We start from the raw sequence: 121,979 nt of genomic DNA, 5'->3' as shown, positions 1-121,979 counted from the left end.
AGAGAAAAATGTGCAGCTTTAAAGTTAGTGATGCTAGAGGTTTTGTATAATTTCAGCCATTAATTCTGAAAGTAGTGCTCAAGAGCCAAACAGGTCCCTGAAAATTGTACACAATTGTGTTGGCCTACAACGTCATCCATTTCGTCATCCATTTCGTATGATATGTTGCGAATTCCAATTTGTACAATATTTTATGAATTTGTAAGTGCTTAAGATCACAGACTGCATCTTTAATGTCCTGCAATTCTACACACTTGCCACAGTCCGTACAGAAAATGTTGAGTTAAAGCAATTTGTCTGGAATTATACCAATTTTTCCATGGGCCAGAGAGATTTTTGCAGTTTTAAAACTAATTTCCTGCAATTGTACACATTTTGCCATGACTTATGCCATGTTAATATGATATCAGAGTGGGAGTGAATAACAAATTCAACCAGCACTCCCTAGAGATCAGGGCTCCTGGGCACGTGCCTTGTGTGCCCAGGTCAGTAATGCCACCATGATTACTACAAGGTTACATTGCTAGGTAAGTTAGTCTAGCCAGCTATCTATACAATGTTAACTGACATGGGCCAGTCAATAACTGACATAACAAAAGGATAACTGCTGATGGACAACCACATTTCAAAATTGTGTGTTCTACTACCCTCACTAACAGTAAGTTGAGACCCCGACTGACTTACATTTTTTGGGGGGTTGTGGGCCCCCTTACAGCCACAGGGCCCTAAGCGGGTGCTTATGCCGCTTATACCTAGAAACGGCACTGCCTGTGCCAATCACACATGAAACCGTAAAAGACTGCCATGCAACCCCCACAAAAGGCATCAGTCTATACTGTGTCATTCTAAAATCTGATGAGGTCAGCAGCTAAGATGTTCCTAGAAGAGCCTGGCCTCGAGTCATCCCGTTCTGAGCCAATGACCAATCATTTTGACATTCTAACAGTCTAATAAATAGCCAACATTTCATTTGTGCTTTGCAAAAATAATTATTTTGGTTGTGTTTATGAAGGTCATGGGTAACATTAGAATACACTTTTTTTTTTAAAGAACACAATAGCATTTTCATTAGTTTATGTTACTATAGGCTATCTGAAAAAATAACTCCACCATCATTTAAGTGTTACATCCATCACATAGAAATCCATTAGAATTTAGTTTTGGCAGGTTTTATGAAACATTATGGACTAAGAAAATGTATTTCAAAGGAACAGAATAGCATATTTGAAGTTGTATTATCTTACTAGTCTTGTGCGTAGGTGACGGGTATATAGTGCTGTGTGCTCATCACCCGTGGGGCACATGGAACAGCAGTTATTCTTGGAGAAAGTTAAACTTTGAAATAATCTCCTGAATTTTGAGAGTGAGGTCTGTTTGGCAAAAGGGAAGTGTTTTGGAAACCTCAGAATCTACTGGTACTATATAAATATCTAAACGTCTTACCTGCATGTGACCAAAGGAAGACTTGAAAAAGTCCCTTTTTGGTTATCTGTTTCCCCTTCCTCTGTGTCAATTCCAAACTGTGCTGGCCCATCTCTTCATAGAGTTGAAGTCGGAAGTTTACATACACCATAGCCAAATACATTTAAACTCAGTTTTTCACAATTCCTGACATTTAATCCTTGTAGAATTCCCTGTCTTAGGTCAGTTAGGATCACCACTTTATTTTAAGAATGTGAAATGTCAGAATAATAGTTGAGAGAATAATTTATTTCAGCTTTTATTTCTTTCATCACATTCCCAGTGGGTCAGAAGTTTACATACACTCAATTAGTATTTGGTAGCATTGCCTTGCTCGCACATGCTTTTTCAGTTCTGTCCACCACACATTTTCTATAGGATTGAGGTCAGGGCTTTGTGATGGCCACTCCAATACTCTTGTTGTGCTTAAGCCATTTTGCCACAACTTTGGAAGTATGCTTGGGGTCATTGTCCATTTGGAAGCCCCATTTGCAACCAAGCTTCAACTTCCTGACTGATGTCTTGAGATGTTGCTTCAATATATCCACATAATGTTCCTTCCTCATGATGCACCTATTTTATGAAGTGCACCAGTCCCTCCTGCAGCAAAGCACCCCCACAACATGCTGCTGCCACCCCCGTGCTTCACGGTTGGGATGGTGTTCTTTGGCTTGCAAGCCTCCCCCTTTTTCCTCCAAACATAACGATGGTCATTATGGCCAAAAAGTTTTATTTTTGTTTCATCACACCAGAGGAAATTTCTCCAAAAAGTATGATCTTTGTCTCCATGTGCAGTTGCAAACCGTAGTCTGGCTTATTTTATGGCGGTTTTGGAGCAGTGGCTTCTTCCTTGCTGAGCGGCCTTTCAGGTTATGTCGATATAGGACTCGTTTTACTGTGGATATCGATACTTTTGTACCGGTTTCCTCCAGCATCTTCACAAGGTCCTTTGCTGTTGTTTTGGGATTGATTTGCACTTTTCGCACACCCAAGTACGTCCATCTCTAGGAGACAGAACGTGTCTCCTTCCTGAGCGGTATGACGGCTGCGTGGTCCCATGGTGTTTATATTTGCGTATTACTGTATGAACAGATGAACTTGGTGCCTTCAGGCGTTTGGAAATTGCTCCCAAGGATGAACCAGACATGTGGAGGTCTACAATTCTTTCTCTGAGGTCTTGGCGGATTTCTTTAGATTTTCCCATGATATCAAGCAAAGAGGCACTGAGTTTGAAGGTAAGCCTTGAAATACATCCACAGGTACACCTCCAATTGACTCAAATGATGTCAATTGGCCTATCAGAAGCTTCTAAAGCCACGACATCATTTTCTGGAATTTTCCAAGCTGAATAAAGGCACAGTCAACTTAGTGTATGTAAACTTCTGACCCACTGGAATTGTGATACAGTGAATTATAAGTGAAATAATCTGTCTGTAAACAATTGTTGGAAAAATGTATTGTATCATGCACAATGTAGATGTCCTAACCGACTTGCCAAAACTATAGTTTGTTAACAAGAAATTTGTGGAGTAGTTGAAAAACATGTTTTAATGACTCCAACCTAAGTGTATGTAAACTTCAGACTTCAACTGTATATGATTTCACAATTAATATTGTCACCCAGCAGACTATTGTCAATTGAATCTAGTCTGTAGACTATAGAATTATATGTGTGAAATGTGTTTCAATAGAGTTTAGGTGTAGGTCTAGTTGCGATTTGATGGGCCATCATCAGCTGTACAGTGAACGAGGGGCAGAGAGGGGAATGACATGTCCTTTTCCAACTGCTTTTAACTCAAATTCTGTTTATGATATCGAAATTCTAACAACATATCCCACTGGGCACAGATGAAATGACATGGAAACAATGTTGATTCAACCAGTGTGTGCCCAGCAAGATGTGTGTTAAATAGACTTATTTAGGGAAAGTAAAGGATAGAGGGGGGCATGACTTTAATAATTGGCGAAGATAATGCAATTCTAATGCAGTCAAAATGTCTGCATTGACGCTTCTATTATTAACACAAGGTAATATTTAGTCCCACAGGCCTATAATAATCACATTTCTTTGATTATAAAGCATCTGATTATGCCAACATCTAGGCTCCCACCGGAGTGAACGAACAACCTGCTCCCTTTGAATCTCGACCCGATGTAGGCCTACAGTATGCAACCCAATCATTGGTTATGGTCATGTGAATACATCGATACAGCCAATTCTAAACTTCTTTAAAACGTCTCACTCGGGGGTAGGTGCTACGTGCATGTGACGGGTAAACAAAACATTGTCCATGATATGAGAAAAGAAAAGTGATCAATACTCTGTACTCTTCTAGAAGGGATAGCAAACGTGGTGAACATAAGAGAGGCGCATAGTGCAATGACCGCGGCATTTCCAAAAATGCAACAGCGCTTTTACACTCATTCATTTTTTTTATTTGTTATTATTTAACCTTTATTTAACTAGGCAAGTCGGTTAAGAACAAATTCTTGTTGACAATGACGGCCTACCCCGGCCAAACCCGGATGACACTGGGCCAATTGTGCGCCGCCCTATGGGACTCCCAATCACGACCGGATGTGATACATCCTGGATTCGAAACAGGGACTGTAGTGACGCCTCTTGCGCTGAGAGGCAGTAACTTAGGCCGCTGCACCACTCGGGAGCCCTGAATGACATCTGAACTTCTACCAAAGCATGTGCAGGCCATTTTTGAAAGATTTCATAACCTTTAAAAACAAAACTGTCCATACAATGTGAGGGTAGCCTACACATGGTTTAGTTAAAGAGTCTGAGAAGAGGCCTACTAACAAGGCTGTAGAGAGGGAACAGCTCTGTTCCGGATAAGGGCCGACTACCTATTGTATTTTCCCCTTCCTCCTTTCCATACAGCTCTAAATACAGCCCAGATGTTAGGATTGTTCACCAATCTGTGTTCATGAGGTAGCCTGAGCTTTAGTCCTCTCAGGATCTATCTTTTCAGTCCCTTTCCCACCATGTCCTTCGGTTTGTTAAGCCCGAAAAAAGACAAGTGCACTTTCAGCTCCCCTGTCTTCAGACTGTGCTCAGGCCCCCAACCCAGTTCTTGTCATGCATAATGCACGAGGGCTTAAGAAAAAGAGTCTTGCAACACATGCCCACAGCCTTTTGCTTACTAGAGATAAAGTATGAGTTATTAAGGACCCAATTCAACCCAAGTTATTCACTAGGTTTCTGGTAAATCAAAAACACATTTTATATCACTGCAAGAATGCATAGATCCATTTATACTCAAGAAAACAATGTTTTCAGTGTGAGATGATAATAATAATTAAAAAAAACGAACTGCTTAACTCACATATGCTTTCTCAAAGCACTCAAGGAACATTGTGTGATTCACTTTATGAACTTGGCTACCAGTTTGATTGAATAGGATCCTAAGTTCAAAACCAGGTCAGAGTGGACGCATTCATATCGTCAACATTTCACAAAGGCATGAAAAACAAGAGTTAGACAACTTACTGAGCTTATTCCTTTTTTAGCGGATGTTTTCTTTTGTAATCAGGTTCAAGTTTTTAAATGTGGATATTAGGCTGATCAGTAGGCTACCATGCCAAAGACAATTTTCTTGGGAGAGCTGAATGCTTCGACAGCACTGTGATCTCCTTGTCTTTTCTCTAGGAGCTTTAACGGTCGCTGGGTAACAGGCTATTGATAGGTTAATAAAGTGGGGAGCTAGATGAAGGGGGGCTGTGCTCTTTTAAATGTCCCTCAATATATTGTAGCTAGTTGCCAAGGTATCCAAGGCACTTGATTATTTGAAGTCGTTATGGCCATTGACAAGTCTTTAACAGAAAGAATGAAGATGGAAAAGTGACCGTTACTATTTAGATTAGCTTATATCATGCCTGTAAGCTCTTACACCATGTACACGCCGTTAAGTCTCCTCTTTGCATTAGAGTTATGAAGCAGAGAATGAGGGGTCTTCATTTGATTACTCAAAATAGAAATCAACCAATTAATGAACACTGATCTATTGGTAGAGATAAGATATCAACTGAGCAAGCTGAAATATTATACAGACCCCTAATACTACTGTAACTATGATCAAACAAACTCAGTTCCTGCTCTTCCCCACAAACACCTGCAGACTGCAGTAGGACGTTTCTACTGGAGGTTTTTGTGGAGAAGACCGCAAAGAGCAATAGTTCAGTTGATAAAGACCTGTAACGTGGAACTTTGACGTGCATTGAAAATGATCTGAGTGCGTCAGACACCACTACAAGAGTACACAGAGCAGGGTATGTGCAGCCAAGTTAAAGAAAATCAAGAATAATAAGTACTTTTTTCCCAGAGCTGTTTGTTTCAGTCCAGCCAAAGTAAAACAGGATATATCCCAAATCCCTTTCCTCCCTCTGCTGTCTGCGTCATAAGCTTGAAGGATATGACTATTTTTCCAGGTCTGCACCTTAAAAGTACACGGACAACTTGGTTTTTACCAATGTCCAATCAGAAGAAATACATGGTGAGCTACAAAAGTATTGGAACAGTGACCCATTTTATAATTTTGTTTTACAGTAGATTTGGCTTTCTACTCCAGTACTTTGGATTTGAAATGTTAAAATGACTAGGAGGGTAAAGTGTAGAATGTCAGATTTAATTTGAGGTGGACTGTTTACATATTACCACACTTTTTGTACATACACACACACCCCCCCCCATTTTAGGGGACCAAAAGCTTTGGGACAAATTCAGTTCTATGTGTATTAAAGTAGTAAAAAGTTAAGAATTTGGTCCCATATTCAAAGCAAACAATGACTACATCAGGCTTGTGACTTAATACATTTGTTGGATGCATTTTCTGTTTGTTTTGGTTGTGTTTCAGATTATTTTGTGGCCAAAAGAAATTAATGGTAAATAATGTACCATTTTGTAGTGACTTTGATTGTAAATAAGAATAGAATCGTGAATATGGATAATCCTGAATGAATCGTGAATAATGATGAGCGAGAAAGTTAGATGCACAAATATCATACCCCCACCAAAAATGCTAACCTCCCGTTATGTAATGATGAGAGGTTAGCATGTCTTGTGGGTATGATATTTGTGCTGAAGTACAGAGCCACAACCCTCCCCAAAAAATAAAAATAGGTCACTGTCCCAATACTTTTGGAGCTTGTATATAGCCCAGAATGCATACCCAATCAAAAATAACTGCTATTTCGGTTACGGAAGTTGTCAGTGTCACCTGGGCACTATGCATCTCCACACAGACCCTGTCCACAAGAGTCCCCTTTCCACACAGGCTGGTCACGGAAGAGTCCCCTTTCCACACAGGCTGGTCACGGAAGAGGTCAAGGACTAGAACTCCAGGGACACAATTGTATAGAATACATTCGCTTTTTACACGTGGATAACTTTAGAGAAATCTACTACCATCAAAACACAGTGATGATCACCGACAACAAAATGATATAAATAACACCACAGCTGTACTTCCTTGTTTCCTTTTAAACCAGGTTTTATTATTCCTAATATGAAGATACAAGTCAACAAACATTATTTTCAATCTGTAATGAAAATGCTCCACAGCACACTGACATCTTGTGGAAGGGTCTGGTATTAGACACATACCTGAAAAATGGACAGCAGTTCTAGTTAAAGTAATAAGTAACAGGAGTAACAGTAGTAGTAATAACAGTAGCAATAATAATAAATCATAGCTGTGGTATTAACTCGGAATTAGTTAAGTCACAGAAGGAGGAACTTAGATTCTTCAAAGAAATTAGAAATGAGAGCGGGTGAACAGGCTTATCAAACGCTGCAGAACAGATCAGACCACTGGATGAGAAAATACAAGAACCCCGCGAGACAGCACATCTGCTGTCTAACTCTAGAAAAAGGAAGCTCAAATTTGCCATCAGTCCTCTGGTTAATGTATACTGTATTTCTTTTCCTCTTCAAATAAGAGACCAAGATAACTTTTTAGGTGTTCCACTTTAACTTTTAAAACTCCCCAAAATCCTCTCTCATCACCCTCAATAATACAATCCTTTTCTGGTCAAAGCTCACCAGTAACACACGGAGAGTGAACAACCCAAGTCTGGCACCAAATCACAACCAGCGCCACATATTTCTGCTTGGCTGGAAGGCCAGAGTCATTCTACCTTAGTATATCAGACTGTGTGTGTGTGTGTGTGTGTGTGTGTGTGTGTGTGTGTATGTGAGAGAGAGAGAGCGAGACAGAGAGAGCGAGACAGAGAGAAAGGTAGTGTGTATGTATGTGAAATAGTGGCTCCAAGTAACATGTCCGTTTGCATCACATGACCAATTTGGCCAACTCACCTTATTAAGAGCCATTAACATTCATAAGAAGTTATACTAGAACATACAGTGCTAGACTCATCCTCAGAGAATTGAAATGGGTCTGGGGAACCTGCTCGTGTCTTGAACTGGGTCACTGTGGGAGCAGTGGGCCCAGTAGAGGGCTACACAAGCTACTTGTTGAAGTGCTGTGGCCCATCCAGCACTGGCTGCCCTGGTAGTAGTTTGTCACAGTGAATGTTGACAGAGCATGGCTCACTCCATTCTACTCTGAGCGTCGCTGACTTTGATGTTTTTTTTGCCTCATTGAACAGGTCAGCGGGCTTGGAACTGTGATTAAGAAGACAGAGGTTCAGCTCAGTACATTAGGCTGAGACCAATAGCTCAGGCTCACAGCTGGGATACAAACCAAGGCAGACAAAGCAGTCAACTGCATATTCTACAGCCTCAGGTATTATGGGTCAAGCTTATTTACCCCAAATCACACCGACTGCATTGGACTGAAGGGCCAATAGTTCAATAGTCTTGCCTGTTGGAAAGCTGCACATTTCTGACACTTGTTCTTTCCATCTCTGGTTTAGGGTGACCCATCGGTCAAACAGTAACCTAACAGGGCTTTGATACGCCACACCCTCACCCCAGATAAGCCTATCATTGACTAACAGATACCATTGCCCGCAAGAATTGAGGCTCCAGGATTCTGCCATGTTTAGAGAGCCGTCTTATACAGGAAAAACTTCCACCCGTCTCAGACAAGGAAATAAAATCACTCACTGTGCCAGGACTCGCTATCTACGCATCAATGTCATCTTTACTGTCGTTTAATATCGTTTAACCATTTTCTTTTTGCCCTATGGGAATTATTTCCAAACGGCTAATGATACACCTGTGCATTCCTGTGTAATACTCCGCCCTCCACAGCATGGGCTTCATGGTATCATGCCATACATGGCTTACGGGGAAATCTCATGTACCTAGAAAATCTAACCAGGTGAGAATTGGAGACAACAATGAGACGCAGACGGGTACAATCCTACATGAGGTCACGCCAACACACGGAGGAGCTCAAAGCTCTCCGGCAAAACACCTTAAGACTATTCTCTCTATCGTTTACCATCAAGTGAGGAAAGCGATCCATGGTTACGCCTTTTCCAATCCAACTGAGCTTTGCCTGCATTTCACTTCCTCCTATCGCTGTTGCGGCTGGGCCTGTCTCCATGTGGCCTATGGTGCCTGGGTACAGAATCCATAGACGTACACTGCGTCAACGCCAAGGGGCACATTCGGACATTTGTTAGGTGAGCGAAAAATCTCGCCTTTGTGATTAAGCGCTACTCAAGGAGCGACTGGGCTAATAAAGGGTTCTTAAGTCTGTGGGCTGCAGTAAGGCTCAGTACTCCTCCTCTCCCTCGTCCAGCACATCACCTTCTGATCCTCTACTCTCATCATCCCCCCCCTCAGAGCCCCGACCCTAACCCACCTGTAATGACCCCCCACCCACCCACCCACCCACCCACCCACCTACTAGACCACCCTATGCCACATGGATGTGCTTCTGCTTACAATCCTCTCTAGTGTTGGGCACTGGCAGTGTTAAACCGTGTTAACGTGCCCCTCTGCCATCACATACCAAAACAACAGACAGAGGAAGAGGAGGTGAGGAAGAGTGAAACGGGAAGTCTGAAAACCATTTAATTCATTCATTAGCATATTGTCATCTACATTTTAAGAATACTTCTAGAAAGCCATCCTAACAACTTCTTTAAGTGTGTGTTTATCTCTGTGTGTATATATCTGCGCGTGTGTGTGTGAAGTCAGAAAAGCAGCATCCAACTGGACACGTCTAATTTAGAACAGAAACGTGCAAAACCCACAGCACCACAACTCTCACACTCACTAGAAAACTAAACCTCTCCGCTTCAAAAAGAAACAAGGAAACTCACAATCAAAGGAGAAATAATCCTGCAGAAGAACAAGATCAAACGGGTACAATTCCAAGTTAAAAGAAAACCACTTTAAATATATCTATCATTCTGCACTGGTGAAAATCACTTAACTGCACACTGCTAAAATTTACTGAGCTTTCTTTAAAAAAAAAAAAAAACCCCACCTCAAACTGAAAACGATACAAACAGAAACAAGACCAACGTGGTCCCGTGAATTAAACCAACTTGTTGTTTCTCAACATGACTCAATACATCCACTGACATACTCTTTATATAACTTCTTTCCCCCCCCCCCTCAAGCTTGCAACAGCAAAAAGATAAATAATCATTATAATAACAGCAATAATTATTGGTAACGTTAATAACGCCAGCGTCCCAAAAATGATGTGGTCCTTCCCAAGGAGGGGGGGGAGAGAGAGAGACTGGGAGAGGGGACGTGAGGGGACAGCACCCTCTACCGTGGTCCATGGATTCTCTTTTATTGGTAAAACAGCATTAGAGCAGATTACCCATCTAAAAACTGGTCGAGGAAGAATTCATTTTAAACAGAATCCAATGTGGGTGAATGGAAGAGAATTGACTCTTAGGGGCCTCATAGGCTCTTGGCTCTGCCAATGCTAACCAGCCCTGCCTCTCATCTCCCCACAAACACCTTGGTTCCCCCCAGCGATGAGGTCAAAGAGTTCTTATTAGTGACTGATCAACAAACCCAGCTTCTTGTCTGAAAATGCCATTGACGCTATAGACAAGGGCTTACATTGGTAGGATGAATCTAATGTGAGAAATGGAAAGGAAAAGAGCGATATGAGAGGGAAAGAAGACAAATGGAGAGAGAGAAAGAGAGGGAGAAGAGAGGGAGAAAGAGCAAGCTCTGTGTGTGCCACATAGTTGTTGACAAACTCCTTAGGACCAAGGCTGAGAGCGATGCGTTTATGCCACAAGACTGTTTTCCTTTCTGCCCGTTTCAGTTTGGTGGAATTTCGACAAATATCATTTTCCTTGATGTTGTTATTCTCCAGACGTTTTATTTCTTCTTGCCAAAGAAGCTGAACCTCTTTTCGCGGTCCTTCTCCTTGCCCTCCTTGTTGCGCATGGTGACCCCTGCAGCCTCTGCTGAGCTTGGGGAGATGGGGGGCATAGTCATGGCTCGGCTCAGGGCCCTGGGGCCTCCGGGGGAGCGGTCTCCTGACCCCCCTGCTGGGATGGAGCTTTGAATGGAGTGGATCCACGAGGCCATCTCCGGCTGGGACAGACAAACGCAGGGTTAGTCCTCAGTAGGGGGGAAACACCAGAGGAGCATCAGAATCTTGTTTGGGTTCAAATGTGACACTCACCTCATCTTTAGCTTGGAACAGGAACTCCTTACCATCCCCTAGCCTGCACAAGAGAAAAGCCAGGTCAGTATAGATGCACATCACAATTTAATTGAGTTTACAAGACTATTCTCTATTCAAACCGTCACGTTTCCTCTCTCTCACCGTAGCTTGAAGACGTGTTTCCTCTTCTTGTAGTCGTGCGCCACCTCACACACAGCCTCTCCCAGGCTGATGGGGACTTCTCCGTGGTAGGGGATCCCGTTGGAGGCGCTCTTCTGGTCCTTGTAGAAGCCCAGGCTGCCCTTACGCAGAACGCAGTAGACATTCTGCCAGGACCTATGGGAAGAGAGAGAGAAGCTGTTGGCGGAAGGCATGCAGGCATGCGCCTGAAAAGGTTAGGGACATCAAAGAGTTCACGGCCACACACAAAAGGCTATTTTCTTCATCAAAAAAATAGACACTCCAAAAATCCCACATCTAACTTTTTATGTTGGTGTTGTTTTTGCTCGTATTAGTCTATATAACCTAGGGCTCTCCATTTACACTTCATGGCACTCCCACGCTCACGCCAAGACGCCCCTCCATGCCCCGTGCCCAACTCCCGTCGCGGTATCTCACCTGCTAGCTGCCCTCTTGGCGTGGGTCTCCATCTCCTGCTTGCGGTAGAGCAGGCCTTCCATGGCGTCTGTGCCAGCGTCGTCTCCCTTGCTGGGTAGCGTGGCAGACGGGTCCAGGCGTGAAGACGCCAGCCCGCTGTCTCTCCCCGGACCATTCACAGAGTCGGACTCAGAACCCTGTCATCCAAGACACAAGGCAGTCAGGACACAAGGCCACAACGACCCCTAGAAGCCATGCGGCGTAATACCAGTCATTGACTGTCTGTCGGAACTTGACAAAACGAGACAACAGCTAAATGTCCATATCCACAGCCACTAGATGGTAGCTTTGAAAAGGATGGACAAAAAGAAACACATACAGGACGACACAGAAACACGCTAACAGACAACAGACACATGGAGAACAGCTCCAACCCCACAGAAGGAGGGTCAACCCTCATCTGAATGTCACTCACAGTCTTACTGGAACATGACAAACGCAGCAGAAAGCATTCTCATACTGTTGCTAAGATACATGCTTGCTTTTTGTAGAGGGGGTGTGGCATTGTTATCTTTGTTTCCTGCCAAAACTTCAATTTCAATTTGAAAGGAAATCAACATTTCCTCTCGTCAAATTTTTTTTTCTCCCCCTACTAACACCCCATTCAAAACAACCCCCCCAAGCTAGGCACAGCCCACCCAGGGACAACCCTCATCACCTCATACTAACAATAGCTTGGAACTGAAAACTACTACTACCCTTACAAACACTCATGTCCTGGTCATTTTGAAGATGGGTACAAATGGAACAGCACCAAAGGCTTGAGAGCCTCTGATACTTCTGGTGACACCAAATGATATCATGAATCTCTGTGAGGCATGACTGCCTCAACAGCTGCGGGGACTGTACATCTTCAAAATCAAATAAAGCAATGGCACAGTGACAGAGGACGATGGCGCCCTCTAGTAGGTCATGCAGAGGTACTGCGGGATGGGATGAGGAAGCTAGGCTAGGGCTAGGATAGGTACTCACGCGCAGCGGATGCTTTGGCTTAGACACAGGTTTAGAGACAGGTTCACACTTCTCTTTCTTTTCCACTGACACTGATGATACTGATAACGACTGCAGGTAAAGACGCAACGAGTCATTGTTAAGAAGTCCTTGTGCTAGGAGACAGCATGTTACTCTGTGCTAATGCGTTTGAAACAGACCCTGACGCACACACACGACAAAGGGACACAATCACATAAACGGGGAAACGGACTCACGACGAACATATACACGCTTGGTTTCAGTTATGTCAAAGACGTAACATTCTCTCACACATAGAACATTTAAAATCTTTCATTCACATCTCCTCAAACATATGAACAGGACAACAGGAAGAGGAGCAAGACATAAAACATGAAAAAAACACTTCATACTGCGGTGAAAATCTGGAACCATTTCAGTCAGTTGTTTAATTTGAGGAAATTAAACAGGAGGTGAGAACCTTTGATTAGATACAGTATGTCTCAATGTCCTCTCTCACCTGGGAGGTGTCCTGGTAGCTGTGGACTCCATTCACTGATACTGACTGGTTCAGTGTGGTCTGGTCTAGGCTGGTCCTGGGTTACACAGAAGGGGAAATGAGCATGAGAACGAGGGGAGAACATCAAATATCTCTGATTACTAGGAGTCTCTCCAGTCTTACCTGGCATCATGTGTTTCGGCCTCAGACGGGGCCACCTCTTCTGTCGGGGGTGGAGTGGGGGTTCGCCTCGCCCTCTCCTCCTCCTCCCTCCTCTGGATCTCCTGCTCCTCCAGCTGAAATGGAAGCCCAGGTTAGTGGCTGTTCAGAGGAGACGTTTCCCTACCTTCCTAACAATGCCAAGTACATGCCTTCTCCCAACTCCTGCCAACCCACCATCTTCCCATTTGCAACCCCCCCCCCCCCCAGTCCTCCTCACCGTGGTGAGTTTCTCCAGCAGGGTGAAGCGTTCCTCCCAGCCGGCGGCCAGCTTCTCGAAGGCCTCGTGGCGTTTGATCAGGCTCTCCACCTCGTCCACGTTAGAGCCCAGCTCGGCCCCCCGCACCAGGGGCTCCTGGCCTGCCAGCCATGTCTCTGCCACGCACGCATCCCGGCCAAACTGCAGCACCTCCAGAACTGAGACAGAAACCAGAAAATAGATGAGTAACCATGAAAATATCACGAGCAAACACCCTAACTACCACACGTGTTAAAACAGACAAACGCAAAATAAATTCATGAATGAATTAAAAAAAACACCCTGAAGTCCACATACCTATCAGGAGGTGGTCCATCTTGTCCTGCCACTTGTTGCTGATCTCGTCCCTCTTGCCCTGGAGCTGGTCCAGTTTCTCCAGGATCTATGGGATGTCAGTAACACTGCATGAACAAGCTGCAATACACACCCAGGGACACCGCCGACACGACGGTGGTAGGCCTGGTCGGTGTGGGGCCGGAACAACCTCTCTCTCAACGTCAGTAAGACTAACAACTTCAAATGGTCCGCGCGCAGTTGTGAAGAAACCTCAGGAGTTTGAACAGGTTTGGCATGGGCCGGAAAATCCTCAAAAAGTTCTACAGCTGCACCATTGAGAGCATCTTGACTGGCTGCATCACTGCTTGGTATGGCAACATCACCGCCCTCGATTACATGGTGCTACAGAGGGTGGTGCGGTCAGTCCAGTACATCACTGGGACCGAGCTCCCTGCCATCCAGGACCTCTATATCAGGCGGTGTGAAAGGAAGGCCCGGAAAAAGACTCCAACCACCCAAGCCATAGACTGTTCTCTCGGCTTCCGCCCGGCAAGCGGTACCCCCTTTTGCCCTAACCCTTTTGACTCAACACATGCGCTGCTGCTACGGTTTATTATCTATCCTGTTGCCTAGTCGTCACTTTACCCCTCCCTATATGTACATATCTACCCCAATTACCTCGTACCCCTGCACATGGACTCGGTACTGGTACCGTGAGTATATAGCCATGTTAATCACTACTTACTGTGGATTTATTCCTCGTCTTATTATTTTTCAATTGTTTTCTTTCTGCATTTTTGGGAAGCATTTCACCGTTAGCCTACACCTGTCGTTTACGTAGCACGTGACAAAACGTTTTGATTCGCATAAACACACCTTTTACATTAGCTTTTGTCCTAATCCCTTGACTAAATCCAAATGTGGGTGTCCAGTATGTGACGTAAGGGTGACGTGGCCCATACCTCATCAGCTGCATAGTGGTTGTTGTTGATGAGAGAGTGTCCCATCTCAATGCAGGTGGTGAAGCTGTCTGCCCGGGTCTCGATCTCAGACTTGATGTCCTGATGGTTGGCTATGACCAACCCTGCAGAGGACACGTCCCTGACGGAGAGAGGGGGAAGAAATACAGCGTTAAACCGTAATAAAAACATTGAGGACAACGATGACAGAACGGAGGTAAAGGTCAGGTCTCACCTGGGGCTGTCGTGGGCGTCGATCTGCAGGTTGACCCCGTCCATCCACAGCATGAGGTCACGCACCATGTTGACGAAGCGGAACTTCTCCACGGTGTCCAGCAGGACGTGTCGGCGAGCCTGGCCGGCCCCCAGCAGACCCTCCCAGGCTTCAGTGACCGAACGCTCGCTCCGGTGGATCTCCTCGGCCTTTTCCCCGGCGTAGGCCTTCTGCAGCCGCGCCGCGTCGTCCTGCACCTGGTTCACCTGGGGTCGGAGGAGGCATCCGGCTCAGAAGGGATCCTGAAAACCATTAACCTGCCACCTCATGTGCTCTGACACATTTCTGATAGCTCCTTGTACTAGTCTGAAAAGCAGCCCTCACAATGCACTAAATCTAATATTCTACTGTGGGATGGTGTGCTAAAGTGTGTGTAATGACATTATTTCTCCCACTGGTGTTCCTGTAAGTATCCCTGTACACTGGTGATATGACCGAATACAAACAGTGTAGCTATTCCCTCCGCAAGGGAATCAAACAAGCTAAGCCTCAGTACAGAGAGAAAGTGGAGTCGCAATTCAACGGCTCAGACACGAGAGGTATGTGGCAGGGTCGACAGTCAATCACAGACTACAAAAGACAAACCAGCCCCGTCGCGGATCGCGATGCCTTGCTCCCAGACAGATTGAACAACTTCTTTGCTCGCTTTGAGGACAATACAGTGCCACTGACACGGCCCGCTACCAAAACCTGCGGGCTCTCCTTCACTGCAGCCAACGTGAGTAAAACCCTCGCAAGGCTGCAGGCCCAGACGGCATCCCCAGCCGCGTCCTCAGAGCATGCGCAGACCAGCTATTCAATCAATCCTTATCCCAGTCTGCTGTCCCCATGTTTCAAGAGGGCCACCATTGTTCCTGATCACAAGAAAGCTAAGGTAACTGAGCTAAATGACTACCGCCCTGTAGCACTCACTTCTGTCATCATGAAGTGCTTTGAGAGACTAGTCAAGGACCATATCACCTCCACCCTACATGATACCCACTCCAATTTGCTTACCGACCCAATAGGTCCACAGACGACGCAATCGCCATCACACTGCCCTAACCCATCTGGACAAGAGGAATACCTATGTAAGAAGGCTGTTCATCGACTACAGCTCAGCATTTAACACCATAGTACCCTCCAAACTCGTCATTAAGCTCGAGACCCTGGGTCTCAACCTTGCCCTGTGCAACTGGGTCCTGGACTTCCTGACAGGCCGCCACCAGGTGGTGAGGGTAGGAAACAACGTCTCCACCCCACTGATCCCCAACACTGGGGCCCCACAAGGGTGCGTTCTCAGCCCTCTCCTGTACTCCCTGTTCACTCATGACAGCGTGGCCATGCACACCTCCAACTCAATCATCAAGTTTGCAGACGACACTACAGTGGTAGGCTTGATTACCAACAACGACGAGACGGCCTACAGGGAGGAGATGAGGGCCCTCGGAGTGTGGTGTCAGGAAAATAACCTCATGCTCAACGTCAACAAAACACAGGAGATGATCGTGGACTTCAGGAAACAGCAAAGGGAGCACTCCCCTATCCACATTGATGGGACAGTAGTGGAGAAGATGGAGAGTTTTAAGTTCCTCGGCGTACACATCACTGACAAACTGAAATGGTCCACCCACACAGACAGCGTGGTGAAGAAGGCGCAGCAGCGCCTCTTCAACCTCAGGAGGCTGAAGAAATTCAGCTTGTCAACTTTTACAGGTGCACAATCGAGAACATCCTGTCGGGCTGTATCACCGCCTGGTACGGCAACAGCACCTCCCTCAACCGCAAGGCTCTCCAGAGGGTAGTGCAGTCGGCACAACACATCACCGGGGGCAAACTACTTGCCCTCCAGGACACCTACACCCCCCGATGTCACAGGAAGGCCAAGAAGATCATCAAAGACAGCAACCACCCGAGCCACTGCCTGTTCACCCCGCTAACATCCAGAAGGCGAGGTCAGTACAGGTGCATCAAAGCTGGCACAGAGAGACTGAAAAACAGCTTCTATCTCAAGGCCATCAGACTGTTAAACAGCCATCACTGACATTGAGTGGCTGCTGCCAACATACTGACTCAACTCCAGCCACTTTAATAATGGGAAAATTGATGTAAATCAATTTATCGCTTGCCACTTTATATTATTTATATTAGATAATGTTTACATAACCTACATTATTCATGTCATATGTATATACTGTACGCTATACCATCTACTGCATCTTGCCACCTTGATATAATTAAATGTATATCACTAGCCACTTTAAACAATGCCACTTTATATAATGTTCTCATAACCTACATTACTCATCTCATATGTATATATTGTACGCTATACCATCTACTGCATATTGCCATCTTGATGTAACTAAATGTATCACTAGCCACTTTAAACAATGCCACTATGTTTTCATAACCTACATTACTCATCTCATATGTATATACTGTACTCTATACCATCTATTACATCTTGCCTATGCCGTTCGGCCATCACTCATCTATATATTTGTATGTACATATTCGTATTAATTCCTTAACACTTGTGTGTATAAGGTAGTTGTTGTGGAATTGGTAGATTACTTGTTAGATATTACTGCATGGTCGGAACTAGAAGCACAAGCATTTCGCTACACTTGCATTAACACCTGCTAACCATGTGACAAATAAATTTGATTTGATATGGTGCCGAGTTCATCCAATTGAATTCAATATCTTTATTGTCCCGAAGGGAAATTCATTGTGCAGCCAGAAGTTTAAAAGAGCAGCAGCCTACCTGTCCGCTGAGGGCCTGGATGTCGTGCTCGTAGGCGGTGTGCTGTCGGTGGAGGTGCTGGACGGTGTTGAGGTCACGGCCCAGGTCAGAGGGCAGCGCCTCCTTCTTCTCCCGGACCCTCCCCAGCGCCTCGCGGGCGTCTTGGTGGAAGCGGTGCAGCTCGTAGGAGGCGGCCAGCATCTGGGTGCGCGTGTCGATCAGCTCCAGCAGGTCGGCCCACGCCTCGTTCAGACCGTCCTTCCACTCCGCCACGCTGGCGTTCTCAGGGTGACCCGACTCGATGAGGTCATCGGCCAGCCCGTTAACGCCGTCCACGCGCTCCTGGCCGATGGTGCTTGTGTCCCGAGCAAACTCCCGGAACTTGTCCCGCAGCATCTGAGAGGAGAAGAGGTTTAAATATGGACAACAATCCCAGGTTATCATCATAGGTAGCTGACAGAAGAAAAAATAAGTTGCCGGTGAGCAATTAGTGCCTGTGTGTTGTGTTACTAAGTGTGTGTGTGTGTTGTGTTACTAAGTGTGTGTGTGTGTTGTGTTACTAAGTGTGTGTGTGTGTTGTGTTACTAAGTGTGTGTGTGTGTGTGTTGTGTTAGTACGTAATTGAACGTATGAGGAAGTGAAAGGAAGCCACTCACGGTGACATGTTCGTAGTCCTGTCCCAGCTCATGGGATCCAGCCACCACCTCCCTCTCAGCGATCCACTGCTCCAGGTCGTCCACCTCTCTCTTCAGCTGGGTCAGCCTCAGCCTCTCCTGCAGACGCCCACGACGCTCCTCAGCCAGGTCCTTCAGCCCCGCGTACAGCTTGTCCACCTGGGCTTGCCGTAGGTTGATACGCTCGCTAACAGCAGGGAATATATATATGTGTGTGAGTGAGTGAGTCAGGCCAGTTGTAATGACTGAGACATTGTGGCTGTAGTTAAATCCTATTGCGAAGTGGCATTAGTTTGATGTATTTAGCTTTTAACTGCCCTCCCCCACCCTTCACCTCTCTGGGTGTTCGCTGGTCATCATGGTGCGGCTGCTGTTGGCCAGCTGGTGGATGGGCTGGGCGTAGTCCTCCAGGGTCTGTTCTAATATCTGGTGCTTCTTCACCATCACCAGAGCACTCTGCTCATCCTGGGTCACACACACACACACACACGTTACAGAGATGGAGTTAGCGCCATTAAGCCAGGGACACAGCAGTAGAGAGCGCACGATAGACTCCATTAAGACAGACGGAGCTTAACTTCCGCCTGTCTCTCCTCTCACCTTGGCCTTCTCCTCTGACATCATGTGTAGCTCCTGCTCTCCCATCCAGGCCTCGGCCTCGGCAGCGTCGGTGTAGAACTGCTGGGCGCGGTTGGCCTCCACCAGCCGGGCGTGGCGCTCGTCCGTCTCAGCGATGAGCTGGGCCCAGGAGTCTCGGAGCTCCGCCAGACGGCCCTCCAGAGCAGACTGCCTCCCCCCGTCCATCTCCTCCTGCCCTGGGGACATCCCCCTGCGGTGGGTCTGGATGTCATCGATACGGGGCTGGTGGCCCTGGATCTCCTTCTGCAAAGTCTGGAAAACAGAACAATAAAAGGTGTTGCAGTGTTGCATTATTTTCCCTCCTACTGTCCAGACTCTTCCCTAAAATTCCTCTCTCATCTGTGTACCTGGTTCTTCTTGATGAGAAGCTGCACACTGGACAAGTCCTTCCCATGGTCTGTGGATGTGGCCAGGGGCATCCTCTCCTTCACCCATAGCTAATTGACCGACAGACAGGAGGAAGTAAATTAAAAAACCATGATGATTTTGTACATCTCTGTATTTAGAGTCAGGTGGTCCCACTCACAATCTCATCCTCCAGGTCTCTGTTGAACTGGTGGGCCTCCTTGGAAGCCAGCAGCTGTTGCCTCCTCTGGTTGAGGGGGTCCTGGAGCTGGGAGAAGCTGTCAGTGACACGTCTCTGCTGGCTGTCCACCTCCACCACGGCCCCACCAGCATCTTCCTGGGACAGCGCCAGCGCCTGGGACTGCAGCGACTGCACCTCCTTCTCACGCACCTCCATCTGGTGCTCCAGCATCTACACACACACACACACACACACACACACACACACACACACACACACACACACACACACGTTTGTTATTACTCTTTCATTTCGATACGGACACTTCTCCACGCAAATGGTCACAAAGGAGTATGGCAACTGGCTTCGACAGTGTAATGTCACCCACCTGGTGCTTCTTGAGCAGGATGTTGACGGAGGTCAGGTCCTTGCCGAAGTCGTCGCTCTGAAGCTGCCCTGACAGGTTCTTCAGCCACACGTCCAGAGCAGAGCAGCTCTGGGTGAAGAGCTCTGCCCTGTTGGCATCGAAGAGGCACTGAGCCTTGGTGCGTGTAGTGTTCTCTAGCTCTTCCCATTGGCTCTGCAGGCCCTCCAGAGTTTGCTGGACTACAGGCTGAAGCTCCGGCTTCTCTGTCACCAGGGCCTGGCCCTCCTAACAGGGGCATGGGGAAGGGGTTAGAAAAAGCATGAATACTGGCACCCACATCTTTTGGACTGCTTTTTCCACTTATTATTTTCATCGTATAATAGTTTTATGATCATACCTTATCGATCTTATCCAGCCAGTCTTTGTTGGAGGCCAGCTCAGCCATGAAGGCCTGGTGTTTCTGCCACTTGCTGTGGAGGTTCCTGGCCTCGTCGTACGACATGTCCTGAGCTGTCAGCATCTTCTCATTGATCCACAGAGTCAGCTGCAGAGAGAAAAATGATATTACTCAATGCATGTGCCTCAGGATAATTGCTTTGACTGTGGTTTTATTTTAAAAAATGTACTACAAGGCAAACAGTGTCAAAATGTATCACACCGCCATTATTATTGTAACAGTTGGCGATTCGTACCTCCTGTCCGTCCTGCAGGAAGTGCTGAAGTTCGCGGTTGTCCTTCAGTTTAGACAGGAGTTCATTTGCAGCTTCCCTATTCTTCTGATGTCTCTCCTGGATGGAGTCGGCCTTCTCCTGGATCTTGTCAGAGTTGGCGTTAAGGTCGTTGACCAGGCGGCGTCCGGCCTCCACCACGCCCGTGATCTTCTCCTCGCTGGCCTCCATGGTGGTCAGGAAGTCCTCGTGCTTCTTGATGGCCTCCTCTGCCCCCTGCAGGCTGGAGGGCATCTCAGTGTGGGACAGCACATACTCCTACAGAAGGAGAGAGAACTATTAGTAACATCATCGAGATAGACAATAGATGTCTTTGATTCTTCTCCACTGGTGTCCTGGTCCTCACCTGGCTGTTGAGGAAACCCTCAGCCTGCTTGACGTCCCTCAGGAAGCTCTGGAAGTCGAAGGCTTGGGCCAGAAGGCTGTGGCGGTTCTCCCACATCCGGCGCAGCTCGTGCCAGCCGGTGTCCAGCGACTGCAGCCTCTGGGCCAGGAACATGTACTGGGCGTCCGTTTGGCCCTGGGTCACCTCGTCACCCACCGCCCGCATCTTCTCATAGTCCTCCTTGTAGTTGTCCACCTCGTTCTTGATGCTCTCGTGCTGGGAGAGCAGGCCCTCAGCCTCTGGCAGCGAGGTGGGGATGTCCTCGGACGCCACGGCGGTCTGTGTGCGGGACAGCCAGGACTGAAAGTCATCCAGGTCCCGGAGGAAGCCCTGCAGCTTGCTGGCCTCGCCCAGAGACTCCTCACGCCGCTTCATGGTGGCGTTGAGCTCCTGCCACACTTCCTGGATCTCCCCCAGGTGGGCATGGATCTCCTCTGCCTGGTCCGGGTGCTCCTCAGCCAGCTTCTCTGCCTCCTTCTTCAGGTCGTCCAACTTACCCTGAAAAGATATGGAAAATAGACAAATAGTGTCACCAACATCATATGGCATAAAATGATAAAAGTACTGACGTGAACCAGTTAATGACTCAACTGATCACTATAAAACATTATCTGATGCTGTGGTTTAACTTTGTCCACCTCCATAACCTTTGACCCGTCTCCCTGCCGTACCTGAATGGCCTCCAGGTCTCTCTCCATGCCGGTGAGTTTACGCTGCAGGGCCATGACACCAGCCAGGTCATTGCCCAGGCTCTCGGTGGACTCGATCACCTTGGTCTTCTCTCTCATCCAGCTCTGGATCTCGTTACACTCCAGGTGGTAGTTCTGGATGTTGAGGGCCGATTCCAGGGCCTGTTTCCTCTGGTCCGCCAGACGCTGGAACTCCTTCCACCTGGGGACCAGAGCAAGGGGAAGTCTCAATGACCTGTTTCCACTGCTCACTTCATACAATGTATTGGCTATGCATCAGAGGGTATATGTGTTTTTCATGTGAGTGTATCAGACCTGGGTTCAAATACTATTTCAAATATCTTGAAGTATTCAGATATGTTTTATTTGAAAAGAAATACACAGAGTCAAAAACACTCCCATGCATTTAACCCAGGTATTTGAAAATACTCAAATACAATTTGGTCGACTATTTGGTTCTTACAAATAACCATTCAAATAAAAGTACTTGTTCTGGGCTGTGTATTTGCATGCCTGAGAGGCATCATGTTGAGTACTACTAACCTGTTGTTGAGCTGGTCTTGCGTCTGGTGGATCTGCTCTTTGCTGCGGTTGTCTGATCCCAGCAGCTGTTGGGCCACCTGGTTGACATCAGAGATACGAGTCCCCAGGTTGTTCATCTCAGGCTCCAGGGTCTCGAACCTGCAGCCACACACAGGGATGTACATTCAACACTCTATCTCATGTTCCCATTGCTTTGTCTCTACAATGGAGATTAGAAGGGAAATATTATCATAGGAAGAGCTTCTATCCCCCAAACGTTGTTCTGCCATTCCACCAAAAAAAGACCCGAATTCACATCTGTACTGTAAAAAGGAGAGATTCAGTTTGATATCCACTCCACTTAACGAAGCACAATGATCAGAGTACACAGATCAATACCAAATTAGCTTTTTTAGGATGGGGGCAGCATTCGGAATTCTGGATGAAAAGCGTGCCCAAAGTAAACTGCCTGCTACTCAGGCCCAGAAGCTAGGATATGCATATAATTGGTAGATTTGGATAGAAAAAAACTCTAAAGTTTCCAAAACTGTTAAAATAATGTCTGTGAGTATAACAGAACTGATATGGCAGGTGAAAACCTGAGGAAAATCCATCCAGGTAGTGCCATTATTTTGAAATGGGTGTTTTTCCATTGAAAGCCTATCCACCATATAAATGGTTATGACCCAGATTGAGTTCCCTATGGCTTCCACTAGTTGTGAACAGTCTTTAGATATTGTTTCAGGCTTTTATTCTGAAAAATGAGGGAGAATGACCACATTGAGTGAGTGGACCCTGGGATGTCCCCAGAGCTGGTTACTGCGCACGACCGAGAGCGCACCTTTCTTGTTTTTCCTTTTATATTGACGACGCTATTGTCCGGTTGAAATATTATCGATTATTTAGGCTAAAAACAACCTGAGGATTGATTATAAACATCGTTTGACATGTTTCTATGAACTTTACGGATACTATTTAGAATTTGGTCTGCTCGTTGTGACCACATTTGAGCCATTGAGATTACTGAACAAAACGCGCCAACAAAATGTAGGTTTTTGGATATAAAGAGGCACTTAATCGAACATTTATTGTGTAACTGGGAGTCTTGAGTGCAACCATACGAAGATCATCAAAGGTAAGTGATTAATTTTATTGCTATTTCTGACTTTTGTGACTAATCTATTTGGCTGCTAACTGTTTGTACTGTTTTGTGTGCTAAGCGCTGTCCTCAGATAATCGCATGGTTTGCTTTCGCCGTAAAGCCTTTTTGAAATCTGACATGGCGGCTGGATTAACAACAAGTTAAGCTTTATTTGATGTATTGCACTTGTGATTTCATGAAAGTTAAATATTTATAGTAATTTAATTTGAATTTGGCGCACTACAATTTCACCGGAAGTTGTCGAGGTGGGATGCTGATCCATATGAAGTCAAAAGGCTATTTAAATCACTGCCTAATGACCACCTCTTCCTTCCTATCCCATCGTTGGAACACTCCTCCCTTCCCCAGCTCACCTCTGCTGCACCACCTCCAGGTCTTCCAGTTTGGTGGGGATCTGCATGCCGTCCAGCCACTGTTCCTTCTCCCCCACCCACAGCTGGCAGGCGCCCGCCTCGCTGTACATGCGGTAGAGGGCCAGCGCCCCCTCCAGGGCCTGACGCCGCGACGCAGACAGGGCCTCCAGCTCGTGGTAACGCTGCTCTATGGCAGGCAGACGGCCCTCTACCTACACACAGCCAGATGGCAACAACCACTCAGTCAGAGGACGCTCCTCCGAGCAGAGTCAATAACAAGTCAAGGTGGGAGCGATAAATAAAATATGTCTCACTTAAAAGTGGAGACATTGAGAGTCTTTATGTAATATGTATGGACCAGTGTTTGTGTGTGTCAGAGAGAGAGAGCAATAGAGGGAGAAACAGCACGGTGCACTAGCCTAGTGAGCGTTGGTTGATATGCTGTTCCAGGGGTAACTGACCTGAGGGGAGTTAGCATGGACCGGGGGCAGGCTGAGGGCCTGCTCGTGCAGGGAGTCGATGAGGGTGCGGTGGCTCTGGATCTCCTCCTCCACCTCCCTCTGCTTGCGGGCCAAGGTCTGGGTGGAGAACTCGTCGTGGCCCACCTCCTGGCTGGACACCTGGCGCAGCGTCTCCAGGATCCAGGCCTCCATGTCGTTGGCATCCGTCTGGAACTGGTGCAGGGCCACCGCCTCCTTCAGCTGCTGCTCCCTCAGCTGGGACGTCTGGGGATGGAGGGGGAGAGAAGGAATCAGCATATAAACAAGAGGAACCACTTCTGAAATCGATCAATTCATTCTCTCTCTCCAGACCGGTCTACCTCCTTTCCTCTGCCTGCTCACCTTCTCCAGGTGTGCCCACTGAGCGCGGACGTCCCCGATCCTCTCAGTGCACTCTGGGGCTCCAATGTGTCCCTCCTCCACCAGGGTCTGTCCGGCGGCGATGCTGTTGCCCAGAGGGCCGTAGCGGGCTGCCATCTCGTCCCTGAAGGCCTCGTGCTTGCTGAGGAGGTGCAGGGCAGAGGCGAGGTCGCGGCCACAGTCTCCTCCTGACAGGATCTGCTCCTGCTCTCTGATCCAGGCCGCCTCCTCTCCCAGCTCCCACAGGAACTGCCAGAGGCGCCGTGAATCCTCGAGGCGCACCCTCCGCTCCTCAGCCAGCTGGCCCAGCTCCTCATAGGCCCGCCCTAGCAGAGACACCTTCTCTCCCACCAGCGCCGGCTCACACGGTTTGTAGACTGAGAGAGATAAGGGGAATTAGCTAAATGGTTATCGGTGAAGAGGCATCCAAATAAATCCAGAAATTCCTTCCTCCTCATAAGTTACGTGATGCATGAAAGCTGCACAGTGCATAGTCGTCGAACGCTATCTTTACCATAATCACACGTACGCAGTAACTGACTGTCATGTGTATATTAGTGAGGGTGCGCAGGTCTGTAGTCTCACCCTGTTGGTCCGAGGTGAAGCGCTGAGCGGCCCCCTGGACCCCGCGGACCCCCTCTGCCTGGGCTGAGATGTCTGCCTCCACCAGGTTGTGAGTCTGCAGCAGGTCCTCCACATCGTGCAGGTGCTTCCCACTGTCCTGGGACTGCAGACGACCCTGAGAGAGCACAGAGCAGGAAGAGGTTAGAAACACATTCAGTCACCATGTCTGGATTGCAAGTAGTTAATATGTGCCGCTAATGAGATGCTAATGGCAGGGAGCATTAGTAAAAGACATAGCTGCAGCAATCACTAAGAGACATAGATTAAGTCAAGCCGTCAATATCGTAAATGAGGGGCCAGCTTTTGTGCCGACTGATAAGTGAGACTTTATCTTTAGAAAACAGAGCGCTCATTTGGGTTTGATGAGGTGAGGCTCTCTGAATCCCAATACCATCTCTCTGAGGTGCAATGACTGCTAGTAGATAGCGCAATGACGAAGTCTATGGGTAACGCCAGTTAGAGGTAGTTTCGCGAGCCAATGCTAACTTCCTTCATACTGGACACGGAGACAAAAATGATATCCACTAGTTCGTCTGACTCTGGGGAAGTAGATAAAGGGCCTCATTGCCCAAATTCTCAAAGTATCCCTTTAAGGTAGGCAGGGGAAAGAGAATCAGCTGAGACCAAGAGCTAAGAATACACTGTCAGACTCTCCTAGTCAGGACCACCTCAATCAACCTCTGTAACCCATCACACCCAGGAGAAGCCGCCATTTTGAAAGGAGTAATTTGAGTTTGGACTGGCATGCAGCGTTGATAGTGTGAGATGAACAGCATGACCAAGTGTGCATTTTGTACACTGGGAGAATAATGTTCCAGTACCTTCATCTCTCCCATCCAGTCCATGATGGATCTCATCTCCTGCAGCAGTCTCTGCAGGTCTCGGTGTGCGTTGAGTCTCTCCCTGCGAGCGGCTAACAGCTCCTTCAGGTACTCCCACAGCCGCAGCACGTTGTCCCTCCTCGCCAGCACACGGCGCACGTCGTGGTAGTTCTCCGCCTCCAGCTCCCTGGCCACCGCCTCCACGGCCGCCACGCGCTCCCCGTATGCCCCGATGTCCGTCTCGATGGCCTCGTGTTTACGAGTCGCCGCGTCCACCGCTCCCAGGTCCACGCCAAAGTTGTCCTGTGGGACAAGAGGACAGTTTGAGGTTAGAAGAGGTCAGCGTGTGCACTGGTCATGAAATGATCTGTGATCAAAATGGTCAGCGTTTTCAAATGCATACAACGGTAGCCTGTTTAATAACCTCATGACAGTAGCAATTATGACAGTGATAAAGCTACTGAACAAGCGTAGATAATCCCTCCCCCCTGCCTCACTGAGATAATTAGAGTGGCTTGTCTGCAGGACAGCAGGACGCTAAGCCCGTCCACGCCATCAAAATAAAGTCATCACAACCATCACCTACGACTACTGTGATCTCTGGGCTGTGGACAACAGAGACAGACAATATAACCGCCATCCTTCCTCGCCTGCCTTGCCAGTTCAAGGTCAGGGGTGTGTGTGTGTGTGTGTGTGTGTGTCACCTGAGAGACGAGCCGCTGGTTCTCGCTCAGCCAGGTCTCCCTCATGGCGGCCTTGCGGTCGAAACGAGCGGCAAGCATCTCCAGCTTCTCCTGGCGAATCAGCTCGTTCCTCAGCGCCAGCTCCCGCTCGTGCTCCGCCTTCTCCAGGCGCTCCCACGCCTGCAGAGCCAATCAGAACACAGCAAGTCGGAGGTGTCTCTTAAACCAGGGGTGTTATTCATGATCCTAGACGGCTGTAGGGTCAACTGGTGTTTATCAAAGCTCTACTCTCGTCATGCATTTAAACAGGAAGTAACTGCACCTTCATACAAGGCATCAGTGTCACCAGAGGGTGTATTCATTAGGAAGCAAACAGAACCCCAAACGGAAGCAAATGGAACAAACATGGAGGGGCCTAAGAATTTGTTCTGTAGAAACTTCTTGCCATTGGACTAAAGGTAACACCTCAGGTGCCCTGTGGGTGGACAATAGAGTGACAGTGATACCTTGTTTATGTCAGAGATGAGCTTGCCCTCTCTGGGTATGTACACCTTCTGGTTGTTGGCTCTCATCTTGCTCTGGATGGTGAACAGCAGCACCTCCAGGTTGCCTTTCTCTGTGAACCTGAGGAACAGCAACACAGCCAGGTCAGACACCTAACCAACCATTGAATACATGCAGTTATGATTCCAACCTGCTGGAAAATGTATATCTGTTAACTTGAGATTTATGTTCAATTCTAGAACATCATCCCAGTTCTTAAATTCCCCCCAGCGGTGTATCCCCGTCTTACTTAGGGGGTTTCTCCACGGTGCGGTAGGTGTTGAAGGCTTGCAGCTGGTTCTGCACGGCGCTCAGGGAGTTGGCCAGCTGCCGGTCGTTCAGGGTCAGAATGGTCTGCTCGATCCACTGCAGCAGCTCTGACGCCAGGCTCTCATAGTTCCCAACCAGCTGGTCAGCCTCAATGGCATAGTCCAGCACCTGGGAGGGAGAGAAGAGGTAAGATGGGCCCCAAGAACAGTAACAGGCCCACACACACAGCCGTTGTACCCCACCTTGCCAACCCTCTTGCCCTCCACAGCCAGGGCCTTCATCTTGGAGAAGTAGTGGTAGTAGGTGGCCACGTAGGTGATGATGGACTTCTCATCCGGCTGGTCAACGTTGACATCTGGAAAGAGAGACAGCCAATACTTCAGCACTGAAGTTCATTTACACTTGATCCTTTCACTGTGCTCCACATTTCATTTCCACACACTTCTGCATACACATACACAGACAGACACATACACAGAGCCACGCCCCCCCACACACACAGACACCCCCCCCCCACACACACACACACAGACAAGCCCCCCCCACACACACACAGACAAGCCCCCACAGTCGCCCGCCCACAGACAGACAGACCCGCCCCCACACAGACACGACCCCACACACACACACACACACACACACGACCCCACACACACACACCCCCAACCACACACACACACACACACCCCCAACCACACACACACACCCCCGCCCGCCCCCCCCACACACACCCACCCAGCCGCCCCCACACAGACCCGCCCCCACACACATAGACCCCCCACACACAGACCCCGCCCCCCCACACAGACAGACCCCGCCCCCCCACACAGACAGACCCGCCCACACACACACAGACAGACAGACCCGCCCACACACACACAGACAGACAGACCCGCCCACACACACACAGACAGACAGACCCGCCCACACACACACACAGACAGACCCGCCCACACACACACACAGACAGACCCGCCCACACACACACACAGACAGACCCGCCCACACACACACACAGACAGACCCGCCCACACACACACACAGACAGACCCGCCCACACACACACACAGACAGACCCGCCCACACACACACACAGACAGACCCGCCCACACACACACAGACAGACCCGCCCACACACACAGACAGACAGACCCACCCACACACACAGACAGACAGACCCGCCCACACAGACAGACCCGCCCACACAGACAGACCCGCCCACACAGACAGACAGACCCGCCCACACACAGACAGACAGACCCGCCCACACAGACAGACCCGCCCACACACAGACAGACAGACCCGCCCACACACAGACAGACAGACAGACCCGCCCACACACACACAGACAGACAGACCCGCCCACACACAGACAGACAGACCCGCCCACACACACACAGACAGACAGACCCGCCCACACACAGACAGACAGACAGACCCGCCCACACACAGACAGACAGACCCGCCCACACACAGACAGACAGACCCGCCCACACACAGACAGACAGACCCGCCCACACACAGACAGACCCGCCCACACACAGACAGACAGACCCGCCCACACACAGACCCGCCCACACACAGACAGACAGACAGACCCGCCCACACACAGACAGACAGACCCGCCCACACACAGACAGACAGACCCGCCCACACACACACTCCCATCTCAACCCAGTCAATTAAAAACTTAAACACACGTTGCTCTTCTCTAAATCTGCCCTGATTGATGGCCCTGGAGCATTGCCGACCCCTCACCATGTATGGACTTCCTCTGTGATGTCAGAGGGCATCATTAAGCCCTGTCCCGTGCCCAGCCAGACCATACGGTGCCTATTCTCACTTAAGCTTTAATTCATTCCAGTAATCCTCCCTCCCCACGTCCAGCTATCCCGGTACAGGACAGGAGCACGGTCTTGGTGGCCATTAGCCATTGGGGGAAGGCAGAGGACACACACAACCCAACCCATGTCCTGTCTCAGAGCTCTGACCAGACTCACCTTCTGGGTCCAGGAGTTTGGTGAGGCCCAGCTTATTCTCTGCGGTGTTGAAGGCATTCTGGAGGTTGTAGTGGGCGTTGGATCGCTTCAGGCTGTCAAACTCAATCACGTCCGGTCTGGAAGGGAACACAGGTGTCGCTTTTAATGAAAGGAATCGCATATATACTGAACAAAAATATAAAACCCAACAAGTGTTGGTCCCATGTCATTTTAGACAATTTGGCAGTACGTCGACCCGGCCTCACTATCACAGACCACGTGTAACCGCGCCAGCCCAGGACCACCGCATCTGGCTTCTTCACCTGGCAGGATCGCTTGGGGGGGGGTGCGCTGAGGAGTATTTCTGTCTGTAATAAAGCTGGGCCTGGCTCTGCAGTGGGTGGGCCTGGCTGCTAAGTCAGTGGGCCTATGCCCTCCAACGCCCACGCATGGCTGCGCCTCTGCCCAGTCATATGAAATCCATAGATTAAGGCCTAATGAATGTATTTCAATTGACTGATAGATAGCATCTTCATCAACATGTCACCATGATTCTGTGAGTTCTACGGTAACTGTGGACCATGTCAACGTCGACATTAGAACTGCTCTGAAGAAACAATCCTCCCTTCCACTCCCTCAGCTCCACTTTGAATAGGATCAGATAAGAAAAAAAGGGCAGTGACAGAATTAACATGATTGCCTTGTAGCACATTCAGAGCATATTTCAAATCTGCTCGTACTTTGAGCCTCAGGTGAGAAATAAAGAGTCAACGATGAGAATAATACATTGTCTTCCATTTGTTATAGAGTTGTAGTCATGATAAGGCCCGACGCTCTCGAGGCCCGTCTCCCACTGTAACGCAGTAGGAGCCACCAGCAGTGGGCAGCGTTGAGTCACCAGGCATTGCCTTACATGCTAAACCAGTGGGTTTTATTTCTGTTATCTAGGTCAACTTATTCCAATTTATTTGTATCCACTTATCCAAAGTGTAGAGGGTTTGAAAAGAGGGTCAAACCCAAATAGAGAACGGGGATAGTCACCTAACAGGTAGCCTATTTCTGAAACGCACTGCAAGTACAACAGGCTACGGTATTGGACTGATTATGTCACAACACACAGGAAGCGCGTCAGGTAATGGACAATGTCAGCGCCTACTGTTGAAATGAGTGACTGAAGCATTTCATACAGTGTGACAGAGAGGAAGGGCGTTGACCTGTGTTTGTGCACGATTGCGTTGAACGCCAGGCCGTCTCTCCAGCTGGTGGTGAAGTTGTGAACGTTGACGTTGGGGTACCTGCAGGGACAAGGTCACAGCTCATTCATCAACGACACAGTACCTAGGTTATTTTGATGTTGACAAACCCGAGATCTTGGGACGATAAGGTTCCATATGCAAAAATATGATTCTGAGATAATTGGCTTTAAATCTCTGAACCGTAATTGGTTTGAATGGTGACAAATGTTTCTTGTATTCTTTTGAACTGAACATGAATTGTGGTAGTTCGAGTACTATATAAAGTGGACAACACTGAACAAAACAAGGCTATGTCAATATCTACATTTTGAACATTATAGTCCCAAGCTCTCGAAACCCAACGTTCTTCAAATCTCTAATCATTTCACATTTCATTTCTATCATACTGAACATTGCTTGCACATCCTTGAACATTGAACATGTCTCGCTCCCCCCTCTCACTCTCCCCAGTTTCTCTCCCCCTTCTCACCCAGCGGTCTTCATCTGGCACCAGAGAAGCAGGGCCTCTTTGGCAGACTTCTTCTCCTTGTTATCCTCAGTCTCCACACTGATGTCCTGGATCTGTTAGCAGAGCAGAGTACCCTCAGACACACTGCCTACTTAACACTTCAGCCAGCTCTCTCTCTCTGGGTAATTAAGACTTCACTGAAATCAGTCTTACATGCAGCTTTGTATTTGGATTGTGATTTATCATCAAACCTATCAGTCAAACAATAGAGCAGAGATTAGGGCCGATTCATTTGATGTTTTTTTTGTAATTATGTCATTTAAAAAAAAAGGAGAAGAAAAAAATTTTACGCTGAAATATCATTCGAATATTTACATAATCTGAAACCACAGTCGTCCCAGAATACCACAGAATGGTGGTTTAGTTACGTTTCTTAGGGTCCCCATTAACTCCACATAAACTGTACAAATACATGACAAAGTACGGAACAGTAAGACAAAACATACGATTCCGTTAAATTAAACAGAGTAATAAAGGAAAGACACTAAGAGACAACAAAAATACGATTTACACATTATTCATATACAGTTGAAGTCGGAAGTTTACATACACCTCAGCCAAATACATTTAAACTCAGTTTTACACAATTCCTGATATTTAATCCTAGTAAAAATTCTCTGTCTTTGGTCAGTTAGGATCACCACTATATTTTAAGAATGTGAAATGTCAGAAAAATAGTAGAGAGAATAATTTATTTCAGCTTTTATTTCTTTCATCACATTCCCAGTGGGTCAGAAGTTTGCATACACTCAATTAGTATTTGGTAGCATTGCCTTTAAATTGTTTAACTTGGGTCAAACGTTTCGGGTAGCCTTCCACAAGCTTCCCACAATAAATTGGGTGAATTTTGGCCCATTCCTCCTGACAGAGCTGGGGTAACTGAGTCAGGTTTGTAGGCCTCCTTGCTCGCACATGCTTTTTCAGTTCTGCCCACAAACTTTCCATGGGATTGAGGTCAGGGCTTTGTGATGGCCACTCCAATACCTTGACTTTGTTGACCTTAAGCAATTTTCCCACAACTTTGGAAGTATGCTTGGGGTCATTGTCCATTTGGAAGACCCATTTGCAACCAAGCTTTAACTTCCTGACTGATGTCTTGAGATGTTGCTTCAATATTTCCAGATAATTTTCCTGCCTCATGATGCCGTCTATTTTGTGAAGTGCACCACTCCCTCCTGCAGCAAAGCACCCCCACAACATGATGCTGCCCCCCCCCGTGCTTCACGGTTGGGATGGTGTTCTTTGTCTTGCAAGCCTCCCCCTTTTTCCTCCAAACATAACGATGGTCATTATGGCCAAAAAGTTTTATTTTTGTTTCAGCAGACCAGAGGACATTTCTCCAAAAAGTACAGTCTTTGTCCCCATGTGCAGTTGCAAACCGTAGTCTGGCTTTTTTTATGGCAGTTTTGGAGCACTGGATTCTTCCTTGATGAGCGGACTTTCAGGTTATGTTGATATAGGACTCGTTTTACTGTGGAAATAAATACTTGTGTACCTGTTTCCTCCAGCATCTTCACAAGGCCCTTTGCTGTTGTTCTGGGATTGATTTGCACTTTTCGCACACCCAAGTACGTCCATCTCTAGGAGACAGAACGCGTCTCCTTCCTGAGCGGTATGACGGCTGCGTGGTCCCATGGTGTTTATACTTGCGTACTATTGTTTGTACAGATGAACATGGTACTTTCAGGTGTTTGGAAATTGCTCCCAAGGATGAACCAGATTTGTGGAGGTCTACAATATTTTTTCTGAGGTCTTGTCTGATTTCTTTTGATTTTCCCATGATGTCAAGCAAAGAGGCACTGAGTTTGAAGATTGACTCAAATTATGTCAATTAGCCTATTGGAGGTGTACCTGTATTTCAAGGCCTATCAGAAGCTTCTAAAGCCATGACATAATTTTCTGGAATTTTCCAAGCTGTCAACTTAGTGTATGTAAACTTCTGACCCACTGGAATTGTGATAGTGAATTATAAGTGAAATAATCTGTCTGTAAACAATTATTGGAAAAATTACTTTTGTCATGCACAAAGTAGATGTCCTAACCGACTTGCCAAAACTATAGTTTGTTAACAAGACAGTGGTTTAAAAATGAGTTTTAATGACTCCAACTGTATACATATTCATATTTTCAGTACAGTTAAATTAGATCTTTAGATAGAGGAGAGACACTGTGTTCAGCAGTTTTTTTTAAGTTAAACTTGCTTTTTGCCTGAGTGACCCTTGGTGGCAGAGCATTCTATAACAGGTGGGGTTGAGGAATAGGACAGGACTGGGCAGGGTGAACCAGGTGGGGGTGAGGAATAGGACAGGACTGGGCAGGGTGGGGTGAACCAGGTGGGGTTGAGGAATAGGACAGGACTGGGCAGGGTGGGGTGACCCAGGTGGGGGTGAAGAATAGGACAGGACTGGGCAGGGTGAACCAGGTGGGGTTGAAGAATAGGACAGGACTGGGCAGGGTGGGGTGACCCATGTGGGGGTGAAGAATAGGACAGGACTGGGCAGGGTGACCCAGGTGGGGGTGAGGAATAGGACAGGACTGGGCAGGGTGACCCAGGTGGGGGTGAGGAATAGGACAGGACTGGGCAGGGTGACCCAGGTGGGGGTGAGGAATAGGACAGGACTGGGCAGGGTGACCCAGATGGGGGTGAGGAATAGGACAGGACTGGGCAGGGTGACCCAGATGGGGGTGAGGAATAGGACAGGACTGGGCAGGGTGACCCAGGTGGGGGTGAGGAATAGGACAGGACTGGGCAGGGTGACCCAGGTGGGGGTGAGGAATAGGACAGGACTGGGCAGGGTGAACCAGGTGGGGTTGAGGAACATGATAGGACTAGGAAGAGTGGTGTAGGTGAGGAACATGATAGGTCTAGGAAGAGTGGTGTAGGTGAGGAACATGATAGGACTAGGAAGAGTGGTGTAGGTGAGGAACATGATAGGACTAGGAAGAGTGGTGTAGGTGAGGAACATGATAAGAGTAGGAAGAGTGGTGTAGGTGAGGAACATGATAGGACTAGGAAGAGTGGTGTAGGTGAGGAACATGATAGGACTAGGAAGAGTGGTGTAGGTGAGGAACAGGGCAGTACTGGCTGGGGGGTAATATTCACATGCACCCTCTACTCTCTAGAAAGGCATATAGAAAGGCATTGTATAGAACATTACGAGGATTCACATGGTACCTGGAAGCGGAGGATGATGGTCCAGATGAGACCTAGGGTGAGGCGGTGGTTCCCATCCACAATGTCGTGAGAGCCCATGTTCTCCAGGTGGACCTTCTGCTCCTTGAGGAACTGCAGGGCCTTGTCCACATTCTCCAGGCAGTGGATACGCATACGCCCCTTGGTGGGCTTCGGCTGGAGAGAGACGGGAGAGAGTCAGATTGTGTGAGAGAGTGCTGGAAAGAGAAAGATAATTGAGAGGGAGAGGAAGGGCGTACAGGAATGGAGACAGATTTCATGTTAAGCAGGGTGGAGGGCTCAAAGGAGGAAAAGAATGAAGGAATGAGAGAGGGGTTTGTTCAGGACCAACAAGGTGAGTGATGGGTCAGGGTCGGGAGTCAGCAGGACAGAGGGAGTGTGAGTTACTGACCAGCTGTTCTCCTGACAGCACCTCCAGCAGGCGGATGAGCATGCGTCCATCTCTCAGGTCCGTGTACAGGTCCCCGATGCGGCACGTCACACGGCCCAGGTGAGAGTTCACCCACTTAGTGAAGGTTTTCTTCTGCACCGCTTCGCGCTCATCTGGAGAGGAGAGCAGAGGGGAAAGGTGGGTTACAGCGAGGGTAAACCAATCGTAAGCCAGCTCATAGTGACTGGGAAGCAAGTGGGAAGTCATTCATTGCTTTGTAATAACCTACGTCCAATACTGTCAGGAAAACACATAGAGGATGCAATTTATCGCAAGACAAACACTGACGTAGTCGTATAAGGCCATTGAAAAGCCTGAATCATCCCTCGGACTGAGACTGATGACAGGGTCAGTAACTCATGGGGACCTGAGCTCCGGTATGCAGCACTTCATTTCACAGATGAGCTATGCCATTAGGTCATTGGGATCGTTGAGTTGACAAACAGCTTTAGCAGAAGGTTCTTTAGGCTCCTAAAGTGACCGGGCTGCTGACGCGGCCTCCGCCAGTCGTCTGGGAGAACCTGGATGGGAGACCGGCCTTCAATAGCCACGCTAACGGCTTACAGTGATGCTAAAAACAAACACGCGCCCTGGGTGAAGGAGGGTCAAGGAAGACGGGATGAAATGCGTTGGGTTTAAAAAAGGAGAACGCGTCACCATAACGTTCCGGGGAAGATAAAGGTGACACCATGAAGCAGTGGCAGAGATATGGAACAGAGGCGTAAGACTGAACCTGCCTCCAAAACAATGTGACCTCAATTCTAGGTCACATGGTCTGTGTGAGCTAGATCTAGTCTAGGGCAGAAAATATCATTACAGTCTAGTAGCCATGGGACCCCACACATGTAATAAACAAGGCAACGCCCCCCCCCGGGTCAACAGATATTGCGTGTGACTAACAATTTTGAGTTAATTACTATAGCTCCCGCCTTGGGCCGATCATTGCAAATAAATGCAGGGTCTCTATGGAAAGATGCATAATTCACCCAAGTTTCATCAAAATTGGGCCAGCTGTGTCTGAGATATCGCTGGTGACTTATGTAAGAAATGAACAGACGGAGACAGATCCACAATCCCTTTTCCGATTTCATCATGGGACACAATTAACTGTCCCAAAAAATTCACTATAAAATGTAGATAAAATCAGATGAGCTATCCTGCGGCTGCGAGGTACATTTTTTTTTTAAATCAGATGATTTCTGAAGCGGTGTGAAATTGACTGTAGTAATTAAGGTAAAGATTAAAGCCTCTTCAAATCCTAACAGGAAAAAAAGTAATGGCTTCACAAGCTTAAAATTCTCCATGTATAAAAACCAAAGCCACGCTGCTGCGTTTCCTGTTGTTACGGAAAGCGTCCCACCATCAACCAAGACCCAGTGAAATGGATCTCCATGTGAGAGAGAATTTGTGTGAGATACAGAGGGGAAGGCTCCTGGTGAGATGTCCCCCGTGTGATATACGCTACACTCCCCATGTAAATGGACTATGTTCCTTGTGACCTAGGATCAGGTTGTCTGGCAGAAAATCTCTCCTCAAGGCAAAGTTACGTCACATTGTGACTAGGGGCTAAATGACTAGGAAGCCAGTTCTCCATCTGGCCAGGACGCTACCCTGCTGTCTCACGCCTGACCCACCCCTGGAGCAGCAGGTCCATTAGGCTGAGCCGTGCCCCACCTGGGTCTAGGCTAACAGCTCCCTACACTGGGGCGAGGGACAGAGATAGGCAGCACGTCGCCTGGCCAGTGGCCTGCTGGTGCCCTGCCCGATGACAGGCACAGCGACCGGGCCAGGGAGCAGCTGGCTGCATGGCAGAGCGATGGTAATCCTGAGCTGATTTATGGCAGTACTTGAAGGATTAGGTGGCCACTTTACAAGGTTTAAGGAAGCCCCCCCCCATCCCTGCTGAGGATCCTTTCAATCAAACGCTAATGGGTTTTTTCAGGAGAGGAGGGTGGCGGCGGGAGGGAGGGACATTGACAGGCAGGCAGAGAGGGCCAGCAGCAGGTCACTCCGAGATGACAGCCTGCAGACTTGCCAGCTCCCTTTGGGTGACACTAGGATGGAGTGAGGCATGGATGTACCCTTTTAGGGAAGGAGACGAGTTTTCAACTTGAAACGCTCTACATGTATTCATCAAATACCATCTCAGAGAGTCTGGCTGTGGCAGCTGTTTCATTTATGTAGGGTATAAGAGGAGGTTGGCATAATGAGTTAGGCCTGGCTAACTCCATAAACATGACTCTACACTCTTACAAACTTCAAAAAGACCACATGTCAAATATTACAAACGTATCTTTTAAACCATGTCATAGTAGATACATAATTAATATGCCCAAAGGCTCTACTGTAGAGTAAGCTCCTCGCCAGTCTAAGCAGCAGTCTATTGTTGGATGAAATTGTTGGGTTCTACAGTAAGCAGGATTACTTCTGATGAGACGGACTGAGGTTTGCTCTCATCAGACCAGATACAGGAAAGCCCAAGCGATAATGGCAGACCATTAAATCTAACGGAACCCCTATTTAAACGAGCACGTCCCATGACGACATGCTCAACGTCTTATCTGAGGGGGAGAGCTTAGTAAGAAACCAGTTCAGCGAGTTGCCGCCCTGAAGCCACGCATGACAAAACGCAACTAAAACGTTGACTGTCCCAGGTCAACTTGAGCCCAGGACACCAAATAAAAAAATGGACCCATTCTGGAATATATCTCTCTATTTTTCTTTCACTACAAAGTAATAACCAAAAATCCCCAGCGTGACCACACTGCCCTTCTGGTTGTTGATGAGGAAATCTGCTCCAGCTCACCCCAAATAAATTCCCCTAAACCCCTCTGAGCTTGACCTGTGACCCCTGTGAAGCAGCTCTGACCTCCCCTGTACCCCTCTACTACACCTGACAAGGACTGAAATGTTACTTCTCCCTCTAGAAACACGGCTAGGGGGTACAGGGGACGCGCTGCAGTATGTCACTGTTTGACGGGCTGGGATTATAATGAGATGTTTGACGTCCATAAATTGTTAAACATGAGATAAAGAGCGCAATTAACAAATAAATGGAATTCCATGGCTGTGAATCTGGCTGCTCATGCAACAGAACACTTGCTCAAGTATTCTGGGACTTGGGAAGAGATCTTCGGGAGGCTCGTGTGTGTGTGTGCTCGCGCGCATGCTTGCGTGTGAGTGTGTGTGTGACCAGAACCAGTGGTTGTTATCTAGCACAAAAAGGAGAGGATAACCTCCCCCTCCTGGACTGAGTCTGTGCCTGGATCCTGGCAAACTTGACAGCTTCAGGGTCCCGGGCCAAGCCTGGCTGGAGTGGAGCAGACAGACAGTGGCCTTCACTTCACCTCAGTACATGATGATCGGCTGTTCCAAGTGCCATTCCTATAAATCCCCATGATGCGTGTTGATAGAACAAACAATCCACAGCTCAGAAGGTGAAAACTTGAAATGGTGGAAAATTATGTACTCTGTAGAGATCTAAACAAGGTCACTGTGAAATACAACTATCAGGTGGGGGCCGAAAACACTCGGAGTCGGAGCACAGAGCGAGAGAAGGGCCACGTGTGCAATGCAGTGCCAGCGGTGACCTGTTTCATCAGGATAGGGCTGCTTTGCAATGCAAAATGGTGTGTAGCTGTCAACAGCTAGAAACTGGGCACAGTACTATACACACACTCAAAGGGAACAAAAACCTAATCACCTCCAAACAAAGTGAGGAAGAGCCTTTCTTCACATTTCTATTTTGTTGGTATTTCACCCCCCTTTTCTCCCCAATTTCGATCTTGTTTAAATCAGACTGCAGGTGCCCGGCCAGCCACAAGGAGTCGCTAGAGCGCGATGAGTCAAGTTAAGCCCCCCCCCCGGCCAAACCCTCCCCTAACGACACTGGGCCAATTGTGCGCCGCCTTATGGAATTCCCGGTCACAGCCGGATGTGACACAGCCTGGGATCGAACCTGGGTCTGTAGTGACGCCTCAAGCACTGCGATGAAGTGCCTTAGACCACTTTCACAATTTAATTATTCACAGGAGTGTTCCAGTTGAATGGCCATCATAAATGAATATGTTCCATGGTCTGGGTGGATAATATATTACTGTCTAACTGTGATACTGATACATTAAGTCATATCCAAAACAGCTAAAACATACTAAAGGTGCTGCCCAGAGGTGTGCTGCAGTAGAGTGGTAACAGAATGTTAGAAAGTGTTCTAGAAAGAAGGAAATGAAAAACATGAATCATTCCAGCCAACAGCCTCTCTCAGGGGGATGGGTCAGAAACAACAACTGTCTGATTAACAAAACACAGAGGTTGGCCACTCCATCTGGACTCACTACACTGCAGGCCAGTTAATGTAAATAGTCGGGTGGCCATTTGATTAATTGTTCAGCAGTCTTATGACTTGGGGGTAGAAGCTGTTAAGGAGCCTTTTGGTCCTAGACTTGGCGCTCTGGTACCGCGTGCTGTGTGGTAGCAGAGAAAACAGTCTATGACTTGGGTGACTGGAGTCTCCAGTATTTATGCTGCAATAGTTATGTGTTCACCGGACGTGCTACCTGTCCCAGACCTGCTGTTTTCAACTCTCTAGAGACAGCAGGAGCGGTAGAGATACTCTGAATGATCGGCTATGAAAAGCCAACTGACATTTACTCTTGAGGTGCTGACCTGTTGCACCCTCTACAACCACTGTGATTATTATCTGACCCTGCTGATCATCTATGAATGTTTGAACATCTTGGCCATGTTCTGTTATTATCTCTACCCGGCACAGCCAGAAGAGGACTGGCCACCCCTCATAGCCTGGTTCTTCTCTAGGTTTCTTCTTAGGTTCCGGCCTTTCTAGGGAGTTTTTCCTAGCCACCGTGCTTCTACACCTGCATTGCTTGCTGTTTGGGGTTTTAGGCTGGGTTTCTGTACAGCACTTTGTGACATCAGCTGATGTAAGAAGGGCTTTATAAATAAATTGGATTGATTGTGACAATTTTATGGGCTTTCCTCTGACACTGCCTAGTATATAGGTCCTGGATGGCAGGAGGCTTGGCCGCAGTGATGTGCTGGGCCGTATGCACTACCCTCTGTAGCACCTTACGGTCAGATGCTGAGCAGTTGCCATACTAGGCGGTGATGCAACCGGCCAGGATGCTCTCGATGGTGCAGCTGTAGAACTTTTTGAGGATCTGGGGACCCATGCCAAATCTTTTCAGTCACCTGAGGGGGAAAATTGCAGTGACTGAAATTGCATGCCCTCTTTTTGTACTGTGGCGATGGGTCAAATTTGCAAGCTCTTGCATAATATGCGGGGAATTAAAAAATAAAAATGCGATCGCAGAATCCTGGACGGACTGAGTAGGTTCTTGTCAAGGCTCTATACTGAATGACGCGAGGCCGTTGCTGTTGTGAAAGGAAATTGCACCTTTTCCTGCGTTACAGACTTTGCAATAAACAAGCTGAAGGGACAACGACAGAAATAATGTTTCATCATCACCATCTCCCAACAAACATAGTGTTCCTCCAAGGAGCTCATAACTGTGGAAAGAAAATGGCAGTGGCAGCCACACCCTTCAGCTAGATTGCAGAGACAGATAGACAGTAACAAAATTAGTGTCTCGTGAGCACATCCCCCTAAAAACAAAACAAAAAAGTAGTGGTAAAATCATCTCTATAGTTGAATGACTATTCAGCCAGAAAAACAATGACAAGGATGAGTAACAGGAGTGTGATACATTTGGGATTGAATCTGGGTAAAAAGCATTAGAAATGCTAGTCATCACGTCCACTGCCTCCTCATCTCCCGGGGCACCAGAAGCAAAGACACAGGAATGACAGACTGAGACATGTCCACGGCTACACATCAGTCCAAAAACCCTCCGGCTGCTATAACTCACTCTAATTCAGGTGTGAATAATGACAGTTCGAGGTGACATTTTTCAGCCGCAAAAGCATTTTCTTCCCTCTCCTTTTTTTTTACCCTTGAGAAGCCCCTGGCTTAGGTGAATGAGTGTTGGATTTCATAGGCTTGTGTAACAATGGAGGTATAACTTACTCTCCTGCTCGGTCTCTCCCCGTCTTTTGCGTGTCTGAAGGCTTGACAAAGATTGAGAGGAGTAGGACAGTGGGCTCCCGAGTGGCGCAGCGCAGCACTACAGACCCTGGTTCGATTCTAGGCTGTATCACAACCGGCCATGATTGGGAGTCTCATAGGGCGGCGCACAATTGGCCCAGCGTCGTCTGGATTAGGGTTTGGCCGGGGTAGGCCGTCATTGTAAATAAGAATATGTTCTTAACTGACTTGCCGAGTTAAATGAAGGTTAAATAAAAATAAAAAAGATAGGCTTGGCCGTGTGTTTGTCAGTCAGACAGTCAGCAGAAGCCCATGAAAACACACAGATCAAATATCTGCGGCTTAAGGACGATTATGGCACACAAACACATGGACAAGCATTTGTGAGTGCACTTACACACGTATGCATCTATGCACAAACACAGAACTTGAATGGAATAGAAAAACAGTCACAGACCCACCCTTGTACTCAGTGGTGTAAAGTGGTGTACTTAAGTAAAAATACTTTAAAGTACTAAAGTCTTTTTGGGGGGTATTTGTACTTTACTATTCATATTTTCAACTACTTTTACTTCATTACGTTCCTTAAGAAAACATCCCTGGTCATCCCTACCTCCTCACATCTGGTGGACTCACTAAACAGAGAACATCCCTGGTCATCCCTACTGCCTCTGATCTGGAGGACTCACTAAACAGAGAACATCCCTGGTCATCCCTACTGCCTCTGATCTGGAGGACTCACTAAACAGAGAACATCCCTGGTCATCCCTACTGCCTCTGATCTGGAGGACTCACTAAACACGCTTCATTTCTAAATGATGTCTGAATGTTGGAGCGCTGGTGGCTTTCCGTACATTAAAAAAAACAAGAAAATGGTTCCATCTGGTTTGCTTAATATAAGGAATTTGAAATTATTTAAACTTGTACTTTTGATACTTAGGTATATTTTAAACCAAATACTTTTTAGACTTCCACTCAAGTAGAATTTTACTGGGTAACTTTTACTTTCACTTGAGTAATTTTCTATTAAAAAGGTATCTTTACCTTTCCTCAAGCATAACAGTTTGGTACTTTTCCCACCACTGTTTGTACTTAACCAAACCCCAGTGTTCTCTGAATAGAACCAGGAGTCAAAGAAACTCCTCTGAACTCAGGTGATAAGTCACCCAACGACTTAATCAAACCAACCTATCACACAGACACATACGATTGATATCCTGAAGAGCACTTAAGAGAATCTGAAAAGTCACATTAACATTAGAAACAGAAAGACTTATCTCCCGACACTATCCCGACTCAAGGAAACAGATGAGGTTGAGTAGATACTAGCTGTACTGGGAGACTTGGAGTCAGGAAGAGAGAGGTCCTTCTCAAGGCCAAGCCACAAGGTTCCTAACCCTCACTGTTGTCATGGACACACACACACACTTCCTAATGACTCAAGGTAAACACCGATAGGATGGAAATATATGGCAGTACACCACAATAATGGCTCTATGGCTTAAACAGTTCAGAGATGTCAGAAAATACAATTTTCTCCTCATAGGACGCCACAGTCTCACTGACAGTGCGTTTTTTTGTCATGGGTCTTTGTGAAAACATTGCCATGTCACATACCCCCCACCTCCTCTGGGGATCATACCTGCCCTGGCGCTCCCAAAAAACAAACCACTAGTAACAGCCGCTTCACTCTCGCTGCTGCTTCTCTCTCACACAACAAGTGCCAGACAATAGCGTGTGGTTTTCCCCTCATAGCTGAGCGTGCGGTTACCTTTCCAGAGGTAAGCCAGGGCGCTGCAGAGGGAGCCTGGTCAATGAGCCACCTGAGGTGGATTACACTGCTGGGAGGGAGGGTGAAGGGGGGGGCACATTCCTCCTGATGCTGGTCATGTTGGGACAGCACCCAGCCCTGCGGAGGAGGTGGTAACAGGGTGCTAACAGAAACCAGGCTCAACCCTCCCTGTCCCACGTCTCCTAATAGCAGACCCAGTCAGGAGGATACACACATCTCTGCTGTGTTTGCTCATCATACACAAGCACTTCATCAGCTGTGTAAAATGATTACACTTAAAAGCATAGTGTATTAGAACGAACTATACCACTGTCCTGTCTTAATGACTCAAAATCATCTGTATTCAAAGTGTATGGTATTCACACACACTATAAAGTGTGTATGGTATTCACACACATTATAAATTGTGTATGGTATTCATATGCATTATAAAGTGTGTATGGTATTCATATGCATTATAAAGTGTGTATGTAAACTGAATGTACAAAACATTAAGAACACCTTCATTTTGAGTTACACGTACACAGATTTGCAGATGTTGTCGAATGTGCAGTGAAAATGTTGTGTTTCTAGCACAAACAGTGCAGTAATACTTGGTCTGTGGTTGGACGTACTGCCAAATTCTCTAAAACGATTTTGGAGGCGGCTTACGGTAGAGAAATTAACATTCAACTCTCTGGCAACAGCTCTGGTGGATATTCCTGCAGTCAGCATGCCAATTGCACGCTCCCTCAAAACTTGAGACATCTGTGGCATTGTGTTGTGTGACAAAACTGTACATTTTAGAGTGGCCTTTTATTGTCCCCTGCACAAGGTGCACATGTGTAATGACCATGCTGTTTAACCTGTTTAGGATAGGGGGCAGTATTTTCACAGCCGGATAAAAAAAACGTACCCGATTTAATCTGGTTATTACTCCTGCCCAGAAACTACAATATGCATATAATTGTTTGATTTGGATAGAAAACACCCTAAAGTTTCTAAAACTGTTTGAATGGTGTCTGTGAGTATAACAGAACTCATATGGCAGGCCAAAACCTGAGAAGAGTCCATACAGGAAGTGCCCTCTCTGACCATTTCTTGGCCTTCTATAGCCTCTTTATCGAAAATAGAGGATCTCTGCCATAACGTGACATTTTCTAAGGCTCCCATAGGCTCTCAGAAGGCGCCAGAACGGGGAATGATGACTCTGCAGTCCCTGGGCGAAAAACAGTAGGGGTTTTGGAAAGTGGTCGTTCTGAGAACAATGACAAGGGTCCGCGCGTGCATGTGAAGACTCCATTTTCTATTTTCAGTGTTTGAACGAAAACAAGGTCTCTCGGTCGGAATATTATCGCTATTTTACGAGAAAAATCGCATAAAAATTGATCTTAAACAGTGTTTGACATGCTTCGAAGTACGGTAATGGAATATTTTGATTTTTTTTTGTCACGATACGCGCCGGCGCGTCACCCTTCGGATAGTGTCTTGAACGCAAGAACAAAACGCAGCTATTTGGATATAACTATGGATTATTTGGAACCAAAACAACATTGGGTGTTGAAGTAGAAGTCCTGGGAGTGCATTCTGACAAAGAACAGCAAAGGTAATCCAATTTTTCTTATAGTAAATCTGAGTTTGGTGAGTGCCAAACTTGGTGGGTATCAAAATAGCTAGCCATGATGAGTGCCAAACTTGGTGGGTGTCAAAATAGCTAGCCATGATGGCCGGGCTATCTACTCAGAATATTGCAAAATGTGCTTTCACCGAAAAGCTATTTTAAAAATCAGACACCGCGATTGCATAAAGGAGTTCTGTATCTATAATTCTTAAAATAATTGTTATGTTTTTTGTCAACGTTTATCGTGAGTAATTTAGTAAATTCACCGGAAGTTTTCGGTGGGTATGCTAGTTCTGAACGTCACGTGCGAATGTAAAAAGCTGGTTTTTGATATAAATATTTACTTGATTGAACAAAACATGCATGTATTGTATAACATAATGTCCTAGGAGTGTCATCTGATGAAGATCAAAGGTTAGTGCTGCATTTAGCTGTGGTTTTGGTTTTTGTGACATATGCTAGCCTGAAAAATGGGTGTGTGATTATTTCTGGCTGGGTACTCTCCTGACATAATCTAATGTTTTGCTTTCGTTGTAAAGCCTTTTTGAAATCTAACAATGTGGTTAGATAAAGGAGAGTCTTGTCTTTAACATGGTGTAAAATAGTCATATGTTTGAAAAATTGACGTTTTTGGATTTTTGAGGTGTTTGTAATTCGCGCCACGCTCTATCATTGGATATTGGCGAGGCGTTCCGCTAGCGGAACATCTAGATGTAAGAGGTTAATCAGCTTCTTGATATGCCACACCTGTCAGGTGGATGGATTATCTTGGCAAAGGAGAAATGCTCTCTAACAGGGATGTAAATAAATTTGTGCACAAAATGAGAGAAATAAGCTTTTTGTACGTATGGAACATTTCTGGAATATTTTATTTCAGCTCACGAAACATGGAACCAACACTTTACATGTTGTGTTTATTTTTGTTCAGTGTATTTACACTGAGTAAATAAACTTAACACCTGCTCTTTCCACGATAGACTGACCAGGTTAAAGCTATGATCCCTTATTGATGTCACTTGTTAAACCCACTTCAATCAGAGTAGATGAAGGGGAGGAGAAGGGTTAAAGAAGGATGTTTAAGCCTTGAGACAATTGAGACATGGATTGTGTATGTGAGGGTGAACGGGCAAGACAAAAGAGTCTTACGGGGTATGGTAGTAGGTGCCAGTCGCACCAGTTTGGTGTCAAGAACTGCAACATTGCTGGGTTTTTCACACTCAACAGTTTCCTGTGTGTATCGAGAATGGTCCACCACCCAAAGGACATCCAGCCAACTTGACAACTGTGGGAAGCATTGGAGTCAGCTTGGGCCAGCATCCCTGTGGGATGCTTTCAACACCTTGTAGAGTCCATGCCCGGATGAATTGAGGCTGTTCTGTGGGGGAAAATGGGGGGGGAGGTGGATGCAACTCAATATTAGGAAGGTGTTCCTAATGTTTCGTATACTCAGTGTACTGCAAAATTGTCTAGGAGCTAGAAACAGCGCTACCTTGTTAATCAGCGCCATCTCGTCATACAAAAACTACATTCTTGAGTCCGACCTGCTACCCTCCAATTCAACCCCAACAACATCTGATGCTCTGTGCTGAAACACTGATAAGAACGGTGATCTGAAGGTAATCCAGGCAGAAATGCAGCCAGTGTTAATCTTGTCTCTGTGAGGCCCATGCAGGCTTAGCCTGGGCTTGACACTTCAGGTCAGATGGGCAGATAGTGAACCTCCCTGGCAGGTAGCTACAGTAGATGGCATTGTAACATGTATTTAATTTTTTTATTTCACCTTTATTTGACCAGGTAGGCTAGTTGAGAACTAGTTCTCGTTTACACCTGCGACCTGGCCAAGAAAAAGCGTAGCAATTCGACACATACAACAACAATGTAGTCTACATAACATACAGTTTGACCCCTTTGAGTATGCCATGACCTTTCACTACTGTATGTCATCTACTGCCAGAGCAATGGTGGAAGGGGGAAATAATGACAAGCCGTGACAAGGACAGTTGACGTTTATAGATGAGGGCAACAGGTCCTTTGACGGCTTGTTGAGGAAGTGGGTCCACTTGAAAACATGATGCTTGACTGCACTGATATGGTATATCATTTAAAGAGAGAAGTTCCCTGCCCCCTGGTTCCTTGGCATGGAACATGAAGCGGTCTCTCTTTAGGAACGCCTTCGTTTGGCTTCGTGGCGAATTACATGCTGGGTCTGGATGCTTGACAGCAGCTCTACTAACTAACTGATCTCTAGCATCTTCATCAAGGGCATAAACTTCAGGGTCTGCTATTATCATGACTGTCTAAGATGGTGTCATTTCAAAAATGTCTTCACACCATATTGACAGCAAACTTGATGCACTGTATACACAACACGCTCTGTGTGTCAGAACAGTCCTTTAGCCCTGTGCCAGTAGTGATGCTTATGTCACGTCTACCAGAGACAGAGAGATGATTGATGTGTTTTTTTTGCCCTTGTGCCTCTAATTGAACATGTCCACCTTTGCTCCTTCATACAGTATCCTGCTGTTTTCTACAGTCTGCTCCACGTCATGGCTTATCAGTTCTAGTCTCTCCAGTCTGTCAGTCATGCAGCGGCAGGTGCAGTAGACCATATAGTGGTACAGTCCTGTGCCAGGTATCTCTGCTGACTGATGTGGTGCTCCAGACCTGGCACCTCTCACCACTTCATGGCTCCCACAGGGCTAACTTGAGGACAGGACACAGAATGGGCTTTGGCCAGAGGGAGACGTAGGATTACTAACGTGGAGCAATAGATATCTAGACACAATAGATATTAGGAGCATTCCATCAGAACTGAACACATCCTGTGTGTATGTATTTCCTGGGTACTGTTTTCCTCCTACCACTGACCAGTGCTCTCTGCAGATGAATTGGTTCACAACATTCCCCACCGCACATAATCAAGGGTTTATGAACAAGCATCTGGCCAGGCTGCCTGGTGTTGGCTGTCTGCTAATCATTACTCTTGAGTCCTCCTCTCCTCCTTTCATCTCCCGCTCCTGTCATCTCTTCCCCTCTCCAGTGTTTCAGCTGCAGTCATTTAGCTGTGGCGATGCGCCACGGCAAATTCATTGCCGCCATGCAATTTGTTTTATTTTTCCAATAAGGCTCAATTTGAAAATGCTGGAACAGTCCACATTTACTTTTCCTCCGCAAACAAAACAAGTACTGACTAGAAAACAAATCTGAGAACCCCATGGTAGAATAGTTGTATCTATTTATTTACCTTAGGGCTGTCCCTGACTAAAAACAAATCTTGGTCGACCGAGATTCATCCTGTTCTTTCGACCAATTGATAGTTTGAAATGTTTCAACTTATTTTTTCTATATATAGACAGTGTGTTTGAATAAAATGAACTACATATGCACTGAGCTTGTCTGATTCTGAATCAAGCACCCTGTTTGATTGAATAATTAAGACAAAAATGACTCGAGAAAGTGTGGCCGTCGGTCTCTATCTTTGTTAACCGAACACCACAAGCAGAGCCGCACGTGCGCACTCAAATCGTTTGTTCAATTGTATTCTTCATACTATAAAATACAAAATTCTAAGCAAATCTTATCTGCTAAATGAACTAGTGTTGCCCACAGCCATATGGCATAGCCAGATCAGCACAACTCAAAGTATGCTATTCTGTTCTTCTGAAATATACTACATTTTCTTCATATTGTGCTTCTTTAGACCTGTCTAAAATAAATAAAGGATTTATTGTGAAGGTGTAGGCTATATTACATGGATTTATTAGACTTATTAACATGTAAATGTTCCTAAAGTCAGCATCAGTGGCTTGTAGGCTGTGTGGAAGTCAGGAGACGCTAAATGTGTTTGTTAATTAACGGTCAATTACCGTATTTGCTTGACAATCACTGGCTGACTAAATTTCATGACCGCCACAGCACTACCCCTGACCCTGTAAAGTCTGCCCTCCCTCGTATCACCACCACTGGGCTGCCTGCTTGAGTAACCAGCACCAGCGCCTCCAGTCACCTCATCCTGAGAAAGAAATGAGGAAACTACCAGCATCAATCAGTCAGTCTGCCTTTAGTCACACACTCACCACTGATACAGGATTATTATGGGGATCCTGCCAAGGCCCAAGGGCACTACAAAGGCCCTCACTACCTGACAGCCCTCTCTGAGCCAGACTTATAAATTCAGCTCTAGTACCTAGAGAGAAAGAATCGGTCTATTATTTATGTAGACAGATACGACCACAACATAATGTTACATTGAAGCCATCGGATTGCTAGAGGCTTTCTTCTGGTGGCATTTATTTGAATTTCAATTCTGTTTATTGTAATGATGTTCGGTCAACTCTGAATAAAAAATGTTTACCTTTACTTGTAATCTGCTCTGGATAAGAGTGTAAAGTAAACGGAGCAGAAACGTGATGAATACCTACTGTAGGAAGAGTTTTTATTGGGCCAGGAGTGTGAATGTGTGAGAGGAGTAAGCACTGTGACAATTGGCCTACCGTATGTTGGTTTGTTTATTAGTGTGTGTGCCTGCGCTGCTCGTGAGTAATACCCTCATCAGAAGGACACTATTAGTGCAGTCAGACGCAGCTCCTTCAGCTCTGTAATTGAACGCTGAACTGGGCTTAAGGATCCATTTCTCAGCCAGCTCCCTCAAGCAGCTTCAATACAGCCTGTGATTAGAGTCTAGAGCCAGGGTAATCATTAACACTGGCCCAGCCACCCACACGCAGGAAAGAGACTAGAAAATAAGTTAGTGATAATGAAGAGGCTACGCGTTCTATGGAAAATAATGAATAACGTACGTGGAAGGTGTGTTCCAAGACACGCTAGCGGAGTTGAACTGACCTTCCAAGGAGTTGCATTATTTTCCAGAGAATGCAATGAGCCACAAGTTGACTATCCATTTTATACCATGATCATAACTTAAACACATTGCCGCTAGAAATGTGTTCAGCGTCCACTGAAGTAGCTAGCAAGTTTACTAGATAGTGACAGTAGTTGCCTTGGTAACCAACCAGACTTGCTAGTTTAGCTAACTAAACCAGCAGTCCTAGCTTGATATTATGAAAATCGAATTCAACAAGGCCAATAATGTTTTCAATTCGACTTTTGCTTTCAAAAGCAGCCCGAACATGTAAGAATAAACTCTAGCTACTGAATTCTACCATGCAAATATGCTGTGCATGCTCTAGAATGCCCTTCAAGCCAACCAGAAACTAGTATTCAACAGTGCCATGGTATAAGTAAGGGTAAACGCCGACGTTCAATAGAAAATAAGAATTACCTATGTTTACCTTTGATGTTAAATGGCATTATGCTTATAATTCCAATCATAACTATTTTATTAACATTATTATCATCATCATCATCATCTTAGCCAAATAATATATTCCCAAATGTAAATGGGGTGGAAAAATTCATTATTTTCTAGTTTCTTTCATTGAACTGTTAATTTTATAAAATCTCTCAAACTTGTGAAACTTAAAAAGTTGGAAAAGTCATGTCTCTGAATGTCTCATTGCCTTGTCACATTAATGATGTACTGAATTATTCTTATTTTTTGTATTAAACACTTTTTTTGTTGGGGGGGGGGTCACCTGGTGTTCGATTTGATTTTGTTCATTGTATTCACAGGAATGTCCCTGTATTGATGTGTAATATTGTTATTATTGTTGCAATAAAAAAAATGGAAATAATCAACGCCGCAGCGTAGGTAATGTACAGAACGGAGGCGTTTATCCTGCTTATACCACAGTTGCCAAAGAAAACAATACTAAAGAACACATTTCCTGGAATAAATAAATTAAACATTTGTGATATTTTCATTTTTGTAAGAGAATGCACACTTTCTCATCTTTTGATTGCTAGAGAATATATGGAGGTTCTATATTGGCAACGTTATTGTCCCTTGCTTGCTAGCTAGCCAACTAGCTACGGCTAACACGGTCATGATCTCTGCAGCCAAAATAACAGCAAAGTAGATACATTTGCGTTTGTTCAGCCTGTTTTCTATTGACATTCATTTGGATACAGCCATAACAATGAGTTGATGATGTCCAATTTTGCCTGGAATAGCTAGAAAAGCTTTGCCTTCTCATCAGGACACACGATACTGTTCATTACAAGGAGATCACATTGCATATCAAACGCTAGGCTAGAAGCGAGCTAAATAGTTTGTTGCTAGCAAACCTGCCAGTATGGCAACCGAATTCAAAAATACCAGTTGCTTAAAACAGCTGGTCAAACTAGAAACATGTTGGAAGGATTTCACAGCATAGCGCCCCTCGCGTCATGACTGCAACATAGGTACCGGAGAAATTAATCTCAATCCCTCACGCTATTAGGTCAACAAACGCTCCCCATTGTGTCTAGCTACGTTTTTTCTCCTTGGACCGGCGTTTACAATGTAACCAATTTCGGGTTGTGTGGTTGTTGGCATAGCTTCCAGTACTTTGTAGTAAGTACCGTCTGCATGTGCAGGCGCATATTGCAAGGTGTCACAATATATTTTCCAACTGTCCCGTTATCGGTTTTTATTGTCCATTCTAGAATGCCCTTCTAGCCAATCAGAAAAGAGTATTCAACAATGCTGTGGTATAAAAGGAAGTGATGCACGTTCTAGAATGCCCTCCAAGCCAATTAGAAACAAGTATTCAACAATGAAACCGTATCAATGATTTTATACTACTACAACTGCTCAGATAAAGATTTTGTTTAACAAGTAATATTTTTATTTCTCAAAAAGATAGGTGTAAAAATTATTGCCACCCGTTTTCAATACCTCACCTTGCGAAGATAACGGCACTTGAGCCTTTTTCTAAATGATTTTATGGAGACTGGAAAACACAGGGGTTAAAGCAACAAAAAAAATCCCATGACTGAAACTTAAGGCGATCTCAGATTGATTGTCTAAGGCCAAGTTAACCTCCCTGTTCAAGTAAGAAAGTCATGACTATAATGATTTTAGGAAAAGAGAATAACCAAACAAATCTGACCAACTCCAGTCCCCTTGGTTAGGGGGTCCGGGGTCCTCCTTGGGAAAAAGTTTATGTAAAGGACTGAGAATCTCACTTCTGGTGACTTTTTAAAAAGGACATTCTACTCGCAAATTAATTAAAATAAAATTGACACCATCTAAAATATAATTTCCAGCTCCAGAAATGGCCCCAGTAACATATTGGTCAAATTATGAAGAAAAAAAAAGTACATATTGGACCATCCGTATAGCCTATGCATGGTCTACATTATCAGATGTGCTATCAGCAAGAAGCATTATCACCCGTAGCTCAACTAATGAAGCGAAGTGGCTATAAAATGGACATAGTCTGAAGCATGGAGTTTTTAACTCGCATAGAACACAAGCCGACTAGCTAAGTAGGTAAACTATTCTACTATGGGGATGTCGGATTTTGTTTTAATAACAACATTGCATGGCAAAAATAGTAGCACTGGAAAGTTACATCCTGAGTGATAAAGTATAGGCTTTGAATTATTCTGCCAGCAGCTACAGTACGCTACACACCGCTGTCTGAGTTGAGCGCTACAGTGGTGCTCATTATAGACTAATTCATTACCTTCCTCGGAACATCGGGGTGTCATCAACAATCATGCATGTCAGTTCAGTGCACACAGCGTAACAGAAAACATACAGGGTATTTGAGTATACAAAACATTATGAACACCAGCTACTTCCAGGAGATGGATTAAATAAGGATTTGTAAGCCTTGGGACATGGATTGTGTGTGTGCCATTCAGAGAGTGAATGGACAAGACATTGGATTTAATCGCCTTTGAACGGGTTATGGTAGTAGGTGCCAGGCGCACCGGTTTGTGTCAAGAACTGCAACGCCCCTGGGGTTTTTCACACTCAACAGTTTCCTGTGTGTATCAAGAATGCTCCACCACCCAAAGGACATCCAAACAACTTGACAACTGTGGGAAGCTTGAGACACCTTGTAGAGTTCATGCCCGACGAATTCAGGCTGTTCCGAGGGCAAAACATGTTTTTCATCGTCACAGGTAGGTGCAGTGAAATGTGTTGTTTTACAGGGTCAGCCATAGTAGTACGGTGCCCCTGGAGCAAATTAGGGTTAAGCGCCTTGCTCAAGGGCCCATTGAGCCTTATCCACTCAGGTATTCAAACCTGCAACCTTTCAGTTACTGACCGAACGCTCTAACCACTAGGCTACCCTGCCGCCCTATTAGGAAGGTGTTCTTAATGTTTTGTACAGTGTCACGGAGGACTTTAAACCCTGAGAAAACAGGGTTGAATTGAATTGGAGGGTCCTTGACTTAAACCATTCTTCCATACAGAATATTTCCAGATCCTTGATATTCTTCATCTGCGCATATTAGGGGTGTGCCTACCTGAACATACTCATATTCGGATTGGATCAGAAAAGAAGGAAGTGTTTTAATATGTCTAAATAGGCTAGATGTTGGCAAAATACTGCACGTTTATAGACCAAAAAAGCTGCAGATTAGGAGCAGCACGCAAAGTGTGTGTGAGACCGTCATCAATTTGCAGCGGGTAGAGAAGTCTGCTGTCACTGAGTCAGAATGCACATCAGCATTTCATATTTTTACCCTAGACGAACCCTGCGTGTTTGATGCTAAGCACATTGATACAGCTGAAGTCGGAAGTTTACATACACTTAGGTTGGAGTCATAAAAACTTGTTTTTCAACCACTCCACAAATTTCTTGTTAAACTAGTTTTGGCAAGTCGGTTAGAACATCTACTTTGTACATGACACAAGTCATTTTTCCAACAATTGTTTACAGACAGATTATTTCACTTATAATTCACTATATCACCATTACAGTGGGTCAGAAGTTTACATACAAAGTTGACTGTGCCTTTAAACAGCTTTGAAAATTCCAGAAAATGTCATGTCTTTAGAAACTTCTGATAGGCTGATTGACATAATCTGAGTCAATTGGAGGTGTACCTGTGGATGTATTTCAAGGCCTACCTTCAAACTCAGTGCCTCCGTTTGACATCATGGGAAAATCAAAAGAAATCAGCCAAGACCTCAGAAAAAAAGTTGTAGACCTCCACATGTCTGGTTCATCCTTGGGAGCAATTTCCAAACACCTGAATGTACCACGTTCATCTGTACAAACAATAGTACGCAAGTATAAACACCATGGGACCACGTAGCCATCATACCACTCAGGAAGGAGACGCGTTCTGTCTCCTAGAGATGAACGTACTTTGGCACGAAAAGTGCAAATCAATCCCAGAACAATAGCAAAGGACCTTGTGAAGATGCTGGAGGAAACAGGTACAAAAATATCTATATCCACAGTAAAATGAGTCCTATATCGACACAACCTGAAAGGCCGCTCATTAAGGAAGAAGCCACTGCTCCAAAACCGCCATAAAAAAGCCAGACTACGGTTTGCAACTGCACATGGGGACAAAGATCGTACTTTTTGGAGAAATGTCCTCTGGTCTGATGAAACAAAAATAGAACTGTTTGGCCATAATGACTATCATTATGTTTGGAGGAAAAAGGGGGAGGCTTGCAAGCCGAAGAACACCATCCCAACCATGAAGCACGGGGGTGGCAGCATCATGTTGTGGGGGTGCTTTGCTGCAGGAGGGACTGGTGCACTTCACAAAATAGATGGCTTCATGAGGCAGGAAAATTATGTGGATATATTGAAGAAACATCTCAAGACATCAGTCAGGAAGTTAACCTGTTATGGCTAGGGGGCAGTATTGTCACGGCCGGATAAAAAACGTACCCGATTTAATCTGATTATTACTCCTGCCCAGAAACTAGAATATGCATATAATTATTAGCTTTGGATAGAAAACACTCCAAAGTTTCTAAAACTGTTTGAATGGTGTCTGTGAGTATAACAGAACTCATTTGGCAGGCCAAAACCTGAGAAGATTCTGTACAGGAAGTACCCTGTCTGACCATTTCTTGGCCTTGTTGATTATCTCTATCCAAAACAGGGGATCTCTGCTGTTACGTGACACTTCCTACGGCTCCCATGGGCTCTCAGAAGGCGGCAAAAAGCTGAATCGTGGCTTTGCAGGCTCTGGATGAAAAACATTGGCGCGTTTGGATAGTGGCCGGTCACAGTACTATGAAACTGAGGCGCGTGCACGAGTCGACTCCATTGTTTACTTTCTTTCTCTTTGAACGAAAACCACCACTCCCGGTCGGAATATTATCGCTTTTTTACGAGAAAAATGGCATAAAAATTTATTTTAAACAGCGGTTGACATGCTTCGAAGTACGGTAATGGAATATTTTGATTTTTTTTGTCGTGAAAATGTCTTGAACGCACGAACAAAACGGCGCTATTTGGATATAACAATGGATTATTTTGAACCAAACCAACATTTGTTATTGAAGTAGCAGTCCTGGGAGTGCATTCTGACGAAGAACACCAAAGGTAATCAAACTTTTCTAATAGTAAATCGGAGTTTGGTCAGGGCTAAACTTGGTGGGTGTCAAAATAGCCCAGCCATCATGGCTAGCTATCTACTCAGAATATTGCAAAATGTGCTTTCACCGAAAAGCTATTTTAAAATCGGACACCTCGATTGCACAAAGGAGTTCTGTATCTATAATTCTTAAAATAATTATGTTTTTTGTGAACGTTTATCGTGAGTAATTTAGTAAATTCACCGGAAGTGTTCGGTGGGAATGCTAGTTCTGAACGTCACATGCTAATGTAAAAAGCTGGTTTTTGATATAAATATGAACTTGATTGAACAAAACATGCATGTATTGTATAACATAATGTCCTAGGTGTGTCATCTGATGAAGATCAAAGGTTAGTGCTGCATTTAGCTGTGGTTTTGTTTTTTGTGACATTATATGCTAGCTTGAAAAATGGGTGTGTGATTATTTCTGGCTGGGTACACTGCTGACATAATCTAATGTTTTGCTTTCGCTGTAAAGCCTTTTTGAAATTGGACAGTGTGGTTAGATAAAGGAGAGTCTTGTCTTTAAAATGCTGTAAAATAATATGTTTGAAAAATTGAAGTTTTTGTATTTTTGAGGAATTTGTAATTCGCGCCACGCCTATCATTGGATATTGGAGCAGGTGTTCCGCTAGCAGAACGTCTAGATGTAAGAGGTTAAAGCTTGGTCACAAATGGGTCTTCCAAATGGACAATGACCCCAAGCATACTTCCAAAGTTGTGGCAAAATGGCTTAAGGACAACAAAATCAAGATATTGGAGTGGCCATTACAAAGCCCTGATCTCAATCCTATAGAACATTTGTGGGCAGAACTGAAAAAGCATGTGCGAGCAAGGTGGCCTACAAACCTGAGGAATGGGCCAAATTCACCCAACTTATCGTGGAAAGCTTGTGGAAGGCTACCCGAAACATTTGACCCAAGTTAAACAATTTAAAGACAATGCTACCAAATACTAATTGAGTGTATGTAAACTTCTGACCCACTGGGAATGTGATGAAAGAAATAAAAGCTGAAATAAATTTCTCTACTATTATTCTGACATTTCACATTCTTAAAATAAAAGTGGTGATCCTAACTGACCTAAGACAGGAAATGTTTACTAGGATTAAATGTCAGGAATTGTGAAAAACTGAGTTTAAATATAATTGACTAAGGTGTATGTAAACTTACGACTTCAACTATACCTTGTAGCAAACGTCCTCAGCATTTTATTTATCATAGTAGCAGGCTAACTGGAGCCAGCAGCAATCTAAAACGACCCAACCGAAACATGCAAGGATAAGTGATCGGGTGAATGAAGCAAAGCTAGTGAACGGAGAAATACGGCTTCACTCTATCCAATCAGAGCTGCAGGGTCAACGTACAGCCCACCCTTCTCTATACATAAAGGCAAACTTGCCAGTTGAGTTACTTAGACCACATAGCACCTCACACTTGATTGAAAGATGCGTGCTGGCACAGAAAAAAAAGAAAAAGATCATTATATCAAACAAAAAAATTACTCTGACCATAATCGTATCAGGACAATTGCCCATATCTGTTACGATACTTGTTTTGTCCGACTACTCGGCACACCCCTTGAGCATATACAGTAGACTGCCCTCTTCAGTTCAAACCACAGGTTTTCAATGGGGTTCAAGTCCGGAGACTGAGACGGCCATTGCAAAATGTTGATTTTGTGGTCAATTAACAATCTCTTTGTGGATTTTGATGTGTGCTTGGGGTTATTGTCTTGCTGGTAGATCCACTTGCGGCCCAGTTTCAGCCTCCTAACAGAGGCAACCATGTTTTTGGGTCAAATGTCCTGGTACTGGGTAAAGTTCATGATGCCATTGACCTAAACAAAGGCCCCAGGACCAGTGGAAGCAAAATAGTTCCATAACAATAATAATCTACCACCATATTTTACAGTAGGTATGGGGTAATTTTCTGCGTATGCATCCTTATGGTGATGCCAAACCCACCACTGGTGTGCAAGGCCAAAGAGCTTTATGTTTGCTCATCTTTGTCAAGGAGGACAATCAGTTTGGACCTGAATGTATATAAATATTTGTCATGCATGATGTCACCAACACACAAGTGTCTTGTATCCCTCACTTCCTTATCTAACAGATGTAACCCTCATACTGTCAATTTTAATTCCGACACCTATAATAATGTGAAACAAAAGGCTGTGAAGTGAAACACATTTGAAAATGCAAAGTTAGGTTGAGCAACGGTTTGGTTCGCATAGCCAGTTTAGGCTAAAATTGGAATTGAGAGTTTCCCTTTAAAAAAAAAAAAAACTTTACAATGTTTTATCTGCCTCATGGCAAAATGTGTAAAATTGCAGGAAATTAGCAAAATGTTGTCTCTGCTGCCAAGAGGGCCGCTAAGACCAGCCACTACCATGCAACACCCCTTTAAAAGTATGTTTTATTAGCTGCCTCATCACAGCAGTTGCACGTTCAATAATAGGCTTGCTGTTGTTGAATGTTTTCATTAAGCTCTTAATGAAATATGTCTGTTCGTTGTATGCATGCATGCTTTCTGTTGGTCACATCATTTTACTGTTTGTTGACCGGTTAATGTGGCTTGGTTAGTCGGCAGCAGAAATGACCGAAATTTGCATCCCTAATCCATAAAGACGCCAGCGCAAAAGCAGGTCGGACCACACACAGCTTCAGAAGGAAACACGCAGCTGCCACACAGGCGACATCAAAACAGAGTCTCTGAGCAAGACTGGTTGTAACAAATTCAAAAGCAAAATCGGATTGGTACAGTGGATCAATTCAACTGACAGCATGCTTCTTCGGCAACCATTTATAGTAGCCCGTCAGTACAACGCTACATCTTCGTTAGCCACAGCTCACCTGTCCTCTGTGGGTTAGCCAAGGACAGCACAGCAAGATGGCTGGCTGCACAGCCACAGTGTGTGCTGCTGTCATATTTATCCTACAAGCGCCAGGGCAAGGACTCCCCCTGACATGACTGCTCCTGACATGTCTGCAGAAGAACAGCGAGCTGAAGGACAAAACGCAGAAGGACACAAAACCACACATGCAAACTTCCTTTGCGCTACAATAACATAACCGCCCAAACAGCTGAAGTCTTCAGAGAATAGGGCTGATGTGACCCAACCCTCAGTGCTGCTCAACCACAGACTAGCCACGTGTGACGCCGGTTAATTTGTGTTCTTTACAGCTTGTGGGCACAGGCATAAAAACAAATGGAGTGTGTCGCCTGATCTGGTGCCAGCTCGGTCCATGTAAACCTCAATAAATACACTGAAAGGGAAACAGAAAAGGCAATTTACAGGAAAAGTGCTAACTTTTGACTTCTAGAGAACACCTCTATCAGTGGGTAACCGGTAATGTATGGATGGGTCTCTAAGCCTGTCTCCCGCTGACTGTGGAAGGTGGAAGTATGGACCCTACCCAGGCCTCTCTCGCTCTCTGTGCAGCTGCTGCGGGGAGAAGATGAGGACGGCCAAGGCCAGTCCCCTGGGATGGAGGCAGAGCAGAGACAGCCCTCAGTCATAACACCTGGACACAGAATGGGTGTCAACAGGCTGCAGCTAATAACCTTCAAGACCCCAAAGCTGGAGTGTTCTGCTACTTTCCCCAAGTAGGAAACCGTAAATAAAAACTGTCAACAAAAGCGTCCTTGTTAAGGTATCATGTGTGTGTAGGGTAAATCCCAACCTTGGAAATCTAAGCTGGAAGCCTCTAGGACTAGGTTTAGTAAATCGAGAGATAGGCCTACTATAGAGGCTTCTACTACACCTGTAATGTGACCGACAAATGAGAAATAGATCAAGTGCCTATTCACTTCTTAAATAAAAGTAAAGGAACAAAATGCTGAGGAAATGGAGCCCAAGCGTGTCAATGACCCGAGGAAGGAAGACTGGACCAAGTCTTATATTCCCTCAACACTTACACCTACTAAACAGGGCTCAAACGCTCCAAATGGGAACAATCACTATTGGGTGACAACGTGACCTGTATCTAAATGAGAATAACACTACTACAGCGCAACAGGCTGCCTGTGAATAAAGTAAAGAACAATAATGACTTCTCTCTGCCCTACCAACTAGGGATGTGACAAATCACCAATTTTGTAAAACGTAAATAAAATACTTTTTTTCTCTCGATTTTATAGCAGTAAGGCCAAATTCAATGGTTTCATCAAATTATTTTAAATATATTTTTGTAATGAAAGTCTGACAGAACCCATCTCTAAGTACATTGATTACTTTATTAAGCCTTTTCTGACGTCACTCCCAGCCTATCTTCAAGATACCACAGATGTGTTGAACAAAATTAAGGAATTGAATAATATAGGTACAGCTTCCTTTTTAGTCACCATGGATGTGGAGTCTCCATACACCACCATTGAACATGAACAAGGTTTGGCAGCTATGCACCATTTCTTGAGTACCCGACCTGAACTGAGATGCCTCCTACAGAATTCATTGTCTCACTGACTGAATGGACTCACTGACTGAATGGACTCTTAATCATAACATCTTTGTCTTTCAGGACCGTATTTTTAAACAGGTCAAAGGATGTGCCATGGGAGCTTGCTACAGCCCTTCCTACGCTGGTTTGTACTTGGGTAAATGGGAAAATGACTTCATTTTGGATCCTTCTAATAACCATTTCTTTGACCGGATTATATAGTGGGGACGCTATATTGATGATGTTTGCCTTTTTTGGTCCGGCTCAGAAGATGAACTTATTTCCTTCCACCAATACCTTAACAGCATTAACCCTAACATCAAACTAACTATGGAGTACAGCAAGGATAACAGGATTTGTATAAACATTGTTTCTATTGAACATGCCATACTAATAAAGGCATTTTAATCAATTATATGAAGAGTGCCTTGGTCCTCTTTTTTTTGATGACCAACTCACCCCTTTTACCAAAGAGCACCTTCTGTCTACCAACATTTACTATTGTGTACCTTAGTAGCGCTGCCCTTCCTCCTCTTTCTAATATTTTTCTAATACTTCAAGGGGTCTTAAAACACAAAATCAAATAGCTAAATGATCCTTGGTATGACCTTAAATCACCCCCCCCGGATTTAGGCAGGGCTTAGACACCAAGGGGTTACCCATTACATTCTACTAGCATACTGACGTTATCCTATATCGCAATCAAAACCTCACTAAGTTACTGTGACAGTGCAAGATCATTATTCAAATCAATTCCACAGGGTGTGGAATGACCCTCATCACCTGTCTAACTGACATTCTCTGATTTCCCTTATCTGGTCAACAGCTGGGCAGATAATGATGTTCAGCCTAATGAAATGCATATTCGCTGGTTCCTTCAACAATAACAAATAAAAGATAAGAATACAAACAAAGTACATGGGCTCAGTAGAATAAAATAAACATTTTATCTTAAGTATAATACAGGAAGGCACAAATTATAGTCCAATATTTACAGGTGTTTTGGGGAAGGTGGATTGGGGGGCTAGTGTTTAAATTGTGCAATCATAATTGTATTTAGCACTCATAATAAGAGAGTCTGGTAGCAGCAGTTTTAGTGTGTGTAGCATGAATGAATGAGTGTGTGTGTGTTAAGGTGTGGAGAATCAGAGCAGGTGGTCAGTCCAGTTCAAGTGTTCAGCAGTCTGATGGCTTGTAGATAGAAACTGTCTCTGAGCCTGTTGGTACCAGACCTCACACTCCGATAACGTCTGGCTCACGTGTGTTTAAAATCAGCTGGGCCAGATCCAGCCTATAGACACAGATCGCACAATGAGACAGATATTTAAAATATGGTAGTGAGAGGAAGCCCACTGCCCGGCAGTGGGTGAAGATGAAACGAGACGGATTTTGGCCGGGATTCTGCACATTTTCTCATCGATGAATCGTTTGATGTCAATACAGTTTTCTGTTCCCAAAACTAAAATCTGTTATGAACTTTACCCATTAGAAAAGTTTTTAAAAAGCAAGTTGTTTAGAAGGAGTGTAAAGGCAAATAGAGTTATTGCACATGCCCACCTCAGAGGTGGTGTCCCCTAACGGAAATACGCCCCCCCCCCCAAAACAACAGCTGTGTCTTGGTGTCTAAAATGGTTGAGTGTACAGGTCATTTTTCTTCTGGTTGAATAGAGGCACACTACTAACAGCTACTGAGCAGTGCCTCCTAAAGCACACATCAGTGTTTACTCAGAAGTGCAGGCAGAGGTGACTGGCACCAGGGCCAGTGACCCTTTGGACCGGACACACTACCTAACCAAATTCACCATGCCTATCAACATGGCAACATGTGATAGGCAGTGGTGATGGACTGTATCTTTTAGCCTGTGTGTTTGCGTTGAAACCATTAGATGCCCAGACTAGCATCTCCAGTTGAACAGGACTTAAGGCTGATTTACTGCTGGTTACAGTACGGCTTCTAACTGGATGATTTTGTTTTCCAAGTAAAGACGTGTTTCCCATGTAAATTATGATGATGAACACACAGTTGACCAGATTAGTGCTGTACTGTGGTGAGTGAAACAGCAGCAAATAGGGCCCTATAAAATCAGTTTATTTTTTTACCTGATTCCATTTGAGTTTCTCCCCAAATTCCATTTTCACCTTCAACATAGAAACTCAAATGTTGTTGTTTTTCTAAGTTCACAACATCTGGGAGAAGAGAAAAAAAATAGAAGTGTAGATACCACAAGAAGCATCATCGCTAACAGCTACACAAAGTGTAGAGAGACACACACTAACCTATCCTTTCAGGCGTAAAATAAACTGGTCTTGACGAGAAGATTATTATTATTCTTTTTTAGAACTGTCGAGCGTGGTTCCTGTCTGAGCTGTTCAATCAATGTGAATGTGGAGGAGGAGTTAAGATGGAGTGACGCCTTCTTAACGTCCAAAATAGGAAGTCGCGTCACAGGCTCTCTTTCCATTTCTCCGGAAAACCAGAACATCTGGTTTTTGGGGACTCGGCAGTGGCTACACACGCACAGATAGGGACATTTTCTGTACCGTTTCAGAAAGCTGCAGGAAAATACGAATCACAGATGCATTTTGTTCATGTCTTATGAGTAACTTGGACAAATGGATGAATTTTCCAATAAGATCAATACATTTAGTTCATTTCCTACATTTTTGAATATTGTTGAATTCCGTTTTAATGTCAGGATTCCGTATGCAAAGCATTTCTCGGAGAAATGCATATGATGCAGCTTTCAAGTTGAAGGCGATTGATCTGGCTGTTGGAAAAGGAAATAGAGCTGCTGCACGGGAGCTTGGTCTTAATGAGTCGATAAGACGTTGGAAACAGCAGCGTGAGGAATTGACTCAGTGCAAAAAGACAACTAAAGCTTACTGCTAATTTTTTATTTTTTGTTACAAGCCGTGTTTCATTAAAGCCTATTTATTTTTGTTACAAGCCGTGTTTCGTTAAAGCCTGTGTAAAGTTCATTTGTTTCAATGTACCGGTAGGCACCTGCGGCTTATAGACATGTGCGGCTTATTTATGTTCAAAATAATATATATTTTTTAATTCAGTGGGTGCGGCTTATATTCAGGTGAGCTTAATAGTCCGGAAATTACGGTACTCAACATGGTAGAGACTACACCACCACACTGTGTGAATGTGTGACGGTGTCCGGTTGAAGGTACTGTTGCTGTGTGATTGTTTAGGGCGCCCTGTAGCTCAGTTGGTAGAGCATGGTGTTTGCAACGCCAGGGTTGTGGGTTCGATTCCCACGGGGGGCCAGCACAGAAAAAAAAAAAAATGTTAAATGTAATGAGGGTGACAAAATGACTACCGTAATCAGAATGATGGGAAGTTTGAGAGCGCTCGATTGAATCTAAATAGTAAACAAAAAAGTTGTTTGACCTTAACTCGTTCGGCAATTTCATTGGTCTAATGAAAGCTTCATGCCGCCAAAAAACTGAGCACGTCACAGAATGTGTTTTTTTGGGAAGAAAAAAAATTAAAGCGGGAAAAATCCATATATTAGCCGCGTCATTGTTTAAGCCGCGAGGTTCAAAGCTGGGAAAAAAGTTGCAGCTTATAGTCTGGAATTTACGGTATGTTATGACGATGGGGAAAAAAAGTGTGGGTCAAGACATGTAACTGATCTCCAAACAGTAGTTGGAGGCTCCGTTAGCAATTTGAGATAAAGAGACTCGTGTGTTTATACAGTGCATTCGGAACGTATTCAGACCCCTCAACTTTTTCCACATTCTTTTATGTTCCAGCCTTGTTCTAAAATTGATTAAATTGTTTTTTCCCCACCCTCATCAATCTACACACAATACCTGATAATGATGAAGCAAAAACAGTTGCCATTTTTGCTAATAATATTTTTTTTTACTCTGTACTTTGTTGTGGCACCTTTGGCAGCTATTACAGCCTCGAGTCGTCTTGGGTATGACGCTACGAGCTTCACACACCTGTATTTGGGGAGTTTCTCTGCAGATCCTCTCAAGCTCTGTCAGGTCGCTGCACAGCTGTTTTCAGGTCTCTCCAGAGATGTTCGATCGGGTTCAAGTCCGGGCTCTGCCTGGGTCACTCAAGGACATTCAGAGACTTGTCCCGAAGCCACTTCTGCATTGTCTTGGCTGTGTGCTTAGGGTCGTTGTCCTGTTGGAAGGTGAATCTTCACCCAAGTCTGAGGTCCTGAGCAGGTTTTCATCAAGGATCTCTGTACTTTGCTATGTTCATCTTTGCCTCAATCCTGACTAGTCTCTCACAGTCCCTGCCGCTGAAAAACATCCCCACAGCATGATGCTGCCACCACCATGCTTCACTATAGTGATGGTGCCAGGTTTCCTCCAGATGTGACGCTTGGCATTCAGGCCAAAGAGTTCAATCATTGTTTTATCAGACCAGAGAATCTGGTTTCTCATGGTCTGAGAGTCTTTAAGTGCCTTTTGGCAAACCCCAAGCGGCCTGTCATGTGCCTTTTACTGAAGAGTGGCTTCTGTCTGGCAACTACCATAAAGGCCTGATTGGTGGAGTGCTGCAGAGATGCAGAGATGGTTGTCCTTCTGGAAGGTTCTCCCATCTCCACAGAGGAACTCTGGAGCTCTGTCAGAGTGACCATCGAATTCTTGGTCACCTCCCTCACCAAGGCCCTTCTCCCCAGATTTTAGGAAGAGTCTTGGTGGTTTCAAACTTCTTCCATTTAAGACTGATGGAGGCCACTGTGTTCTTGGGACCTTCAACGCAGCAGACATTTTTGGGTATCCTTCCCCAGATCTGTGCCTCGACACAATCCTGTCTCGGAGCTCTATGGACAATTCCTTCGACCTCATGGCTAAAAAATAAATCAATGGAAATCCAATTCATCAACCCATGGAGGTCTGGATTTGGAGTCACACTCAAAATTAAAGTGGAAAACCACACTACAGGCTGATCCAACTTTGATGTAATGTCCTTAAAACAAGTCAAAATGAGGCTCAGTAGTGTGTGTGGCCTCGACGTGCCTGTATGACCTCCCTACAACGCCTGGGCATGCTCCTGATGAGGTGGCGGATGGTCTCCTGAGGGATCTCCTCCCAGACCTGGACTAAAGCATCCGCCAACTCCTGGACAGTCTGTGGTGCAACGTGGCGTTGGTGGATGGAGCGAGCCATGATGTCCCAGATGTGCTCAATTGGATTCAGGTCTGGGGAACAGGCGGGCCAGTCCATAGCATCAATGCCTTCCTCTTGCAGGAACTGCTGACACACTCCAGCCACATGAGGTCTAGCATTGTCTTGCATTAGGAGGAACCCAGGGCCAACCGCACCAGCATATGGTCTCACAAGGGGTCTGAGGATCTCATCTCGGTACCTAATGGCAGTCAGGCTACCTCTGGTGAGCACATGGAGGGCTGTGCGGCCCCCCAAAGAAATGCCACGTCTGTCACATGTGCTCAGTGTGAACCTGCTTTCATCTGTGAAGAGCACAGGGTGCCAGTGGCGAATTTGCCAAACTTGGTGTTCTCTGGCAAATGCCAAACGTCCTGCACGGTGTTGGGCTGTAAGCACAACCCCCACCTGTGGACGTCGGGCCCTCATACCACCCTCATGGAGTCTGTTTCTGACCGATTGAGCAGACACATGCACATTTGTGGCCTGCTGGAGGTCATTTTGCAGGGCTCTGGCAGTGCTTCTCCTGCTCCTCCTTGCAAAGGCGGAGGTAGCGGTCCTGCTGCTGGGTTGTTGCCCTCCTACGGCCTCCTCCACGTCTCCTGATGTACTGGCCTGTCTCCTGGTAGCGCCTCCATGCTCTGGACACTACGCTGACAGACACAGCAAACCTTCTTGCCACAGCTCGCATTGATGTGCCATCCTGGATGAGCTGCACTACCTGAGCCACTTGTGTGGGTTGTAGACTCCGTCTCATGCTACCACTAGAGTGAAAGCACCGCCAGCATTCAAAAGTGACCAAAACATCAGCCAGGAAGCATAGGAACTGAGAAGTGGTCTGTGGTCCCCTCCTGCAGAACCACTCCTTTATTGGGGGTGTCTTGCTAAATGCCTATAATTTCCACCTGTTGTCTATTCCATTTGCACAACAGCATGTGAAATTTATTGTCAATCAGCGTTGCTTCCTAAGTGGACAGTTTGATTTCACAGAAGTGTGATTGACTTGGAGTTACATTGTGTTGTTTAAGTGTTCCCTTTATTTTTTTGAGCAGTGTATATGTTTTTCGCTTTGTCATTATGGGGTATTGTGTGTGAGGAAAATGTTTTATTTAAATCAATTTTAGAATAAGGCTGTACCGTAACAAAATGTGGAAAAAGTCAAGGGGTCTGAATATTTTCCGAAGGCACCGTATGTGACCTGCTACATTGGCTAATGACGACGGCACAAAGAAGTCTCAAATGACTGGCTAACCAGGAGAAGACTGGTTCCAACATTCCTGTCCTGTGTGACCTATGGCCTACTGATCACCATGTTCAAAACGCAAACACACAGCCTGTGGGACGGTGACGCAACAAGAATGAGGAAACATTACGTTTCTTTAGCATACCAGTGACGCCTTCATTAACACGATAACTATGTGTACAGATGTCAATCAAATAAATCGCTATGTCTTATCAGACTGCTACGGTCCCAGCAGACAGGCCAGTTTTCCTGTACCCAGTCAGAGAAGAACAGAGGGAGGAAGAAGAAGCATAAGCCTCAAGTGCAGTCAGACCGGAATTACTAGTGTGGTGCCTAAGTGTGTCTACAGGGGGTGGGTGGTGGCGATGCCATGGACAGAGACAGGACTGGTGAGGTGGGATCGGGAGGGATCGGGACAAGGCAGAAAACCCATTCATACAATTTGTCAGAAAGAGAGGAGGGGCTGATCAGCCTTGCTATAGGCCTAGACTGCAGGCTGCTCTGTTAAGAGAATAAATGTTTTGTCAACAGTTGACTTAAATGCTCTCAACTCATATCTTTGGGTATGCGAGTGAAGTGAATGCGAGCGGTATGCGAGTGATGTGTACATCTCGTCTGGCATCAGCAGACTGAGCTTCTGTTTGGAGATGAGATGATTGACAAAAAGGTCAGACTCAGAGGCAAATTTCAGACTTTACACAAGCCGTCTGAAAGAGCGTAGGATCCTGCTAAGCACAGAGCTACCACTCCTTAACGCTGAACTTCACACTGATTGGTGGGATTTAGGCTCTCTCTTTTCAAGTGAAGGGACATGTAAGATAGTATACCCCCACCGTGCACTACATAACTCTTATCTCCACCTAAGTCATTGTGTAGACCCTGTACCTACAACTTAGCTTGGATACACCAGCCTCTACCAGCAGATGGAATGAGTGTCACAGACACACACACAAAACATTTTTTGAACACGAGAAGCTAGCAGATAAACAGGTTTATCATGGAGAAAGATCTTACTGACTGGTAAAGGGGGGTTGACCTCAAACAGACTGAACAGTGGAAGGAGGACGTCAAGGAGGTTATGACACCCTAGGGGATTTCAAGTCAAATAAAACGAAACCCTGCACGTCTGCCTTAGTGACACGGGACAGATTGCCCAATCCGGGAGGTGAAATATCATTAGAGCAAACAAAGAATTTCAAACATGTAGGGTGTGCGGACTTGCACCACAAGTCAACTCCTTGAAAATGCTCCATCCCAGACGGCGTTTCTTAAAATCTTTAAGACGGCGAGGCAGAGAGAAAAAAAATGATGAAACACAATGCTCTTTAGTGATAACTTCATTGACTGACTGCATTGCACTTCTGCTAACCTAACCCTGCCTAATGGCCCCATGCTAGGGAGGTGTGCAGCTCAAAGGAGCCAGGCACACCTGGTTACACACACACACACACACACACACACACACACACACACACACACACACACACACACAAAACCCAGATAGACAAAATAAACAAACCAAATAACCAGTAAGGCATACCCACACTGATCCTTACTGCTAGTCTGCTACAGCACCTCAACCTTATAACGGCTCTATTGAAAAGGGGGACCACCAGATTTCCGTAAGGGGAGGCCCCATGGAACGGATCGTTGCTGGGTAAACACTTCAAACCTTTACCCTGAACAAACTGGGTTTCTTACTACGGTGACTTCCGTGCCCAGGACCACACAAGGCTTAGGCCACTGACGGAGGCCTATAATTGGATATGGAGGGCCAGGTGGCCTGGTGATCAGTTGGAGCTGATCTGTCGAGCCAGCCAGTGTTTCTAACTCCCCTGAACAGACCAGACCTGGGACAGGAGCCTGGAGCTACACAGCCCCCTGCGCTACACTCTGAAACACAGGCCACGCGAAACGGAGACACGGTGTGGGGCCAGAGCTGACCACGCACACCAGGAATAAAGGAAAAATACGTTTTGGGGGGAGTCATTTCATCATCTCTCTGAACTGGGGACTTCTGGATGGACTTTCTGCACTCTAACCCAACATAACATATTACATCAGGATCCAAAAAACTCTACAGATTTTCCATGTATTTTTGCAGCAGGTTTAGGAGCCACCAGAATAAGTGTTAATCCAGCCTGCCCCAGGGCAGGGGCCAGACTATTAGTAAGCTCTTACCTTGCAGCTGTTTGAACCTCCCCTCCAGGATGTTGGAGTACTGCACCTGGTTAACAAACGCCGCCGGGGAGAGACAGGGCTCCCTGTTTCGCTGGTGGTCCAGCTCCATGTTGGAGCGCTCTCTCCCTCTCTCTCTCAGCCTAAATCAACCTCAGGTATGGAGCTCTGCAGCGTGCCTGGGCCAGTGGGCTCTCCAGCATAGCACAGGGCCAGCAGGGCCGTCCCCAGGACAGGAGCGAGCTATCTACCTGTAGATTCTACTGAAGAAGCTACAGGCTTTAGTTGAAGAAAGTTCCGTTAGACCCAAAACGTGCTTTTTATGGATCGTTTTCCCTCGTAAAGTCCCAGTCCTCTAGCAGAGATTATGAGCAGAGCACGCCATACTATCCTCCACTTCAAAAAAAAGATATCCTCCTTTGTTTTTTATCCCACTTTCACTTCTTCACAGAGGTGCAGGAGTTTTTCCCAAACAAAACTAAGAACAGAATGTTCTCTTCTCGTTCACCTCTTCTGGAATCTGTGCCACACTCCTTTTCTCTGAGCAAAGTAGAAACCTTTAGAGCAGTAGAAGTTCTCCTCACAGTCAAATGAACACTGGCTCTTCCCTCCAAAACATTGAGCGCGCATTCAGCCTCATATACACACATACACACACTCTACACACACCTTGTTTGAGCACAACAGGAGAACCGGCTGTGGTCGGATGGCTGTGTAAACAGAGCCTGCTGCTCACGGAAAGCTGTGGCATTTGCATAAGGTGTGTTTTAGGGAGGAGCCTGAGAAAAGAGCGGGTGGATGGGCTGGATCAGTGGAGAGGGGTGTGGGCGGCTGGAGGAGTGGAGAGGTGGACTTAACCATTCAGCAAGGTACAGTAGGGAGAGGCAGACGATGGATCATTCCAGTCCTTTACAATGCCACAGTGGTAGTGTAGGAGGTGTGGTCAGCCAGTGAGGTGTCACACAAACCAGCGTCTACTGTTGTTGTTCTCCCATCCTCTGTCTCAGTCTTACATGATCTCTCTCTTCTCTTTCCGCTGCACGGGACTAAAATAAAGCGTTAAGACAGGAAGGAAGTAGTTGAGAAACTGGCAGCAGCAGTAGCATGCTCTTTCCTGCCTGAGCAGCGGAGAGTGATGAGTGAATGTGTGTGTGTGTGTGTGTGTGTGTGTGTGTGTGTGTGTGTGTGTGTGCGCGTGCGCTCAATCACTGTCCACTGAGGCCCACCTAATCAAAAACGCCTAAGCATCGATTTCCCGCATGTCTTCGTAAACACAACGATTTAACGCTACTAAAATAAAAATGTCAATGCATTCCTCAGAAATAAGTCGACATAACAGCCGTGTGCATTGCCCTCAGTGCTGTGCTCAACACTTAGCTGCAGCAGCAGAATGTCCTCCTGGATACGACACACCACAGCCGTGTTGTTCACTAGAAACAACTGAAATGAGCTTTCTTACAGGAAACGTTGGGGGTAAACCCTTCTCTTTTTCACACAAGTCAGGTCAGAGCCAGTGGCTGTGCTAAATCATACAGGAGCCCCTAAGATACAAGTTTGAAGTGTTGTATTAGTCATATACATGTACAGGATACACGTGGTATACACGTGGAACTAAATGTACAGGATACACGTGGAACTAAATGTACAGGATACACGTGGAACTAAATGTACAGGATACACGTGGAACTAAATGTACAGGATACACGTGGAACTAGATGTACAGGATACACGTGGAACTAGATGTACAGGATACACGTGGAACTAGATGTACAGGATACACGTGGAACTAGATGTACAGGATACACGTGGAACTAGATGTACAGGATACACGTGGAACTAGATGTACAGGATACACGTGGAACTAAATGTACAGGATACACGTGGAACTAAATGTACAGGATACACGTGGAACTAGATGTACAGGATACACGTGGAACTAGATGTACAGGATACACGTGGAACTAAATGTACAGGATACACGTGGAACTAGATGTACAGGATACACGTGGAACTAAATGTACAGGATACACGTGGAACTAGATGTACAGGATACACGTGGAACTAGATGTACAGGATACACGTGGAACTAAATGCTTACTTGCGGGCTCCTTCTCGACAACGCAACAATAAGAAATGATAACAGATAAGAATATGAACAGAGTAAACGGCTCAGTGGAATAGAATAAAACATTGTAAGTATAATACATTATAGTTCAATATTTACAAGTGTTTTGGGAAAAGGGGGGGGAATCGGGGGTTCAAGTGTTTATAACTGTGCGGTATTTAGCAATCAGAATCAGAGTCTGGTCACGGCGGTTGTGATGTGTGTGGGGGTAAGGCATGGGGGTTAGGCGTGGGGGTAAGGGAAGGGTACAGCCTGCCCTGTCCATGGGGCACGTGTTCAGATCTGATGTTTTACAGGCTGTGTTGGGGCTACTTTGGTTGTACAGTACAGGAGCCCTGCAGCCTGCTCTCATTAGAAGATCCAGGGGGCCAGGGTTTTCAGAGTGACCAGCACTTTCTAGAAGGAAGAGGCTTAATGAGGCCCAGAGAACAGACGCAGGCCTCTCACTGGGGGTGGGGGGTTCTGTCGCCAGGGGGTGATGAGAGGAGAGCAGAGCTCGGTGTTGCGCTCGTTGCTGTCCTGACCAAATACCAAACATCCCTGTTAACATGCAGGCCTGTAATGAGTGCAGGTGTGTGTGTGTTCACGCCTCGGGATAAAGAAGCTTCCTTCCTCTAGAAAACAGCTCGTCCACTTGCAGTACAGAGGGCTGGATATACAACCCTTTTCTGCAACTTGTGAAAACAAAAAGAGGGGGGAATATACAAGGAAGCATTTGGCAGGAGCTCCTGTATGAAGCACGGTGCAATTACAGATAATGGCCCGGTCTACGGACATGAGCAAGACAGTGGAGCAGAGAGGAGAGGGGGCGTGAACCATGTGAGGGGGGGAGTGAACCATGTGGGGGGGGGAGGAGTGAACCATGTGAGGGGGGGAGAAGAGAGGAGCGAACCATGTGGGGGGGGAGCAGAGCAGAGGAGAGGGGGAGTGAACCATGTGGGGGAGTGAACCATGTGAGGGGGAGAGGAGAGAACCATGTGGGGGGGGGGATTAGAGGAGCGATCCACTGGCAGGGCTGAAAGTAAACATCTCCACATCCTGCAACTCCTCCGCAAAGACCCAGGCAGGGAGAGGCGCCCGGGAACATTCCCCACACACAGCGGTCATACTAAAACCCCAGAATATCACTCAGACAGGCCTGTACACTGATGCTGCTAGAGGGTCTATTCTGTTCGTCTTCAGCACATTATTCTCTCTCTCTCTCTCTCTCTCTCTCTCTCTCTCTCTCTCTCTCTCTCTCTCTCTCTCTCTCTCTCTCTCTCTCTCTCTCTCTCTCTCTCTCTCTCTCTCTCTCTCTCTCTCTCTCTCTCTCTCTCTCTCTCTCTCTCTCTCTCTCTCTCTCTCTCTCTCTCTCTCTCTCTCTCTCTCTCTCTCTCTCTCTCTCTCTCTCTCTCTCTCTCTCTCTCTCTCTCTCTCTCTCTCTCTCTCTCTCTCTCTCTCTCTCTCTCTCTCTCTCTCTCTCTCACTCTCTCTCTCTCACACTCTCTCTCTCACACTCTCTCTCTCACACTCTCTCTCTCACACTCTCTCTCTCACACTCTCTCTCTCTCACACTCTCTCTCTCTCACACTCCAGAATCAACAACCTCCATATCATTCAGGACTGTTGCTTTGCGAGAAGGTCATCTAGTTCAGTCAGCCATTGTTCTGTCAATACCAACTGGAGGTATTTAAGGCCTTGGCTTCAAGTCAGCGCAGGGTCTGCCGGAGCCATGGCCCGGTCAGACACGGGTGCTGGCCGCGTCTCACTGGGTTAAATCGGCAGTGGAAATGCGGCATCAGTGTTCTGTCTCCGCACGGAGGGCCTCATTACATGCACTTTCACACCCTCCGCGGTCCCGTCCCTCTGACGGCTAACTCAGCCTGAGTCTGTCAGTGTGTCGTACCGTGGGTCCTACCTGCCATGTTACCTCCCAGGCATTTCACACTCCAGACAGTGTGTGAAGACGTCGCGGGACGACACACACACACACAGTTGGATGAGTCACACCAACACACAAGCAGGAAGTATTCAAATGAACAGCTGAGGGAAGGAGGCACTCCTAGGCCGTGGCAGGAATCAGACAGGTAACCGTAGATACAGACTACGCATGACATTTAGGACTCTAATCCTCAGACTACGGAGGCCTGGACATGACGGTTCGAGCTAGCTGTGCATAGATGAGTCTACACAAATGAGGGAGAAACCCATGCAAATGATCCTGAGCACAGGGGGCTGTTAGCACCGTCGCTGTGTAGGGGGGAGCAGAGGATGAGTCAACAGACAGGAACACAGAGGGGAATCCCATGAATGGAGTGAGAGAATGAAAGAGCAGAACACAAGTGTAGAAGGAGAGAGACAGAGAGCGAGATGGAGAGAGCGAGCGAGCCAGAGAGACATAACTGCTGCAGAATGTCAAAGAATGTACACATCAAGCTCCTACTTGCAAAATTACTTGGTATGAGTGGCATTCCCAGGAGATGAGTAAAGAGCTCTCACACACACACACACACACACACACACCCCTTGTCAAATACTATATGAAAAACACACACCTCCACTACTAGGTCACACTAGTTTGTCAGTCAGTTCAGTGTGACCTACTGTAGATGACAAACAGCCAACAGTTTGAATGAGTCTGTCACCACAAGGAGAAGGGTGGCTTTTCAATGTGTGATGAGGCTAAACTTTTAACAGCGCTTCCTTCTTCAGCACTATACTATCACATACCACAGTTGCACGTCGTGGTGTCGGATTCTCCCTCCAGCGTTGAGGGGTGGGGTGGCTTGTGTGTATGTGTGACCACAGAGAGATTTTGTCTGTTTAAAAATGGTAGAGTGAGAACAGAGGTGCCCGTCGCTGCTGCCTCTGGCTGCAGGGCTGCCTGGTGCTTCCCTCTGCTGGGCCTCCACATTACTGCAACCAGCGTGGCTGGTCATGTGCCACAACAGGACGGTGGACTGGGAACACACACACACTAGTCATACACCCCGACATTCACACACACACACTAAACGTACGCACAATACATACACACGCAGAAGCCGGCACTAACATCTGGGGCCTTGTCCTACCTGCCAGAGCTTTGATGCGCGAGCGCTCAAAGAGGCGTGCCGAGCTGTTCTCATTGTCCCAGTCGGTCTCTGCGGCCAGGTCCCAGCGGTTGTTGATGTCATTGTACTGCTGCTGGATCTCCTGGCTGTCGAAGTCGGTGGGAGAGATGGTGCTCATGGTGACCGGGGCTGGGGGAAAACCATCCAACCTGCAGGGGAACGGGGGGGGGGGGGGTAGAAGGTCAGTTGAGGTGCCTTGAAACCGTGTGATCTCTGGGTAATGACAGAGACGTGCCACGGCCATGCTCCTTCCCAGAACCTCTCCTTCCTTTCCCTGTGTTCTGACTAAGCGGTGGCACAGTAAGAGTTAAAGCCCCACCATAGAGAGGGGAAGGGGAGATACCTAGTCAGTTGCACAACTGAATGCCTTCAACTGAAATGTGTCTCCCCCATTTAACCCAACCCCTCTGAATCAGAGAGGTGCGGGGGGGGGACTGCCATAATCCACATCCACGTAGTCGGTGCCCGTTGAACAGTGGGTTAACTGTGGGGGGGAAAGAGTTTTCAGGTTTCTCCCTGGCTAAATTGACTACCATCCTCTATCTTCTGTGACAGCTATACAACCTCCCCTCCCCGTGGGGATCTATTCAGATTGAAACCCACAGACAGTTAACTAACAAGGCCCATTAGCTGACATGGCCTGTTTGTTTATGAGGACAGATAACAGATCGGATCTGTCTGTTTATCAAGGCCTTCTTTGTTTGTTCTGTTGTGTCTGGCTTTGTGTCTGTCGTAAGGCTCTTAGTGGGATCTAGGAGTGGGGGTTGAGTAGTAGGGCTGTTGTGGTAAAGGACGTCCACATGCTTCGGTTCAGCTCAGTGAAGCAAACGAGTGTACTCGCATACACTCTTAAAAAGGACCTAGGCTTGAAAAACCAAGACAAAAGCACCAATAGTACCGTTTGTCCATCTTGAGACGCCGTAAATAACTCAAGACGTCGGTTACAAATGTTTACGTTTTTTGCAGAGGAGATCTTAGTTGCACAATTTCACATCTAAACTAAGATGTTTGGTGGATTATTTCTCAAGTGAAAAATGTGCGCGAAAACGTGCCGTCTACCGTTAAATGACAACAAACACATCATTGAAGAATCCCTACTGTTGACCAATCACCGACAAAAGGGGGTAGACTTCAGCTTCCCGAAAGCTGAAAAGTAAAAAAAAAAACACAAAAAAAACCACCTTGCCGAAGGCCAAAATGAACAAAAACGTCAAAATGTATTCATAATATATGCACAAACTGTTCCGAATAGGAAGCGCGTGGACGCCTTAAGGCTTGGGGTCTTTATGTCGGAGCGATAGCGAGGCTGCTCCCCTGTCCTCAAATCAGGCTGACCAGCAGGCCTTCTGCTCCAGGCTCCATCTCTCCCTGCCCTGCAGGAGGCTGTCTTAATCCAGATGCTGCCTCTCTCCCTCCACCAAGATAGACAGCTCCTGCTGCTCCATGCTCTGCTATAGGAGACCACTCATCCGCTGAGCTAGTGCTGGGAAATAGGGAAGAGAAGACCTGCCAGAGGAGAGTTGACCTGCTACGAGAGCCATTTTCAAATAGTGGTAAATATGCATTCAGGCAAGTACGCACACACTGACTCACCCCCTAATTTAGAATTATCAAATTAGGCCTAGCTAAATCCATACCCCAAAGAATGAGCCCTTTAATACACAGACACACAGGAGCGACTGAGAAAAACAGAGGAACTTAAGCCTCATATACTCAGCAGATCCAGCAGAATGTGATGTCTTGCAGTACTGACCATTCATAGTCTCACATGGAGTATTCAGTCTCTTCTCCTGAGTCTGTCTTCCCTCAGCTATATAAAAAGGTTTACCTCAAATAAGCAGGAAGCATCATGGTAAGAACTGCGGACATATTCCAATGAAAGAACATTTGTCATTCCCAGTCCCTACGCCAAATAAACTGACATTAGACAGGGCCAGGAATGATGGAGAGAACGGAAAGAGTTCATATAAGGGGGACACCTTGTGGAGGATGGGGTGTTAAAACAAGAGATGGTATATGTGAGACAGGGCAGGATGTCTGTAGGGGCTCAGAGAACATTCCTATGGCGCATTTCCATTCAGGATTTACCCCAGTGTTTTACCCAAAAGGGTGAGATTTGTCTGTTTCCATCTATGCGGTCCGGCACCTGTGTCTCACTGCACCATGGCTCCAGCGGACCTGCTTTTACCTGGGGCCAAAGCCAGAGGCCACTGGTACTTTAACACCGTCTTACAAAGCAACAGTCTTGACGAAGCAGAGGTTGTTGATTTTGCTGTCCCGAGTTCTTATAGCTCAGAGAGACCGGTAGGATTGTCAAAGTGTACTTAGCACGTCTGAACAGTGTCTGCAGTCAATCTCTTCTGTGTTCACACAGCAAAGACCTTGATGTCGTCAGCTACTCAGCATTGTTAAAATACTCCAAACCAGAAGGTGGCAGTAGCATTGTTTGGCAATGCATGTCCGTGTGTGTTGCTTAGTGGTCTAGATTCCAATGTCGGTCTAGCTAGCTGCGCTAATGTTGCTATTTTGTAGAAATCCCTTGTTGATAATAGCCAGATGGCCACAGCTAGATTACTACCTAGCAAGAGAACAAAGAAACAATTTAATTCACTCTCCATCATCCAATACTGACAGTACCAGCACATAGCTAGCTAGCAAAATATTTGGCTAACATTAGCATATTCTCTAGTTAGCGCAACATAGCTAGCTAGCTAAGGACACTGCACTAATTCGGCAGCTGTTTCATGGAATCTAATCTATTGTGTTGCATGGTATATCGAAACTTGTGTACTTTTTCGATACAGAAAAAAAAACTGTTAGGTACTTCTGTCAAATGTGTCTCACATGATTGAGAGGATCCAAGTCTGCCCATCAGGCTCATCACTAGTTACCACAGCCACAAAGTCATAATTATGCTAAACCCCACCTATTTCTACAATAGTGTTGTGTGCAATTAGCCATCTACCACCCCATAGCCTAAATTGCATATGAAGTGTGACTGGCAGTGGCTGGAAGTCTATGGGTATCTGCCAGCATGATAGTAGATAGCACAATAACTGGAAGTCTATGGGTAACGCTAGTAATAAAACGCAACATGCAACAATTTCAAAGATTTTACTGAGTTAGGTCATAGTAGGAAATCAGTTAATTGAAATTAATGAATTAGGCCCTAATCTATGGATTTCACATGACTGGGCATGGGCCCACCCACTGGGCAGCCAGGCCCACCCACTCAGAATGAGTTTCTCCCCACAAAAGGGCTTTATTACATGCAGAAATACTCCTCAGCACCCCTCCCCCACAGACGATCTCACAGGTGAAGAGGCCAAATGTGAAGGTCCTGGGCTGGTGTGGTTACACATGGTCTGAGGTTGTGAGGTCAGTTGGATGTACTGCAAAATTCTCTAAAAACGAAAGAGGTGACTTGTGGTAAAAAAAAAAATGAACATTCAATTATCTGGCAACGGCTCTGTTGGACATTCCTGCAGTCAGCATGCCAATTGCACGCTACCACAAAACATGAGACATCTTTGGCATTGGGTTGTGTGACAAAACTGCACATTTCAGAGTGGCCTTTTATTGTCCCCAGCACAAGGTGCACCTGTGTAATGATCATACTGTTTAAACAGCTTCTTGATATGCCACACCTGTCAGGTGGATGGATAATCTTGGTAAAGGAGAAATGCTCACTAACAGGGACACATGCACAACATTTGAGAGAAATAGGTTTATATGCGCATGGGAAATATCTGGGATCTTCTACAAGTACAAATGGCAGGTTCGTCACAACCGGGTTGGCACGCAGCAGGTGCCGCTTTTGTTCTAGTAATAAAAGGAACGGCCTCCCACTGTGATAAGGACCTATCGGCAGTCTATCGGCAGTGAGATTCTCAGTGGGCTTCATGTCACACGCCTAATGGATACACAACGACACTAGAGCTTATATTAACTTAAAACACTGGCAACACACTGATGTGGGGGTAAGTCTCCATGGAAATGCAGCACTAGTGAGGTGAAGGAGGAAGAAATTGTGTCATACAGGGCCAGCCAATACAGTCCATCCAGTACGGTTATGCCTTCATGGGACTCTTAGCTAGCTACCTGGTGATGTAATATGTTCGATGAACATGGACCAGGGTAGTGAGTCTTTGTGACAGACATTGAGGGGACTGAATAAAACGGTCTCTAATAACATCTCGCAGGACCATCTATTCCACTGCCGAAACGTACCTCATCAAGGGCCTCACGGTGAAATCACATTTCGAAATCAAATTCAGGAAATCAACGAGTCAGCCTACAAGGGGACGGAACACACACAGACACCTTGCTACAGAACATAATGTCACACAGGCGCGTGCGTCGCTCCTCACGCATGTAAATATCAAAACAAAGAGAAGAAGAAGCAGGGTAAATCCCATTAGTCAGATTAGGAAGTGGCTCAGAATAGAAACTCAGTCATTATCCTTGGATTAAAGCGAGACAGGAGGAACTGTCGGCGACGCCTCCCTCCAGTCCACCCCCGCAACCCGCCGACCCCGTTACCTCCCCACAGACAGACAGGCAGTTATGATGGGCCCTCTGGGGATGACTGACTGACCAGGCCCCTGCTAGAGCCTGGAAGAGCTTTGGTCCTTGGTACCTGGACCCAACACAACAAGGAGGACATCGCGTTCCCCGGACGAACGGGCGGCCATGGCGACCACCACTTCCTGTACATGGAGCAGGGGTATGACGGGAATGGTGATGGGTGGGTGTGGTGGAGAGGGGAATTGGGGGAAGGAGATGGTACTAGGGGACTGGGGGTGTAAGGGTGTAATCCCTGCTATGGCTAGGAGGAGCTGGGGCTCAGTGTCTGGACTAATCACTCCTGATTGGATCAGACACACAATCCCCTGACCCACTATGACACAGACCCTCACACTTCCACAGCCTCCAATACAGGGCACAACCCACACTCTACGATACAACCAGCCTATGACGTAGCCTACGACACACAGCCTCCGTCTGACCTAGCCAATAGACACAGCTCCGAGCCTAGCCAATAGACACAGCTCCGAGCCTAGCCAATAGACACAGCTCCGAGCCTAGCCAATAGACACAGCTCCGAGCCTAGCCAATAGACACAGCTCCGAGCCTAGCCAATAGACACAGCTCCGAGCCTAGCCAATAGACACAGCTCCGAGCCTAGCCAATAGACACAGCTCCGAGCCTAGCCAATAGACACAGCTCCGAGCCTAGCCAATAGACACAGCTCCGAGCCTAGCCAATAGACACAGCTCCGAGCCTAGCCAATAGACACAGCTCCGAGCCTAGCCAATAGACACAGCTCAGAGCCTAGCCAATAGACACAGCTCCAAGCCTAGCCAGCCTCCCACTCTGAGCCTAGAATACACACACAACCTCTGAACACAGCCTACGACACAGCCTCCTCCGAAACAGCATCCCACAATTTTGTTCTACAAAGTTAATGAGGCAAAAAGACCTTTATGTCTGACATTTTTCATCATGATACCTGGCTGTCACCACCACCTCTATCCTCCAAATCGCGTCATCACACTAGTCATATCAACAGCGCGTGCCTTAGAAGAGTACAACTCAAAGTAAAAGAATGACAGTTTAAAAAAGGCCTTCTCTGATATCTAATGAGTGAATTACAATATTCCCCTGGTCACTGATAAAGGTGATGAATTGGAGGGGACATAAACCAATAGGGCTTAGAGCTAGGGAGGGAGGGCCAGACACAGGACCCAGGAGGAGTGCATCTGCCTGCAGGGGATGAGACGACAGGGCTTTGTTAAGACTGTCTGCTCCATACACACAAGCCAAAAATAGGGAGCCTACAGCTTTCTCACACATGCAGTCTTTTAATACACTAACTACAGATCAACGAATAACCTCCTTCATGCACATATTCATTCCCAGCACACACATCATCCGACTCACACACCCACCAACCCCATCTAAGCATATTAACCCCTTACACTTGTGGAAACTGGCCTATATGGACAGGGCTAAATTGAAATGTTTCTTAATGAAGAAATATGTAATGCATAATTAGTGGACCCCAGGAAGGGTAGCTGCTGCTTCTGTAAAAGCTCAATGGGGATCCAAATGAACAAATACCCCTGGTAGCAATTAAAAGGGAACAGTTTGGAGATTATGGGGAAATTATTCAGTTCACCTGTTCAGAAAATTGACAGTTCACCTGACAAGACTGAATGCAAACATTACAATGTTGATTTTATGAGCATTTTACATTTACTGTACTTTTCGCCGCATTTGTTGTTAACAAAAGCTGAAAATATTTTAGATGCATTCAGTAACATAAGAATATTCTTGGGAAAATGTGGGTAGGTGCAACATAGAACAACAAAATGACAAGGGTTTGAGAGAGGTCTAACTGGTGTTTCCAAGTGGCCCCACACCTCTCCAAAGTGTGCACGGTTCCTAAGTCATTTCAATGCACTTTTATGACTCAAAGAAGAGTCTTCAACTAGAAGTAGCTTTTTGAGCTCTCCTAGCTGTGCCATTGAGGAACTAGTGCAAGAACACTTGTGGTTGTTCTGTTTGGAACACAGCCCTGAATCCCTGCCTTTACACAATTACTTGTCGTTTACGCAATCCAAAATTGCTCTATTATAAATCGCAATCTGGAGCAGGTGGGAATCATTTGAAAGATTGTTCTATTGCCAACACGACTAGCTAAATTATAAAATACCATTCTTACAGTGTTAGGCTTTCACAAGGCAATTCAGAAAAGCATGAGTCATAAGTGCATTCAGATGTGTGGCCTATGGCAAATTTTCTTCACAATACAACAAACGGGCTCATTCTGGTCAGGACATCCCAGGGTATGACGTCATGTCGTCTTGTAACTGGACATCAAGCATAGTGATCATAAACGTTGACACATATGGAAATGTGAAGTGCAACTTTGGACTCGCAGGTGTTTGACTTTCTCTATATGCCGTCAAAGCAGTATTATTATAATCCTCAACGCCTCATCTTTCAAAATACATCGAGTCCTCGTAATTTATAGCTCCCCCCCCCCCCACTCAGACGACAAAAGAAATGTGCTAAATTAGCAGGAGGGATGGGGGCAACATTTTGTCGCACGGTGCTCAAGTTCAGAACGGCTGTCAGTCAAAACCCATATAGCGTTGTGAAGAGGAGACCCAGAGCTCTGACGTCATGTATAGCGCTTTACTGTACAGCCCGTGAGCTCTGACGTCATGTATGGCGCGTTACTGTACAGCCACTGCATCCCAATTAAGGCCCTTATCAGTGTCCAAATTGTCAACCCGTATATAAAGGTACAAGTGTACAAGTGTAAAGCGCTACCACCTCCCTAATCACCCTTAATGTATGTTGCACAGCTCTAATGTATAGAGAATTTGGGTGACTCTCCTCCCTGCAGTGCAGCCGACCCTGTAATAATCAGATCAGCCCCCCTCTGGTCCCCCTCTCCTCGTCATCGTGCGCCTGCCTCGTGTTGACAGCCAGTATGGTGGAAGAGCATGTTTACGCCTGCCGAGCTGTTGCAGTGGACTTACGGGACAAACCTATGAGCCTCAACCCAAAATGGATGATGTACTAAATGTGCCACGGTTGTCCTGGGAAAAAAATAATAAAATAAAAAAAAATATATAGAAATTATAAAAAATAAAAAAAATGTTATATATATATATATATATAAATAAATAGCCTTGTGACCCTTTAACAGAGACAGAGGGAAAACAGAGGGAAAACAAAAAACAGAGTGTGGCGGTCATAAACCAACAAGATGTCACAGCTAGAATGGGGTGCTAAGATGGTGGGGTGCGTAGATACTGAACGCTGTGGAACTCTTCCTGTACACCCGTTCATCACCATGAAAAACTGTCAACCGGGCGAGAGACAGAGAGAGTGAGGGATCACAACAGATCAGTGTGTCTTCAGGTCATTACAGATTAACATGACATCTTGGTTACTTTAGGGGGACATTAGCTTTCTAATCTTGAGATGGACAACAACAAAAAAACTGACTGAAATATGCAGGGGCATTGGCTTTCAGAAATCATTATTTTCAAAACGCAGACAATCAAAATCGGTATTTTAAACCACTTCACCTGTGTTTTATATTGAAAGTCAGTGGGGTTTTGTTCTTCAAGCGATAAGGGGCGTGCAACTATCGTTTCTATAACCACTCACAATACATTAGTACAATACATTCGGCAGAAACAACAGACAGAAGGGCAACGCTATTCGGCTAGCAGCCACACAAGTAAATTAGCTTAAAAATAACTATTTTTTGCAAAAACGATGCATGGCCATCACATTTTGAATATTTATCATTATAAATAAATAAATACAAATATATATATCACCGACAACGATGAGACAGCATATAGGGAGGTCAGAGACCTGACCGTGTGATGCAAGGACAACAACTTTCCTCAACGTGATCAAGATAAAGGAGATGATTGTGGACTACAGTAAAAGGAGGACCGAGCACACCCCCATTCTCATCGACGGGGCTGTAGTGGAGCAGGTTGAGAGCTTCAAGTTCCTTGGTGTCCACATCACCAACAAACTAACATGGTCCAAGCACACCAAGACAGTCGTGAAGAGGGCACGACAAAACCCATTCCTCCTCAGGAGTGAAAAGATTTGGCATGGGTCCTCAGATCCTCAAAAGGTTTTACAGCTGCACCATCGAAAGCATCCTGACTGGTTGCATCCCTGCCTGGTATGGCAACTGCTCTGCCTCCGACCGCAAGGCACTACAGAGGGTAGTGCGTATGGCCCAGTACATCACTGTGGCCAAGCTTCCTGCCACCCAGGACCTCTATACCAGGCGGTGTCAGAGGAAGGCCCTAAGAATTGTCAAAGACTCCAGCCACCCCAGTCATAGACTGTTCTCTCTGCTACCGCATGGCAAGCGGTACCGGAGCAGCAAGTCTAGGTCAAAAAGGCTTCTTAACAGCTTCTACCCCCAAGCCATAAGACTGCTGAACAGTTAATCAAATGGCTACCCGGACCATTTGCATTGTCCCCACCCCATCCCCCATTTTTACGCAGCTGCTACTCTTGTTTATTATCCATGCATAGTCACTTTACCTCTACCTACATGAACATATTACCTCAACACCGGTGCCCCCCCCCCCACCCCAACACATTGACTCTGTACCGGTACCCCCTGTATATAGCCCCGCTATTGTTATTTACTGCTGCTCTTCAATTATTTGTTATTCTTATCTCTTACTTTTTTTGTTTCTTTAAACTGCACTGTTGGTTAAGGGCTTGTAAGTAAGCATTTCACTGTAAGGTCTACACCTATTGTATTCGGGACATGACAAATTTTGATTTGATATCGTTCATTACAATAAGCAGCCTATTCAAGAGAAATGTGATGTTTGAAATGAAATACGTTTTCTAATATGGGTGATTGTTAATGAGACAATTGATGGCTACAACCATCAAAGTAGTAGTAAAAAAAAACTGGTTCACATTAATGCTATAAACGTATGGTTGTATTTATCATTATCGCATCAATTCAGGCAATTTATCGCGATATTTGTCCATATGGCCCAGCTCTAGTAGGAAGACTAGTGTTGGTGGCTATTCTGGCACGGAGAGGGCATCACCTTCAGGAGAACGATGGGAGCTTGGAAGAACGAGGGAAAGCAGGACAGAGCAAGCAGCAGCATCACAACCCCTTTTTCCTCGCTCTCCATTCTCTCCCTCCCTGACCTGCTTTCCTCTCCGCTAGCTGATCTGTTTTTCACTGCACCAGTTAATCAGGGAGAAATGGAGCCCAGCACGGTCGCCAGGAGGGAATTACCCCAGCGCACAACATGCCAGATGAGCACACGCGCCACACTACGCCCGGGGGATGGGGCCACACTTCACTTCCTCACCCAGACAGACAGACGGGCTGTAAGCCGGGCCATGCATCCGATCCCCCCTCCAACACCACAACAATACTTAAGCTTTCTTTGTCAGACAGAGAATACAGTCTTATAGGAACCACACACACACTGTTCATCAAATAATTTAGTTTTGCCATTCCCAGAGCTGAACTGTGGAAAATAAGGATGGAGGCTGCATGACCGCCCAGACAAACCCCCCACAGCACTGGACGATATCTCTCTATGGCTATATGCCAGGTGTATTCAAATCTTACCCTATGAAGTCCAGAGCCTGCTGGTTTTCTGTTCTACCTGATAATTAATTGCACCCACCTGGTGTCCCAGGTCTAAATCTGTCCCTGATTAGAGGGGCACAATGGAAGAATGCAGTGAAACTGGCTTCTAGGTCCTGAGTTGAGTTGTAGGCCTATATGCTAATAATCAGGAATTCTAATCTCTGCAGCAAGACCCCTCTACCCACAGCCTCTCCTCTCCTGGGGGGGGGGGGGTAACCCCTCTCTGGCTCCATGTCCTACTGTCAGTCAAGCTCAGATGGGGTAGGACAGGAGTAGGGGCGAGATCCCCAAAAAGCCCAGCACAAAGCCCATCACGCCAGTGGCCCGACACAATGGAGGAGTCAGCAGAGACAGGGGCCAGCAGCTCACGCCTTTCCTGTTTGCAGAAATGAGGTGGCCAGAGACACGCATGTATCAGATGGCCACTCACAGAGGCGCTGATCCAGCCCTGAATGCTTTTCTGAATAGAGCAGCGGCGGCCCATTGTCAGCCTGTAGCGTCGCATTCATCAAACACTCCAACGCCCCCCCCCCCGCAGAATGCTCGCCAACACGGAGTCCTCCAGAGAGAGAACGCCCTCTCCATGACATACTCTCCTATTTCTCTCTCCATCACTTCAACACCTCTACCACCCCCACATCTCTCCAAGGAACGTGTTTCGTTTTCCCCATCAGTGGCCATTCAAACCCACTCCCATTAGCCAGATTGATTCACTCATACAAACGACACTCATCATGCCATCGCTGCGCTCACCCACGTCATGCATTCACCCGCGGAACACGCGTACCAGGCGCTCAAGGCTTTTATCCATATAAAAACACCCACACAAACCTCTACTACATGCTTAATCTAGTGGAACACTCACAGACAGACAGACATAGCTTCACAGACAGACTAAAGACAGTTTCTTATAGGCATACATGTAATGTAATGTGACACACCAGAGACTTTAGGCCTATTCTCTCATTTGTGGCTAGCTCAAATTCAGTTGTGTTTAAAACTGAACACCTTTTTAGCAAAAATGTGACCGATAGGTTGGATTCGGTCTTACGTAGCAACATTTGAATATTTATTATATTTTTTTACATTGGATTAAAGTAGAGACTTAGAGCTAGAAAATGGTACATCATGCACTACAGTCAAGGAACAACGGGAAAGTAATTCTGCTTTGAAAGTTGATCAACTTGTAACTTCACTTTTGAAAAAAATGGCCCTTGAATGAAGAGCTCTTCTTAGTCTACACCCATTCAGCATCGCTCACACGCTCTTAAGCTTTAGCCCCAACCATCTCTTTAAAGATTCCCATGTGAGGCTATGTACTAAACAACCAAAGATCTCAAGACTAAAGGCTGGCTTATACTATGGTTGTGATCGTAAATTTCATCTGGAGTGCCAGTGTGTGCTCTCGGCGTTCATGAACTCAGAACATTGTCAGATTGTCTGTTCGTAAATTGAGAGCGTTTCGCTCTCGGAGCGTTCAGAGCGCACACTGGATGCTCTGGCGACTGCAACTGTGCTGCTGGCAATGATTTAATTAAGCTTTTTTTGCCAACGTTTACTGACACCGGGCATATTCAGCGGGTGTTGAGTGTTTGTAAATTAGTCAATTATTCTGCCCTCTGGCACACTCAGACGAGAGTGCTCTGAAATCGGAGTAGATAGACGTAGCTGGTGAATTCGCTTTGGCTATCGACAGTTGTTGCAGTGACATCATGAACATTCTATTGAAATGGTTACTTGCATAGTGGAGTCTTTTGTTAAGACATGTAGCTAGCTAGCTAGCTAAACAATGAACCATAATCCCAGCGTTACTACCCTGCATGAATCTGCAGGTAGCTAACCAACCAGGTTCAATGTTAGCTAGCTAACATTAGGCTATAACTAGCAATGCAAATGGCTCTGAGATACTAATAATATTACTAAACTGGTCATACACGTTACGTCAGCTAGATAGCTAGCTAACTGACGGTAGCTGGCTCGCTAACAGTACACCAACTTGAAATGAAAACAACTTTCTGACAAAATTAGAAACATATCTGAAAATGTATCTAGCTAGACTCTTACCCGTATACATGGATGGACGCTTCTCCCCCCTCTGTCACGGATGCCATGGTTGCCCTTCGTTTGAAGATGTAATATGCATGTTTTATACAAAATCCTTGTGTGTTCTCTTTGACTCAGTCTGCATATTGCTATCAAAACGCCAGAATTTGTGTGAAGTAGTGACGCGTGACATACGCCTAGTTTCCCGAAACGAATGTGAAAGACCATGACGGCTTCAGCCACAGAACATCAACTACAATGTATTAAAATGCCCAGAGAAGGGAGACCGGAGCAAATCGATATTGTACAGGATGGGCCTGGCTATACATAGACAAATCGCACAAGCCATTTCTCCACATGGGACAAGCAATAAGAACACTATACTAAAAGCTAGGTTTCATTACTCAACACTAGGTAACAGAAATGGCATGACTGTGCAATAGGCTAATTATGGCATGACTGGCCAGGAATAAGGGCAACATCTGTGTGTTATCTCCATCTAGGCTACATTCTAACGCAAGAGTCAAGTTTAGTAATGAAGCTATGAGCGCAGGAACTATCAACTCCATTCTCCTCCCTTTTATTGTGCTCGGTTTGAATTTGTAATGTAGCCAAACTGGCAGAAGTGAGCCATCCAATGCACTCATGACCTGCAGCACAAATGCCACCCACAGGGCCTGGGTCATGAGGCGTAGGAGAAAGGTCAGGGTCGGCACTCCCCTTGGGTAACAGAGACCTTCAGCCTAAATCACGGTCACGGAAAACCTCACAGATCCCAACATAGGGTTCTTTCAGCAGATTTCCTTACAGTCAATCATTCCCAGCCTAAACTCTGAACCTTAGGCCCTTCTCCATTTAAGGCAATGGATGGACGCCCGATCAGTTCAACAGATTGTTGCTTCTTTACTTGAGATGGCTCAAAAAGGAGCTCTGGCGGACTTGTGTGAAGCCCATTCTCTAAGCTGCAGTAAACCTGGGGGGGGATTTAGGAAGAATTCCAAAAGCCCAGCATGGACTCCACAGGGAAAAATTAGGAACACATGTTCAAATGTTGGACTCACAAGGCCAGAGGAGGCGTGAGGGCAAACGGATGTGTCCACAACTTGCAAAACATCCCCCACCCCCTCTATCCTGGGCGGCAAAACTCCTGCCTGCCTTGGATAACTGGACGGATGATGTGGGGGACAAACTTATCACCATCTCCAAAACAGAGCAAATTGCCAGGGGACTGCATTTTCCAATACAAGAGAAACATTGCAAAACAACAACGTAATACAATCTAATTTGGGGCAACATCTATGAATTGCTTGAACCTAACAATTCCATCTCTAAAAACAGAGTTAATATAATAACTGCCCATCCCTGCGCTCTCTCCTGCGGCAGCAGCCTTCAATAGAAGTTGTGTTTCAGCACTACTTATTAAAGAAAGGAGGATCTCACTCACAGCCTATGAGACCAAACATAGTGTATTCGGAAAGTATTCAGACCCCTTGACTTTTTCCACATTTTGTTAGGGATGCATGATATATTGGTGAACATATCGGAATCAGCCGATATAAGCTAAAAATGCCAACATCGGTATCGGTGCGATGTCTAGTTTAACGCCGATGCGAAAAACCGATGTCAAAGCTGACGTGCATACCTATATAACGTACCTACATGACCTACATGACGTAATGACGCCACGTAAAACTTTGCGTTACACGTGCAACACAGCATTCCTAACTTAGTCCACAATGTCTGCTGTGTGGATTGAGCAGTCAAAAAGTCGAGCAGTCATTTGAAAGAGTAAGAAAATTTCAGTGAGACAACTCAAAGGCGAAATCCATTAACGCCAAGATAATGGGATTCATTGCCCTTGACAATCAACCGTTCTCTGTCGTGGGTGATGGTGGCTTTCGCGACTTGTCGAGCACCGGTACACACTAACGTTACCAAGTGCGCTATTGTTCAGATGTTGCCCTTCCGGAGTTATAGAGTAATAGCGTCACACTATAGAACGCCGCTTGGGCGTCAAATAACACTATTTGACACGTTAAATAAGCTTTTAAATTTGACACATCAAATAACACAGTTATATTATAGAATGTTGTGTGTTCTGAATTTGCACGTGTACGCCAAGCTCCACCACTGCTATCAGTAGCACTGTCAAAGATGTAAAAAAAATAAAAAAGTCTGCAAAACAAGCAAACACCGGCCACGAACGATGTGTTTACAATACCGCGTTGGTAATAAAGCATAATTTGTTCGACCGCAACTTATGGGGTAGCTAGCTTTAGCTTGGTACCTAGCTAGCACCAATACAACCAGCATGAAAACAATGACCAGTAAAACCTGCAGTCATTTTCATTATTCTTAGCAATGATTTAGGAATCCTTGTGAGTAAGTATTAACTAGGTAGCCACTTGTTGTTCGCCTACTGAAATGTATCTTCAGTTCATGAAAATAAATAGCCAGCCCGCTACTTAACCCTGTCGCCCAAAGCTAACGTTATAAGCAGCCAGCTAGCTTCATCTGGCTAGTGAGGCTCGACCTTACCGGGTTGTGTTGTGAAGCTAGCCACAATAAGGATTAGGCACAATAGAGGAATTTGCGGCTTGCCTTCAAAATAAAAGTACCTATTTGAAAGTGATGCAGAAGGTTACAATTGGTGGAATCATGCCATATTTAGACTAGATAATGTTAAGCAAGGTTGGAATGTGAAGCAATGAGAAAGGGTAACAGTCTACTCAATATATTTTGAACCAATGTCCTCAGAGTTACCAGACTCGAAAATCCACGCAGTATTGTTTTTCTTCGGGAAGTGTTCAATACACATAGGTTGACAATAAATGTGGCTCAATTCACAGTTTCAGAGTCCCACAATAAGAGGTACGATGGCAAATGTTCTCTGGGTGTCACAGAGTAGACTGATACCCCATGTCATTGATCCACAATTCATAGGTAAGGTGGTACAGTGAAATAAGTATGCCCCCAATGCAATTCTAAAGTAGAATACATAGTGTGATTTCAACATATGTCAAATTAACAAAATTGTATTTTGTTGATTTGATATAACATTCCAACCTCGTTTAGAACGATCTATTCAATTACGGCATAATTCTACTATTTGTATTCATTTGCATCACTGTCAATGACATACTTTTACTTTGAAGGCTAACCGCAAAGTCCACTATTGTGGCTATTCCTTATTGTGGCTAGCTTCACATAGATGGGTCCGACCACCATTAGTCAAATAAAAACTGTCTTATAAATTAGGGTTATTTTACATGATGACACCAAGCTATATAGTTAGCTAACGGCAGGTAGCCATAGTGGTTAGACCATTGGCCTAGTAACCGAAAGGTTGCGAGATCGAATCCCCGAGCTGACAAGGTAAAAATTTGTCGTTCTGCCCCTGAACAAGGCAGTTTACCAACTGTTCCTAGGCCGTCATTGTAAATAATAATTTGTTCTCAACTGACTTGCCTAGTTAAATAAAATAATTAAAAATAGCTACTGAAACATTACATTGTTTTGCTATGTTTTTGGGGAAGAACATTGTTTGCATCCATGAGTTAGCTAGCATTTTTTAATGACCAGCACTGTAGGTGCGCGAGACAACTTTACCAGCATCATAGCTTACGTGTCGATGAGTCGTTGTGACATATGAAATACAAGCGATAGTGCAATCATTGTGTAATAACTATGTAAATAAATGTATGAACGCGTTAAGGTGACGTGTGACTTGCAATCGTATTCAGGTCCTGATTGGTCAACAAGCTTATTTGACACGTCAAATAGTGTTATTTGACATGCATCTTTTTTGACATGAAAAGACCCAAACGGCATTCCATAGAAATCCTGGTTGAGAATGAAACGACTGAACAACTGTACAATGAAACAGCACAGCAAGTGACAGAAATAGGTTTTCATGATGTTTTACAAGTAATGGGGACATACGTAAATGCCAACAAAATAACTTTTTGGTCAGTGTGGTGTGTGTGACCTTTATTTAACTAGGCAAGTCAGTTAAGAACAAATTCTTATTTACAATGACGGCCTACCCCGGCCAAACCCAGACGACGCTGGGCCAATTGTGTGCCGCCCTATGGGACTCCCAATCACGGCCGGATGTGATACAGCCTGGATTGGAACCAAGGACTGCAGTGCCTTAGACCGCTGCGTCGATGTGTTTGTGTCATCTAAACTCAGCAAAAAAAGAAACGCCCTCTCACTATCAACTGCGTTGATTTTCAGCAAACTTGACATGTGTAAATATTTGTATGACCATAACAATAATCAACAACTGAGACATAAACTGAACAAGTTCCACAGACATGTGACTAACAGATATGGAATAATGTGTCCCTGAACAAAGGGGGGGGGTCAAAAAAGTTAATGCAGCTGGTGGCCACACCAGATACTAAGTACTGCAGTGCATCTCCTCCTCATGGACTGCACCAGATTTGCCAGTTCTTGCTGTGAGATGTTACCCCACTCTTCCACCAAGGCACCTGCAAGCTCCCGGACATTTCTGGGGGGGGGAATGGACCTAGTCCTCACCCTCCGATCCAACAGGTCCCAGACATGCTCAATGGGACAGAGATCCGGGCTCTTCGCTGGCCATAGCAGAATACTGACATTCCTGTCTTGCAGGAAATCACACACAGAATGAGCAGTATGGCTGGTGGCATTGTCATGCTGGAGGGTCATGTCAGGATAAGCCTGCAGGAAGGGTACCACATGAGGGAGGAGGATGTCTTCCCTGTAACACACAGCATTGAGATTGCCTGCAATGACAACAAGCTCAGTCCAATAATGCTGTGACACACCGCCCCAGACCATGACGGAACCTTCACCTCCAAATCAATCCCACTCCAGAATACAGGCCTCGGTGTAACGCTTATTCCTTTGACGTTAAACGCGAATCCAACCATCACCCCTGGTGAGACAAAACCGCGACTCGTCAGTGAAGAGCACTTTGAAAGTACTGTCTGGTCCAGCGACGGTGGGTTTGTGCCCATAGGCAACGTTGTTGATGTCTGGTGAGGACCTGCCTTACAACAGGCCTACAAGCCCTCAGTCCAGCCTCTCTCAGCCTATTGCGGACAGTCTGAGCACTGATGGAGGGATTGTGCATTCCTGGTGTAACTCGGCCGACAGTTGTTGTTCCATCCTGTACTTGTCCCACAGGTGTGACGTTCAGATGTACCAATCCTGTGCAGGTGTTGTTACACGTGGTCTGCCACTGCGAGGACCATCAGCTGTCCATTCTGTCTCCCTGTCTTATGCATCTCACAGTACGGACATTGCAATTTATTGCCCTGGCCACATCTGCAGTCGACATGTCTCCTTGCAGCATGCCTAAGGCACATTCACGCAGATGAGCAGGGACCCTGGGCATCTTCCTTTTGGTGTTTTCCAGAGTCAGTATAAAGGCCTCTTCAGTGTCCTAAGTTTTCATAACTGTGACCTTAATTGCCTACCGTCTGTAAACTGTTAGTGTCTTAATGAACATGCACCTGTGGAACGGTCGTTAAATGTTTATGGTTCATTCAACAACCATGGGAAACAGTGTTTAAACCCTTTACAATGAAGATATTTGGATTTTTACGAATTATCTTTGAAAGACAGGGTCCTGAAAAAGGGTTGAGTTTATTTAACTGTACTAGAATGCTTAAAAGGCAGCAAAAGAAATGTTGGCAAATAAAAATGTAATATTGGTGCATCTCGATAATTACAGCCTTATTCTAAAATGGATGAAATTGTTTTTTCCCCCCTCATCAATCTACACACAATAACCCATAACGCCAAAGCAAAAACAGATTGATACATTTTTGCACATAAAAAAAAAAAAAAACATTTAAATAAGTATTCAGACTCTTTACTTCGCTCTGTTGAAGCACCTTTGGCAGTGATTACAGCCTCGAGTCTTGGGTATGACGCTAACCCTTATTTTACCAGGTATGTTGACTGAGAACACATTCTCATTTACAGCAACGACCTGGGGAATACTTACAGGGGAGAGGAGGGGGGATGAATGAGCCAATTGTAAACTGGGGATGATTAGGTGACCGTGATGGCATGAGGGCCAGATTGGGAATTTAGCCAGTCCAACGGGATTAACACCCCTACTCTTACAATACACACCTGCATCTGGGGACTCTCTCCCATTCTTCTGACAGTGCTTGAGAGGATCTGCAGAGGTTGCATGGGGAGCATTGCTGTACAGCTATTTTCTGGTCTCTCCACAGATGTTCGATCGGGTTCAAGTCCAGGCTCTGGCTGCGCCACTCAAGGACATTCAGAAACTTGTCCCGAAGCCACTCCTGTGTTGTCTTGGCTGTGTGCTTAGGGTCGTTGTCCTGTTGGAAGGTGAAGCTTCAACCCAGGCTGAGGTCCTGAGCGTTCTGGAGCAGGTTTTCATCAAGGATCTCTGTATTTTGCTCTGTTCATCTTTGCCTCGATCCTGACTAGACTCCCAGTCCCTGCCGCTGAAAAACATCCCCACAGCATGATGCTGCCACCAACATGCTTCACTGTAGGGATGTTGCCAGGTTTCCTCCAGATGTGACACTTGGCATTCAGGCCAAAGAGTTCAATCTTGGTTTCATCAGAACAGAGAATCCATTTTCTCAAGGTCCGAGAGTCTTTTAGGTGCCTCCAAGTGGGCTGTCATGTGCCTTTTATTGGGGAGTGGCTTCTGTCTGGCCACTTAACCATAAAGACCTGATTGGTGGAGTGCTGCAGAGATGGTTGTCCTTCTGGAAGGTTCTCCAATCTCCACAGAGGAATTCTGTCAGAGTGACCATTAGGTTCTTGGTCACCTCCCTGACTAAGGCCCTTCTCCCCCGATTGTTCAGTTTGGCCGGGAGCCCAGCTCTAGGAAGTGTCTTGGTGGTTCCAAAATTCTTCCGTTGAAGAATGATGGAGGAAACTGTTCTTGAGGACCTTCAATGCTGCAGAAATGTTTTGGTACGCTTGTTTAACACTTTTTTCGTTACAACATGATTCCATGTGTTATTTCACACTTTTGATGTCTTCACTATTATTCTACAATGTAGAAAATTGGAGTGTGTAGGTATTTGTTGACGAAATTCGTGCTAATGTTGGGTTTGGCGCTGGCGCCCAAAAGACTCCCATTCACTCCTTGAAGGAGAGTTCTCATTGTCCTAGAATCACCCATGACATGGGCAACGTTTCCCCATCTCCTCAAAAGTATATCCGCCGTTGCGAATGACTCCACTTGGAGGCAAATCGATCTGCAGGTTGAACATGGTAAGATTGCAGACTACTAAATTGATAGTGCAGTTTGTTAGGCAAGTTTACAGCTAACTAGCTATGTTACATGCTGATATTGTCTTTGGTATTGTGTATAGCTACGTTTGCTAGCTAGCCAGCCAGCCAGCCCACCCAGAGAGAGAGCATTGCGAATTTTGTATTAGACTTGAGCTGCAACAGACTTTCCCCAAAATATTGTTCTCACATATTAATGTTATTTAAACACTGTATATTAAAAAGGAATGAGTGGTTTTGGGTGGATTTTTCCTTCAAGATCAAGGTCCGAATATGCAGAGATAGAAAATAGCATAAAAAAAGGGAATTAGGTTCCATTTATGCACGCTTAACTTGGGTCGGATTCCCCCCCTAGATTTGTTAACAGAATTTCAAATTTTAATCAAACAGAATTTCTGCTATAGAATTGGCTGTAGTTCAATAACCAAAAGCATTGTTTTCCATTAGCGCCAGCAGTTGGCTAATCAGCCGGTTAGACTCATTTTTATCCGCCTACTTGTTCCACTTAATATTAACTAGGTTACTTTTAAATTTAAAAAAAAAAGTGTCAATTCGCTAGTCCGTCGAGCCCTCTTCCGTTAGAATGAATGATATGCATCTTCTAGAGCCCGCATCCCAGGCGCAGTGGATGGTTGCAGTCAAATTTCTTTTTGCAAACTCTACAATGACAGGTGCACTACAAATAAACAGCTAAATAACGGTCTCTTGCTAGGTGCGCACTTGAATTAAATGGTAATTACACCACAAAATGAACATTTCTCAGATTTTTTCCAGACCTCATGTGGTCTCCTAAGCATAAGCATGGACCTAGAAAAACAACAAGATTGGATGATTCATTTTAAAAATTAATTGAATTTGGGAAAGAACAAAATGGAATCAGGCAAAAATTAAAGGATTTTATAGGGCCCTACCTAACAATACTTTTTCATTAATTGGGGCTATGTAAAATCCGAAAGATAACACTTAAGACTGATATAACCCTTATATTGTTTCAATATAACCTTTCATTTCTTTTCCATGATAATGTGAGCTATTTACTTCATTTTTCTGTTTTAATCAAATAAAAAATGTGAACAAACATCAGCGGCAATTCATATTGTGTAGTAAAACTGTAAATATGACTTTAATCTCAAGAGAAGACAGGTTAAATGTAAAAAGGTCCCTTAAAAAACAGCCCTGGGCCCATATCCACAAAGTGTCTCAAAATAGGAGTGCTGATCTAGGATCAGTTTGATATTTTAGATCATAATGAATACGATTATATGGACAGATGTGGACCTGATCCTAGTCCAGCACTCCTAAGCTGAGATGCTTTATGGATCGGGCCCAGATAATATAGGCCAAGACGATATCCAAAATGTTCAGTCATTTAAAATTGTAAAGGCATGTCTTTCTAGACAAAACAACACATTTTTCCAACCTGGGAGGTAAACAAGATAATTATTCAATCATTTCGCTGTGTATTTCAGATGGAATCAAGTCATTAGAATGTTCCAGAGGCCACCAAAATAGAGTGCATTTTCTGTTTGGCTGGCTACTCCATGTACTTGTGGAAAACACTGCTAAATAGATTTACTTCAAATTTAAAAAGGTGTCATGTCATAGCTGACACCCCATTGTTTCAGCCAAATCGGTGAATCTTAATTCAGAGCAGATGGTTGAGTTTTTGGAAAACGTGGTCACATCAACTGAGGTAGATTTTCCCAAAATTCAGTTACCAAGCTTTGCATCGGTTTATTTAAAATGTTCAGTGTAAATTGTTACAGGGCTCTACGCTTACCTTTTTTTTTTTAAACAAGGAACACGTGCGCCTAAGTTGAAAAAATGTTGGCGCACACAAAATAGAGGTATTAATGCTAGAATCCTTAAAAATGGTCGCACTGTAGAGACCCGAGTTAAAAGTAGTCATTGTGCATAGTTCTATGGTTTGTTACACTTTGAAATCAAGTTTTTTTTGATTGGCATACATTTTAAGTGAAAAACCTGAGTCCGTTAACGTGGAATTGCCCAGAGGACAATTTATTGAAGCACTCACTATAAAACAGCCCAGCAATTCAAATACTCCATACAAAACCCAGACAATGAGGAGATCACTCTGTCCTCAAGTATCTTACGCATGCAGGTAGACCATGGCATTCATTTTGGTCCATCTCAATGTTTCAATTAGCTGTGTGGACTAATGACAACACATTGGAACTTTCATATTCAACCTTGTAAAAGAAAATGTTTTTTTTTTTTTTAAGTGAATATTGAGATGTCATAACATTAATCTCCATTGGGCAGATCAAATGATTCCTGCTGAAGAGGCTGAGAGCAATACTGAAATATGTTGTACAACCACCAAAAAAAAAGAATGGGCAGAAACAGAAAGATTAAAAAAACTGAAGGCTATGTGCCTTTTATCTCAATGGCAGAATAAAGTTTAAATGAGTTGTTGCATCAGGACCTGCACATCTGATAAGAACAATAACACTGTTAGTGATAATGGCATGACTTAGCTTAACTGACATGGATGACTGCAGCACAATGATCACTGAGTGGCCGGAGTTGAAACAAGCTTGTATGGGAGGGATTCTGAGCATCAGCACTATGGGGGGCCCCACAGTCGCATTCCCCAGCCTCCAGAACTTGCGCTCTCCAACCATCCATCCATTCCTCATCCACCTAGGATAGACAACTGAGGACACTCGCTAACCCGTCCAATAGTCTATCCATAGATTTGAAGTAGTCTATACTAGAGGCCGACCGATTATGCTTTTTCAACGCCGATACCGATTATTGGGAGGACCAACAACAAAAAAAGCCGATAGGAATATATAAAATCGGTAATGACAATTACAACAATACTGAATGAACACTTATTTTAACTTAATATAATACATAAATAAAATCAATTTAGTCTCAAATAATGAAACTTTCAATTTGGTTTAAATAATGCAAAAACACAGTGGAGAAGAAAGTAAAAGTGCAATATGTGCCACGTAAAAAAGCTAACGTTTAAGTTCCTTGCTCAGAACATGAGAACATATGAAAGCTGGTGGTTCCTTTTAACATGAGTCTTCAATATTCCCAGGTAAGAAGTTTTAGGTTGTAGTTATTATAGGAATCTCTCTATACCATTTGCATTTCATATACCTTTGACTATTGGATGTTTTTATAGGCACTATAGTATTGCCAGCCTAATCTCGGGAGTTGAAAGGCTTGAAGTCATAAACAGCGCTGTGCTTCAAGCATTGCGAAGAGCTGCTGGCAAACACAGGAAAGTGCTGTTTGGATGAATACTTACGAGCCTGCTGCTGCCTACCACCACTCAGTCAGACTGCTCTATCAAATATCCAATCATAGACTTAATTATAATAACACAGAAATACGAGCCTTAGGTCATTAATATGGTCAAATCCGGAAACTATCATTTCAAAAACAAAACGTTTATTTTTTCAGTGTAATACGGAACCGTTCCGTATTTTATCGAACGGGTGGCAACCCTAAGTCTAAATATTGCTGTTACATTGCACAACCTTCAATGTTATGTCAATTACGTAAAATTAATTACGGTCTTTGTTAGGAAGAAATGGTCTTCACACAGTTCGCAACGAGCCAGGCGGCTCAAACTACTGCATATACCCTGACTCTGCTTGCACTGAACGCAAGAGAAGTGACAATTTCCCTAGTTAATATTGCCTGCTAACATGAATTTCTTTTAACTAAATATGCTGATTTAAAAAATATATACTTGTGTATTGATTTTAAGAAAGGCATTGATGTTTATGGTTAGGTCCATTGGTGCAACGATTGTACTTTTTTTTGTGAATGCGCTTTTGTTAAATCATCACCCATTTGGCGAAGTAGGCTGTGATTCGATGATAAATTAACAGGCACCACATTGATTATATGCAACGCAGGACAAGCTAGTTAAACTAGTAATATCAACCATGTGTCGTTAACTAGCATTATGTTAAGATTGATTGTTTTTTTATAAAGATAAGTTTAATGCTAGCTAGCAACTTACCTTGGCTCCTTGCTGCACTCGCGTAACAGGTGGTCAGCCTGCCACACAGTCTCCTCGTGGATTGCAATGTAGTCGGCCATGCCGATTAATAGGTCAACCTTTCGTCAATACCCCTCTCAACAGCATATACTGTACATGTAAAGGATAAACAGGTTCCCAACAGCATGACTAATAGCCTACGTCCAAGGCGGTAATACATTCAAACATGCAAATAAAATAATCAGCAATTTGGCTGATGCACCATGCCAACGTCTACATTTCACAAATCCTGTTGATTAACACACCAGTACACCAATGGCTGGACTACATCCATCTAGAGCTCGCAATACTGTACTCATAAAAATGTTAGTGGAAAACAGTGGGTCTGTCTAGGCTGGGGGAGCCCAAGGGTGGGTATGGTTTTGAAAGATATAAGACAGCTTTGCGATAGGATCGTTTTTGTCATTGGCCCAGAAAAGGTTCTCCGTAAGTGGTCATTCAGTCATAATCAGTGGCGATTTTACCATGTAAATCTTGATGGGGCAAACGTAACAATTTCTTCAGATGCATGCCAGCAAAGCCACTACACAACACCAAACAATACATTAATTGAACTATAATGGTGGCAAACGGTGCCCACATAAAGCTGTCCCAACATCAGAGCTTTGTTTTCAGCACCATAGAGTGAATCCTTACCACTGCTACACCTGGCTATCAGTGGAGCCTTGTCTGGCAGCGAAACAGTTCATTCAGCCTCATTTACTGCCTTTTTAAAAACCATAGCTGACTTGCTTAAATAACTATGGCTTCTACTGAATTCCTTGTGGATTTGTGTAACTCGATAAAAACCGCATCCTTCAATAATAACGATTGCTGACATGAGAAGCACAAACTACGACATAAGGGAACGATGAGGGGATCTGAGGCAAGCAGTAATTTCGAATAAGACATTAATGAGCGAGCTAAGACGGACGTAGTCAATATAACTATTTGTTCAGCACTTTGAAATGTACAGCGACAGAATTCAGAACATTTGCGGATTCTTACAGTATTCTCCCTGTACACCAAGTTAGAAACGTATGATAAATAACTGGGGCATATAAGGAGACAATGAAAGCTTTTACAATATTCAATGATTACATTAATCCAAGACTGCCTACAGGCTACATGTGCACCACCAAGTCAGAATAGAAGGCAAAATTAAGAGGTGCAAATAGACCAAATTATCAGGGTGAGGCACATGGGCTACTAACAGCTTACTACACAACAGACACTTAGTATTACTTAGCAACAGTATACATAGATCCCTGGCATATTACGTCATTTATACAGCAGCATACAAGACATAAGCCTATTTCAGCACTGTTATACTTGAACAGGAAGGTGGCATGGCGGTTCTTCTTGTGTGCAAACTTTGTCATCAAAGTCTGGCATTCTATGGATTTATGGTGCTTTCAAGACAACTGGGAACTCAGAAAAAAACTAAGTCGAATCATGACGTCAGCAATCGTCAGGTCGGAAAGTCAGAGCTCTAGAAAGAGGCCAGAGTTCCTGACTTGGAATTCTGAGTTGGATGACCGTTCAAAATGTATTTTCCCCAGTCGGAGCTCATTTTTCCCCTTAGTTCCCAGTTGTCTTGAACGCACCGAAGTCGGAGATTTCCCAGTTCTGAGTTCTCAGTTGTTTTGAACCCAGCAGAAGTCATGCTGGATTGACAGCATGGCCAATGTATTCAACATTTTCTGGCCCATGGTGTGTGAGTGTGAATGTTTATCCTTTTAAGCTTGGAAAATAGACCCTTTCAGACAGACATTTTAAATCCTTAAACCCAGACTTGGACCAAACACCCTCCACCGAATAGCAAGCAGGGAAAGCAAAATAGTGATTGCAGTTAACCACTGATTCCTTCCAAACCACTCATTGGTGAATTTGCGATTTCCAACTTGTTGCGTAATGCTTATGTCCAATGGCCGATGCGCACCGATACATTTAATCTATAATTTCCTCTTAAAATTGTCACTCCCGAGTGGTGCAGCGGTCTAAGGCACTGCATCTCAGTGCAAGTGACGTCACTACAGTCCCTGGTTCTAATCCAGGCTGGATCACATCCAGCCGTGATCGGGAGTCCCATGGGGTGGAGCACAATTGGCCCAGCGTCTGGGTTTGGCCGGGGTAGGCTGTCATTGTAAATAAGAATTTGTTTTTAACTGACTTGCTTAGTTAAATAAAGGTTAAATCAAAATATATTCATATGAAGGATTGAAAAGGATTTGCCAGTAGATTGTCAATGTTATTCATGATGATGACTGCTTGTCTAGCTAGCTAGGATTTTGAAAGTATGATGTTGACATGATCAGTCCAATCAAAGCTACGGTAGATAAGGTGATTTGACATCATTTGAGCCTTCTTGAATGGGCACTTCTAATATAAATCTATGGCAACAACCAACGGGGCTTGAACTGCCTAGCTCTCCCTGAAGATTCTGCAGTGACATAGTGTCCCCATGAATGACAGAACACTGAGCCAAACACAGTGCAACAAGAGAAAACTACCAACGCCTATGCTCTGTGCTTTCGCTGGCTGCCCCTCCACCACAGAAAGCGCTGAGCTGAAACGCCTGCATTTTGCAGCTGCCTTACTCAAGAGACCATTTATTAACTGAAGGATTTTTATTTTATTACATTTTTTGCAAACTGATATGTAACACCAATTAATGCCAAAATGACATGCAAAAATAGGCCAGTTATAATATAGTACCAGTCAAAGTTCCGACACCTACTCATTGAAGGTTTTTTGTACTATTTTCCACATTGTAGAATAATAGTGAAGACATCAAAAATATGAAATAACACATATGGAATCATGTAGTAACCAAAAAAGTGATAAATCAAAATACATTTTATATTTGAGATTCTTCAAAGTAGCCACCCTTTGCCTTGATGACAGCTTTGCACACTCTTGGCGTTCTCTCAACCAGCTTCATGAGGTAGTCAGTCACCTGGAATGTATTTCAATGAACAGGTGTGCCTTGTTAAAAAGTTAATTTGTGGTATTTCTTTCCTACTTAATGCTTTTGAGCCAATCAGTTGTGGTGTGACAAGGTAGGGGTAGTATACAGAAGATAGCCCTATTTGGTAAAAGACCAAGTCCATATTATTGCAAGAACAGCTCAGCAAATAGTAATGACAGTCCATCATTACTTTAAGACAGGAAGGTCAGTCAATTCAGAAAATGTAAAGAACTTTAAAAGGTTCTTCAAGTGCAGTTGCAAAAACCATCAAGTGCTATGATGAAACTGTCTCTCATGAGGACCGCCACAGGAGAGGTAGACCCAGAGTTACCTCTGCTGCAGAGGATAAGTTCAATAGAGTTACCAGCCTCAAAAATTGCAGCCCAAATAAATGCTTCACAGAGTTCAAGTAACAGACACATCTCAACATCAACTGTTCAGAGGAGACTGCGTGAATCAGGCCTTCATGGTCAAATTGCTGCAAAGAAACCACTACTAAAGGACACCAATAAGAAGAAGAGACTTGCTTGGGCCAAGAAACACGATCAATGGACATTAGACTGGTGGAAATCTGTCCTTAAGTCTGATTAATCCAAATTAGATTTTTCATTTCAACCGCTGTGTCTTTGTGAGAGGCAGAGTAGGTGAACGGATGTCCTCCGCATGTATAGTTCCCACCGTGAAGCATGGAGGTGGTGTGATGGTGCTTTGCTGGTGACACCGTTTGTGATTTATTTAGAATTCAAGGCACACAACCAGCATGGCCACCACAGCATTCTGCAGTGATACACCATCCCATCTGGTTTGCGCTTAGTGGGACTATCATTTGTTTTTCAACAGGACAATGACACAACACACTTCCAGGCTGTGTAAGGGCTATTTGACCAGGGAGTAGATTGATGGGGTGCTGCATCAGATGACTTGGCCTCCACAATCACCCAACCTCAATCCAATTGAGATGGTTTGGGATGAGTTGTAACGCAGAGTGAAGGAAAAGCAGCCAACAAGTGCTCAGCATGAGGGAACTCCTTCAAGACTGTTGGAAAAGCATTCCAGGTGAAGCTGGTTGAGAGAATGCCAAGAGTGTGCAAAGCTGTCATTAAGGCAAAGGGTGGCTACTTTGAAGAAACTCAAATAACACTTTTTTGGTTACTACATGATTCCATATGTGTTATCTCATCGTTTTGATGTCGTAACTATTATTCTACAATGTAGAAAATAGTAAAAATAAATAGAAACCCTTGAATGAGTAGGTGTGTCCAAAGTTTTGACTGGTACTTATACTGTATATACACACCACCATTCAAAAGTTTGCAGTCACTTAGAAATGTCCTTGTTTTTGAAAGAAAACCATATTTTTTGTCTATTAAAATATCAAATTGATCAGAAGTACAGGGTAGACATTGCTAATGTTGTAAATGACTATTGTAGCTGGAAATGGCTGATTTTTAATGGAATATCAACATAAGCGTACAGAGGCCCATTATCAGCAACCATCACTCATGTGTTCCAATGGCACATTGTGTTAGCTAATCCAAGTTTAGCATTTTAAAAGGCTAATTGATCATTAGAAAACCCTTTTGCAATTATGTTAGCACAGCTGAAAACTGTTGTTCTGATTAAAGCAGCAATAAAACTGGCCTTCTTTAGACGTTGAGTATCTGGAGCATCAGCATTTGTTGGTTTGATTACAGGCTCAAAAAAGGCCAGAAACACCAGTCTCAACGTCAACAGTGAGGAGGCGACTCCAGGATGCTGACCTTCTAGGCAGAGTTGCAAAGAAAAAGCCATATCTCAGACTGGCAAATAAAAAGAAAAGATTAAGATGGGCAAAAGAACACATACACTGGACAGAGGAACTCTGCCTAGAAGGCCAGCATCCCGGAGTTGCCTCCTCACTGTTGACATTGAGACTGGTGTTTTGCAGGTACTATTTAATGAAGCTGCCAGTTAGGACTTGAGGCATCTGTTTCTCAAATTAGACACTAATGTACTTGTCCTCATGCTCAGTTGTGCACCGGGGCCTCCCACTCCCCTTTCTATTCTGGTTAGAGACAGTTTGCGCTGTTCTGTGATGGATGTAGTACACAGCGTTGTACCAGATCTTCAGTTTCTTGCCAATTTCTCACATGGAATAGCCTTCATTTCTCAGAACAAGAATAGACTGACGAGTTTCAGAAGAAAGTTCTTTGTTTCTGGACATTTTGAACCTGTAATCGAACCCACAAATGCTGATGCTCCAGATACTCAACTAGTCTAAAGAAGGCCAGTTTTATTGCTTCTTTAATCAGAACAACAGTTTTCAGCTGTGCTAACATAATTGCAAAAGGGTTCTCTAATGATCAATTAGCCTTTTAAAATGATAAACTTGGATTAGCTAACACAACGTGCCATTGGAACACAGGAGTGATGGTTGCTGATAATGGGCCTCTGTACGCTTATGTAGATATTCCATTAAAAATCAGTTGTTTCTAGGTACAAACGTCATTTAAAACATTAACAATGTCTACACTGTATTTCTGATCAATGTTATGTTATTTCAATGGACAAAGAATGTGCTTTTCTTTCAAAAACAAGGACATTGTTAAGTGACCCCAAACTTTTGAACGAGAGAGAGAGAGATATATATATATATATACACACACTAAAGGGCTCAAAACCTGCCCTGAATGACAGGTCTCCACTGGTCATAATCATACCTCAAATGGTGACTAAACCGTAGCTGACAAAACACAGGTTTAGTTTCCTACTAAATCAAATACAATGTGGTGTTTTCATCTAAGTTATCTACACTGATCCTCCTCGTACAGGCCACACAGGCTCTGTCCAGGAAGAAAGAAAAAGAAAAACACTTGAAGGAGGTGGACATCAATAAACCACTTAGCTAGCTATGCATTACAGATATGATCTTAAAACAGGCCAGGCATCTTAAAATATAACGTCTGTAGTTTATATCCAACAGGCAATTAACATTACAATGGTGAGCAAGCAGCGGATGATGCTGGCTACCTCCGTGTCCCCAGAGAAGAATGATCGTGTTGTTTCCTCGGTCTCATCATGAGACAGCGCAACAGCCAGGTTCACCCATAGCTACGATGACATATCAAAACTCCTATGAAGCTCTCCCAGCAGAACATTTACAAAACTGTGCAAACAAACATTTGATGAAGATGCATAATATCATTTCAGTCGGGTATGCATACACAATTTATTGAGAGCGAGATACCTTGCCCAACGCTAATGTCATGTTCAATGGGACTTGGGATCTAGTCACACAGCGCCTGGGTGGACAACATGGTCAGATTGGATGGCTGGCAGACTCGACAGAGAAGACGAGGGGCGCTATCAAGCTAGTAGCTAACTGGCGAACATCGACTCAAACAAAGGCAACACAGCATGGCGAGGTAGCCAATAGAATATACATGAATAGCCAAGTTGAGAGCAAATGCTTTATTCATGTACGGCTCATATTTTTTTTAGACAATGATTGATCGATTTTAAAATGACAAAGGGTACCCCCAATAACATCTTTACCTGAATATTAGAATTAGCCCACGTTTGCTAGCTAGCTGGTTCTGGTTGGTGGAGGTGATGCTGTGTTGGAGAGAGAGAGAAAAGCACGCTTACCCGTTCTCGTGGTTTATCTTCGTTGGTGGTTGGCTCTCGATATTTTTACCGCGTCACTGATCAAATATAAAACTAACATAAAGAGTATCTGGTTACTGGCATTAGTGACTTAATTCAATGCCTCTGTTTAAAATTCCAGTTGGCAGCGTATTTCTGTTAAATCCGCATCCTTGAATCAGATCTTTTCACGCTGCTTGTGCAGCACGGCGTGATACGGAACATAAGCAGACCTCTACATTTGACAGAGTAAAGGGAAAGCAATGGTGGTAGGCTACTCGCACGGATATACCAAATCGTTTATAAGTGAGCATCTGAGAGATGTCCGCAGTTTCCTAGATAACCTCCGACGGTCGTCCCCGAATTCCGTTCGTTCAACAGGGAGAAAGAAAGAATGAATGATACGGGGGCGGCGACGGGGGGGACTGAGAACGCTCAGTCAATCACATTCATACCGCGGAGACACGCAAAGCCTCCAGAGTGGTGCTGTCCCTGGTTCAGAATTCCAGCCTGATTCCAACCCAACAATTCCCGTGTATTAGTCGAAATATTGGGCTCCTTTGTGGACCCCATGCATACACGGTATCCTTTCTGCAAATGTGAACAGAGAAACGTTTTTTTTTGTGTGGGGGCGGATGAATATTGTACATCGTGTGTAATGAGTCAGGTAGGCCTATACCAGTGGCTAAATTGATCAAATTACTTATTTGAATCACGTGTTGGAACTATCCCAAAACGTGTCATTCTGACGCGTCTACATCGATATGATCCTCCTGGCAAATCGATTATTTCTTTTTTAAATCGGACCATAGGCTATTTATCGATTCTTCCATCCTCCATAGAAATAGCAACGGATCAATATAGTCTGATTACAGCGGCACACTCCCCAATAGTGTGTGAATGTACAGTAGCCTAAACACAAACCTGTTGCCCTCGAAGGCCTATGCATTTCAGTAAAACACTCATGCTGCAATGCATATATATATATTTTCCAGTTGAGTTTATTTGCACAGGGAAACAATCACACAGACCAAAAGCTGTCAGACAGGAGTCTGTATGCAGGATGAGGCAGGATAGTCACTGTATTTAACTCAAAACATGAGCATCCACCTTTATGGTATAGTCTTAAAATGACTGCAAACAGAGAGGGGCAGAACTTGCTCCATTTATACAGTGAAAGTTATAAGAAATGTTACACCTATGTTTTTGACAAATAGACTAGGAACACATTATAATGACTAGTAGGAAGCAGAGCACACCTACATTACAGATGAGTGTGTTTATCAGTGTAGCCAAAATGGTCTAAACAAAACAATGATCAAACTCTTCTCTATTGTCCGTGTGTGTTGCTATGTTGGTCACTGTGCCCCCCATGCACTCTATATGTCTGCGTCTGTCCCACATTTATCCGTTCTATGAGCCATATAGTGCAGTGATTAGGAGATGAGAGATGGCTCAAACGGTTGTCTGTTGGTGTGTGTGTCGTGCTCGACGGGGGGGCTGGGGGGGGGGCTGAAATCTGACGGGGTGGTGAAGAGTCAAATCTACCAGTCGGTCCAGGGGAAGTCCTCCGGACGAGACATTTACCATCTGGACTCTCCCTTCACATTAACGGTTCTGATACCGAGTCAGAGAGAGTGACCCAGTCCACTCATCTATCTGAAGTGGGAATAGGTGTGTGTGGGTGTGTGTCGCAAATTATGTTTAACAAACTGTCTGTATCTCTGCCTTGGGAACTTGGGAATGGCCCACTCCAGTTTGGACACCCATGCTGTTCTACCTCCAAACTTTCTTTGGCTCCCTCTTCATCTCTCTTTCACTCTGTGTTTCTCTCTCTCTATATGTGCTATAGACTGAAACAGACCAGAGCATTTTACCAGTGTTCAATAGAGCATCGCATCCCCCCAGAGCCCCTCCATTCCATTCCCGCTCCTGTCCCGCCCCTACCTGGTCCCCCCTTTTAAACAGACGGACAATCCACAATCCACTGTGACAAAGGGAAAGAGCTGAGTGCAGGATATCAGGGTGCTACTGGCAGCCAGACTCTGGCCAGCACAGTGCTTACACAGGGGTGCTTTCTGCAGATTGCAGCAGTTTGCGCTAAACCCCCCTCTGCCCACTCACTATGGACAGGACCTAGAGGGGGAGTGGGAGGAGGGCATCACAAGTGTGAGGGATGGTGTGGGGTCGGGGTAGTCAAAATCAGTCATATTTGTTTGTTACTTTGACGGTCTGTTTTACACACCATTTTTGATGTTGTTGTCCATGGTTTGCTCTCATAATGAGTGCGTCTGTCTTTGTGAGTATGTGTGTTTGCAGTTGATAATCCCATCCTCAGCCAGGGCATGTGATACATGCGACTCCATTACGGGGCCCACCACCCTGCTACCATTGCTGTGGGCCTGACTGCTGTAGCTAACCCCAGGGGAGAGGGGAAAGGGGAGGAGATGGATGTATATAGAGAGAGTGAGACACAGGAGGTGAGAGTTAGGGAGGGAGGGAGTATACCCCAGAGAGGATGGAGATCAAACAGAACAGGCCTCTGCAGCCTGTGGCAGAAAGCACACGGCCCTCTACCACAATTTCCCACATCAGTCCCACCTCGTCTTCCTTAGTGCTGGCCTTTTCTCTCAGCTCTTACCTCAGATGTGTGATTCACTCCAGAAGAATGAGCTTCCTCAACTGAGTGCTCTCACAGAATGGGATTCCATGGTTGAAATGCTATGGTTGATTTCTCCTGGCCGGAACCACAGAATGCAAATATATTATTATTGTTCAACATTAATGTGGAAATTATGAAATTATAGCATTAAGCAATAACGCCCGAGGGGGTGTGGTATATGGCCAATATACCACGGCAAAGGGATTTTCTTATACACGACTCAACGCGGAGTGCCTGGATACAGCTCTTAGCTGTGGTATGTTGGCCATATACCACAAACCCCAGAGGTGCCTTATTGCTATTATAAACTGGTTACCAATGTAATTAGAGCAGTAAAAATACATGTTATACGGTCTGATATACCACGGCTGTCAGCCAATCAGCATTCAGGGCTCGAACCACCCAGTTTACGATGCTATATAATGGGTCCCGTGTGGCTCAGTTGGTTGAGCATGGCGCTTGCAATGCCAGGGTTATCGGTTCGATTCCCACGGGGGACCAGTACTCAAATGTATGCACTCACAGTTGTAAGTCGCTCTGGATAAGATCATCTGCTAAATGTAGTAATCTGTGTCATTATATAGATACTAAGAACACATTTTGACATTGTGTTAGCCTAGCACAAGATTGTGGATGGAGGTCTTGAATGTCCCCTAATCAAAGCATGCATGTTTGTTCAGGTTACAGTGAATTATATCAGTGGTTCCCAAACCGGGGTCCTACTGCAGGGTGTCCGTGGCTAGCAACAACAGATTAAACACATTTGGCCAAGGGATCTGTGGAACAAGTTTAGAGGATGCAATACAGTACAATGTAATGTAATATTACTCATCTCCAATATAGGCTACCCTAGATGCACAACAGGGCCTGGGAGGCTCACAAGGATCCACAGAACTCCATCAATGATCCAGTTTTCAACTCAACTTGTATTCCCTAAAAACCTTGTTTTGAATGTAAATGCACTGTAATTTAAGCTTTAAAACTGAAAATATGTCTCTGCCCCATGGGAATATGTGTAGAATTGCAGGAAATTACCTTGACAACTGTAAAATTGAAGGGGGGCCTTTAAAATGTTATTTCCCAGGGCCCAAGACTTGGTTAGTCCAGCCATGCGGTGCAGCAGTCATAGTAAAACTCCTTGTGTGCTATTTTTGTTGGACTCTAAAGTTGGAGTTGTGTTCTGATTTTAAGGGGGTCCCTGATGCATTTGCTATAACAAAAGGAATCCCCACCCCCAAATGTTCCAATCATGTCAGCATGACTTGATCAACTCCAAGTGACTTATGTGTCAGTTACATGTATTAATCATACCAATTGAGGATTACATTTTAAAGCAGTCCAGCACTGCTGGTATCGATAGAGCTAAGTGACTCACTGGTATCTGTCACCCTCACCTCCCCATGCCTCTGAAACTTTCAAAGTCGCAGTCTCCAGAAAACCGTCACCAGTATAGCGGGTTACTTTCTGGTCTATACGACCTACTAAAAGATATTTATATTCCTCCCACTGCTTTTTGGAGTCATCTCCCTGGGACAACCAGCCTATTTCTGGTGTCTTTCTTGCTCATTCTCCCTCTCGCCCTCCCTTCTCCACATCTCCCTGCCTCCCCAAACTAGTTCCTGAAGGTCACCCTGCTGTTCTAGTTTGAACTTTGAGAATAATTAGACAGAATGAAACCAGGACAGTGAGGAGGAGAGCTGGTGCCACGGTAACGTAACTCAGTGAGATCAGGGGACGAGTGCCGCAGGTCTGTTACGTATCGACGTCCCTAAGGAAGGAAGTCATACTCTAGCTCAGTGGGCGACGACACTTATATACACCACACATCTGTTTCGTCATTGGCAAATGCTCAGTCAGTTGCTGTCACTTCCTCACCATCCTACCCTAGTTGCTAGTGAGGCAGAAGAGGGAGTGTTTGTGTGGGGACAGAGAAGTGGATAAATGGAGGCGGTTGCTAAATATACAAGACTAACAGCATAGAGACATACATGGACAGTATATGGGAAGATTTTCCCTTATGACCCCTCCCCTGCATAGACTGCAGCTAGGTCACCTCCAATGAGGCATGAGCAGTGTGGGCAGGATTCAGCTGCTTGTTTACCATCTTTAATGATCTCCTGTGGATATGTCACAGATACTTACTAAATACAGTACACAGGAATGGTAACAAACTGTATTTTGTCCTCATTCACTTCATTTAATTCCCAACATGGCTCGATAGGCGCAATCATGTGATCAGTCAGGTGTGTGCGTATAGCTGACAAGTGAACAGGACAGAACAAACCTTTACTGTCAGTTTACCTTTTGAGGCCAGCGTCACTCTCATCCTGATTTAGGACAGAGCTACCTACATTAGTCTGAATCCTAGTTCCCTATACGATGAAACAATTACACCTGAGCAAGAACTAAAATCACTAAACAAGCTTTCCAACAAACAATGCAGGCTCTCATTCAAGTCCATTACTGGTAGCCATCACATGGTTAACCTGACTGCTCTCCTTTTGGGCTCAGCAGTGAAAAGCAGAGCCGGAGAGAGAGATCCAGTTTCAGTGTGAGGATGTAGCAGAGATCTCGCCTGGATATGACCTGATTTGAGACCATTGTTACACTTGTGGGAGGAGGGAGGGAATGATAAAATGAGGTCACAGGAGAATCAGCCCATCGTAGAATAGATCCTGATAAACTAAAACCCTCCATTCGTCTCCACGCTCCCTCCGCAAGCTCTTGTTTCCAGGACAACTCCCACAATGAACATCTGATGCGTTGTTATGGCAAGATGTGTTTTTGAGTTATAATAGAGCATAACGGGTTGTCGTTGCAGCACAGCCTTCCTATTTCATCTTCCTCTCTGAAGTTCACCGTCCCATCCATTCATCACTATTCACTGCACCTCTGTGTAGTTTCCTTAGAACCTTAGTATGTTCCTCTGTAATACAATGCTTAAATGTATAACAACGTCTTCACAATGAAAGCCAGGAACCGGGACTTCTGTCACATAGCATTATTGTGTTTATGAATGGCCGTGTCGGCTTGTTTTGTTTATGTAAGTGGTCTTGCTGAGGGTTTTGGGTACTGGCCTTAGGGCATGCACTGAGCATGTAATGTTAGATAGTGAGTTAGGATACTCCACAGTGTACTGTATAGAGAAGATGTGTGTGAACAGCAGTAGGTGTGCTAGTAAGTGTAGGTGTTCTCTTGTATAACTGACAGTGTATTTGTGTAGGAGTGGTGGGTGTAGGTGAGTATTAATGTACTGTAAGTGTGCCCCCGTGTAAAGAGTTTATGTGTTAATTCTGTGAGAATCACAGTACTGCCCCACATATATAACCCCCTCCATTCCTCTCTACCTCGACCCTGGGCCCTGTGGACTGGGATCCGCTACCTCCTCCTCGTTAGCACACCTCACTAATTATACTCTAATGAGGTGTCGGGCCTGTGGGGCCTTAATCACTTCAATATTTAAAGAAAGAAGTCTATATGGCTTATTTCATTACCTGGTCTGTGAGATTAACATTGGGTTGGAAAACAGGAAGTGAGACAGTATGGCGGAAAACCCATCGCCTCTGGCCTAGTTACCACGCGGATAGGAACAGTCTTTCTCACTCATTATGATCCAATATCATTTTCATCCCTACAGTTTGACTGGGAGAACCAGTCAAACATGAATCCTGTTGCTATGCAACTACAGTATCACTCTCTATTTTTTTATGAGATTACCAGTACAACATAGAGCTCATAGCAAATCAAATAAGAAGCTAATCCATTCAAGTCAACATGCATGTGATGTAAGAGCTAGGAAACATAAAGCACTGCTGCTCGTCGTTTTGGATGGCACATAGAAAAAGGTTGTGCTTTTGAGTAACCAATAACTACCACAATATTATTGTAAGTATTTAGCTAGTAAAGGGGTGATGTTAGCGGATTCTAAACCTGATCCCCCAAAATAGTCTTGCCATTCATTGACTCCCATTGACTCCGCCTAGCCAAGCACTGACCTATGACCCCCTCCATCCTCACCTTCACCTACACTGGAGTGATCTATTACAGGAGGCCACTGTAATAGCTGCTTGACACTTCTACTTTATCTGACCTCCAGGGCCAGGCGATTAGAGATAATCTCAAATTCGCAGACCTTTAGACTGAGCTGGAGGGAGATTTGAGAGTGGCTAGGCGATCTTGGAACTAGAATAGTACTGAATCAATGGTGGCTGTGGCTGTCTAGTAACAGGTACAAATAACGATAACAGTCTTTTTTTTGTTGCCCTGAATGTCCCAACTTTTTTATGCCCCCCCCCCTCACCACTACCACCTCCACTTCTCTCACAAAAAGAGGTTACAGTTGCTAACAGCATACCATACCTATAAATAACTTTTCTCAGTTCATTTTAAATGTACAGATATGTATACCTCATTAAGTATTCCCTGTTAAAATACTATATGAAGCGCTTGGAATTTTCAAGCAAGGGTTCCCCCTAGTGGATAAACAATAGAACATCTCAAACCTGCAGCAGCTACAAACGCGACATGAAAACATGCCTGCAATTGGGAGATCTTATGTGATTCAGTTGAAAACACTAGTCGGAAACAAACTGAATCTATATGTTGCCCTGATCAAGTGTTTCTATAACATCTAGAACAGAGGAAAAAATACACCAGCTGTTGTTGAAATAAAATGATCGACAGCAAACATTTCTCATCCCACCCCTCAACATAACTCACCACAAACAAACAAAACCTGAAATGTTGCTGTTAAAGATGTGTGCGTAGTAAATGCGTACAAAAAAAATTCTCTGACAGGGTAGAAAGGGTAGAAAGTGTGATGGAGAGTATATGACTGGCTGGGATGCAAAGCAGGTAAGGCATAGGAGGGTAAGAATTAGTTACTGTACCATGTGTGCCACTCACTGTGAGACCATCCTATGGTCCAGGAGTATCAGTGTCCTTCCACTCATCCTATCTCAGGTAAATATGGCATCCCTATCTTAGAGAAATTGTTAGTTTACAGTGTTGCTGTTTTTTGTATTGCTAGGTTGAATTACAACATAATGTCTGATGTAAGATGTTGTAAAGTGCATTTGTCACTGATGCTATTAACCAATTTGGTCAACAACAACAAAATGTTTTGTTTAAAATATATGTAGAAATTGATTGGCATGCGTAAAGTATGGTGTGACTTTTCACATGTCTAGAGCATAGAGTCCAGGGGACGTAAAGTAAAGCGAAACAACAGAAAGTAAAAGTGAGTCACAATATGTAATGGACAGAAGTGATATTGGAGACATTTGGTTAGTGGAGAAAGAAGAATAAAACACGCAGCCTAATAATTGAATGAGCTTTTTGAGTCAACATTACTGATAGAAGTCGCGCCGCCTTATTGATGCTGGTTTTGCATGATTTCCTAATTTGCAAGATGTACCATTCATTGTGGACAGCTACATGACTACTGTATCTCTCAGGTAAATGAAGTCACTCGAGGGCTAAAGATGTGTTAGTTGTCCTCTGTTTAGTTAATAACGAATCTCTTTCAGACTCTGTTGAACTTACTGCTTGACATCTTGTGTTTTGAATTTTCACTACTTAGCTGAGAATTGTTCACACCGTGTTGTTCTGTCTGGTTTGGCAAAGTTAACAGTCAGCTGCTGCTGAAAGTATTAACATAATTCTCCTTTTTGGCATGTGAGGATGTTCTCCTGGATGCATTTGATCTCAGATTTGATATGTTTATGAAAGCTTTGGTACTCTGTACAACTATACAGAGTACAACTGAGACGGCATGGCAGGTCGATTTCAAGTAGGGAAAGGGAAAGTGGGACACCTCATCAATTGTACAACTGAATGCATTCAACTGAAATCTGCTGCAATTTGCTTGTATACCTGTATGCACAGTATGTATAAAGAGTGAAAGTACTGTCCCATGTACTGTATGAACACACACTTGTGTACCCTCCAGGATCATACATGAGGGAATGTCCTGGTCACACTATGGCAGAGAAAACCCTCTCTCTTCTCATTATCATTACAGGCAAGTATAGCTCTTTCCATAAAAACCGAACACAATATGGACAACAATGGATTTACTTTTCAGATACAATGAATGAGGTAGATGTTTGTCAGTATGCAAGACAAATTGTTTTTCCAATAATATAATGCCCACTAATTTCGTTTGCTTACAAATAGCCATGATCAACATGAATTGCTTAGGTAACACTTTATGTGGATAGTCCATCTGTAGACGCTCTACAGACTATCAGCAACATTTCAACTAATTATCTACTAACCCTAACATTAACCTGTATCCTAACCCTAAACTTAACCCTTACCCTAACCCTTACCTTAACCCTTATTGTAAACCCAACCCCAACCTTAACCTTAGCAAACAGTTGCTTATCAACAGATCGCTTGTTGATAGTATGTCCATCTGTAGAGCATTTACAGATGGACTATCCGGACTGTCCAAATAAAGTGTGACCTCAATGATGAGTAATACAATCAGCACACCTCTGTCTTCTTGCAGGAATTGTTCACAACACTATGTCACCATTGCCAGGCAATGCTATCAGGTATGCAAATCCTATGCTTTACAGTATCTTTGGTTTCTATGTTTTATTGCCTTGTATACTCCCATGTCAGTAACTACTTTGTTTAAAAGGTAAATGTACACTTATAAAAGAGGATAATTACACCATTACATTTATCTCAATGGTTTGTCTTCAGGGTGAATGGAAGAGCACATGAACCCTATGTTGACATCAGTGGCACTACCCAACCCACTACAGGTCCAGGAGATCCTGAACCAACAGTATCCTCTGAAATATTAGCTACCACCACATCCATGGACCTGTCTGTATACGCCACTGAAACAGCCTTTACAAAGTCACAACAGGGAGAGTCAAACCCCCCTTCAACAACATTAGGAGCTCCCTCACCTGGGGATGAAATCATGACGGAAACTTCACATGTCCTGGCAACCACTTTTACACAAGCACCTTCCACAAAAGAACCCCCTGCAAGCACGTCTCAAATTGCCCTTGCGACGAAAATGCCTGCCCAATTTGAAATAGCAAATGTAAAGGCCACAGAAACTACAAACAAATTGGAAGAAACTTCATATGAGACAAAAACAACAGAGAGAACAGCCGTAAATTCATTCAAAACATCAGCAACAGGCATCTTGAAAACATTGACCGCAGTTAATAAAGAAAGAGTAACTGCAGCTGCAGAATCATCTGAAAGTTCAGAATTAAAAACATCTGAAATGTCTACAAGTGCATTTGAACCAGTCCGTGTTGATGCTCATGTAAGATCCTCAATTTCAAAAGACATAACTGCACCCACAACTTCTTCTTTGATAACAACACCTACAATCAAATCTGTAATCAAATCAGAAATAGCACCAACATCTGTATATGCTTCAAACTCATCTGGAATGTTAAAAACAACTACATTACAAACCATAGCAACAACTAGTACATTAGGGGGAAAAACGTTTGAGCTGTTAGCCACCTCCCCTGGAAAACCATCTGAAAGAACATTAGAGACGTCAACTATAATGCCAATGTCAACATCTGCTTCTTTGGCGCCAGGCAGCGTTTCTGAGATATTATCTGCAGTTACATCACAAAGGATAACTTTTGCCACAGTCACATTCCTACCTATTGTATCAGTTCCTACACCTGATAGCCCATTGGAAACTAAAGCTATAGCTACGACAGAACGTACAGATGAAAACAATCCTACAGGTGCAACTCCATATGAAACAACTGATATAAACACACCTGAAACATCATCCACAACCCCATCAACTAAACCGAAAACATCATCCACTTATACAGCATTCCCATCAACTGCACCTGAAACATCTGTGAAAGTCACTAAAGAACCTTTTACGACAGACAAACTGTCAACAGTCTACTTTCAAGCATATCAAACCACAACTCCAACTGATACATCAACTAGAACTTCTACAACAAGTGACTCTTCAACTATTACTGTATCTGCAAAACAGTTAACAGTTACAGCAGAAAGGATAACTACATTCCCCCCATCAACCGAACCTAAAACAGCATCCACAGCCACATACACAACAATCCCACACACCGAAACTGAAACATTAACCACAACTACAACATCCATATCAACCAAACCTGAAACATCATCCACAGCCACATACACACCATCCCCATCAACTGAACCTGAAACATCATACACAACTACAACATTCCCATCGACCGAAACTGAATCATCATCCACACCTACATCATCCCTATCAACCGTACCTCAAACATCATTCACGACTACAACATTCCCATCAATTGAAACATCAGCCACAACTACAACATCCATATCACTCAAACCTGAAACATCCTCCACATACACAACATTCCCATCAACCGAACCTGAAACCTCATCCATAACTACAACATCCCTATCGACCGAAACATCATCCACACCTACAACATTCCCATCGACCGAAACTGAAACATCATCCACAACCACAACATCCCTATCAAACGAACCTGAAACATCATCCACAACTACAACATTTCCATCAACTGAAACATCATCCACAACTACAACATCCATATCAACCAAACCTGAAACATCATCCACAGCCATAACATTCCCATCAACTGAACCTGAAACATCATCCACACTTACAACATTCCCATCAACCGTAACTGCAACATCCACATCAACCAAACCTGAAACATCATCCACAGCCACATACACAACATCCCCATCAACTGTACCTGAAACATCATCCACAACTACAACATCCCCATCAACCGAAACTAAAACATCATCCACAATTGCAGCATCCATATCAAACAAACATGAAACATCACCCACCGCCACATACACAACATTCCCATCGACTAAAACTGAAACATCCACAGATACAACATCCATATCAAGCAAACCTGAATCATCATCCACAGCCACATACACAACATTCCCATTGACCGAAATGGAAACATCCTCCAAAACTACAACATTCCCATCAACTGAAACTGAAACATCATCCACAACTACAACATCCATGTCAACCAAACCTGAAACATCATTCACAGCCACATACACAACATCCCCATCAACCAAACCTGAAACACCATCCACAACTACAACATTCCCATCAAACGAAACAGAAACATCCTCTAAAACTTCAACATTCCCATCAGCTGAAACTGAAACATCATCCACAACTACAACATCCATGTCAACCAAACCTGAAACATCATTCACAGCCACATACACACCATCCCCATCAACCAAACCTGAAACATCATCCACAACTACAACATCCATATCAACCAAACCTGAAACATCATACACAACTACAACATTCCTTTCAACCAAACCTGAAACATCATACACAGCCACATACACAACATTCCCATTGACCGAAAATGAAACATCATCCACAACTACAACATTCCCAACAACCATAACTGCAACATCATTCACAACTACATCCCCATTAACCAAACCTGAAACATCATCCACAGCCAGAAGCACATCATCTCCACCAACCGAACCAGAAACAGCATACACAACCACACACATTACTTACCCATCAACCGAAACTGAAACATCATCCACATCCACAACAACCCCATCAACTGAAACATCATCCAAATCCACAACATCCCCATCAACGGAAATTGAAACATCATTCACATCCACAACATACCCATCAACTGAAATTAAAACGTCATCCACATCCACAACAACCGCATCAACCGAACCTGAAACATCATACACATCCACAACAACCCCATCAACCAAAATATCATCCACAACAACCCCATCAACCAAAATATCATCCACAACAACCCCATCAACCGAAACTGAATCATCATCCACAACATCCCCATCAACCGAAACTGAATCATCATCCACAACATCCCCATCAACCGAAACGTCATCCACATCCACAACAACCGCATCAACCGAACCTGAAACATCATACACAACCACATCCACAACAACCCCATCAACCAAAATATCATCCACATCCACAACAACCCCATCAACCAAAATATCATCCACATCCACAACAACCCCATCAACCGAAACTGAATCATCATCCACAACATCCCCATCAACCGAAACTGAATTATCATCCACAACATCCCCATCAACCGAAATTGAAACGTCATCCAAAACAACCGCATCAACCAAACCTGAAACGTCATACACAACCACATACTTGACATCCCCATCAACCGAAACTGAAACATCATCCACATCCACAACATTTGAAACATCATCCACAATTACAACATCCAGATCAACCACACCTGAAACATCATCCACAGCCACAACATTCCCATCGACCGAAACATCATTCACAACTACAACATCCCTATCAACCGAAACTGAAACATCATCCACAACCTCAACATCTCCATTAACCAAACCTGAAACATCATCCACATCCACAACAACCCCATCAACCGAACCATCATACACAACCACATACATGATATCCCCATCAATCGAAACGGAAACATCATCCATAACTACAACATCTGCAGTATCAAAACGTGAAACATCAGTGAACGTCATATCTGAAACATTTACAACAGATGGAACCACAACCACTATCTCAGTAGAAAAACGGTCAACAGCCTCCCTTCAAACATTTAAAACCACAACTGAGACATCAATAACTACACTTGAAACTCCAGTTTCTACACCAAGTGACTCTTCAGCTATTACTGTACCTGCAGCGCTGTCTACAGTTACATCAGGAAGGATATCTACAGCCCCACCAACAGAATCACCATTAGAAACATCCAAAGCTACATTTGAGACATCAATATCAACCATTCCAGTAACTACAGAGATAACCCCCACCGGAATATCAGCTACAATAGAAAGTCGAACAGCAACAACCTCACCTGGAAATGTATTGACAACTAAAATCACATCCTCAATATCTGCTTCAACTACTGAGGGAAAAACAGAAAACCCATCTTCCATCACTCTGGAACCTCCAGCTACAAAAACACGTGTTACATCAACATTTACAGCCTCTTCAGAGAGGCTGAGTATATCAACATCGAGTACCCTCCCAGAAATCACAACTCAGAATTTGACATCTACTTTAACATCTACCTTTTCTGCAACAACTACTTCAAATCACAACATAACTCGGACGACAACAACAAAAAAAACTACAAAACCTGACAGTGTGACGGACAAAGTTGACTCAACCAAACCTAAATCTTCAACGACCACACCTGTGCCAATCCCACCTCCACCCACATCAACTAATGACATCTTTATGACCATTACTTTGATTATCCTATTATTGATTTTGGTTGCTATAACTTTATTAATTTTTATCTTTGATCAAAATCCTTGCAGAGAGAGCTATAATTTATAATATCTTGGACACAAAATGTATTTTTGACTGAAAGGACCTCACTTAGTAGACAATTGCAACCTCGAGAGGGAGAGTAAGAAATCTATCCCGTGTTGATGTCACCTGAAGAGATTTAGTGCCTTTGATCGGGGTATGATAGTAGGTGCCAGGCACATCGGTTTGAGTCAAGAACTGCAACGCTGCTGGGTTTTTCACACAACAGTTTCCCGTGTGAATCAAGAATGGTCCACCACCCAAAGGACATCCAGCCAACTTGACAACTGTGAGAAAGAATTGGAGTCCACATGGGCCAGCATCATCCCTGTGGAATGCTTTCCGACACCTTGTAGTCCATGCCCTGATGAATTGAGGCTGTTCCCAGGGCAAAAGGGAGTGCAACTCAATATTAGGAAGGTGTTCCTAATGTTTTGTACACTGTGTATACACTCTTAGAAAGAAGGGTTCCAAAAGGATTCTTTGGTTGTCCCCATAGGAAAACCCTTTTTGGTTCCAGATATAACCCTTTTGGGTTCCATGTAGAACCTTTTGCATGAAAAAGGGTTCTTCAAAGAGTTCTCCTATGGGGACAGGCGAAGAACCCTTATAGGTTCTAGATAGCTTCCAACTTACCATAACTTTGTTGTTAAAGTATTATAAAAACATGAGATACCAAACCCGCTCACAGGATTGGTTAACTCTTGAGGTTCCTCAGGTCTCCACTGAATTAGGTAAATCCGCTTTTAGTTTTAATGCACCTCATTGTTATAACCAACTGCAAAATACACTGCAATTGGATGCTCTGATGTTTTTTTGTTTTTTTGTTCACCTTTATTTAACCAGGTAGGCCAGTTGAGAACAAGTTCTCATTTACAACTGCGACCTGGCCAAGATAAAGCAAAGCAAAGCAGTGCAACAAAAACAACAACAGAGTTACACATGGGATAAACAAACGTACAGTCAATAACACAATACAGTGTGTGCAAATGAAGTAAGGAGGTAAGGCAATAAATGGGCCATAGTGGCAAAGTAATTACAATTTAGCAATTGACACTGGAGTGATAGACGTGCAGATGATGTCGCTTGGGGAATTAAAAATATTGATTGGGGAACTATTTGCTGAGGAATGTGACTGTTTTTCTTGAATGTTTGTTGTGCTGTATTTTTGTTTGTTTTTGTACTTTGAATTGTATATGCAGCGCTCCCTTGCGAAAGAAACCCTGGTCTCAGTTGTGACTCCCTGTTTAAATAAAGGTAAAATAAAATAGCAATTTATTTTCTTAGAGTGTAGATTTTGGGCATGGTGCCACTACGAATAACAAAGAGAACCTTGCTTTTATTATTGTATTATGAAATGATTGTAAATAGACTGACATATTGTTTAATTTAGTCAAACTTTATTTGGATAGTCCGGATAGTACATCTGTAAATTCTTTACAGATGGTCATACTATCAACCAGCTATCTGGTGATAAGCAACTGCTTGCTAAGGTTATGGTTAGCTTTAGAGTGTAAGGGTTAAGGTTAGGGTTAGTGTTAAGTTCGGGGTTATGATAAAGGCTAAGGTTAGGGCTAGGGTTAGGGTTAGTAGATAGTTAGTTGAAATGTTTCTGATAGTCTCAAATCAAATCTTATTGGTGCGTACACAGATTTGCAGAAGTTATCGCAGGTGCAGTGAAATGCTTGTGTTTCCAGCTCCAACAGTGCAGTAATACCTAGCAATGAAAAGCACAATTCACCCTCTGAATGTGCCATTCTGGAGAGCCCTGCAATTGCGGACGGTGCAATTGCCGTACCAGGCGGTGATACAGGTTATTTTCCTGGTACTACTCCACCAGGAGTCTCATCTCCCTGTAGGCTGTTTCATCGTTGTTGGTAATCATGTCTACCACTTTTTGGTAATCAGCAAACTTGATGATGAGTTGGAGAAGTGCACGGCCAAACAGTCATGCTTCAATGATGATGCCTCGAAGCGAGCATAGAAGTTATTTAGCTCGTCTGGTAGGCTCGTGTCACTGGGCACCTCGCGGCTGTGCTTCCCTTTGTAGTCCGTAATAGTTTGCAAGCCCTACCACATCCGACGAGCGTCGGAGCTGGTGTAGTACGATTCAATCTTAGTCCTGTATTGACAATTTGCCTGTTTGATGGTTCGTCGAAGGGTATAGCGGGATTTCTTATAAGCGTTCGGCTTAGAGTCCCACTCCTTGAAAGCGTCAGCTCTACCCTTTAGCTCAGTGCGGATGTTGCCTATGGGGCCCCGTGTTGAGGATCAGCGTGGCTTAGGTATTGTTGCCTACCTTCACCACTTGGGGTCTGCCAGTCAGTAAGTATGTAAAGCGTCTGCAGATGGACTATCCAAATCTAGTGTTACCTTTAAGTTTATTTGGAGTAAAATACATTTGAATCTGAAGACAAAGTGTGCTGAATTCTACTCTATATCAGATGGAAGGAATGATGCTTGAGGGGATGGCTGCCGTTTTACGTGCTCCTAACGAACTGTGCTATTTGTTCATTTTTTTCTGCAACTTCGTTTTATTTATTTTGTACATACCACCAGAAACCGATGCTGGCACTAAGACGGCACTCAACATCGTTCCTAGTGGCCAGGGACTTTAATGCAGGGAAACTTATATCCATTTTATCTAATTTCTACCAGCATGTTAAATGTGCAACCAGAGGGAAAATAACTCTAGACCACCTTTATTCAACACACAGAGATGCGTACAAAATTCTCCCTCACCCTCCATTTGGCAAATCTGACCATAACTCTATCCTCCTGATTCCTGCTTACAAACAAAAACTATAGCAAGAAGTACCAGTGACTCGCTCTATAAGGAAATTGTCAGAGGACGCAGATGCTAAGCTACAGGACTGTTTTGCTAGTACAGACTGGAATATGTTCCGGGTTCCTTCCGATGACATTGTAGAGTACACAACATCAGTCACTGGCTTCATCAATAAGTGCATCGATGACGTCTTCCCCACAGTGACCGTACATACATACCCCAACCAGAAGCCATGGATTACAGGCAACATCCGCACTGAGCTAAAGGGTAGAGCTGACGCTTTCAAGAAGCGGGACTCTAACCCGGACGCTTATAAGAAATCCCGCTATGCCCTTCGACGAACCATCTAACAGGCAAAGCATCAATACAGGACTAAGATTGAATCGTACTACACCGGCTCTGACGCTCGTCGGATGTGGTAGGGCTTGCAAACTATTACGGACTACAAAGGGAAGCACAGCCACAAGCTGCCCAGTGACACGAGCCTACCAGACGAGCTAAATGACTTCTATGCTCGCTTCGAGGCATCAACATTGAAGCATGCATGAGAGAATCAGCTGTGCCAGACGACTGTGTGATCACGCTCTCCGTAGCCGATGTGAGTAAGACAGGTCAACATACAGAAGGCCGCAGGGCCAGATGGAATACCAGGACGTGTACTCCAAGCATGTGCTGACCAACTGGCAAGTGTCTTCACTGACATTTTCAACCTGTCCCTGACCGAGTCTGTAATACCAACATGTTTCAAGCAGACCCCCATAGTCCCTGTGCCCAAAAACACCAAGGTAACCTACCTAAATGTCTACCGACCCGTAGCACTCAAATCTGTAGCCATGAAGTGCTTTGCAAGGCTGGTCATGGCTCACATCAACACCATTTTCCCAGAAACCCTAGACCCACTCCAATTTGCATACCACCCCAACAGATCCACAGATTGCACTCCACACTGCCCTTTCCCACCTTGACAAAAGGAACACTTATGTGAGAATGCTATTCATTGACTACAGCTCAGCGATCAGCACCATAGTGCCCTCAAAGCTCATCACTAAGCTAAGGACCCTGGGACTAAACACCTTCCTCTGCAACTGGATCCTGGACTTCCTGACGGGTCGCCCCCAGGTGGTAAGGGTAGGTAACAACACATCTGCCACGCTGATTTTCAACACAGGGGCCCCTCAGGGGTGCGTGCACAGTCCCCTAATGTACCCCCTGGTCACCCATGACTGCATGGCCAAGCACGACTCCAACACCATCATTAAGTTTGCTGATGACACAACAGTGGTAGGCCTGATCACTGACAACGATGTGACAGCCTATAAGGAGGAGGTCAGAGACCTGGCAGTGTGGTGCCAGGATAACAACCTCTCCCTCAATGTGATCAAGATGATTGTGGACTACAGAAAAAGGAGGACCAAGCACGACCCCATTCTCATCGACGGGGCTGTAGTGGAGCAGGTTGAGAGCTTCAAGTTCCTTTGTGTCCACATCACCAACAAACTATCATGGTCCAAACCCACCAAGACAGTTGTGAAGAGACTGAAAAGATTTGGCATGTGTCACGATTCTCTAAAGCAGAACCCAGAAGCCGACCAGGATGGGACAATGACATCCCGACCGGCAAAACCCTCCAGTAACCCAGACGATGCTGGGTCAATTGTACGGTTGCGGCTGGCGGTGACACAGCCAGGGATCGAACCCATTTCTGTAGTGACGCCTCAAGCACTGCGATGCAATGCCTTAGACCGCTGCACCACTCGGGAGGCCCATCGTAAGTACATTAACATTCTGATGTATATGGATGATGTTGATAATGGGCATACAGAATAAATATGTACAAACTATAGACAGGGAGAG

At 44.9% G+C, this 121,979-nt stretch overlaps 2 protein-coding genes across 7 annotated transcripts; one reads left to right on the top strand and one right to left on the bottom strand.

Annotated features, from left to right (window-relative positions):
* Positions 1–6,944: 6,944 nt before the first annotated feature.
* Positions 6,945–103,929, bottom strand: LOC106603118 (spectrin beta chain, non-erythrocytic 1). Of its 6 annotated transcripts, none has more exons than XM_014196369.2 (39): positions 103,314–103,929; positions 73,143–73,330; positions 35,023–35,174; positions 34,614–34,787; positions 31,400–31,491; positions 30,889–30,969; positions 29,696–29,811; positions 27,938–28,050; positions 27,676–27,863; positions 27,389–27,506; positions 26,904–27,062; positions 26,200–26,502; positions 25,340–25,493; positions 24,737–25,131; positions 24,356–24,619; positions 23,895–24,106; positions 22,401–22,538; positions 21,840–22,059; positions 21,130–21,666; positions 20,748–21,041; positions 20,453–20,599; positions 20,077–20,340; positions 19,689–19,919; positions 19,510–19,599; positions 19,124–19,414; positions 18,858–18,988; positions 18,506–18,710; positions 17,871–18,245; positions 15,083–15,327; positions 14,851–14,989; positions 13,910–13,994; positions 13,574–13,770; positions 13,318–13,430; positions 13,156–13,231; positions 12,657–12,746; positions 11,646–11,821; positions 11,190–11,384; positions 11,046–11,088; positions 6,945–10,954 (listed from the first exon to the last, which is right to left on the bottom strand). In XM_014196369.2, the coding sequence occupies exons 2-39, from the start codon at positions 73,297–73,299 to the stop codon at positions 10,736–10,738; spliced, it is 7,179 nt and encodes a 2,392-aa protein (XP_014051844.2). In that variant the 5' UTR covers positions 73,300–73,330; positions 103,314–103,929; the 3' UTR covers positions 6,945–10,735. The 6 variants fall into 6 exon arrangements, with proteins under 6 accessions (XP_014051844.2, XP_014051845.2, XP_014051848.2 ...); XM_014196370.2 differs by having other exon boundaries at positions 11,190–11,363; XM_014196373.2 differs by lacking the exon at positions 12,657–12,746.
* Positions 103,930–111,938: 8,009 nt separating this feature from the next.
* Positions 111,939–117,554, top strand: LOC106603117 (mucin-2-like). The gene is made up of 2 exons (XM_014196368.2): positions 111,939–112,532; positions 112,687–117,554. Exons 1-2 carry the CDS (start codon positions 112,504–112,506, stop codon positions 117,362–117,364), a joined length of 4,707 nt encoding a protein of 1,568 aa, XP_014051843.2. The 5' UTR covers positions 111,939–112,503; the 3' UTR covers positions 117,365–117,554.
* Positions 117,555–121,979: the final 4,425 nt, after the last annotated feature.

Source organism: Salmo salar, chromosome ssa04 (genome assembly GCF_905237065.1).
Source record: "Salmo salar chromosome ssa04, Ssal_v3.1, whole genome shotgun sequence".
NCBI lineage: Eukaryota > Metazoa > Chordata > Actinopteri > Salmoniformes > Salmonidae > Salmo > Salmo salar.
This window is presented reverse-complemented; position numbering and strand designations above follow the sequence as displayed.

Excerpts from the sequence above, each read along its gene's own strand:
- LOC106603117 (XM_014196368.2), top strand. The coding sequence starts at position 112,504 with ATGTCACCATTGCCAGGCAATGCTATCAG. Across the intron at positions 112,533-112,686 it reads TTGCCAGGCAATGCTATCAG|GGTGAATGGAAGAGCACATG; the intron begins GTATGCAAATCC and ends GTTTGTCTTCAG.
- LOC106603118 (XM_014196369.2), bottom strand. The coding sequence starts at position 73,299 with ATGAGCACCATCTCTCCCACCGACTTCGACAGCCAGGAGATCCAGCAG. Across the intron at positions 22,539-23,894 it reads CTGGAGGTGGTGCAGCAGAG|GTTCGAGACCCTGGAGCCTG; the intron begins GTGAGCTGGGGA and ends GTGTGGCTGCAG. Across the intron at positions 21,042-21,129 it reads AGGGTTTCCTCAACAGCCAG|GAGTATGTGCTGTCCCACAC; the intron begins GTGAGGACCAGG and ends CTCCTTCTGTAG.